This window comes from Rhinolophus sinicus, linkage group LG06 (genome assembly GCF_036562045.2).
Source record: "Rhinolophus sinicus isolate RSC01 linkage group LG06, ASM3656204v1, whole genome shotgun sequence".
NCBI lineage: Eukaryota > Metazoa > Chordata > Mammalia > Chiroptera > Rhinolophidae > Rhinolophus > Rhinolophus sinicus.
The window spans coordinates 25,307,459-25,439,598 of NC_133756.1; the positions used below are offsets into that span (position 1 = coordinate 25,307,459).

A 132,140-nucleotide genomic window follows, 5' to 3' on the forward strand; every position below is an offset into this window, starting at 1 on the left:
TTGTTTGTTTTTTTGGTTTTCAGTTGTATGAGTTTTGTTTATAAATTATGGATATTAATTTATAAATATCAGATGTATTATTGCAGAATATCTTCTCCATTCAGTCAGATGTCATTTCATTTTGTTGCTGGTTTCCATTGCTGTGCAAAAACTTTTCAGTTTCATGTATTCCTATTTGTTTATTTTTTCTGTTGTTTCCCTTGCCCAAGGAAGTATATCAGTAAAAACATTACTAACGGTAATGTCTGAGAATTTACTACCTAAGAGTTTTATGGTTTCTGGTGTTATATTTAAGTCTTTAATCCATTTTGAGTTTATTCTTGTATGTGGAGTAAGAAGGTGGTCCAGTTTCATTTTTTTTCATGTATTTGTCTAGTTTTCCCAGCAACATTTATTGAATAGACTGTCTCTACCCCAAAGTATATTCATGCTTCCTTTGTCATAGGTTAAATGACCATATAGGCATGGATTTATTTCTGGGCCCTCTATTCTGTTCCATTGACCTATGTATCTGTTTTTATGCCAATACCATGCTCTTTTGATTACTATGGCTTTATAGTGTAGTTTGATTATCAGGTAGTGTGATACTTCCAGCTCTATTCTTTTTTTCTCAAGATTGTTGTGGCTTTTCGGGGTCTTTTGAAGTTCCATATCAATTTTAGGATTATTTGTTCTAGTCCTGTGAAAAATGCCATTGGTATTTTGATAGGGATTGCACTGAATCTATAGATTGCTTTGGGTAGTGTGGACATTAACTCTAGTCCTCCTACACATAAGCATGCTATGCGCTTCCATTTATTTGTGTCTTCTTTAATTTTTCTCTTCACTATGTTATATTTTGAGTACAGGTCTTTTACTTCCTTGGTTATATTTATTCCTAGGATTATTTTGGATGCGATTGTAAATGGGATTGTTTTATTAATTTCTCTTTCTGATAGTTCATTATTGGTGTATAAAAATACAACTGATTTCTGAATATTAATTTTGTATCCTGTTACTTTACTAAATTCATTTATTGGTTCTAATAGTTTTTTGGTGGATTCTTTACGTTTTTCTATATATAGTATCATGTCTTCTGCAAATAATGACAGTTTTACTTCTTCCTTTCTCATTTGGATCCCTTTTATTTTTCTTGTCTGATTACTGTGACTAGAACTTCCAGTACTATGTTGAATAAAAGTGGTGAAAGCAGGCCCCTTGTTTCTGATTTTAAGGAGAATGTTTTAGCTTTTCCCCACTGAGTATGATGTTAGCTGTGGGTTTGTCATATATGGCCTTTATTATGTTGAAATATGTTCCCTCTATTCCCTATTTGATGAGAGTTTTTATCATAAATGGATGCTGGAGTTTGTCAAACACTTTGTTTGCATCTATTGATATGATCATACGATTTTTATTTTTCATTTTGTTTATGTGGTATGTCAAGTTAATTGATTTGTGGATATGAACCAGCCCTGCATCCCATGAATAAATCCCACTTGATCATGGTGTGTGACCTTTTTAATGCATTGCTGGATTCAATTTGCTAATATTTTGTTGAGGATTTTTGCATTTTGATTTTAACAATTCAGTAGGTTGATAATTAAAGGTCTTTATTTCCCCAATCAGTGGTGCTTTAGTGTCAGTTTTGGTTTTCTCTGTCCTGTGTATTACTTGTGTCTTCCTGATCTCTGGTGCCCCACCACTGTTGGCATCTTTGTAATGTGTGTGGGGGCTATTCCCATGGTATGAGAGTTGCTGCCTGGGTGACCAGGGTGGTGGGTGCTCTGTTGTGTCCAGGTTTCCTGGGTCTTGGGTCACCACTCCCGTGGCAGGGGGAGGTGGCAGATGTGGGCATTGCCAGGTTTGTGAGCCTACCATACTGCTCCCTGGTTCCCTATGTCTGCTTGCACTGTTGTGCTGTGGCTTGGATGCTGAAGACGTGTCTCCTCTGCTGCTCCCAGGCTCTCCGGTGGTATGAGCACCACCACAGTCCCTGGGAGGGAGCTGGATTCTTCGGTGTTGATGCTGCTGATGCCCCTCTTACCTTCTGCCAGGCTGTGGTGTGGGGGCCTCCTTACCCCAACTCCTCTACCACTACCATCTTTGCTGAAGATGTGGGCTCACTGTGACAGCTAGAGAGCCAGGGCAGGAAGTTCTCTATCCCTGTCCTTCCCCCCATTCTGCATCCCAGTACTCCCCCTTTCAGATGTACCAATGTGTGGCTTTTTCAGGGACTCCAGTGTGCTGAGCAGAGGAACCTTTGCTGGGTTATAAATATCCTACTAGTCGTAGATGGAAGGGGATATCCAAAAGGGTTGTCTCACTCTGCCATGATTCTGACTTCACTCCAACAGCACAGATCTATTACCTGACAGTTCTGTAATGCAGAAGTTCAGTGGGCTTAGCTGGCGTTTCTGTTTCAAGTCACAGAAGGCTGAAAATGGAAGTGTCGGTAAGGCTGGGCTCTAGGGGAGAATCTGTGTCAAGCCTCGTTCAAGTTGTTGGCAGTTAGTTCCATGCTGCTGTGGGACTGAGGTTCCGGTTACTTTCTGGCTCTGGGCTAGGGGTCATTTGCAGCTTTTTGAGGCCATTACCATTCTCTGGCCCACAGAGCCCTCCATCTTCAAAGCCAGGAGCAGGCGGCTCATGCTTCAAATGTCTCCTGTCTCTTCTTCCACTACATCTCTGACTGACTCTTCTGCCCTCCTCTTTTGAGTTTAAAGGCTTATGCAATAGGGCTCATCGGGGTAATCTCCCTATTTAAGGTCAACTGGTTAGCAACCTTAATTTTATCTGTAAAGTCACATATCATATTTCCAGGTACAACACCAGGGCATGATGGTCACAAAGGCCGAAATTCTGCTTACCACAGCCATAGAACAGGAAGGGAAAGACCTAGAAGACCTCAGGCTAATGATAGAATTTTACACTAATGGCTACTAAGAATAGAGAACAAGTGACACAGATGAGATCCTGTGTACAACTAACTGATAATGGTAAACTTCCATATTTATATTCCTAAAAGCAACTTTTTGAAAAACATTTTACTCTAGTCGTCATTAACAACACATCAAAGTTGAGATATAAGTAAAGATTTCAATTTGCTTTATCCAAACTTTGAAGAGAAGAAATTTGTTTTTATTAGAGAAAAAGTTTTCCCTTTATTTCCTAAATTGCATGATTAATGGAGGCTTATTGTAGGAAATTTGAAAAGTATAGGAAATTTGAAGAAGCTGAAAAAAAAAAATCATCCTAACTTTGTTACCCAGAAACAACCACTTCTTAAGAAATTTGTTATTATATAGTCTTTATTCTTTTTTTTTTTTTCTCTTCCTGTTCTTCCCCCCAGAATCTGTGTTTTAAAAATTCTGAAGATGTGCAGGAGAGGGCCTGGTCAAGAGAATATTATGGCATCTTGGGAGACCCAGTGTTTCACAGAGGTACTCAAAAGGAGGAAGGAGAGGTTTTGTTAGTGCACATTCACAGGTTGCTGGTGAGTTGACCTATAAATGAATTTGTGTGGGCCACTATTAGTGACAAGTACCTTTATGTGTTTTTATCTGACAGAATGTTATCTTTACTGATATCTTTCCATGAAAAATTAGAAGTAAAATGGAGACTCAGTCTTTACATTGAAACTTGATGCTAGACTACGGTTTCTAGGAGACAGATGACATCACTGAAGTCTTAGTTATAATGTTTACATTAAAGAATCTTGCAGGTGTACAGTGTGAGAATGTAGTTTCGATGCTGTGATGTAAAGAATGGAAGAAATGTGGCTGACAGTGAAATAGAAACAATCACGCTGACTATGGATAGAATTGATAGAAGCAATGTTTTTCCTAAAAATATATTCCATATCAATAAATAGTAATTAGGTACTACATTATATTAAATCAAATGGCTTGTACTTTAAAAACAGAAAAATATTCACTTTTAAAATTCTATTAAATATTTAATTATTACATCCCAGCCATTTTTTTGAAGTCTTAATATTTGAATTTCAAAACATTTCTTTCAACATCTTCCAACTTCAGAAAAGACCAGGTACTAAAATAACGACACATATACAGTATTGTGTATTAAGGATTTTAGGACACTTTTATTTATATGATTACATTATAGCCCAACAACAACCCCATGACGTAGACAAGATGACGCCCTATTTTACTGATGAGGAAATTGAGTCTCAGAGCTGAGTCATGGAATTAGAACAAGAGCCCATGTCATGAGATACAAAGTGTATGGGACAAGTCTATCTCTAAGTTCAAATTTAGTCCCACTGTCACTATAGGATTAAAAATACTTCAGGTTTTGGTGAGGTGGCAAGAGTAATATATGGTTTCTGATTCTCTTTTGTACTGGGTTATTGCATGGAAGGTCTTTGCTCAAAAATAGCCCTACACTCCCCCTCACTTACCTCCTTGCCCCTAGGCCATACTTAGCCTCATCTTCTACAGTAAGGCCCACTGTGACAGGTCTGTCCTTAGAGTGTAGGAGAGGACAGCAGTTACCTGACTGCCCTGCCTCTCACTGAGCAGATGCATTTAATTTAGGGGGATCCAAGCAGAAATGTATTCCCAATTTTGGTACCATCCTTAATCTCCCCAAAAAGAAATCTCAGAGTCATGCCCTAATTCTCTCTCACCTCTAATCAGTCACCAAGACATTGTTTCCTTATCTTTGTAGTATCTCCAGTGGGGCTCCTGTACTGTGTATTTTTATTGCTGCTGTCTTAAATTAAGATCTAATGTTCTTTTGCCTAGAATATTGCAAAAACAAGTGGTCTCTCTCTCTAATCTATCACCCATACTGCTGTGATTGTTTTTTCTCTCTAACCATCTGACATTGCCTTCCTAATGAAGACCTTTGAATGGTTCCTGCTTTCTAGAGGAAAATGGCCAAGTGAACTCTCACATTCTAGCCCCAAATTACCCCATTCCAGCTCTTGCCATTTCTCACCAGACACAGCAAGGATTCTACATCTCTATGTCTTGGCTAGCAAATAATATACGTCAGTGTTCCCTTATCTGTAAAACCTGAGTCTTCTAGGCATTTTATTCATATCTACGTATTTCCCTCTCTAAACTCTATGAATATTTTTGATTCTTCTAGAATAAGCTTCACCTTTATTGGAACATGAAAATGAAGATAAAAGAACATAGGAGGTTACAGTATAAGGGATGAGACCATGGAATAAATCCAACCATGCCCTTGAAGGCCAGACTCACCGTGCTTAACAGGCAGTGTACAGCGCTTGAAACAGAATGTTGTTAACAGTTCAGCTTTTTAAATTTTTCTTTACTTTCATAGAAGTAGAAATACATGTGAATTCTATTATCTGAATAGGTGTTCAGGCAGAGACAAAATAATAACTATTTTCCTCGTTTTGGACATTTTAAACTGATACAGTGTATACATTATTTAAATTTTGTTAAATGTACGAAGGCACTTCTTAAAATGATGTTGGGTGAATTTAGGAATAAATTACTTTTCAGCATACTATTCCCAAAAGAAACCAATTATAAGCAGCATTTTGAGTCTGATTTTGATTTTGTGATAAAGCAGAACACTTATACCTTGATTTTTTAAAAAACTGAGCTGTAATTATTTCATATTTTAAGATTATACTTTAAATTTGAGTATTTAAAAGACCTTGGTTACACTAATTATTTCTGAGAATTAAAATACACCCAATTCCAATGTACATCTTTTAGAAATTATAAACACTTATATACTAATATTAGAAGCAAACTAACCATCTGTACAACTAACTGAGTGCCATAAGGCATGATGTCTAACTTTGGATATGGCTCATTAAACAAGTGTTCAAATGCTAACACAGTTTCACATTCTTTTGAGCCAGCAGTGAAATAGATACTGAAATAGACATTGAAAGATAACTGTTTAAGAGTAAAACCATCTAAATGTGGAGGATTTGTTTTTGTTTTCTCTCCTAAGTTCCTAATGCAAGTTTCCACAGATTCCACTATCTCATTTTGACATGTAAACTGAAACTGACAGGAGGTAGGAGTGAGATCTTAGAACTAGTTTTCACTTGTGCATTCACACATTTGATGTTGATCTTCCTAAGGCGACCAACCTTGATGCCTGAGAAAAAAGAAAAATATACTTTGAGATATAGGCCAGTTGAATAGTGAGTAGGAGATTTCTGGGAAATTTCCTACCCAGTTTAATATTTTTATGCTTCTTTAAAGTGTTTATAAATACGCTCTGTAGAGAAGTTTGATAGCATACTCAGGAGACAATAATAAAGTCTCTTCCCAAGTAACCCTTATAGAATAAAGCAGTGCATATCTAATTTTCAAAAATTTTCCCGAATTTAAATAATTCAGTCGTCTTTCCTGGAGACTCATGTATATAGCAATATGTTAAATATTTATAATTCATGATTTGAGGTATAAAATCAAACCACTTACTTGAAATTTAGATGATCAATTAGCACATATCCATCTATAGAAACAAAAGTCACAGTTACTAATCTGAAAGTTATAGAGATAATGCTTTGAGATTTTTTAAAACAGTGAAATTTTATGGACGGTAAGTCAGTAACTTACATTCGCCTTTAGAATTGCGACATATCAACAGATTTTCTTCAGTGGTATCAATGACTTCCAGTTCTTCTCCAGGAGTTATTGGCAAATCGAATATTCCATTTCTTGAGTTACTGGAACATGCCACCGCTGTGTTGATGACAGTAATCTCTTTGTCATACTGAAATGAGAAATGACTACTAATCAGACTATGCATAGGTTTTATATTTTCATTATAACAACATTAATGGAGGGCATAATATAGTAACCTCAATATATACTCAAGGTGCTAGATATTAAATAACATCTAAGGGAACAGAAAATAATAGCAAGATATTCAGTGAAAGGAAAGTAATTTAAGGAAACAATAGTAAAATGCCACCATCTTCTATTTATTTGGTATGATCATATTTTCAAAGTGTTTTCACACCCATTACTGTACTAGAATGAATTCTGGTGACTGAAAAGGCTATAACATGGACATAAATTAAGTGCTGTGGACAGTGTGTTAACTGTTTCAGTAATAAAATTACCACCAAACCCAGGAAAAGAGAAGTTAAAAAAAGAGGGAAAGAGGAAAACCTCTTTGTGTAGTGCTTTAGAGTTTGCAATATTCTTACATACCTAGCATTTCTAGATGATACTCTCTACCCTTTCTCTCTGGGTGGGCTTATATATTCTTATATGTAGCTATAGCACACGTATTTTAAAGTATGGTTTGGGGGCAATTCCCACTCTCCTTTTGTGGTCAAAGACAGGCATTTGTGAAAAACTGATGATAAGTTCAATTTCTGACCTCACGGGAGTTTTTTCTTTGCGATAAACTAGCTGGCCTATATACATCTAGAGATACATCAACTTCTAATGAACTGAAATCTGTTGACTGGAAAAAAATAGTTCCAGAACATATAGCTCATATTTACGGATGTCTGCTTCATCAAATTAGGGTGGCCAAACATTTCCTTTTGCTCAGGACGGTCTCTTCGTTATAGCTAATGTCTCTATTTACAAACATTTATTATTATGATTAGGTATGCCTCCTTCCACTCTCAGAAGTGTCCTGAATTTGGATGATAAATTATAAGATCCCCTCATATCAAGTGGGATCTGATCCACAAGACAGATTTTTCCTTGGCCTCACCAAATAATAGCTTCCTAACTGATTTCTTACCCTTTCCAGGCCATTCATTGTTCACTGTGAATACACAGTAATTTCTTAGAATGCAAATCAGATTAGGTCACCTTCCTTTTTATAAAGTTCTAAAAAGTCTTCGTTGCTTTCAGGATAAGATCCACATTTCTTAGCTTGACATTCAAGGTCCTTTGCATACCGCCATTCCCCCCAACCCCATTTCTGTCCTTTTATTGAAGCCACATCAAGCCATATGATAATGTTGAATATACCATGTCCCTTTCATATTTCCATGCCATTGCTCATGCTGTTTTCTCAGCTTGAAATACACTTTTTTTCTCTTAACCACCTTGCACAAAGACTTTTACAACTGCCATGTATAATTTACTGTTTTAATTGTACTTCGTATATACTCCTATTATAACATTTAATAAACATTTTGTCTTATGAAATGAAAATGGAAGACAGTTTTATTCATCACCTCCGATGCCTGGCACAAATGTACCCAATATGCTGTGATTTGAGCTGGGTAAAAGTTATGGCATACTTCTTCTCATGGCATATCAAGGAAACCTACCACAGATAATAAGGAAAAATGGAATCATACACATATGAGGAATGGAATGTCTATCCCATATGAGACGAGACAGTCCAAATAAAGTGGGGGGAGAAAAAGCACTAGATGGAATGTAGGGGTCTTTTCAATAAGTAATTGTTACACTGTTGTTTCTCAACTAGTTAAATAACATCACAGTTGGCAGCCGATGATTTCATAGTACAATTTAGTAGTAACCCTAATCAGCTTTGGTCCAAACTGGAGTTATTAGTGATTATGAAGGATTTGTGTCTATTCCTATTTCAGTTTAGTCTAAAAACTAGTTTTGGATGTTTACAAAGTATTAGGTGGTCCTGTTCTGCTCTGCACATGGATATGAGGAGAGATGGGTAACCTTTGTCCTCTGTGAGCTCAGTTTCATTGATGACAGTGTAATTCCAACAATGTTAATGTTTTGTGATAAGCTAGAGGTTTGCTTGGGTGTACAGAAGAAGAGGAATTTCTTTAACTGGCAAGTTTGGGTAAATCTTGGAGAGATGATGCCTCGACTTGGTGTTGATAAATAAACGAGAGCTAGCCAGGTGGAGAAAAGCAGCAAGGCATAGGTGGCATTTGGAACAGACCAAGTAAATGCCTCGAGGAAGGAAATAGCAGGACATGGATAGAGGTGGAAGTTCATCCAAGGGACAAAACTAGGAGCAGTTTGTCGCCAAAGCACAAGGTGCAAGGTTTAGAATGGCAGAAATAAAATCAGAAAGACAAGCAAAGGTCATGACATGAAGAGCTGTATGCCATGTGAAGAAGCCTAAACTTTATCCATTTGGCAATGGGGACCTTTTGAAAGATTTTAGGCAGAGTAGTGACTTGGACAAATTTTAGGAGCAGGATGCACACGCTCTCTGTCACAATCCAGTGTCTGGCACGTGGGAGGTGTGCAATATGTTTCTTAAATTAATAAATTCTTATTCTGACAGTATATGAAGTCAAAAGGGAGGATCATTGGATTCCGACTAAATCATTCATTTTCACTGTAATTATGCAAAAAGTGCTCCATGGACTCTCAATGAGAGGATAAGAAGTCAAGGAGCTTCAGCTGCTGCTTCATTCATTCAATTATTGTTTAATTTGTTTCATGATTCATTTGTTCACTGAACATTATGTGACCAGTTTTATATTGGGAGCTGGGAAGCAAACTTGAGACAAAATCTCTCTTTCAAAAGGGACTCAAGTTTAGTTCCAAATGTGCAAGCTCTCACACATACTGTAATACAACTGAGCCGTGTTTTAACAGATATGTGTATAATAGATTTTTTAATGGGTGCTGAGAGAGTAACTGCCCGGAGGAGTTAGTGAAGAGTGGGTAACATTTGAATAGAGCAACTGAGGAGTTTTTCCAAGCAGAGGAAATAACATATACAAAAGGCATGATACTACAGAAATGTAACAGGAATAAAAATACCAGCTTTTTAGTCAAAGATGATGTCTTAATCCCAGAGAGACAGAGGTGAAACACACTTTGAGACTCTTTAAAAACAGGTTTTCAGTCTTTAACATTGTTGACCCTTACCTTCAGAGCAGAACATACCTCAAATCTTTCTCTAAAAAGTTTTTCTCTTTCCATTCTCTTCTTTTCCAAGTTTTGCTTCTTGTTTCTGAAGAAATTTCTTGGAGATAAACTGGCAAGAAAAATGCAGGTAGGGTTAAATGTACTATAATAAAACTTCAAGTTTCCAAATCTATAAAGTCATTCTATTTCAGGATAAATTCGGGTATAATTTTTTTTGTGTGTATGATTTTATATAAATTTTGTTATGCACACACACATTTCCAATAGAGCAGATTGTCCAAACAACCTTAACAGAGTAAGTAAAACCAACTGTTTTCCCCTACTATTAAAAAAAATTTTTTTTTGACAGCAAGATAATAACTTGGAATAACATCTAATTGCTTAAACAATTTAAGTTAAACAAACTTTGTGATCAAATTTAGAAGTATAATTAACTTAAAGACAAAATTTAAGGAAATACATAAATTGTCCCATTTGCTCTCAGATTATTTAATGGAACACCACAAGAGTAAGTAAATGGCTTATATTTTGTGGTTTTCCAAGTTTTCAAACCTAATTGGGGAATCAAAAATTCCTGTGCATCAATCAAAGAACTGCCTGGCATACTGAATGATCATGAAGGATAGAATTAAGACAGTAAAGCAAGATGCCACAAAATACATGCAAAAATTTCAGGACATACAATTGGACAACCCTATAGCAGAGGCTGATTATGCTTTTATTTCTCCCTTTTCCTCCCTCCTGTTCTTCTGTGAGGGTTGGTGCTGCAGTTTAGTAGTTTTATGCATCGATAGAGGGAAACAAGTCAAACAAGTCCTGTCATTTTCATTCAGGAGTGTCACTTGTATCTATTTCATTCTGTTCAAGATTACAGCTACCGCCATATTTCAGGCGATGACCATTTGCTTGAAGTACCATCTTCCTCTTGCCTTTCCTCCTGTGAATCCACCTGCCTACTACCTGCAGTCATCTTTCTAAAATTTAATTGGTCGTGTTACTCTCTTGCTTTGAAACCTTTTAATCTCTCTCTACTGGCTGTAAGGTAGTCATATTCCTTAGCATGGTACACAGGGCATTTTATAATCTGGCCACAATCTATCTTTCCAACTGCCCTTTCCCATCTACACACAAAGTTGGCACGGAACATCTTACAAGGTGGGCTGTCATATCCATGCCCGTATACCCATCATGCCCTTCCCCAATCTCTGAAAACTTACAATCTTTGATTAATAAAGGGATAATAAAAGGATTGAACTAATATAGAAAAAATCTTTTATTTATGAGAGAATTAGTTATGGTAGAAACCAAAAGGGAACTGAGAGCACATGGAAATTGATACATCAATCCACAGGAGTAACGACAGCCTCAATATACTGCATTTTCAAATTTACTCAGTTGAGAATTAAATTATTATATATCAGTTTAGTGTAAGAAATAAAAAAGCTCTTGAAAACTGTTTCCTAGAAAGACTTATGTGTAGTCATTAAAATACTAAAAATTTTTTTGTGTGTGTGGGGGATGAGCAGTAAGAAACCTTATTATTTCCTCTCTTGGAATGCTGGGATGCTATGCTATGCAAAAGCATGAAGTTTAAGGTGGGAAGTGCTTTTCTAGTCTGTGAATACATCTTTCCAACTTGGGAAAAATAAATCACATCAAGTCTATACCCAAAGAAAATAAACTGAAGGGAAGGGTCATCATCCTGTGTCATCCTCTGAGTTTAAATATGGTATATAGACTGATACCTTATTTTTTTGGGGGGTGTCCCTGTAGGACTTTTTTAGACAGGTTTCCCAGAGCAGACAGACCACACAGTGTTCCCAGCTCAATGACTAAACAAGGATTTCCCAAAGATCTCGGTTAAATGGTGTCCCTCAGATCCTGCCCCATCTCCTACCGTGTTTCCCTGACAATAAGACCTAACTGGAAAATAAACCCTAGCATGGTTTTTCAGGATGACATCCCCTGAACATAAGCCCTAATGCGTCTTTTGGAGCAAAAATTAGTATAAGACCTGGTCTTATTTTCGGGGAAACACGGTAGTAACTGAGGTGAAGACTGGCGCACTGACACCTAGTAACCATCAGAGACAATAAAAAGTCACCTCCCCCAACAGCCCACTGGGAACTTAAATCCCATGACCGATAAAACATTCTTGATAAAACATTCTTTTGTAATTCTAACACTAAGGTAGTCATAACTAGAATCATATTGTATTTTAGGGAAATCTGTCTTAATTACTATATGATCCCAGTCTCATCTCAAAGTTTCATTTAAGTTCAAATGGTATTAAGGTCTGTCTTATAGGGGAAAAGTCCTTACAGCCTGAAAAAAGACTGGAAGCTTTTCATTGTTTGGTAAGACCTGGCTTGAAATCTTTCCTTGCTCCCTAGCCACCAAAAGCAGGGATGATGAGGAGGAAAATAAATGTCTGTGGTTCCTTACATTTTCATATTCTTTGTCTCTTCTTATCCTCTCAACTGTATTTTAATTTAGGTGTTACCATTCTCATTTTGTAGATGAGGAACCTGAAAATCAAATTTACTGACTTGCCCAAGGTTACAGAGCTAGTAAGAGGCATAAATTGCAACAGATAAACTATAGTTACACCTATAGACTTACCTTTCTGATTCTTCACCTTTTTTCTCTTGTTTTCCCTTTGGTATTAAAAACTTGGGCTTCCAAGGTTTTACTTTATCTTCATCTCTGAGGAGAACAATATTTTTGAGCAAGTAAGTTAAGATTGAACTAAAACACTTATGGCACCATCAGTACTTTCTGGACAATTATGTTTTACAAAAAATTATTAAAAGTCATCTAGAAGTATAATATTTTGATAATGTAGGGCAAGGCCAGATAGCAAATATTTTAGGCTTTGCCATATCATCTCTATGGTAACCACTCAACTCTGTTATTGTAACCGGATTTACAAAAACAAGTGGCAGCTATATTTGGCCCACAGGCCAGTTTTCTGACCCCTGATCTGGAGTGATCCAAATTTGAAATCAGAAGCAAAAGACCAATCTGCTTATAACCACACTTCCTCTCTTTTCTGAGCCTCAGTTTCTTTTGCCTCTAAAATGTGAAAAATAATATTAACCTTCACCCTGAGAGAAAACTAATCCAACTAATGTTTGGTATTAGTAGAAAATGATTCAGGAAGGGAAGAGGGTATTATAGAAAGAAATAGTGCTTTTTTTTGAGCACCTATATGTCAAGTCTTATGCCGGGCATTTTAATATGCTAACTCATTTGCTTTTCACAGTAAGCATTACAGCCATCCTTTAAAGTAGTCATTCATAAAGCTTTACAAAGGAGGAAAGAGATGATCAGTGAACCATCATGGTCACAGAAATACTGGCTTTCACCCAGATGCATTTGACTCTAAAGTCTTTGGTCATACCTGCTGTTGCAAAACGTGCTTTTTACCTGGTATGACAGGGTTACCAATATGTCCATCATTGGTATGAGCAAAACAGGATCCTACTCTATCAGCCACCTGTCTGTCTCTGGGGTCTGCACGTGTGAACTTCAGTAACTCTTCAGCGAGTCAATTATAACCACAAGGATATTACGTCACAGGAATTTTTGAGATTTTCAGAGACATTATGTCATCATTCCTTCAGATTATATTCACAAGCATGCAGCTGCGCTGGACCAGCACTGAAGATGCAGCTTAAGGAAGGTTTTTAAGAAGCCTTCCAGGACTTTTAAGGGATCTCCAATTCCTCTCTTTTGTCAACATCTAGTGCCGTGGAGTAGCTGACATGCAGCTCAGCAAGGACTTCTTTTCTGACTGTCCAATGGTCACTCGTTTTCTCTCTCCACTTTAGGTTCCCAGAAGATGGGATCCAGACATATATTCCAATGTGGCCGATGAACTCAGCACAGTGCTGGGCACACAGCAAGTGTTCAGAGAGAATTTGTGCACAGACATACTATTTGGAGGGAGCTACAACTGTGAGGGCAGGAAATGGGCAAACTGAATGCCTACTTAGACATTTATTTTCTTTACTGATTCCAAAGCAATATATTCTGAGATTTTTAAAAAATTGGAAGAAGTGGAAAAGAGATGAAATAAACATAATCTGACCTTCCAAAGACATATGATTTTCCTTCTAAGCATTTTCCAAGCCCTTTTAAAAATTGAATTGAGATCATATCATCCATGCAATTTTGCATTCTGCTATTTTTCAGTGGTCAGATTGCAAGCACTTCTCCATGTCATTGGAAACTATTCAGTATATATTTAGCATATATTTAAATCGTTCTATTGAATACTATAATATTCTTAGCAAATTATTGGATATTTGGATGGTTTATAAAAAGGAGACTTTTTATAAATAACCCTAGACATTTCTGTGCATATATTTTTTCTTTCTGTTTCCCTTATTTTTTCCACTAGAGCTGGTTGCTTTGAAGTGAAATCACTGAGTTAAGAAAAGGGTCTGGGCATTTTAGATACATATTGACACATTATTCTCTCGGAAAGAGCATACCAATTTATACCCACACTAGCCAAGCGAACATTATGCTCAACTCTTTGTGTCTTTGTCAACTGATTTTAGCTTTTCTAGGGATCTAGTTACACATGGAACATTGACAAAAATTAACCATATTCTAGGCATAAATCATGTCTCAGAATATGTCAAGGTATTAACAACTACTTTCTCAATGTACTAATATCAACTACAATGACACTGGGATAGATTAGAGAGCATGGAAACAGATCTTCAGCTATACGGAAACTTGGTATGACAAAGACAGTGTTGTAAATCAATGGGGAAAATAAAGACTATTCAATTAACTGTGCTAGGACATTTGTTGCTCTGGAAGAAAATGTAGGTAGATCTTTGCTTCACTTATATACCAAAATCAGTTTCAGCAAGCTCTAAGGTTTAAGTGTAAAAGGCAAAACTAACTGTTTTAGAAGAAAATGGGAGAATATATGACCTTGGGATAAAGATTTCTTGAAAAGATAAAGCAATAGGGTAAACTGGTAAATTCAAATACAGTAAAATTAAGAATTTTTATTCATCTGAAGACTGGAAAGGTAGTTGAAAAGGCAAGCTACAAAATGGGAGGAGATATTTGCAATGCATATAACAAAAGAAAGGCATCTAGAATGCATAAAAATACTCCTATCTATAAATGAGTAAGAAAAAGACCAATAACCCAATAGGAAAACAGGCAAAAGATATCAACAGGACTTTTGCAGAAGGAGAGACATGAATGGTGAATAAGCATATTTAAAGGGACTCAACACTGTTAGTAATGAACGTAATACAAATTAATACCCCATGAGACAGTGTTTTATACCCACTAAATTGGCAAAAATTAAGAATTCTTTCTGTGCTAAGTGTTTGTGAGAATGTGGGTCAATATTCCCTTTACATTGCTGGCGAGAGTGTGAATTGGTACAACCACTCTGGAAAACAAGCTGGCATCTTCTTATGAATTTGAATTCCCTATATAATTTCCATTTCTTTCCCCTTCTCGGTATATATATCTCCTAGAAAAATTCTTGCACATGTTCAGAAGACAGGAAAGTTGTAGTGGTACTGTTTGTAAGTGCAAAAAAATTGGAACTATTGTAATAGCCACCGACCAAGAGAATGAAGAAATAAATTGTGGCATATACATACAATGAATATTATAGAACAGTAAAAATGAGTGAATTACAGTGGTGAAAAAAAAGGATGGATTTTATTTGAGTAAAGTTGCAGAATTCTGTATTCAGCATATTATTTTTATAATATTCAAATCCCAAATGACACTATATTTTATCATGTGTTTGATAACACTTTTTTTGTTTTAACAGGAAATGAAACACACCGTTTAGGAGACTGGTTCCCCTGGGGGGATGGCAATGAGAGAGGCTCGGGGATGAGCAGAAGGGAGGGAAGCCAAGGCATCGGTTATGTTCTAGTTCTGAAGTCACGTGATGGGTCTCGGCGAATTTCTTTTGTCATGCTTTACAACTTACATATGTTTCTTATTTTCTTTTGACTTTTACAAATATTATATAATTTACATTGAAGAAAAATAATTCATTCCTAACTCTAATTTGATATTCCAGGGTCCTCCTCCATTTCATGACAAATTACATCTCCTGCTTGTAACACCCTCTTTCCTGATCATATGCCTTATGGTCCAACAAACTTGCCCAAACATACATTTTCTATTTATAGAGTTGCCCTCTTCCCCTATATCCTCCCGTTCTCTCTCTTCTTGATCCCCAGTCTCCACCTGTCAAAATGTTACCTATCCTTCCTGCTTCAACTTGGCACAGAGACTTTTCTGGAACCCTAAATTATGGAAATGGCTACTTATGCTGAGCTTCCAGATTACTTTGTACTGTTTCTTTTTTTTTTAGCAGGTGCTTGTTAACTGACTTAACAAATTATGTTTTGGTATGAGGCCACATGCTATAGATTAGAAAGTCACAGTCCCTCCCTACCTCAGGGAGTTCCCACCTAGAGGAGGAGACAGGCAAGAAGCAAGACCAGTACAACTATGAGGAAAATGTTCTGATAAAAATGGGGTTCTTAACCCAGATAGATAAGGTCAGACAGGGCCTCCTGGGGAAAGTAAAATCTGAATTCAGTTTTCAATAATGAGGACTAAAATAGATAACCAGGCAAAAAGCATGACAAAGTGCTACACCTAGAACCATTTTTTCCGTAAATTCTCACCTTTTTATAGAGGTCTTCCCCAACCATCTACTCTAAAATGACTATCGGCCCCCTCCCAATACACACACCCTATGCCCACTGTCTTTCAAAATATCCAAACAACCAAATTCCAATGTGAAATTATAACTTATTTTTTCTTATCTGTCTCCAATCACGCAGGAATAGAAATTATATCTGTTTTCATTGTTGTATATCCAACAACACCTAACACAGTGCCTGGCACACAGTACATGCTCAGAAACATTTGTTGAATGGAGCAGGAAAGCTGGGACAAACGAGAAGCTTTTGAAATGCTGGCCAGCTTGTTGAGTTCAAAGAACTCCAAGTAATATATAGTACGGATGGAACACAGGAATGGTGGGGGAGTGGGGAGTACAGGCGAGGCTGAGAATTTGCTAGGGTTGCGTCATTAATCAATTTTATGTCTTCCTAAGCAGTTTGGATTCATTCTGAGAGTGAGGGACAACCACTAAATGTTTTTTATAAGTTGATGGATGGTCGAATTTGTGACATGATCACATTTGCACTTTAGAGAGTGTGGAGAATAATCTGAAGAGATGAGATGGTCGTTTGGGAAGTGTTAATAATCCACCTGAGAAACAATGAGGGCCTGCATTGTGGGTGTGCAGGAGGGATGGGGAAATGGGAATGTTTTGAGAGTTATTGGAACAGAAGAGGGTGCAGGGCAGGAGAGGAGGCAGAGTTAAGGACAATGCTCAGGGTTTTGGTTTGGGCAACTGTGTGTTTATTGAAACAATCGCCAATATAGAGATTAGAAGAAAGAGACCACATTTGAATGGGGAGGGTTGAGATTAGGAATTATTATGGAATTCTGAGTTTCAAATAGAATTATTCAGCAGGATTACTAAGGTGGAGGACAGCTGACCTCAAATGTAAATTTTGATATCATTACCACAATGATTATAATTAAAGCCCTAAATGTGGATGAGATCATTCAGGAACGTAATAAGGAAGAATAGAACTGAAATAGGAAATCTGAGAAACACATACTTTTTAAAGAGATGAATGGTAGCGTTAGAACTGAGACACACGCACACAAAACCAAAATCAAATAGGAGTAACAGCCAAAGGTGAGGAATAAAAAATAGTGATAACATGGAAGCCTGGGGAAAAGTTAATGTTTTGTTTTCCTTTGAAGGATAGCATGTTTTCCCCGAAAATAAGACTTAGCCGGACTATCAGCTCTAATGCGTCTTTTGGAGTAAAAATTTATTATATTATAAAAGACCGGTCTTATGTTATTATATTATATTATATTATATTATATTATATTATATTATATTATATTATATTATATTATATTATACCTGGTCTTATAGTATATTAAAATAGGAACCGGGTCTTATATTAATTTTGGCTCCAAAAGACGCATTAGAGCTGATGGTCCAGCTACGTCTTATTTTCGGGGAAACATGGTAGTCAACAGTTTAAGATATTATAGAGAAGCTAAGTAAGATAAGGTCTTAAAGGTATCCACTGGATTTAACCAAGAAGTTGTTAGTGACCTTACCAAAAATCAGTTCACTGGTATAAGGAACAGAAGCCCAAAGGCAGTGAACTTGGAATGAACAGAAGAGACCTTTATTTTTAGCCATTTTATTGAGAGGGAAAGGGCAGAGAGGTAGCTAGAGAAGGGAACCAAGTTTTGGGGATGCTTTCTCTTTTGATAGAGTACAGTTATTTAGTCTTTGAGAACAGAGGTTCTGTCAGTGCTTGCTATTTTCCATGGTGTCTTATACATAGGAGGTTATTAAATAAGGGTTTATTGTGTTGAAATAAGTTTCAAATCCTAGATTCAAAGATAAGAAACAGATTCTAAAGCTTCAGTGACTTTTGAATCACCTACCACTGTTAGATCATCTGTGTTATTTATTGTTTTCCCTTTTTAGCCAGGGGAATATCACAAGGTGACTTTTCATCCAGTATCTAAAAATCTGAAGATGGCCCTCTGACCATATTTAAAAACTAAAAAAAAAAAAACACACGAGGAAATGAGTTAAATAGCAGGGATGACCAATAAGGTAAATTGACTTACTGTGATTCTTTTTCATTTATGTTCACATCATCATGGATAATAACTTCCTGAGACCTAAATTCTAGGGGCAAGATAGGATAAAAATAGTCCAGTATTAGATATGATTTATACAATTGCTGGCTCCTCAAATTGTACACAATTATCCAGCTGTGTCCCCAAGCCTGTTTTATCAAAATCTGATCATAAAATACAGATAGGCTGAAAAGATCAAAGAACAAAAAGTCCTTCATTTGGAAAGAAATTCAACTGAGGGATTAAAAAAATTGATGTCCGAATATCTCAAACACACATACATGTATTTATTTCAATTTGATTTCATGCAGATTTCCAGAAATATGAGTTGCTGAAAGAATCATTTTTTAGACTAAGTTTCTATCATCCTAGAACTGCACAAAGATATCATCCTGCTAGAATACTGAGAGTGTTTTTCCTAATTCCTAGGGAAAATAAAGTTTAATAGAATATTAATGTTGATTTTTTCCATGATTGTTATTTTAAATGATTGGCGAACTACTTTTATTATAATCGTGCATAAAATTGACTCTGACTTAGTACATGGTCATAATTAGACATGTTCAGTTTAGGATATTCACAGTCCTTGGTGCTCTACATAGAATTCTCTAATGTTCAAGTGATTCACCACCCAAATGAGTCTGAGACCTGGCATAATTATTCACAACTCATGTTCTGTTATTCATAAATTTGGATGGGGGCACAATGCATACCTATTCTAAGTTGGCTTTTTTTAAAAAAACACAGACCAAAGATATTTTGGGAAACCTGTAGTTTTACCAGGTTTATATAATCTTTGTTGATTATTTAGTTCAGCATTATTTAGTTCATATTTGTGGAAAATACTATACATTTGAACTGCCAAGTCAGAGTGAAATCAAAGTAGCCACCATGGTTAGAGATCATAAACAAACACCAACAAACAACAAAACACATGGCCCTTTTTTTATAGACAGAGTCAACTTACTGAAGTGCTGAGAGCATACTATGTGTCATCCATTGTGCTAATTTGTGCACTATTGTTTTTATAGCACAACAAACAATACATTGTCCAATGACCCACCCTTGATTCAATTAGTATGTGTACTGCAACACGATCATGTTTAAATTATGTCTCAATGAGTGTGATGTGGCTGTCAAACCTTCAAGAGGCTGTGTGACCTAATGTCAAATGCACGAGCCTCATTAATCAGAGAGACTTGAGTATAAATCCCAGGTCACTAAAGTAGAGATGTGAGGCCTGGAGCCTCTCCCTAAAAAGGGATGATAACATCTATGCCTCTGGGATTTAAGAGGCCTGGTATATGGTAGGCCTTGAGAAAAGTTACTCATCTTCCCAAAACTCAGTATTACTATTGTGTAAAATTTCATCTTTGATTTTGATGTATACTTCTTCATTAAATGTGGAGTGCAGGAAGGACTACTACTGCTGTTTCCCTTCCCTTAATGTGCCAATGCTGAGTAGTTTTGTGCCAGTAATAACTAAATGTCACTTACCTAAATCGGGCAGCGAAATGGACAATGCACTGTTGATTGACAAAAGATGTAAAAGGTTAAAGGGAAAAAAGCCGTATTCAGAATAACGGATTGATGACTAGGTTTCTTGATACAGATGCTTCTAGGCAAAGATGTGAAGCAAACCTTTCCTTGCAGCTTTGTTCTGATCACCGCCTCCCTTGTAAAAATCAGCTTATTTACCCTTTGTGACCACCTATACCTGGTTTCCTAACCAGACCACCTCAGGCTCTCCTGCAGCCCTGCCCTTCTCCATCCACGAGATTCTGTTTCTCTCTTCTAACATTCCAAGATGTCAATCAGATACAAACAATGTGGAATAAGTATGATGAGAGAGAATAACTTTCTGGTGACACTGAATCCTGCTTATTTAATATGCATAAGCCAAAGGGATGACCTGAGGGGAGAATTCCAGGCCTGGTGGAAATGGAAGATGGTAAATTGCTAAATGGGAGAGGACATTTGGCCCAGGTAGATAGTTTGGTTCTCCTCAAATCTCACAGTTAAAGAGATCACCCGGAAGGAAGTATGGCGTGGTAGAAAAAAAAAAAAAATCCACCTGTTTTAAGCAATGATTTCAGTTCAGTTCTACAGGTCTTTTATAGACACTCACCATGGGCCAGGCTCATGTGCTGGGTATGCAAAATGATCAGAGTTCCTGTCCTGAAGTAGTTTGGGATTTAGTGAGGGAGACCAAAAGTCAATTAATACAACACCCTGTGATGAAAACCTAATAAAGGATGTCCAAAGGAGCAGCGCTTTCAGGAAACCCATCTAACCTTTATGTAAGCCTCAGTTTCTTCATTTCTAAAACACATCTCAGCACCTTTCTTACAGAGTTACTTTTGTATTGGGTGAACGTTCCTCAGTGAATGTGCCTGGGACAGAGCGAATGCTAAATGATCCCTGCTCTTAGTGTCTATAAGACCAGATTGGATGCGGCCAGGATCGTGATATGGAGGATGGAGTACAAGACATATATGGTCATGGAGGCAGAAGAAGTATTCTAACCTGGATCCAATTGTTTTTTTTTCCTTTAAAATTTTTTTTTTCCAATTCTAGTTGACGTTCAATGTTATTTTATAGTACTTTCAGGTGTACAGCATAGTGGTTAGACGTTTATATAATTTACAAAGTGATCCCCTGATTAGTACCCACTTGGCACTATACATAGTTATTACAATATTACTGACTATATTCCCTATGCTGTATTTTACATCCTCGTGGACCCACTTTTTAAGGGACTGTAAGTATCAAGCTAATAATTTTTGTCAGAAGCGTCTAACCTGCTAAGGCCAGGATCTGCCTTTACGTCTCACTGACCACCGGAGCTAAACTAAACTCCTTCTTTTTCCATGGTCAGGACTGCAATTCATAAACCCCATATTCTGTTGGATCTCTTGGTAGATCTATAATCAACAGACAATTAGACTTAAAATCACATAACTTTGAAGTTTTATGATTGAAAAGAACTTCAAGGTGGAATAATATATAGTAATTCCACGTTAGTATATGTAATGACCTTGGGCAAATTATCTTACCATCCCCTGTCATCATAAAATACAGATCAATATGTATGTCTTTATGACTCTAATGATAGATTAGGGAGAGAAGTACCTCCAGAGACTACTCAGAGACTTTCATTGTAGGCAAGAGGAAACCTGGGCTGATGGGTGCAAAAGGGAAGTGATTTGCCCACGTTTACACATTGAGTAAACAGAAGAGCTGAAACTAGAATCCAAAATCTAGGCCTCCCATCTCTTTGTTATACCAGTGAAAGTGTAACCTTCCCAAACATTGGTAATTAGCCAGCTTGATCATGGAGGGTCCTTCCAGGTCTAACTTTCAGATAACATGGACCATTCAGCTGAAAAGTTCATCTACCCTCTCCACACATTTCCTTTCTCAAGAGAGGCAAATTAGAATACGGAAGTGTAGATAAATAAAACCACTGGAACTTGTAGGATAAAAAGCATAAAAAGGACATAATAACGTAATGCTTAGTGATAACATCAGGAATATATGCCAAGGGTGATGAGAAAAGTTTCCATTCTGGACTTTGCTTGATTAAGACTTTCTCTCTACCCTTCTTTGCAATCTTTCCTCATCAGTTTTTTTCAAAAGGGACTTTGTCACTTTTTCATTAGTGTCTGGGGGTGTGGTTCACTCAAAAATTGGCAAGAAGGAGGTGGGTGATAACCAGGGCCTTTGGTTTAGTTTCTGATCTCCGCTCCACTGTTTCTGAAAATAGGATGGAGGATATAAAGCGGTGGAAAGGGACTTTTTACCTTAGATTTTCTTTCGACTTTGTTTTCTTCATCTGAAATCTGTCCTTTTCTTTCTTGAAGAATCTCTGCAGTCTTTTAAATGCTTCTTTTCTATCTAAACTAAGGAACCAGAGGATATAAACATGGCATTTGAGAGAGGACTAGAGATGGAAGGCTGTGGTAGTAAAAAGAACTAGCGGCTTCCATCTCATTTCCGAAACACACCCCACTCAAGCAAGAGCAGGGAAAAGCCTTGTCAACTTCTGTGCTCTACTTCTTTGTTTTGATGTCTATATGAAGTAGCACTTACCAGGCTGCCACAAAGGGAATTATGATATTTCAACAAAAACTTTCATCTACTCCAAATGGTCTCTATTCTGCAGCGTTTATGGAGCAAAGTCTTCCTTTTAGAGAAGATGACTCAGGGAAGCATAGTTTACAAAGTATACTAGAAATCGCAATTATTTCTAGTATAGTATATAGGAATTGCTGGCTCCTGAAATTCATGCCACTGAGTTTTAATTTACGGAATGATATAATGCAACAATGGTGGTACATCGACTGCCCAGTTGATGAATACAATTTTTCCAAATATGCTCTTGGGTTTTTTGGAGGAAGGGGTAGGGAGAGGGGATGATAGACCCATATCATCCCACCCAGCATGAGTCCCCTTTTTTTCCCTTCAACCTTCAAACTTTTGCTTTTCACCTCTGTTTTCCTTTTTAGAATGTACCTCTAGTAACTAAACTTGACAAAAATGCCTACTTGAACAAATATTATTCTTGATAACACTGAATTTTTAGATGTTAAATTAAGCCCAAATCCCAGTGACAGTTTTATTAACCTACAAAGACACAGGTAAGTCATAACCATTGATTTCTTCCTGGAAAAGTACTATAGAATTGAAGCAAGTTTTATTGACATTTACTTCTTCTCACTTATTTTCTAACACAGTACCAAAATCCTCTGCTCTGGGAGATAGACATTTTCTCAAAAGAGAAAGCAATGTGATTTGAAATTTAGCATATGATTGTACACAATTACAAGACCCCTATTGATCACAATGTAGTGTTACAAAAGCTTATTTCTATTCTCTATGCAAATTCTCCCTAAAGATGGTGGGGGCAAGAAGGAGAGTCACTTCTTAAATTGGTTTTCCTAGACTAACAGGAAATACCATTAGCTAGGAAGCCAAGAAAGAGAAACTCACTCTAATTTTGGGTAGTTGCTCTTCGTTCTGTAGACATCTTCATATATTTCTTCACTATTTTCTTCTGAAATAAAAAAAAAAAAAAAAGCTTTTTTCATCCATTATAAAGACAGTAGTTCAGATTCGTATTTAACAGAAAATTATTGGCTACCTACCAGGTGTGGATGTACTTTTATTTTTCCCTTGTTTAAGTAGATTACATTGAAACACATGCACATATTTTTATAAGTATATGGTACAAATAACTAAACATCTATAAAATTAGTATGTACAAACAAAAATTAATATTTGCTTCCACCCCTGATTCCAAGTCTGATCTGTTTTAGTTAATAAAAGTTGGTTTACCGACAGATCCTTCCTTCTACCCTCCCCCTTTGCATACTTAATATATAAAAATCAGAGTCTACTAAACATCAGACATTGTGTTGAATTCTGGAGAAATAATGAAGAATCAATATGTTTTGAATAATCTTTCCCTTCGTAGCATGGCTTTAGCCTAGCCTAACACGTAAGCTTAATACACACAGATATACTTTAAGTCTACCCGGACAATGGAGGATTTTTAAGATCAAAACTTGACTCTCACACAATGAGTGCAGGAGAGTCACTTAACTTCTCTGTTCCTCAGTTTCCATTTTAAAATGAGGCTTCTGTGTTTAATGATCTCTAAGAAGTTTCACCATCTGAAATTCTGACGTTCTGTGAAGGACGACAGCAATCAGAGCAGCATTTGCTTATTCCCTCTCCCTGATATTTTCATTCATTCATTCAACAACTATTTTAAAAATACATAACATCTACCTGGCATTATGTTAAGGGCTAAGGAAAATGGTAAGCATAACAAAGGTAACCATCTAGGAGGGAAGATAGTCATTAGTCAAAGAATCCCATAAATATAAAATTATAATTCTGACAAATGTAATGAAAAAGAGGGTTGAAACTCTGAGATTGAACACCAAGGAGAATATTCACGGGGTGCGGGGGGGAGTATGACTGAGCTGAGCACAGAAGAAAGGTTAAGAGTCACATAGGCAAAAGGACACAGGGGAGGAAAGAAAATTCCAGAAAGTGGGAGTAGCATAGGCAAACACCCTGTGGTGGGAACTTGACAAGTCAGAGGAGCTGAAAGGTCAGCATGACTGGGTCTCACACATGAAGACTGAGTATAGAATAAGAGAACAGGCCGCAGAGGCAAGCAAGGGCAAACCACTCAAGGCTGTTAGACCATGTGAAGGTCGACTGTGAAAGTACTGGGAAGCCATGAAAGTGTTTTAAGTGAAAACATTCCTATAATCAGACCTGCATTGTGACGAGATCAGGAAGGAAGCAATTTCACAGTGAAGTTGCTTTTTTGCCACAAGAGCCCCATTACCTTCATCTTGACCTTCACAATTCTAAATGCATTTATTAGCACATACCTCAGTCTGCTTCCCTTAGCTGGCTACTACCCTGTCCAACTGTTATTGTTAAAAGTATGTATAAATAAAAGACAATTTATCACTAATCAGCCGTAGAGCACTCAGCAATTCCTACTGGCCGTTTCACAGATGTCTCCCTGTACTTACCACTATCTGAGGCAAATGAGTTAGAGAAGTCCGACTTTGATCTGTGGGGAGAAAAGAAATAAAGACTCTTAACCTGTTGTCTTGTACCCCCTTAAAGTCTCACCACATTCATTTAAAGTCTCACTACACTGCTGACAGGCTGCCGTGTACTTACCCCTCTCTCCTGGGGTACTCAACATCATCATATGTCTCCTCTGAGCTATAACTTGGCTTAAAGGCCCCTTGGCCTGGTATTTCTTTAGTCATCGCCAAGGCCTCCACATACCCACCTGTAAGGAAAACAGAGAAACCCCCTGAAGAACAACTGCTCTCATAAATGGAATCACACATACCACTGGCAGTGGAGGCAAGAATAGGAAAAGATAGATCACATGTGCCAAAGCTGGATTATACTCTTGGTGTGTGTGATCATTTGGCAAACCATTTCCCCTTGCAGAGGCTCAGGTATGATTCTCTGAGGTTGGGATAATGATAAACAATGCCTACCCTTATGTGATCATGGCAAGGATTTACTACATTTTTTTTGAAGGTGCTAGTTTCCTAGTAAACTAGTAACTCCTCCCTCTTCTACAATTGCTCTTCCTCTAATGCCTGACCTCAAATGGTAAAGTCCTCCAGGGTACAGCCCTGGGGCTTCTCCATCTACCTAGATGACCTCATTCAGTTGTGTGCATTTTTCTCTTACTGGATAATTTCTTAAGACAAGTTGATTGCATACATGTCAACATACAATATTCATTAAAGTTGGAATTAGCCAGAAGATGGTTTGCCAGGTTGAAAATGTATTGGGATTATTTGCCCAAGTAGCTAGCTTGTTAAATGCAGGTGCTGGTTTATTTCACAGAGATGTAATTTTGTCATAACCATAAAACTGCCACCTTTCATCAGTTGGCATAGGTTAATATTTAGAGTGTGGGTGATTCAGAATCATTTCCAGACATGAACTAGTAATCAGAAATAAGTAGTAATATACCTGCGAAATAAGCAATAAGCAAATTGAGTTGTGTCTGTTCACTAAATTAACCAAGCAACAAGATTTTATCTTCTGACACGAAGTCAATTAGCATATAGGCCCGAACTGTCTCAATGACTGTTAGCTCCCAGAGGCAAAATAAGGTCCTGCATTTTCTTAAGGAGTTATCAGTAAATTTCTTCAAGACAAAATAAAGATGCTGAACCCACAGTCACTTAATTCTTAGTTCTGGACAATTTTTTTTTCTTTCCTAATCCTTCCTTTTGGCTGAGGCAAATGTAAAAGTTTGTGATTTCATTTTAAAAACACAGACAGCTCCTAAATTTACAGCTCTAACTTAGCTATCTCTAATGAATTCTAGATATTCCATCAGCCTTCATACCATTTCCATTTGGTTGTCTAAACATGCTATGTTCCCAACCAAATGCACCTTTTCTCTCTGCAAATTTGCTCTTCCTGAAGTCTGACCCAACTCAATAAAAAATGGCAACTCCATCCTTTCAATTGCTCAGGTCCAAAACCTAAAAGACATTCTTTCCTCCTTTCTCTTTCTTACCCCACCTCCAACCCACAGCTCTACTTTCACATTACATCCTGAATACAAACACATCTCAATGCTCCGCCAAGCTACCATCAGCTCTCACGCAAATGATTGCAACAAGCTCCTAACAGATGTGTAATTCATCCACTGCCTTTCTATATCAATTTTGTCAATTATTTTTTGTTTTTTTCAAATCTGTTTATTCGTTTTTATTGTAAAAACATTACATATAGTTATGTTTTGTGTCTTGTAATTCTAATATCTGTAATATTTTGCAGGTTGGTTTCTGTTGTCTGTCCTGGTTTTTACTCTCTGTGGCTTGTATCCTTCTATGTTTAGTTATTGTTTTGCCTGGGAACTGTTAATTTAAAAAAAAAAATTATTTTGTGGGAATTATTTGAAACCTGGGATAAAAATGGGTTCCATCAGAGAGGATTTATGTTTGCGTCTATCAGTTGTCAGTGGGGGCTACCAAGATGGTACCACTTTAGATGCAGTTGGGTTTCTTTTGGAATACACACATAGTGTGAATGCGAACCGCCGGTGCACATGGGCATAAGCTTGTGATAGATTTTTTTCCTTCACTCAGCACCAGGGTCAAAAAGGGCAAATTTCCTTCTGCTCCATGGGGTTTATATCTTGCTAATTCTTTTTTTTTTTTTCAAAGAAGTAATACGTTTATTTTTTTCAAAGGTGGCCTACTTGGATAGAAGTATAGAAAAATACTCACTTGAATTTTTTTCTTAAAACTTTCCTCTGTTTTCATACCCACTCCCCTCAACTAAGCATTTTGTGCTACTCATCGTAAGTATTGCAAAGACTTATTAATGGATTCAGCAATTCCCTTGGTGCTTTAGCAGTATGTACGAATTACTCAGAATAATCTTCTTCAGACTGTTTTCATCATGGTATAATCCCCAAATCTATAGTGACTCTTCATGGACATTATATTATTGCATGAAAACGGCATTCAGTCCCATATTCAGGGCTTTCCTGTAACTCTTCTTCACTTCAACTTGTTTTCCTCTCTTCCCTCCTCCCCCCCCCCCCCAATACTCCAAATAATTCTATTTCTCATCTTAAGGCATTGTTTTAAAATTAAAGCTATCTCTGTGCTTTCTCATTCACCTCATCAGAACTATTAACCCCCCCATTTTTTTAAATTAAAAATGTTTTTTTTTTTTGTGGTAATAACACAACATCTACCATCTTAACTAATTTATAAGACACAATACAGTATTGTTAACTATAGGCTCAGTCTTGTTTGTTCTTAAAGTGTGGACCTACTTTGGGGTTCCAACTTTATACAGGCGTCTCCGATTATAAACTCACTTTGGGCCGGTCCTGCGATATGGCCCCTGTACACTGTGTGGCATGGAGTCAAAACAGGAACTCAAGGGATTCAGAACTCAGTAAAAACCCTCAGGGTGAAAGTAGCTTTGGCATTCACTTCCCAGGATCCCTGGATACAGCAGGTGTATGGACACTTTTTTTTTTTTTTTAACTATTTCTGTGATACTTCCATAAATTAAAAAAAAAATTGATCTTCACTTGTTTCTGTCAGAATCATTCAGATTGTCTAATTCACTATATTCTCAGAAACTAAAGTTTGATTTATTCTTTCATTCCTTTACTGTTTTGTTGGTAGCTCGAGTGTGCCAGACACTGTGCCAGGTTACAGAAATACAGAGAAAAATACCCAGTGGTCTCTGATCTCAAGGTGCTCACAGTATACCATGAGAGGCAAACACGTACACGACGAATTATAATGTAAGGCATGTTATAATCTTTCAGAAATGAAAATGAATGAAGAGAGCTAGCAGTTATTTAGCATATGAACCAGACTTTATGTGCAGTGATGAACAGCACTGGGGAATAAGTATAGGAGCCTCATTTGCACATGAAAGGAAGTAAATTTTCCAAGGTTACAGGAGACTCTAAAGCCTAAGATGGAAACGTGGTCATTCCGTCACTGCTTTAGTGTCATGAAAACAGAGAGGCGAGAGGAATTGTGATCCCTGGAGAGTGCGAAAGAGGAAGGTGGACTGAGGTAAGGGAGGTCTCAGAAGAAGTCACTTTTGAGGTAGATCTTAAAGGATTTAATAGGACATCAGCAGGTAGAGAATGAACATAAAGAGAAAAGGGATCAAGCAAAATTAGAGGGGCACTTAAGCACATGCCATCGTCAGTAAACTGAGAATAGTGCAGAGAGTGTACGGGGAAGGAGGTCTGTGGCAGGGATGAGGCCAACTAGCCTAGAAGCAGATTTTAAAGGGCCTGGAGTCCATCTTATGATGGCTACGAATTTATTCTTCGTATAACTCTGATTGTAATACTTTATGAAATGTCAGTGGTTTGCTATGGCGTATTGGGCTGGAGTAGACATCTGTTTTCTTTGTCTATCCAGTGTCTACATTTTTTTCCTGATTAACCTCTCTCTTATTTGTTATGTAGTTTTGGTAGAACTGACTCTACCCCCAGCTCCAAGAGTGAGTTTGTCTCAGGCTGGATCAATCAGAGTATCACATCCCCCATTTATCACGACTGGTTCAGGAATGGCATGTGACCCAATCAGAGCCAGTAAGACTCAGATCTGGGCCTCATAACTGTTCAGATAACAATTTCTAGTTTATCTCGGGGGCTCCTAAGAGGACAGAGTCTAAGCCTGTCACTGCTAGATGTTATCTTGCCTCCGCAAGTGTAGAATTTGTCTGAAAATGGAGCCAAGCCGGAGGCTGAGCAAAGCCAGGAGTAGAAAAAGTAACATTGAGTCCTCGTGATGTGGTTTGTGTCCCTGGATCCAGCCATGGCCGGACTTCCTACTAGGTGAGCCTCCTTTTCTTTTTTTGCTTAAGACAATGTGATTTGACACTGTTACTTGCAATCAAGAGTCTTGACTAACGTGAAGGTAAAATGCAATCTGAATAAAGTCAACTAATGATATCATCTGTGTGTCAATTACTTGGGCCTACAAAAAAACCACAACAACAGGAACTGGTAGATATAAAAAGAAAGGAACAAAACTGTCAGACATTTTCTTCACAAAAACCCCTCTAAGGTCCCTATTGTGATCCCTTTTTATCAATGAAGAAATTGAGCTACAGGAATATGAAATTACTTACCACGGAACTTGTAAGTTTAGAATCTAGCTTGAACTCAGGTCTTCTCCTAGATCCAGTGCTCTTTCCACCACTGCACAGGTGCCACACTAGGGCAAGTTACTTGGTACATAACAGATGTTCAATAAATATTTATAAAATAAATTAAAATCTTGGCCGTGCACAGCTTTAAAATAATTTGGTAATGGTAAAGAGAACCAGGAAGAAATGCAACTTACATTGACCTTGGAAGTGCCTGGCCGGCTTCAGGTCCTTAGGGCAGGTCTTTGGCTGGCTGGTGTCAATCACAGTGCCCTGCTCCCTGGCCAGCATGCCCCCACTACCTCCGTGGGCTTTCATCATCTGGATTTTTCCAGGTGTCCTTTCATTGACACCTACCTAAACACATGCAACAGGGAGAGTACTGTAGGGCTTTGACATATCTGTTTAGTTCTTTGCTTATTCATGCTGTTCTTTATTCATTCATTCCTCACAGGTAGTAATTATTTATGATTTATTTAATGGTGTTTTACTAGACTCTAAGTTTCATGAGGAGGTGCACCACATCTTTTGTTTACATCTGAATGGCCAATGAATGCCCAGCACAGAGGCAGGCCCACAGGAAGCAGTCAGGACGTAATAGGGCAGGCTCTTTATGTATTCTCTCTCTTAAATTTTGCAATACTCGTTAGGAAAATATCATGAGTCTTCTTGATAAATAGTTTATAAGGGTCATATAGTAACTGACCCCTGGTCTCACAGTGAATAGTTTACCGAGGCAGGGGGTGACCTTAGAGCCCTGTGCTTCTGACCACTAGGGATGCTGTGTTCCTTTTGCCTGACATTGCACCTTTCCACCTTCCATTCTTCTGCTCCTCCTCACTTCTTTCCAGTGTTCGTTAAACACTTTCTAAAGGTGAGACAACATGCTAAGCTCTGCAATGAACGTGGTGGTTTACATGCTAGTCACGGAGACAATACCCGCCAACAATCAATTAACGTATAATGTGGCAAGTGCTTTTTCCAGCAGTATTGTTCACCGAGATGAAAACAGAGAGGAGGGGGAAGTCAATTCTCTTGGCTAAGAGACAGGGTTGGAGAAGACTTCAAAAGCAGGTTTTATTAAACCATTTTTCAGTGTAAGTAAGAGATTGATTGAGGGGCTAAAGGGACACCTAGCAGATAAATCAGCATGAGCAACGGCATGGGGTATGTGGAGAAATGTTAGCGTCCTCGTGAGGGGAGTAGGGAGGCTGATGAGGGAAGAGTTGAAGGAACGAGGGGTAAGGAGCAGGGGAAGAAAGACTGGAAATGAGTCCAAAAAGACAAGACAGAATGGGGCTGAGTTATGAAGGGTCTTTCATCCAAGGCAAAGAGTATGGGCTTTAGCTCAGTCACAGGGAGCCCGGCAAAGGAGAAACCTGACCAGATTCTCATGTCAGAAAAATCTGGAGAGACTGACTGGAAGAGATACTGGAGACAAAGAAGAAATAGAACATTTCTGGCCATCTGAGTGTTTTCTAATGATCAGATGACAATGGGAGAGGGGATGACTGTCCTTTGACTACAAGTGGACATGAGGGTTGACTCTAAGGATACACTGAAAGTACTTGGATAAAGCTGAAGTAATTAATAGCTATCCGAGTAAGGCATGGAATTTCCTGAGTGCTTGGTGGGATCTGGGCAAACTGAGAGGAGGACAGGAGCAGAGGCCTTTTTTTCAGTCACACACCCAAGAGTGAGTTTTTAAATGGGGAAAAATGACAAGAAAGTAATGAGGTCAATGTTTCCCGCTAGTATAGAGGCCGCCTTCCCTCAGTGGAAGCAGTGCATGCATTCTCTGTCCTTGGGAATGTTCCCTAGGTCTGTGGGAATCACAATGGACTTTGTATCTACTGACCAGTAGTTTATATGTGACCCCAAAGAGCGCTGCCCAGCTAGACCACCCATCACATTTACCTAACAAATTCCAAACAACCTCTAACAATACCCAAAACTCAAATCCAGTTCATGCAAGTAGGACCACGTCCCTTTGGTGGTAGCCTGACCCCATACCTGGCTCTTGTCACATGGCCAGCACTGGGGAAGAAGACATCCTGGTTTTGCTCTTTCACGATCAGTCTCCTAATCATGCTCCCCCACTTCTGATCTCTGACCTCATCACCCGTTTATGGCCTTGCCCCTGCTCCCTGGCCTTGACACCAGACACTGCTCCCCCCCACCCCCACTCTGGTCCCTGTCTTTTATAGTGAATGACAATTCTGTGACTTGTGTTCATTTGTGATGCTCTGTAAACAGCCATCCTCATCCAGCCTGGTCTCTGGGCCGACACACCAGATCCGCCCCACACCACCAACTAGATGTGTGATTTACCCAAGCCCTGCAGATTGGAACGGGAACAATTGGCTATTATAAGCTATCTACACAGGTAGATATTACACAGGTATCTAGAATGTTCGGAGCACTGGTAGTAGCCCTGTTGGAAACTATTGTCTACGCCTCCGACCACCCTCATTGTTTTATAGGGGACAGTGTCAATTGAATATTGATACACACACATATACACTATTTACTATTAATGAACAATGTTGATCAATTAATTACTTAATAGACAACAATAATCCATTTCATTTTTAGGGTAGCTTATGGCTTACAAAGCACTTTCATGTACATTTCATTTTATCATCATGCTTGAGGATAGGAATGGGGATGTAATTGGGTGGGGGTAATTTTTTCTCATTTTAAAGATGAGATGACCAAGCTCAGGGACTAAGTCACTCTTCTCAGCCAGACCTTCGAGCACAGAGCCTAAGGAGGCCCTCCCTCCGGGGTTGTGCAAGTGCATGGTCAGCACCTGAGTGTTTCCTTATATTTTGCCCCCTGGGTGCCTTGCTGCACTCACACGATTCCCTGCTACATGGGTAATAAGTGGCAAATCTGAGGCTAGAGCTCAGTGTTATTTTCATGCTCTTATCTTTGATGAAACCCACTATATCTTCTGAATCTGTCTCTCTGAGAGCTGCATGTCTCAGCTTCTAAAATGTCATCCCATGAACTGATGCTATTACCTTGCTGACCTGTACTGTTTGGTCTGGAACCCTAAATCACAGATACCTTGGAAAGATGGTTTGACTGTAGATCCTTTTCTGTTTTTTGAGGTTTCCGTTCACATGGCTCTTGTTCCTTCGTTGTTTTACCTTCATATTTAGGGCTGAAATGTGAAGAGATACAAGGAAAAAAGTGAAGTTTACAGTGTGTATATGCTAGTATACCACTCAGTCCTAAATGAAATGGGAAAAATGAATTTAAACAGATCTGAGCCCTTCTTCTTCACCTTTTTAAAATTTATTTTTAATCTTTTAAAGATGAGGGTGCTAGGATCAGGTCAGCCATAGTTCCCCTGAGTTTCTGCGTGCTCTCAATGCTAGTGAACTCCTCCTTAAAATCTCCAAATAACTCCCCACTGTCTGTAGATAAAATCTAAGTCCCATCTTGATCTGGCTCCTACATTACTTTCCAACCCCATCTCCCTGTGCTCCATTCTGCACTTTTGCTCTAGTCCAGACTCTCCTAATTCGCCAAACTGACCATGCTATTTTGAGCAACTCATGCCCTTTATTTCTGTTTCCTTTGCCAGACAAACCTTCCACATCTTACATTGCTGGGAAACACAATGCCCTTTTCAACTTGTCTAAATCATCTTACCTCTGAGGATCTTCCCCTGATTCTCCCAAGCGGTCATACCTTCTTATCTGCACCCCCAACTCTCTGTCCTTCTGTCTTGTATTGTAACGGTACTGTCTGTGGATTTATCTTCAGTTCCTCCATTTGGCCTTGTCAACTCACTAAACATCAAGTTCTAAAAAGGCAGGACACTCTTATTCATGTGCATATCCCCAGTACTACTGCTGTGTAATCCATGGTAGGACCAGCACAGCACCTGGCACAATGCTCCCTAATGAAAAGAATGACTGCACGTGCCAGGAGGTAGGCAGCAGCTGCCGTGGAGAGAGTCAAGGCGGAGAGTGTAATGAAAAGACTCAGGACCCAGGACAGAATGCTGGGGAACACCAACACCCACGTGAGAACTTCTGTGTCTGGCATTATAGTGAGCTGGAAAAGTTCTACAACCACATTTTTATGAAAGGCAGAGAAAGAAGAGCCCTCAAAGAGAATCAGAGGTGCTCATGAAGGAAGGAGAAACACCAGGAGGGTGCTGTTCTGAAAGACAATGGAAAAAGTTTTAAGGCGTTTCATTCCTTCATCTAATTACTGAGCACTCTTGTTCATCATTAAGGCCATTGATTAATTCTCCGTGATGTACAGGGGCTGAGAAGTGAGGGCTGGGTCTAATCCTTTCTCTAAAAGTCTAAGATTAACCTTTCTACAAATCACATTTTCTCATTTATAAATGAAAGGTCACCATGCCAATCTCCACGGTTGCCATGAGAATGAAATGTGATAAAAATGTCGAAAGCCTAGCATTGTTTATGGCATGTAATGGACCCTTAATAATGATTGGTGTCTTTTTCTTCATCAAAACATTTGCTGAGTTAGAATTATGCAATTATTTTGTTCCCATTGCACATTGCTGATATGTCTTCTAAAGCATTTACCCGCCTGGTTGATGTACATGTCCTGTGTAATCCATCTTCTTACCCCCCCAGGCTTTGTGCAGTAATTTCTACAGTTGAATCTCCATAAATAATTCTCACATTAAACATTGTGACTTCTAGGACTAATACTATGGGGAGAGGAATACATCATCTCTGCTTTGAAACTCTTTTGTGGCTCCCCCTGACCTATAGAAAAAGTCAGGATATGTGCCATCCAATACAGTGGGCACTTTCCACATGTGGCTACTGAATGGTTGAAATGTGTCTGGTCCAAATTGAGCCATAAGTGTAAAATACATCTGGATTTTGAAGACTTGGTATGAAGAAAAGAATATAAATACCTCAGTAATAGTTGTTATAAAGATTACATCTTGAAATACAATATTTTGGATATATTGGATAAATAAAACACATTGTTAAAATTAATTTCACCTGTTTCTTTTTACCTTTTAAAATATGGCTGGTAGAAAAAAATTTAAATGACATGTGGTTTATGCATATTGTTATTGGACAGGGCTGGTCTAAATGATAAATCGGGGCGCTCAGGCCCTCCCGGAACCAGCTCTGCATACTTCTCCAGTTTTGTTCCTGCTACACTTTATTATGCTCAAGCATTATCACACTGTGGATTCCTATGCCGGCCTCATTATCTTTGCTTACACTTTTCCTTGCGCCTGGGACCTACATTCCACCATTTTCACCTGGCCAATTCCTCCATGTCATTCAAGATTCAGCTCAGTCATCACTCTTCAAGGAAGCATGCCTGGAGCCTCACCTCTGTGTTTTTACAACTTCCATAGCAGTCATTATATTATGTTGTTATTTCCTGTTTACGTGCTCATTTCTCCCTCCTTCAACCACTCCAGCCTTCATGTCCATCTTGAACCAAAAGTAGGACATGTATTGTATTCATTTTCATATCTCAGAATCTAGCAATGTCTGAACACAGTAACAGCTCAATAAATGTTGAACTCAATAATCACTTGACATGTGCCTGCCATGTGCCCAGCCCTGTGGTAGGTGCTAACGTGTAACTACGGGGCTCATGAATTGAATTGGGCAGAGACATGAAAGGAGCCCACCCAGCTGAGGAGCGGTTCTCCCATGACCCAGTTTTTGGCCTCATCCAGGAAATTTGGATACTTGTTCTCCAGAGCTCAGCAACCATGTTTATTCTAACGCATTAAAAATAACTCAGGGGGAGAGTGATAGCCAGCAACTCAAGAGGCAGGTGAGAGCACCACTATGTGTTAAGGCCCTGCTCTGGATCAGGGAGTACAAGATGTGGCAGCAGTGCCAGGCACAGGAAAACACAGGCCCTACCTAAAAGGAGCTCACAGACAAGAGGGTGGGGAGGACAGTATAGGTGAACGTGCATGTGAGCAAACACGACAGACAGTGACATTAGTGCCCACATAGGTGTACCTTACCGTGGTCCCCCAGGGAAGGGACTTGTTGGCTACTTCTCATTGAAGGAAGAGAATCAAGGAAGGTTTCTTATCAGAGGGCATGTTAGATGGTCAGTACAAGTTCTCCAGATTATTAAATTGGGGTGAGTTAATGAGTTAAATAAGCAAAGGCAAAGAGACTTGAAACAGCATGGTATGACTTGGAAATTGTAAGTCCTTGGGTAGTCATGTGATTGTTATATACCTGCTGGATTGTGTGACTCTCCCTGTAATCCGAGAGCCTCTGAAGGTTGTGGCTGGACCTCCATCATTGCAACAGCCCCAGTGGCTAGCAAATGACTGGCACATGCTGGGGACTCAGTGTGTGCTGGGTGGGAGCAGTGTGGGCTGGAACAAGGTGAGAGGGTTAGCATCCCTGAGCACCTTCTGCACCAGGAAGCTTGCAAGGCACTGGTCTGGGGGTGGGGTGAGGGATGAACCAGGTCAGGCACTGGAATCATAGCTGGCCCATTGAGGAAAAGTAGCTCAGTTGTCAGAGGGGCAGTAGCTGGGTTAATGCTTTTCCTTTGGAACATAAAACTCACCTAAGTTCTTGATGGAGAAAACTCTTCAAAGGCTAAAAGTAAAGAAGAAAATGGTCATTTTCCAAAATATACCCTAATTAACTGGGTCTCTGTTTGGTTACAGATCATTAGACACTAGACCAAAAGGTGAGGTGGGTGAGGTCTCAGTACATAGCAAAGGTAGACTCTGACCACAGAAAATTCTATGAACTGTTGCCAGTGGGGCTGAAGGTTGTCAATCCAAAAAGAAAACTAGCTTTTCTGAAGTTACGGTGCCTGCCAGGGGGGATGTATGATTTAACTTAGAAAATTCAGTTGTTCTCTGCATAACTTTCCTGGAATGCATCTGTAGGGTAAAGGACTTTTAAATCATAGGAGGAAACATGAATTTGTGGTATTCGAGTAAAGTTTCAGTGGGCAAATTCGTGTGCAAGTCATGCTGGGAACTCTCCCTTTCTGACTGTGTATCCTCTGATCAAAAATCCGCTCTCGCATGGCCTCGATTTGACGCCATTAAAATTATGTCCCAGTGACAACAACATAGCCTCTCATTTGTGTAGTGCTCACGTATTTGATGCCATCCATTATGCGGAGTCTATCCGAGAACCTGAGACAACAGAGACTATCTCAGCATCCAAAATGCTGCCACATTTGTCCAGGTCTACCAGCTCATATACTCTCCTTTGAGGAGAGCTCTGCAGGCCTTCATTCAAGGACTACTGGTTTTTATTTCCTATATAATTCTAGTAAATAGGATGACAAGTCAGACAGACCTTGTTTTATCTCTCTGTTAATTTACAGGAAACTTAATCTCTCTGAGCCCTGAGTTCTTGCCTATAAAATGGAAGCAGTGGCACCAGTTCCCCAGGTTACACTGTGGAGTAAGTGCTACCAGGCACGCACAGGTGCCTGGCACACAGCAGGGACACGCCTGACCACATGAGACACTCACTGCTAGACACAAAGATATTGACAGGAGAAAGAAATGATAATTGTCAGGAAACAGAAAACAATGACAGCAAACAGATTTGTGGGGGTTTGGTGCGAAGGCAGCTACTCTGAACACCTACAAGGGCCCAAGAGCATCTCATAAAAAAAGTTTGGATGGTCCCCAAGCATCCCTTATGTTTCAGGGTACTCCACGTCATCAAGAAAGGGTGACGTCAGAGGCCACCCACCAAGACTAAAACTACTGAGATGAACATAAACTACGCCTGTATATTAAAAGATTGAAAAATTAAAAATACTTTCATGATTTTTTTTATTTTGAATGGGAAAAAGTTCAGTCATTTGGAAAGTTCACTGGTGCAGAAAAGTTTATTTGCTGATGTTGCCAGGTAAGTGAGGCATTTTAATAAAATGTTTGTACTCTCATTAATAGGTGTAATAATCATTTATAGTTTTCTAGCCATAAAAATGTATTCACAAATGAACAATCCTTTCCGATAAACATGAGAAAACGAAAGCAGATATAGCAGTAAAAATATTACTAAGGGTAACGTCTGAGAGTTTACTGCCTATGTTTTCTTCTAGGAGTGTCATGGTTTGGGGTCTTAACGTTTAAGTCTTTAACCCATTTTGAGTTTATTCTTGTATATGCAGTAAGAAAGTGGTCCAGTTTCAATTTTTTGCAATTATCTGTCTAGTTTTCCCAGCACCATTTATTGAATAGACTGTCTTTACCCTAATGTATATTCTTTCCTTGTTTGTCATATATTAAATGACCATATAGGCATAGATTTATTTCTGGGTTCTCTATTCTGATGAGAAAGGTGAAGGGATTGAGAAGTACAAATTGATAGTTGCAAATAGTCATGGGGATGTAAAGTACAGTATGAAGAATATAGTCAATAATATTGTAAAATCTATGTATAGTGTCAGATGGGTACTAGACTTATCGGGGGATCACTTTATAAAATATATAAATGTCTAACCACTATGCTGTACACCTGAAACTAATATAAAATATTGAATGTCAACTATGATTAAAAAATAGTCACAGGGAAATAAAGTACAGCATAGGGAATATAATCAATAATATTATAATAGCTATGTACAGTGTCAGATGGGTACTAGTATTATTGGGGTGATCACTTTGTGAGGTATACAAATGTCTAATCGCTATGTTGTTCTGTACGCCCAAAACTAATTAAAAAGAAAAAGGAAACTGAAGCAGAAAGATGAAGGATGAGACGAAATGTGCCCAGTGAGAAAAGAGTAGAATCTTAACTGACTCAGCTACGTCAGGTAAGTGCCTACTGTGTGCCAGGTGCTGTAGTAGGTGCTTACCTCCCTTGTCTGACTTAGTTTTCTCAACAATTCAGTGAAACAAGTATTGATCCCCTTTTGTACTGAGCATCTACTACTGCAGATACAGTAACCACAAGGCATATGCTTCTTGCCCTCATGGGGAATACACCATTTTACAGAAGACGCAACTGAAGCTCAGAGAGGTAAAATGCATGGAACACATGCCAGGCACTTCCTATTAAGCTATTTACCTGAATTTACCTTATATTCATTCTCACAATGACTCCAGATGTCAGTACTTCTGTTATCTCTATTTTGCAGGTGAGGAAATGGAGGTTCAAGGTCACAGAGCCAGGAGCTGGGATGGAGACCAAAGATTCCTGCTAGGGACCTTAATCAAGTTACTCCATTGCCTCCAAGGTGGTACCTAGCACCATGTCAGCCAGGAGCCCAGAAAATGTGCCTTCGAGGGCCTGGTCACTCTCGTGAAAGCATGGGATATACAAATTTGTCTTGTGCCAAAGAACTCTTCTGTCTGAAGGGACAGTTATTGAAGTCCAGTTGGTGCTGGCCACCGTAGATAAGGGGTTGGAAATGGATTAGGACCATCTGCTCCCATCCCGTCACACATTTTCTGTCTCTGACATTGCAGGGCTCAGGCTTCAGAATTTCAGCAGCTGGAGTCTGGACTAGCCTCAGAAATCAGGGGTAAACCAAAAACAAAGACCTTTCTTCCCTTGTAAAAGAAACTACTTTTGAATCAACTCTGTACATGTTTCATTTATAATTTCTTACAAAGAGAGGAAACAATACCTTTTGGAGTTCTTCAATTCCAACTTCATAAGTTGCTAAAAAAAAAAAAAAGAAAAAAAAAAAAAGAAAAAGTTATTTAAGGCAGTTTCTTCTAGGACCCATTTCTTATAGTCCCCAGGATTAAAGCAATTACGAACGTTTGCAGAGTTCAGTTTTCTCAGCTTTCATAACATTGATGTATGTGAGGCTTTGTCTAGGTGGCTTGGGAAATTCTCGGGTCACTGATTATGGTTTTAATTTCTGTGGGGATTTCCAGGTGGAATGTACAGTCAATGAAAACATTTGAAACAAATTTCAGTTTCCTGTTTTGGTAAATGTATTCATACTCCGGGATTAAGAGAAAGCACTGAAATTTAGTGGTAGTGAAACCGGAGGCCAAACAAGTCCGGGGCTCAGCTCATAGAATAAGAATTTATTATCAGAGCACCAGTGGTCTGAGAAGGCAGCAGGTTAACGCCTCCAAAACTGCCTTCACATTCCCAGTCTGGCTTGGGGTGTTTAAGGCAAAAATCTGGGCGTTCCTCCAGCGGCTGTGTGATGGTTGGGGTGGGGGAGGGGTATCTGCAGGGAACCTTCCCTTGGGCCATGTGATTTTCTGGTAGAGTCCGTGACCCAGGAACATGATGGCAGTAGCCTGGTAGACTATTGAGATTGTGATCGATAAGCCTAAGGGTATTAATCACAAGTTTCAGGGTAATTTTGTAAAACTGGGAACTGGGTGGGACGGGACTTTTGAGCTCAAGCCACAGGAGGAGGATCTATTATTGTTTAAGGGAAGGTGAGGCCAGGGACGCAGTGAGGCCTCTACTATGGGGGTGCCAACCGGGCCCCGTTTCAGTAGTAATCAGAAAGCAAATTTGAAAGGGAAGGGGAAGGACAAAAGGCCAAAGAAATCTATTAATAAATCACACTTCAACAAGATGGACTCCATTGCATGCCTAAAAGTGTTTTGCTCCACGTGTGCTTGGTTTACTCAGTACAGCTGGAAAAGTCACCAACCACCAACTAAGGTTTGAATCCCTTTTGATATTTCCAGTAGTTTTGTGGATTTCATTTAATGACATGATGACAATCTTAATTATTAACATGAGTAGTAGCAAGAACTTGGGTTCAAAGTCCAATCCTGCCACTTCCTACCTGTGGGACTACGGACATATTACTTTTTTTCCTTTGAACTTCAGCTGCTCATCTGTAAAATGGGGTCAATTGGTACCTGCCTTAGAGTTAAATGGGGAGATGAAAGGAGATGATATAAGAAATATAATATACCTAGCAAGTTACCATCGTATAGAAAGTGATACGTTTTTCAATGAAATTGCTAATTTGATTTTTCTTTGCTTACAAGTTATCTATAAAGGTTTTCCCCCTGCTGTTTAGTGAATATGTGTGCATAGCAAGTAGGACTACCCCCTCTGTTTCTTTTCTCTTCTTTGCTGCTAGAGTCCTGAAGCTTTGGTTCAGAAAACTGACCAAAGAACATGTTGCATTTCCAAGCCATTATTATTCTAAACTTACAATCCATTAATGAAGTGAATTAAATCCTAGGTTTTCTTTAGGGACTTTCTGCATGTGATTGCTGACACACAGACCTAAAATTCTGTGTGGATGATTAACAATATGTGCTTTAACTTGGGTAATTATACACTTTTAATTTCACCATTTTTAAAATAAAAACATTTTATTCTGCTGTTATTTGCTTCAAAAACTTTGTGTAGCTATTAATGCATTTTAAAATACTGCTTATGATGCAGACTGCCTCATCCATTCCAGGCATGGATTCTTTTTTCAATTAAAAAAAACTTAATCTCCTCCTCCCTCCTCCAATTTATTTACCATATATATATTTTAAAGAATTAACAAATCATGGTTTCTTTGCTTCTCCTTGCCACCTGGGTGGGGGGTATTTTTATTCTGTCTCAGAAATAGGGAAACCAAGGCTCAGAGAAACCTTACTTGCCAAGGCTAGTTGGAAGTGTTCCCAAGGTTGGATCAGATTGGTCTCTCTAACTCTCCTTCCAGGGAAGCAAACATCCTTTAATGAGAAGCAGCATAAAATTATGGAAAGAGCACAGATCTTAGAGGCAGTCTGAGCCCGGTTCACGTTATAGCTCTACTAAATATTACTTGCGTGACCTTACACAACTCAATCTGATCTTGAGTTTCACATCTCTAAAAGTGGTTAATGAAACCACTATGTTAACAGGGATGTATACAGAGAACCTAACAGAACTGCCGCCCATGGTAGAGGCTCAGTAAATCCTCGTGTTTATTCTGGCACCAATATTTGTGCCTTTTGTAGAGAAGAATTGGCTGATCCTATAGGCAGAACAGACATAGAAACTTGTAGAAATGCTATGAGTCCCTACTTCTGCTTCTTCCCTGACAGGGTCTCAGTTTTCACAGAAAGGTCTGAGTTTTTTCAGTGATACCAGAGGCAGGAAGATTTGCTCTGAACCAGTGGTCAGATCCATTAAATGAATTCTCTGCTCCCATTCAGGCTAAACACAGGGGCCTAATTCTCATGGCCTGTTATCTCCCTCTCCACACACAGAGTCACCAGGGGACTTCAAGAAAGATACTACAAGAAGGGAGATGAAGTTTCTATAGGAGGACAAGGAAGAAAAAGAAATCACCCTATCTTGATTTTTCCCTCCCACATATTGACAAAAGGCTAAGCATCTCAGTAGATTGGTGAAAGAGAGAATAGAAGAGGGTAAAGAGAAGGCAAGCACTAGGAGTCGTGAGATAGCATTGATGCCCAACTGGATTTATTTATATTTTTAAGAGACTAGACGGGGGGGAGGGGGGAAAGAAATGAGATGGTAAAGCAGCATGGCTGTGAATGTTTAAACTTACAGTGAGCTTGGGAAAATACCATTTTTGACACATTTTCATTCCACACAGGGTTACAATATTAATTGGCTTAGCAGACTTACAATCAGCAATTTCTTTTGAGGTGCACAGGTTAATGGAGTTCCGACAGTGTCTCAGATATGAGATTGTTGTCTCATAATTATGTAGTTCTTCCAAGTCAGCACTGAGAAACATGGAGAACAAAAAGATTACTTAAAATAAAACATTTCTTTAAACATTTAAAAACTTTTTGTAGTTTTTCTCCTCACCAGAGAGGTAATATAAGTGTGTCTGACCAATATAGTAACCTTAGCAGATATGGAAGGCATATCACCCCTACACTAAATACACAGGAATTCTGGATGAAATATAACAGTGCAAAGAATTACACAATGAACATGTAACTCACCTAAAAATCAATAAGAATTCTTTAAAAAATCCCCAGGTGCCAGATAATAGAGAGGAAACTCGCAGTTAAAGATGTAAGTGATAATTTCAGCCAAGGGACTCAAAGGAAAATTGGGACCAGATAAAGAAAGATCTTAGTAATTGGGGGGCTAGGGATTTAATGCCTGCATCAGAAGTTAAGTCTGAGCCACAGGCCTCATCTGAATGGGAAGCTGGAACTGAGCTATCCACATAAAGTCCAGACAAAATGCCATCCCATCCATAAAACAAATTCTAAAAAATTATCTGTGCGCAATCCCAGGCATTGAGCTGGGAAGACTGCTATCTGACTATAGCCATTGGAGCTATAAAGGGTCACCCATGAGAAATCAAACTTGAAAACCCAACACCAAGTACAGGTATAGGTTCTATCTATTACTAATTAATTAGTAATAAAACTAACTCAAGAACAACTGAAATTTTTCTAGGACTTCAAGGATAACTCAGTATCAGAAAATCTGTCATTGCAATTAATCACACTGAAACACAAAGCCAAAAGGGTACTTGAAATCCAAGCTCCCTTTGGAAAGCTAATCTGAAATCACTCAGTGACCATGCTTCCATGAACCATGGCACCTCTGCTTTCTAAAGGAAATAATTCCCACTCAAAGAAGCTTTTAGTCAAAAACTGCATGCCACCCATGATGAGCCAGCATAGGTGGTCAGAAGAGATAACTCATGGGAGAATTAATAATAGAATGACTTTAAAATAAGTATGTTTTAAGTGTTCAAAGAAATAAAGTGAGGGATAAAAGCCACAAGAGAGAATGAAAAAGGAACATGTAGATTTGGAGACAGGAGAAAGCAGTTATAGAAATTACAGACATAGTTCTTGAAATAAAACATTTAATGTAGAGGTTACAAAGCAGACTAGACACAGCAGAGGAAAGACTTGGTGAATTACTTAGGTGTGAGGAGGTAACACAGAGAGATAGAGAGATGGAAAATAGCAAAACTTATCCATAGGAAGGATAGAACGAGAAGGTCCAATGTATGTACTAGGGACTCTAGAAGGAAAAAAGAAAGGAGATGATGAAAAGGAGTCAATATTGACATGATAATAGCTAAGAGTTTTCTAAAATTGAAAAAGGATATAAACCAATCTACTGAAGCAAATTTAACAGTAAGAAATAATGATAAACTCATGCTTACACAGTTTGTAATAAATTAACATAAGACAAAGAAAAAAAAGAAAAAATGTAAAAGCTGTGTGAGAGAAAAGACAGGAGCAGCAGACCGGCAATGGATTTCTCATTATCAACAATAGATGGTGGGGATTGTGGGTAATAGTTTAAAGCTCTGCCAATATACAGATATCTGCCAATATAAAATTCTCTTCCAGCTGAATTATCCTTCAAGGGTGAGGGAGAAACAAAGATGTTTCTAGAATACAAGTACCTGTACACGCATTTACTGCTCACAGATCCCTGAAATTGCACTAGTAATGAAGTAGGATATAAAAAACAGTGGTGATCAAAGAAATTAATAAAGCTATTGGTCAATCTAAATAAATGTTGACTATGAAATATGACTAATTTGTGGAAGTTTAAAAATAAAATGGAATTAAAATGTTGAATAATATGGAAGATGGTAAAGAAGGCTATGGGAATTATTCTCAGGTTTGTGCTATTTAGGAGCAGGATACAGATTTTGACTACCATTAGATTTAGTTAATCATGGATGTCAAAATTTAGCTGTAACCATGAAAAATGATTAATATAGAATATTTAACTTCTCACCGTAGGAAAATATGCAGTAAGAAAGCTTAAACATTTAAGTAGAAGGCAGAAGAGGAAGAAAAAAAATACAAGTAAAGAAATTTCACCTGGAATTAATAATTATTTCAAAACAAAGAGTTTGAAAAAAAAAATGAAATTTCACAGTAAATTTAAAACATAAAGTGTAATGGGAAAAAGTCCAAATAGATCAAGAGTCACAAAAATGCAGAGATTAACTTACTCCAATAAAATAGAGAATATCTAATTGGATGTTTTAAAAATCCTACTGGTGCTGCTAAAAAGCAGCACATAAACCAAAGCTCCCACATAAATGAATAGAAAAAGAGAGGGAAACTAAATACTAACTCAAAGAAAGCTTAGGTAGGTATATTAATATTAGATCATACTTCAACGCGACTGTTCAAGAAAATGAGATAAGGTACACACACACACAGACGCACATACAAATTAGAGCTAAGGAGGGGGACAAAATGAGAGATAGTTTTCAGTTTTGAGAAAGTTATAAAAATGTTATGATCAGTTCTATGCCAATACATTTGAAAATCTAGAGAAAATCAGCAATTCTAGAGAATTATATAAAATTATCACAGGGATTGAAGGGAAATAGAAAGACTGATAGGCCAGTAAACCATCAAAGGGCTTGAATCAACAGTACACACACCCACAGCCCACCCCCCCATTCAACCAACCTATCTCCTTTGCCACCACCAAATAGTTTTATAGACAAGTTTTACAGAAAAAGAAGCTACACTACTCATTTAAGAGGATAGTATAATTGAATATGAAAACCACAAAATGATCAAACCACAAAATAAAAATATAGCCCAATCTCACTTAAAACATTTTAGCTCAAATAAATAAAATAGTGGAAATGAATTAATTAGTAATAAAACTAACTCAAGAACAACTGAAATTTTTCTAGGACTTCAAGGATAACTCAATATCAGAAAATCTGTCATTGCAATTAATCACACTGAAATAATAAAAGAGAAAAATAACCCACCCAGATTATTTTAATAGTTGCAGTAAAGCATTCTAGGTAGATCAATTTTCTTAATTAGATTAACCTCCAACAAATATCACACTTAATAGGCAAGTGGAACAAAGAGTCAATATGTAAACTCTACTGGGAACTCCTACAATAGAAAAAAATCAAACCCATAGAAAATTGGACAAAAGAATATGGCAGACATCACAGGACAGAACCACTGACTAGCTTATATAAGTAAATTTACAACCTTATAGTGAACAGGGAAATGGAGGTCAAGACAACGAGAATTTGATTCACACCCTTCAGGTTAGCAAAAATCTTAAAGTTTGATAAAAATATCTCATTTAGCCAGAATATGGAGAAACAGGATCTCTTTACACTGGTTTGAGAGTGTGAATTGGCTATTTTGAAGAATAACTTTTCAATATCTAGCCAACCTGAAGTTGTTTATTTACTATTGTTTCGCACTTTTAACTCTAAGTAAAAAACCTAGAGAAACTTGCTTTTATATTTACCTAGAAATATGAGGATGATTACTGCAGCCTCATCTGAAAGGGTGAATGAAAATTTAAAACAACCTAAATGTCCCTCAGTAAGGGAATACATGAACAAATTGTGGTATGTTTATATGATGAAATACACACAATATGCAATTATAATGAATAAATTAGACTTGCATGCATGAACATAGAATACAAAAACACAGCTTTGAAAAAAAATTAAGTTGCCGAGGGAATAAATAAGGTGCCATGCATACAAAAATGTAAAATACTGTGTTTTAATAGATAGATGAGTTTGTAGCTAAAGTATAAGAAATACACTAAATGGATTCACTCCTACAATGCGAGTTGGTGTTGCCAATGGGAAAGGAGAAAGAGAAATGGGACTGGGGAGTGAAATGAAAGAGACTTCAACTGTATCCATATCAAATGGAAAGTAATTACTTCACACCGGATGTGGAGAGAGGAGAAAATATTATTCCATAATCCTCCCACCTTAACACAAGTGAGGTCTCAGTAGTTTGGTAATCTTCCTGATTTTTTCCATTTATATGTGTATCTGTATAGTTGTTGACAATGAAAAGTTGTTACTTTCTCTCTTTTCTTTTTTTCCTCCCCATTTATTATTATATCATAAGCACATTCTACCCAATTGTTTTCCCTCCTTTCTTTGGTCATTTTGGATATTTCCAGGTTTGTTTGTTTTTTTCATAGTCTCTATAATATTTTTAAAGATGAATGAATAGTTCATTTTGTAGAAAACAAAAAAATTATAAACTCTAATATATCAGTAATTTCTCCTCTCATTATTTTGTTCTCCTCCCCCTGCATGAAGTAAAAAAGAGGAACTTTCTTAAATTATAGACTATACCATGTATCTCATGCTCCAGTGGCCTAAATCTTATTGGGATATGGTAAATTAACTTTATTAATAAGAAACAATTTGTGGAAAAATTGAAAGAAGATGTCTAATCAATTTCTTACACTACTTCTGTCAGAAATGAATAAACACCTAACTTCAGATGATCAGAAAGAATTTCAACCAAATTAAAAAATAAAGAGCATCTTCAGATCAATTGTCATTACAGAGAGGCAGTCTCAGGGTTAATATTAAAAGGAGAAAAATATATTGTAGATCTATTTAAACCCCTCTTTTTGCTACCTGAGAATGTCTTTTATCTTTTTTCTGGTCCATTAAAACCAGGTCTGAGATCTGTCTCGATTTAATACGGTGTGGGTCAATATAAAGAACTTGGATTGCAGAGAATAAATAACTCTATGAATTAAATATATCCGTGCTTCAATTTCTTTGTTTCAACATGTATTAAAATATCTGTCTACAGTCTGTCTCCAGGACTGTAGACATTGTTGGGAGGCAGCACAGAATTACAGACAGATTGGGGTCAGACAGATTTGAATTTGAATCCTAGCTCTTCTACTTTCTAATTATAAAGTATTGGATAAATCCCTTAATCCTTAGTTTCCTACTCTACAAAAAATCCTTCGTTTCCTACTCTTTAAAGGTATATTATGGATATTGGATGAAATATTTGCACTCTTCACATAGGCATTCCACAAAAGTGTGCTAGTAATCTTATATTAGACGACAGAAATTATAGGTTTTTTAAAAAAAAAAGTTTTGGAGTTTGCATTTTGGAAAGTTCTTTTTACTTCTGGCATAGCATCAGATTTTTATCTTTTCCGATTTTCTTATAGAAAACCCTTAGTAATTTAAATATTACATAATAAAATATTAATGTCTGTTGATGATATCTTCAACATTATCTATGTTCAAGAAGAAACAATATCTCCTTAAATATGATGCAAATGCTGAAGATGATTTACAAAAGCGGGTATTTCTCTTTGTGTTTGGTCCCTAAGAGACCCATTTTCAAAATACATTTTGAACAAGTGAGCTCTCTTTGGCTGAAGCATGGAATTGTGACTTCTCGTGCTTGTTTACACTTGCCGTGTCTACTTTAGGCCACAGCCCTCCTTTGGAGAATAATCTGTCAACCTCTGTATTAGGCTCTACACTTTGGAGAAGTGGTACACACGGCTCATTCAAACATCTGTTCATTTGGTCAAACAGTGAAATTATCCATCACAGTATTAGTAGCTGTTATTTTGGTTGGTGCAAAAGTAATTGCGGTTTTTGAAATTTTTTTTTTTTAACCTTTTATTTATTTTAAGCATGTTTTTTCAGGACCCCTCAGCTCCAAGTCAAGTAGTTGCTTCAATCTAGTTGTGGAGGGCACAGTTCACAGTGGCCCATGTAGGGATTGAACCAGCAACCCTGGTGTTATGAGCATTGTGCTCTAACCAACTGAGCTAACCAGCCACCCTGTTTTTTGCAATTTTTAACCTTTTAAACTGCAATTACTTTTGCACCAACCTAATGCTATTTGTTGAGGGTTTATCACACGTTAGGTACTGTACTTAGGTTTATCATATCTATCTCCCTCTGGCTGTGTGGTCGTAAGCAATCATTTAGGGTCTCAGAGCCTTTATTTCTTCATAGGGTCTCTGAGGCAATTACTGAGTGAACACATGGGAAATGCCTGACAGGCACACTTCCTCTCTCATCTTCTCCTGCCCCGCATTGCAGGAGTCTGTGTCAAAAAGTTTCACTGCAGGACAGTTCTGGAAAATCTAAGGTAGAGTTTGCATTAACTAGAAAGACTGAGACTTCAACAGCAAAACCTGTTATAGCCTTACTTTAAAAAATATAGCTAATATATACTATTATGTCAGTTTCAGGTGTACACCATAACTGTTCAACATTTATATACCCAAAGAAGTGATCACGGTAAGTCCAGCAACCATTGGACACCATACTACATTATCACAATATTATTGACTATATTCCCCATGCTGTACATTACGTCCCCATAACTTATTTGTCTTTATACCTGGAAATTTAGACCTCTTATTCCCTTTCATCTCCCCCCCGCCACCTTTAAAAAATTTTTCAATTACAGTTAACATTCAATATTATTTTATATTAATGTCAGGTGTACAGCATAGTGGTTAGACATTTGTATAATTTAAGAAATGATCCTCTTGACTTGTCCAGTACCCACCTGGCACTATGCATAGTTATTACCATACTATTGACTATGTTCCTTATGCTTTGCATCCCCATGACTATTTTGTCACTACCAGTTTGTACTTCTTAATCCCTTCCCCTTTTTTCAACCTGCCCCTCAAACCCCCGTCTCATCTAGTAACTATCAGTTGTTCTCCACAAAAACCTATGATGACTGTGAAGGTTAATTTTATGTGTCAAGTTGACTGGCCACAGGGGTCCAGATTAAATATTATTTCTGGACTTGTCTGTGAGGGTGTTTTTGGGGTGAGATTAGCATTTGAATCAGCGGACCCAGTACAGTACATACCCTGCCCCAGTGTGGGTGGGCATCATGCCATCCCTTGCGGGCCTGAATAGAACCAAAGGCGAGGAAGGAGGATTTTGTTCCCTTTTTCCTGCCTCACTGTTGAGCTGGGACATCTCATCTCATCTTCTCCGGCCCTTGGACTGGGATTTATGTCATCAGCTCCCCTGGTTCTCAGGCCTTTGACCTAGACTCAGTTACCCCACTGACTTCCCTGAGTCTCCAGCTTGCAGAGGACACATCATGGGACTTGACCTCCATAATCATGTCAGCCAGTTCCTCATAATTAATAAATAATAACTATTATACACATAATATATATTATGCATAATCACATCTATACATGTATGTCCTTCTGTTTCTCTGGAGAACCCTAATACCATGACCAGGTAAATGTCATTAGAGTGGTACCTAACCTTACACAACCTGCCATCCCCCCTGGCCTCAGTTTCCAGAGTAACATGGTTAACTCTGAAGCCGCATTGTCAAACCCCTGATCTCATTTATAAGGAGCACATGTAACAATAACAATAGCTAATAATTATTGAGCACTTCCTGTGTGCCAGATACTGTTCCAATTACATGTGTGAATTCATTTGATCCTTATTCGACCCTATGAAGTAGATACTCTCATTTTTTTCATGTTCAGATGAGAAAACTGAAACATAATTTAAGGTCACAGAGAAGTAAGTGTTAGAGCAGAGGTCAGAAGCCAGGTATTTGACTCCAGGATCTGGGGTCTTAACCACCATTTTCCCCGAAAATAAGACCTAGCCAGACAATCACTTCTAATGCATCTTTTGGAGCAAAAATTAATATAAGATCTGGTCTTATTTTACTACAGTGTAAGACCAGGTATAATATAATATAATATAATATAATATAATATAATATAATATAATATAATATAATATAATATAATACCAGGTATAATATAATAATATAATATAATATAATATAATATAATATAATATAATACCGGGTCTTATATAAAATAATATAAGACCGGGTCTTTTATACTATAATATAATGTAAGACCCAGTCTTATATTAATTTTTGCTCCAAAAGACGCATTAGAACTGATTGTCTGGCTGGGTCTTATTTTCGGGGAAACACAGTAGCACCTCACAAAAGGGAGGCACCCGTTAAAGTGTAACATAGCATGAACAACTGCCACTGCGATGGAAGTCATCACAGAAGGAAGTCATAGGCCTGTACAGCAGAGACGACCCAGAGGACTGAACAAACTATAATCAAGACTATGATGAGAAAGATCACATCTGCTAAAGATGCAAAAGTGGAGAAGCTCTGAGATTTCTCAGTCATTGACTCACATACTCCCATTCACTCTTTGATCAAACTATATTCACGTTCATGTTGTCTACATTATCTCATTTCACCCTCTCAGTAGGACTCTGAAGCATTTTACAGATGAGGAAACCGAGGCTTGGAGACTTTGAGCAACTCTCCCAAGATAGCACTCTGGTTAAGTAGCAGAGTGGGTCTGGAAACCAAGCCCTGTGATTCCTAGTTTATTGCTCTTCTCTGAACTACAGGTCACTCTAGAACCCAGGAGAAACTGTGAAATGAAAATAAAGAAGCACAGGATGATGATGAAGGTCAAGGAGCTTATGAGTGGCTTTGAGATACTATTTTTCAAAACTCTGTTAGGCTGATTCAACAGTCTCACAAATCAATTCTTCTCTATATTAGCCATTCATATGGGGAAAGTGTGATGGGAAGTCACTATTCTTCTCTGTGCCTGACATCACTTATAAAATAAGGACAGTATTATTTAACCCGTATTTTGAGGTTAAGGTGAAATCAATGAAGCCACTGGCGAAATTAGGAATGCCTCTAAGAGCATTTGGCTCCTAATGCAACTGCTAAGCAGATTCTTAGTAATCCAGCGGCAACTGCTGCAGCATAAAACAAAACGACCTCAAGCCCTCGTTTACATTATTAAGGTCAACCTTTAAAATATCTGCATCTCAAATTTCAGGGAGTCTGCTTTGAGGTGGGCCATAAGACCTAACCCTATTGGCTTAGGGTTAGGTCTCCCCAAAAGAGGGAGACGAGGTCACCCTCTGAGCTGGAGGCCAGCTTTACTAGGAGCCCTGTCTCCTGACTCCCAGCCTCTGCCTATAGCACTAGATCTCTTTACAGACAAATCCTGCTCCTACCAACACCTGGCAAATCACTGCCATTCATCAAGTGTTTACGACACTGCCGGGCACTTTGTGGAATTACAGATATTTATCTCAATTCTTACAGCAATCCTAGGAGGTAGCACTTATTGATTTGGCCATTTCCCATGTGAGGAAATGGGAGGCCCAGAGATATTAAATAACTTTTCTAAGATCACACAGCTAGTATGAGGAGCTCCAAATATGAATCCAAGGCGATCTGACACAAAAGTCTGTTCTCTTAACCTCTTATAACACATTCCCAGGATCTTCCGATTTTTAAGTACTGCTATGTTATTCAATTTAAACAAATTTCAATTATGGTAAGAAAGAAGTATTAGATTCCCTGCTTTCAAAAAAAAAAATAATTTAGATAGGGAGGGAAAATACACCCAAGAAACTGGAAAATAACAAAAACAGACTGTATATCATTGAGTCTCAGCTAAATACCATCTAAGTCCATTTTATTATCCAGCCAACATTTGCTGAACTATTATTACATGTTACACCGCCTACCACTATACTTTCTAATCATGTCAAATTACCTATGGATGTCTCCTGCCTCTGTGCTTTTGTATGTATGGTCCCTTTGCTTATAATATCCTTACCACCAATGTCCTCTTTACAAACTTCTACTTATGCTTTAAAATACTAAATAAGTGTCATTCTCTCTGGTCCTTCTACAATCTGTTCACATAGCAGCCAAGACAATCTTCTAAAAAGATAATTTCGATCTTGTCACAATCCTGCTTAAGACTCTCCAGAGGTTTCCTATGGTTTATATTAGAAAACAAATAACAACGTAACTATCAAACACCTCAGCGTTATGCTCTCACTCCTAGCATCCTCTCCATCCTCCTGTCCTGCCATCTCTCCCTCCCTCATTACACTCTAACCCCACTGCCCCCCTTTCTGTTTTGCAAGGATGCCATGCTCTCTCCTCCCTCGAGGACTTGGCAAGTGCTGCTCCTGCCGGCTGGAACGGCCAGCTCCTTCTCGACTATCAGGTCTCACCTTAGATGTTGCCTTCAAGAAAGTCCCTCTCCTGCTACCTTTTCCAAACAGCCCTCCTCTCCAGCTGTTTCTATTGACCATACCCTCTGCGTTATACCATTCTCAAGAGTTGCCATGATTTTCAAATCATTTCATTCCTTTTTTGTTAGTTTCATGTTGTCTCTCTTGCTCTGGGGTCTTACATATCACTTACTGCTGAGTCTCCAGTGACTAATACAGTGGCTGGCACATCATTGACTCCCAGCTGTCTGCATTCTCCTGTGATGCTCACAGAAATACTAGTAACTCCTAGATGGATAGGTAGATGATATCACTTTTTTTCCCCCATGGAGCTCCTCCTCTGCACCAAGCATTATTCTAGAATATAAAAGCAAATAATTGACAAGGTCCTTGAACTCAAGACTTTCATAGTCTTGAATAAAACAGAAAATAAACAGGGAGAATAAATATTATCATTTAAAGCATTAATAAATATTAATTGGAGAATAAAACAGGCTTATATACTGAATAGACAGTGGCTTGGGAGAGGAAACAGGAGCTACAGTCAGGGAGGTTGACATTTAAGCATTTACCTTACATTATATCAGTATTTGCTTATTTGTTTTTCTTCCCAACTGAAATGTGCGCTCTATGAGGATAAATACTTTGTTTTATTTTCTGTTGGGTTATTGGCATCTAGAACAATGTTTGGCACATACTTGGGGCTCAGTAAATATTTCCTGTATGAATGAATGAATGAATGAATGAATGAATGAATGAATACTGAGTGATGAGAAGGAGCTGTCAGGTGAAGATCTGGGAGAAGACCACTCTATACACAGAAAAATGATCACCTCCCAGATATCATTTCTACTTGGTAAGAATGTGCTTGCTGTGGTTGAAGAGGAGCCAGAAGGCCACTCAGTGGGCTGAAGACAGTGATCAAGGGAGAGAGGAGGTTAGGGGAGGTGTGAAGAGTGGAGAGTAAAGGGGAGAACATATAGGACCTTCTTGGCCCTGGTAAAGAGTTTGTGATCTTTGAATTTTATTCTAAATGTAAAAGGGAGGTGAAGTGCTCAACTATTAGTTAGATTAAATAAATATTGAATTCAAAGTGTATTGAGTCCACAGAAGAGGGGGAAGAGAGGAGAGTGCCTCCCATGAGGGCTAAAATAATGGCAAGCTTCTTGGCAGAGTGTCACTTGCTCGACAGTAGACTAAGAAAGAACAGAGGAAAGAAAGGATTTCATGGGAGTCCACATCTTCACGTGGTAGTAGTCCTTAGATGGTATGCAAGGGCAAATGAAGAGCTCAGATTGCCCAAATCATTTAGCTTTAATATTACGAGGATATGGTATAGCATATGCAAATTAATGCAAAAATAAAGATAACACAGTCTTGGAATGTTTACTTATACAAAAGCTCATAGAAGAGAATATCATTCTATCTGCCCATTTATGCCCCCATCAATCAGTGTATCTGTCACTCCTTTGGTCTATCACTTATTCTTTAAAGAATTACTTGCATGTCAACTTCCTGGGAAAACTAAGGTGAGAAAGTCAGACAAAAAAAAACCAAAAAAAAAAAAACCAACTCATGGAGTTTACAGTCTAATAGCTATCTCCCCAAATCCTTTATGTTGAAAATTCTGAGAAAAAAACAGTGTAGCTGAAAATCTTTATAAACATATAGTCCTGAATTCACATTCTGGATAAGCTCTGTATTATCTCGGACTTAAGGGAAAGTCATGAAATGCCTCTGAGCCCTTGGTTTTTCACCTACACACTAGGAATATTAATTTTACCCTCCTGAGATGGTCATGGTGCTAAAAGGATTCTGATAGATGTAGAGGGCTGGGTAATGGACTGATATTCCATTCAATCTTTCTTTGTACCTTTCTTTCTATGTACAAAACTAGGCTCCCAGTCTGCAACTTGTGGTTGTTTCATTTCTTCATAAATCATGACTTTTTCGAACTCATCATTTGAATGCCATGAAGAGAGAAGACAACACTTGGTTCCAGGTGCCTTCACACTTTTGCTCCTCCCTGGCCAGCTTCCCTCACACAGCTCTTTCTGCTGTGATAGAAAATGAAATTCTAGGGCAGGCATTGAAGAACCCGGGCCTGGAAAATGTCCAGGCTCAACTTGTGGAGCAGGCCACGAGTCTATTCAACCTTGCCTTCTCTCATCATAAGTAAAGATCTCACGTGACTCTGTAATAAGGCAGCCGGAAGTGGTGGTTGAGAGGCCGTGGTCTGGAGCCAGGCTGGCCTGCTAAGCCCTGGTAGTACAGATCCAGCCGCAGCTATCCAGTACGGGGCAGTTGTAGTTGGGAGTTTTAAGACGGGAGAGTTGACATAAATATAGGGCATAAGGTGTGGTCGATGGGAAGTGCTCAATATGTAGAATCTTTAGGTGATTTTTTTTTTTTTTTTAAAGGAGGAATACTCAAAAACATGAAAGAAGAGAAAAACCCTAAGTAAATTCACTGCTCCTGCCTTGTGAAAGACAGGTCAGATAGTGGCCTTGTTGTGTCCCTGAAACCCAGTTGAAAAGGGATAATAAGCTATTGAAGGGCTGACGTTGAAGACACCTGAATGTTCTAGGTACAGGCTTGAAAAACGGCCTTGTCTTCATTCTTGCCCCATAGCAATTCCGTTTAGCACACGGGGTCTTGGAGCCCACTTTCACCAGATGTCATGTGAGGAGGCTGCTTGGCTGCTGGGCAGTCAGAGAAGATCTGTGCCAGTCACAAGGACCTAAGCACAGCCATGCAGCAAAGAGCACTGGAGCAGCCAGCAGCTTCAAAACCAGCCTTTGGAGATTCTGATCTTACATGCACCAAGGCACACGGATGGACTGACTGCTTTTGTTTTGTCAAGTAGAAAGAAATCCCAAATAGCATTCAGGAAGGAGCAGTCTTGTATTGAGCACTGGTGATGGGCCAAGCACTGTGCACGTGTTCATATCAGCAGGGATAGAAACCAAATCACGCAGAAGCGGTCCTAGAATCCGATCTTTCTCTCACGTCTCCCTCCCCATGACTGATCCAGAAATGGCTGGCTTTTCTCCCCAATATAACTTGAATTTATTAATTTCTTTACCTCCATTTCTAGCACCTTGTGCGTGTTGTTATTTCACCTCTCTGTGACTTGGTTTCCTCATCTATAAAATGGGATGGTTTCATCCACTTCTTAAAGATGTCATAAATCATATATGTACTTAGAACAGACACTATATACATGTGGATTACTTTTTTTCTCTCTCTTTAGTAGGGGATATTGGGGGACAGTGTGTTTCTCCAGGGCCCATCAGCTCCAAGTCATTGTTTTTCAATCTAACTGTGGAGGGCGCAGCTCAGCTCCAAGTCCAGTCGCCGTTTTAAATCTTTACTTGCAGGAGACGCAGCCCACCGTCCCATGTGGGAATTGAACCGGCAACCTTGTTGTTGAGAGCTTGCACTCTAACGAACTGAGCCATCCAGATGCCTTTCCAACAGTTCAATGGCAGCTCGTTGTCTTCAATCTAGTTGTGGAGGGTGGAGCTCACTGGACCATGGGGGAATCAAACCAGCAATCCTGCTGCTAAGAGCTCGTGCTGTAACCAACTGAGCCATTTGGCCACCCCTGGATTGCTCTTTTTAATGTTATTATCATTGTTATGTTGTTGCAGTGGCTGCATTGGCTGTCTTTCCCTTTTCCAGTTTCCCCACTAAAGGTATTATTTATACAGCATCCAGAATGGACTTTACAAAACAAATGTTAGCTCACATCACTGCCTGGCTTAAAATTCTCCTCTGGCTTCCTAATGTATTTAGAGCAAAATCCAAATTCATTCCATGGCACACAGGAGTCACCACCACCATCCATTCCCCTAGGGCACTGTGTTTTAGCTATGCTCCCCTCCTTTCTGGCTCCTTAAATGTGGGAAGGGAGAACACCCTTGCTTATATCAGCTGTTCCCTCTCCTGGAATGTTCTTCTCCTAGACCTTCCATGACTGGGTCCTCCATCATTCAGGTCTCAATCTAAATGTCACCACCTTAGAGAGACCTTTCCTGAACATCCTACACTTCCTTTATTGCACTCTCAATCCCTAGTTACTATCCTAATACTTAAAAAAAATTTTCTTTATGGTATTTACCATGATTGAAATAAAGACAACAAATGTGTTTCATTTGACCACAGTGTCGTTGTGGTCAAATGCTATTACCATGCTCTACTTGAATGTCTTAGATAAGGCATTTAGTGCCCACTTCCACAGCATCTACTCTCCCCGTGGTCTGACACAAGTCCTACGCACAGTCACATAATCTCCCCAGCACTAGGAGGCATTTATATTGCCCAGTCTGTGTGGGGTAGAAATATCAAAAACACAAACACAAAAGCATGTTCCAAAGTATTAGGTTGAAAGAGGTCACACCGAAGATTCAAAATAGGCTCATATGATCTTTCAAAGACTATCATCAAAACAAAAACACAAAATTAAAGAGTTCGGGAGAGAAAACGGTAGACTCCTGCGATCCACCCCTAGACCCTATAGAGACACTATACTGTCTAAATCTTTTCTACTAGTGACATAAAGAACCTCTTCCTTCCTTAGCATCTTGTCTGAGATTCCCTGAGTCAGGAGTACCCTCTAACACTTCCTAATGGGAGAAAAGCCATATTTATAGCTAAATGGATAAAATATTAGCCAGCTCTGCTAAGGACGGAGAGAGCCCCAGTGCCGATGGCTGCTCTGGGATTAACCTACTTTGCTCACACAAATAAGGGCTGCTGTTCAAAAGGGATGCCGGCCATCCTGGTTCACATGAAAGAGTGAAGGCAAAGAATAATCTCCAAAGAGTCATTTCACTACTGGGAACAAATGAGATATTAATATTCCAGAGATAACAAGAGACGGAGAGGCCAAGGGTGGAAGAAACTAAGACTCATCAAGCATCTTCTGAGTACTCCACGCTTTATACAATTTATTCCATTTAGTCTTCAAGGCAATCAGTGAAGTACATACTATTGTGTTCACTTTACAGATGTGTATTTCACAGCTCTGATCTGTTAAGAAAAGACTTGTCTGAAGTACAGAGGAAGGGTTTGAACCTATGTGAATCTGATTCCAGACCTGTACTTGTTTCATTACACAACGTGACTTCTCATATATTTAGTGTACAATAAGAAGACACTCAGGAATGAAAGTGGCTATTGTACATGCACCGATTTCCTAACAAGGTGATTAAAATATGTATAGCATCCATAGAAACAGCTAAAACATAAAGATTCCTATTTTGTGAATAATGGTTGTAAACAGTGAGAATTTTAGTTTGGAGAAGAATGTAGTCCTTAGATGTTTTAAGAACTGTCATGTAAAGAAGAGGTAAAGACACTGTACACTGTACCAACTAATACATCTTGGACAGATGGCTGGGAGTCGGGGATGGGAGGTCATATGTTTTTCTAGCTCAACTTCAAGGACTTTCGAATAAACAAACAAGCAAACAAACCAACATATGTGTGCATGTACATGTAAGTTATTTTTGTTTCCTGTATATACTGCTGTACTTTCAATGTCTGTAAGAGTAGAGGCTCAATAAATATGTGTTAAATGAATAACATCTGCCCCCAAAAAAAGAAAAACACTGGATTCTCCCAATAATGAGAAAAGAATTTTTGAAGAGGCTAAAGTCTGAGCATGGATTCCTGCATTTGGTGGGAGGTTATATAACCGCTATGCAAGCTTTTTGAACACTCTGTAGACACTAGGCACCGCGCTAAACACTTAATCATTGTTTCATTTAACTCTCACCACAGTTGTATGAGTTAGGTCCTACCAATATCCCATTTTACACTCGTAAGTAGAAACTGAGGTTTGCAGAGATTAAGGCATTTGTCCAAGGTTACACCCAAGGTTACATAGGTATTTAAGCGATAAGGCATGGATTGAAACCCCAGGCTAGTGTTAACGTTATGCTATGTTACTTGGCTACATCAGATAATTGCCAGGGCCCCTTTTCAGCATTAAGGTCCTACATACTCTATTTCTAGTACCTATGTTGAAGATTAATACCGTGAACTTGGAAATGTTCTTCTCAAACAAGTGCCAGTGTCCATGGAAGTTGTATGTAAGGCTGCTTAGCATCGTGGCATTTACTTGTTCAGACTAATTTCTGATCCCTGACAGATGAAGTCCCAACTCCTTAGCATGGCGCTGACTACACTTCAGGATCCAAATTTCTCTCTTATTTTCTCATATCAGAATACTTTTTATCTGCTTATATCCTCCTCTTTAGTACTACTGCCTCGCTTTCAATCGTGTTGTAGCTCTATATAAACATGCATTGGTTCGTCCGTTTGTCCACCCACCCATCCATTCATCCACCCATCCATCTACCCACTAACCAACTATAAGTAAGTTTATTTGCAAGAATAATACCCTGTCCTCACCCACCTTACAGTCTCACAAAAGGGGACAAATAAGTAAACCTATCTAATTTTAACCCATTGCGCAAGATACATCACAAGTTCTTTCTTCTGCCATGAAGCCACCCCTAAGAATCCTGGTCCCTCTTCATCTCTTTTGTCTTTCACTCCTACAGCACTATGGCCCAGATCATTATTGAGGTACGGTCAAATTCACATCAGATGAGGGTTAGCTTCTAAAGTCCGTATGAAAGAACAGTATAGTCAAATTGCCCTTGTATACCCCTTTGGAAGAAGGTATCAGAGACTGACTACTGTTTCCCAAGACTTGTCCATCACAGTAAATTTGTCCCCCATGTGGAAATGAGTTGCTGTTTCTTTGATGAAAGTGCAAGAGAAAAAGTCAGCTTAGCGTAGAGCCAAGCTGCAGGAAAAACGCATATGTAGCTAAACACTACAATCTCAGCACACTCAATCAGACTGAGATGCTCACAGCATTCAAGGCATGAGGGAACCAAGACTAATTCAGAGTACACCAGAATGCCACTGTCCCCTCAGATTGTCACACTGGGGCCAATCTCATTGAGTAAACCATCACCTGAGCTGTGCAAATTGTTTTCTCTTTCAAATCAATGCACATAGAATGCAGCGCCACTGACATACTGTCATTTATGCTGTCATTTAACTCTGTCAAATAGACACTCAACTAGAAATTCCTGCAGCACACGAATCGTGTTGAGAACCACACTGTCCATTCCTTGTTGAACACGAGTGTCTTATCTATTCCTTGGTGTAAAAGGTCCTCCATGATTTGGTTCCTGTCTACTCCACAATCCCATTTCTTTCCATCCCTTACTCTATTTTCTATACTCTAACTCTACCTAACTACGAAGTTTCCAAAATAAGACGTGTTACTTCAACTTCCTGCCACTGCCTGTAGTACCCCCTTCCCAAGTTATCCAGCAAATGTTGACCCTCACTACTCATTTTAAATGTTTCCTCTTCAGTGCTAGTTTGATTGGATTAATGCGTGGATTCTTCAACTCTTCCTGGAACACTGGGCTTCCCCATGTAGTTTCAGTGCCCTCCCACTCTTGATGCTGGGCTTGGTCGTGTGACTTGCTTTGACCAATAAGATGTCAGCACATGTGATACAGCAGAGGCTTGAAAAGTATTTGTGCATTGGACTTGTCTGCTAGGAGGAAATTCCTCAGTTAGCTTGTTGGAGGATGAGACAGATGGTACTAAGTCAGGTTGCCCTAGTCATCCCAGCCAAGGCAATCCTAGATCAGCCAGATGCAAGCTGACCCGCAGACACAGGAGGAATCTCAGTCAATATCAGCAAAACTGCCTAGATAGTCGATAACACATGAGCAACACCAGCTGATCCCTCAAACCCACACGCGCTTCGTATACTGTGGATGTTTCTTGTTGATAGTTATGGAATATTACTGTAGCAATCGATAACTCATGAGGACTTCCTTGACTCCTCCAAGGAAAAGCAATCACTCCCATATTTTTGCAAACTCTGAATCTTGTATCTTTCTCTATTACAAAATTTAACATTTTCTACTACTCTAAACATGTGATAAACGAATAATATGATTATTTATTTTTAGGTTCAATTGTTCTTGAGAACAGCAACATCTTTGTGAGGGAGGTGAGGTGAGATAGTCAGAATAGTTTGGGCATAGCTGGTAGTACAACCACTATGGAAAACAGTATGGCAGGTCCTCAAAATGTTACAAATTAAATTACCATATGACCCAGCAATCCCACTCTGGGTATAAACCCAAAGGAAATGAAAACAGGATCTTGAAGAGATATCTGCACTCCCATGTTCATTGTAGCATTATTCACAATAGCCAAGACATGAAAACAATCTAGGTGTCCATCAATAGATGAATGAATAAAGTAGATGTGGTAATATACAATGAACTATTAAGTAGCCACAAGAAAGGAAATTCTGCTATTTATGACAACATGGATAGATCTTCAGGGCATTATGCTGAGTGAGGTAAGTCAGACACAGAAAGACAAATACTGTATAATATCACTTACATGTGGAATCTAAAACAAAAACAAAAACTGAACTTGTAAAAATAGAGAATAGATCACTGGTTACCAGGGACTGGGGGACTTGGAGCTGTGGTTGAACGGTACAAACTTGCAACTAGTATATAAATAAGTTCTGGAGATCTACAGCATGACATAGTGATGATAGTAAAAAAAAATAATAATAATAATACTGTATTATAAACTTCAAAGTTTATATTATTTGTATATATTAGTATACAAATATACAAAGTATATATTATTAAGTGTGTCAGGCTTAATGCATGACACACTTCAAGGGGCTCAATAGATAGTATTTGATTGAGGGAATTAAGGAACTGACATTTCCATGGCAAAATTCTTAGAATGAGTGCACCAAAAATAGAAGGTCCTTTGTCCCACTACCAATTCCTAACACTGCACCAGCTGCCCTCAGCATTCTATGGTCTCTAATTTGATTTATTACTATGGAAGCTAATGTTTCAATTTACTGACCCCAACTGTACAATAAATAAAAGTACCTCAGAGGACCATCTTTGCAACTTAATGTCAGCAGGGCTGTTAAATGCAGTTTATTTAATCTCTCATCTAAATCAAAAATTGCAGTTTGTTACTTATAAATCTGCTCTTCCCGCAACCCTTCTGAGAAATGCCAACACCTGGCCTGTGCTTCTGGCTTGCTCTGGGCAGGCTCAGCAGCCTCGTTGGTGGTCTACACTCCTGCACAATTAAGAAACAGCTACTCACCTCTCTGGAGGCAGGTAACCTTCTTCCACAGCTGCTGCAAGGAAAAAAAAAAGGCAGAGTGAGAAAGAGGCATTAGCAACAGCCTGATTAAAACGAATTGTGTTTATGCAATGACCTGACTCCAGAGACAAAATACGGAGTGGTAACTAATCTGTGCTGCAAGCCTCCCCTTCCCCTGGCATCCAGGGAACCCTCCATCCTGCATTGCAGCCCTCACCCATACTTTATGGTGCTTAATCATGAGTATAATCTCTTGTTTTAGACTTTGACCTCCTGGAGCACTGGTATTTCTGTTGCGTTTCTCTCTTAGTCTCTTGTACCTATCACAGGGCTTGGGCAAAGAGCATGTAGCTGCCCCATTCATGCTCGAAATAAAGACAAATTGCATGTATTGAGCACTTACTGGTGCGCCAATTAGTTTAAGTCTTTCCATGTCTCGTACCTTTCTTTTATCCTCACAATGATCCTGTGTGTGGTGTGTTGTTATCATTCCCATTTCCAGGGAAGGACGAGGAGGCTCAGTGAGGGACAGGCCCAAATCTAAATAGCTAGTGAGTGGAGGAGCTGGGATTTACAAAGCCTGTTTTATGACAAAAGACTTAGTGCTTTCTTCTATCTTCTCTGACAACCTTCTTCCCTTTCAGAGGAATGGCCGGAATTATTTAATGTTTATAAAATCATACTTAGCCTTCTCTGATACGGAGGTGGCCATATTATTAAAGTATACTTATAAAAGCTCTATTTCTCTAGATAGAATTTTCTTTGAGGATAAGACTTAAGATGACGTAGAGCAACGGTTCCTAAAGTGTGGCCCCAGCAGCATCAGCATCCCCTGGGAACTTGTTAAAAAGGCCGATTCTCAGCCACACAACCCAGACCAACTGAACCAGAAACTCAGGGAGTGGGCCCAGCAGTCTATGTTTTAACAAGTCTTCTTGGTGATTCTCATGCATGCTAAAGTTTGAGAATCACTGAGTGAAAGAAACTTAACTATGCGATTGCCCAAAGCAGTCGAATGAACAATGAACAAGATTCAGCCCTCTTAGTGTACCATCTGCGGGCACTCATGGCCAGAGCAAAACAAATATTAGTGCAGTGCTACACATCACCCCAAAGTGCATGTTCACCTTGCGCTGCATTAGAGCAAACAGAAGCAAAGGTATTTAAAATGCCATCAGGATCAGACTGTGGTGGAGGGAGAGAGGGGTTGAGAAGGTCCTCCTGTACTTCACAGAGGAAGACACGGAATAGCACAGAGAATGGCTTCCAAGGATGCTTCCATCCCTGAAAGGACCAGCGGGGGCTGGGTGGGAGCCCCTCAATTAATCACTGAAGGCAGACCACAGAGGCCTGAGGGACCCCCATAATGATCGCAGGTCGAGTTCACACCGACTTCCTCCCTTTTCACTCCCTCCCCCTCTCCTACTGCACTGGGTGTGTTGACAACACAGGCTTTGTAGGAAACACAAAGGCTCTCTGCCTCCCTGCCCTGCTCCTTTTCACTTTCTTCCTCTTGGACAGATTCCCAGTGATCAAATGCAATGCTCTCAGGGGAAGCAGGCTGGCCCAGGAGCGATAAGGGGCCAAGTCCTGCAGATTTGTCATTTCCCAGGCAAGCTGCCAGGGTCTCTATGAGAGAATAAGCAGTGATGGATGTCCAGTCCCACAGAATAGCAGTTCGGCATTGTCACCTGGGAACTGATGCGGAGCGGGAGGCGACTGGGGGATACAGGCCCTGGATCCGTGACTCCTGCCGGCTGGTGGGCTGGCCACGTGTGGGGCCCTGTGCATTTCCTCACCTTCCCTGTAGGTCTTCGAAACAGCTGTCTGCCCCTGGAAGACTTGGAGGTTCACCGCTGGGGGTCTTGGCGGCTTGGTGGGAGGAGGACCCAGGAACTCCATGGAAGGCAGTGGCTTCATTTTGGGAAGTTGGTGATGCTTGACATCTGGCTGATTTTCTGAGCACAAACAGTCCAAAATGTACATTATTATTATTTCTACTTCATGTCTTATAGGGTACAAATGACCAGTTTCCTTACCTCAGTCTCACTCTCCTCTAATCTATTCTCTACCCAGTAGCCAGAGTGTCCAAATCAAAGTGCAAACCCAATCTTGTCACCATCCTGCTACCCAGAGGACGAAGCCTGATTTCCTCAGCATGACATCTGTTCACTCTCTCCTCTGGCACTTAAACTGCACACGGCCTCAATGGACATTTCCAGATTCTTTTCTTACCACATGTAACATCCTTTCCCCGACCTGAAGCCCAAACATCTTTCACTTACACCACTGACTTCTCAATTCTCCAGATTTGATTTTAAAAGCCTGGAAAAGCTCTCATATGTCCAAGATTTTGTTCATGCCATTCCTGGTTCCAGAATGCTGTTCCCTCACTTCTCTGTTGCCAAACTTTGACTCTTTAAGGCCCTGTTCCAATGACACTTCCTCTAGAAAACTTTTCTTGATTTCTAACAGAAATCAAGGATGAATTCAACCACTCTCTCTTTTCTATCCCTATAGTACATTGTTAACAGCTCTCCAGAAGTCATGGGATGTAATAGAGGGGCTGGCGTATCTGCCCACTGACTGAAGGTAGGCTCCTTGTGGGCAAGGACTAGGATATATTGATCTCCTTCCAGCATTAAGTACAGGGCCTGCTTCAGAGGAAATTGACAATGACTCTTCCTTGAAAGGATTCTTCAGGCACTTATGACAGGCAAATACCATATAACATGGGTACTATACATGGAGTAAGAATTGATCTCTGATGTCCACGCTCAGCCTAGGATAGCCTTGAAGGCTGACCTTGGCACATGGGCACCTGTGGGGTTTGTGTCCTCTAGGACAGTCCCAATTTCATATATATTGTACCCTTCTGCACTAATAGCCAAATTCCAACAGAAACTCCAGTATTAGATATGAAAATCATGTCTGTCTCTTACAGTAAAAACAGCACAAAATCTTATGTTATCCAAGTCCCCTGATTTATGGTTTACATAATACAGTGGTTGACCACATGGTAAAACTAAAGTTGACAAGTGTTTCACAAATAACCCCATGCAGCTTTCTCAAAGCCCTGCTATCCTCTGCAAGAGGAGAGGCAGGGATTCTTTCTTGCCCTCCCAGCAGGGCCAAAGTTCTCCTCTTCTTAGGCTTTAATTGAAAGTCCCAATGCCAGTAATTTCAGTCTCTATGAAATTAAGGAGAAGACAGAGTGAAAATGAATGATCACTTAGTAATTGGCCTCTAATTTTTAGCAGGCACTGTGCTCAGAGGTTTACACGGGTTATCGCCCTTAATTATCTCAACATCTCCACCAGGTAGGTCATCCATCTTTCTTCCTTCCTCCTGCTTATCCTGCCTCCCATTCATCCTCCCTCCCTTCCCATCTCTTCATTAATAACTATTTTTCTATTATATTCTAGGCATGGTTCTGGGGGCTGGGGATAGATTTAAGAATAAGAACAGATACATTCCAGGGCAGCAGGATGGTTGTTTTGGTTAGAGTGTGAGCTCTGAACAACAAGGTTTCCGGTTCAATTGAAAACAGCGATTGGACTTGGAGCTGAGCTGCGCCCTCCACAACTAGATTGAAGGACAACGACTTGGAGCTGATGGGCCCCGGAGAGACACACTGTTCCCCAATATTCCCCAATAAAAATTTTAAAATAAGAAAAAAAAGAGAACAGATACAATCTAAGCCTCAGGAATTTTCATTCTAATAGGAGGAGACTGATGATAAACATGTAAACAAATAAACAAGATAATTATAGAATTCTATTAGTTCTATAAAGAAAATAAAACAGGATAATATAAAAATGTGCGAACTCTTGGTGGTGAGGCAGTGGTGTTTAGATAGAGAGACTAGAGACAACTATCTGGGAAAGTGTCATTTGAATTTAGGACTCAATGAACCTATACAAAAGTCAAAGAAAAGAGTTTTTAAGGAAGAAGGAACAGCAATGTTAAAAGTCCTGAGTTATAACAAAGTCTTTTCAAGGAACTGGAAGAAATACAGTGTGTTGACTATGGGCTTAGTGAGCCAGGGAAAGAGAGGTAGGAGGTAAGTCAGAAACATAAGCAGGGATCCAAAGAAGCAGAGTCATGCAATAAGTAGTAAGTAATTAAGATGCTATTCTAAGTGCAAAGAGAAGCCTCATAAGATTGTAAGCAGGAGATCCATCCATCTCCCCCATCTATCCATTCATTCAATCATTCAACACATGTTTTGAGGACCCACTGAACTTGGCCTTGTTCTTCTAGGTGCTGGGAATATGGTGGTAAAGAAGACAGTTTTTATGCTCATGTAACTTATATTTTACTGAGGCAAACAAACAAATACATAATATACCAGGTAAGGATAAGTGATATGAAGAAAAGCAAACTACTGTAAGAAAATGGAGAGTGATGGGGGTAGGGTGGCTATTTTAGATGGAACAATCCAGAAGGTCAACTCACAGCAGGTGACACTGAGCAGAGACCCTGATGGAGAGAGGGAGTGAGACATCAAAGACCTGGGGGAAGTGTGTTCCAGGCAGAGAGATCAGCAAGTGCAAAGGCCCTGGGGTGGAACCAGCTTGGTGTATCTAAGTGATAACAAGAATGTCAATGTGGGGAGAGAGGCGAGTGTAAGAAAGGGAGGCAAGGACCAAATCACAAGAGCCACTGTAGGACGGCTGGAGTTGAATTTGAGCAGCAGACTGATATGATAATGACTTATACTGTAGAGAATCACTGTATCTGCCAGGAGAAGAATAGAATAGAAAAGGGCAAGGGTGTAGAAGCCGGGAGACCAGTTGGGCCATTGCAGTGGTTTAGATGAGAGAGAATGGTGGTAGGGACGTGAGTAAAGGACAGAAGTGGACAGAAGTGGAGGGATTCAGAACACATTTTGGTGGTAGAACCAAAAGGTTGCTGATGGATTTAGATGCAAAGAATGAAGGGGAGAAGGGAATTGAGCACGCCTCTTAGATTTTGGGCTCGAGCACGTGGAGGATGGTTGTGCTGTTTACTAAGACAGAGAAGATGGACAATGAATCTGACCTATAGGAGAGCAGACCAGGCTCTATGAAGTTAAACATACAGCACACGTTCACGCATCTTATAAGATGTAGAGCTAGGATTCATATCGAAGTTTGCCCAAATGGTCTCACAATATAATTCTGGGAGATGAATCGCTTTACCTGAAATTACAATTCAGCAGATGGGCCTAGAATACTTGTGGTGCAGTTGGAGCAAACATTGACAAGGTTGCATATGTGACCGTCCCAAGTCAGCAAGTTTTAACTTAGAAACACACAGTGAGCATTCCCCCAGAACTGTGGGGATTCGATTTCTCACCTGGGGTGTGGCTGATGAGCTCACTCTCGTAGATAGGCTGGCAGGTCCTTGCCGCTGGGCTCCTTTCGGGACTAGTGTGTTCTAGGCTCTTCCCTCCATGTTCAGAAAGTAAAAAAGTGGGATCTCCGGAGGCAGCATGTGATTTTCTTTGAACCATCAAGTGCCCCTGGGAAGGAAGAGTCTGGGCTCCTTTTATTTCCAGCTTTTGCCTGGGCTCCTTTAGGGTAAGCCCCAGGCTTTTCTGCTCTTCCAGATGGAAGGCCCTCCTTCCACAATTGGCAAGGAGAAAGGCTGGTGACATTTCACTGGTCTGCGATGAAGCCTTCTCCCAGTTCCTGAGCTTGTCTCTGAAGCTACTGGTCCTCACTACGTTCTTCTTATCGGTCATCTCAGCATTTGACTGATTCACGTCTAAAAGCAAAGAAGCCTTTTGTGTATTTACTGCAGAACCAGTAGACCTTCCCGGAGGTCGTGGGGAATTAGGACATTCCTGAGTCTCACTCCTCTGGGTCAACTTCATTTTCTGTTTAAGAGGCTGGAGCTCACCACTGGGACAGGATGGTGAGGGCTGATTGTGGTTGGATGAGAGAGGTTTCCCATTGGCCAAAATCCTTGCTGATTGTGTGCTTCCAATGTCACCCTTTTGGGAAACACCTGCTGGGAATTTAGTAGGTTCTGGAAGAGATGGCTCATCAAGCTTTTGAAATTTAGCTTGGAGTTCCTTGAAGTTTCTTAATCTTTCCTAAAGCACAAAAGAAAATAGACGTGTCTCATTAGTGTAGGAAAAAAACAAACAAAAAACAAACAGCATGATTAGCTGACTTCACTATGCATGCCAGTGGGCTCTAAGTGCTGATGTAATGCCATCTATTACCCATTGAGCAGTACCAGCCAGTAATACTATTATCTATGTGAGGTGGAATGAAAACAATCCTTTCCTCTTTGAAATATTTCAGATATGTTTAATTTCTTCACAGCATATAAACAACACTTATAAAGGAGAAAGTATTCACAATTGGTAATAAATCTCCCGATGCACACTTATTTGTACAGGCACGTTCCCTCCTGCCTATACAAATAAATTATAAACCCCTCAGTATGGCATTCAAGGTTCTTCACAATGTGGTGGAATTATGATCTCAAAGATGGTGGAATTAGGATCGCCAGCCATAGCTCAACAACTACCCTGAAATCAAACCGGATTATTTATAGTTTTTTGAGAAACTTTGTATTCTCCCCCACCCTGACTGTACTTATATGTTCTTGCTTCACAAAGAGCACCCCCATCTACTTCAACTACTTTCTTGCAACCTCAATGCCCACCTTCTCCATTTCCCTGGGGATGACAGGGAGAGCTGACTTCTTCCCTGTCTCCTTGGTGCTTCCATAGCTCTTTATAACTTTGCTGTGGAATTGAACACCATTGGATAGAGAAAAGAGCAAACTTTGGAAGTAGACAAGTTTCTGTTCAAATTCTGACTCTGCTCTTTATCATCTAGGCAAATATTTTGGGAAACTTGGTATTAGCAGTACTGTCTCATCATAAAACTAAATTGCCCAGTGGTGGACGGATAAGGTCTACCCTATGTAAAGTGTTTGTAACAGTGCCTGGCACACAGCAAGCGATGAGAAATGAAAGCTATTTGTAAGAAGCTAGATGATCTTCTTGTATTTTTGACTCCCCTTGAGAGATTGTATTCTTTCTTCTAAATTCAGCTCAAGTATATGACAATAGTGGTAGCAATAGCAGCCCAACCCTTGGGGCAGAGGAAGGGATATGTGCAAAATTGTACAGTAACTTGGGGGTCTAGGTAGGTAGGATTAGGCATGACTCCTGCTCGATGCTCTTCCCACTGCTCCCCCCTTTCTCTCACTAGCTCTAATTTATTTTTGAGTACACTTTGTTATCTTTTGTCTTCAAAAGCTAGGAGGGGGTAGAAGTAGAGTGCGGGAGAACATCTAATGGAGACTTTTTAAAAAGTAAGAGACACCATCTTCTCCTGATCATTAAAGGTCTTAATTTTATGTATACAAACATTCTCCATGCTAGTGACTTCTGATTTTGTCAGCCCAGGGAATGTTGGGTGACCTTTTCTCACTGTGTTTACAGTTGACTCACACCTGCTCTCTGAAGATTCAGGAAGGGAGGAAAATTGAACAAGAAACATAAAGCAGGTGTCTGGGAGCTTATTTGAATGTTCTTTCCTCTGACTTTCTCTCTCTCTCTCTCTCTCTCTCTCTCTCTCTCTCTCACACACACACACACACACACACACACAGACACACACTCTTATATGGTCAATTAATCTATGACAAAGGAGGCAAGAACATACAATGGCAATGGGGTAAAGACAGTCTATTCAATAAATGGTGTTGGGAAAACTGGACAGATACATGCAAAAAAATTAAACTGGACCATCTTTTCACTCCATATAAAAGAAGAAACTCAAAATGGATTAAAGACTTAAATGTGAAGACCCAAAACCATAAAAATCCTGGAAGAAAACATAGGCAGTAAATGCTGTGACATTGCTCTTAGTAATACTTTTTTCTGATGTATCTCTTTGGGCAAAGGAAACAAAAGAAAAAATAAACAAATGGAACTCATCAAACTAAAAAGGTTTTGTACAGCAAAAGAAACCAGCAACAAAATGAAAAGACAACCTACTGAATGGGAGAAGATAGTTTCCAATGATACATCTGATATGGGATTAATATCCAAAATTTATAAAAACTCATACAACTCAACACTAAAAATACAAACAATCCAATTAACAAATGGATAGAGGACTTGAACAGAGGACATATAGATGACCAACAGACATATGATAAGATGCTCAACATCACTAATCATTAGAGAAATACAAATTAAAATCACAATGAGATATCACCTCACACCTGTCAGAATGGCTATCATCAATAAATCAACAAAAAATAGTTGTTAGCGAGGATGTGGAAAAAAGGGAACCCTCATGAACTTGTTGGTGGGATTGCAAATTGGTGCAGCCACTATGGAAAACTGTATGGAGTTTCCTCAAAAAATTAAAAATAGAACTATCTGATAAACCAGCAATTCCATTTCTGGGTACTTATCCGAAGAAATCCAAAACACTAATTTGAAAAAATATATGCACCCCTGTGTTCACTGCAGTGCTGTTTACAATAGCCAAGACATAGAAACAACTTAAGTGACCATCAAGGGATGACTGGATAAAGAAGAGGTGGTGCATATATACAAAGGAATACTACTCAGCCATAAAAAACAAAGCAAAAAAAGAAATCTTGCGATTTGCAAAAGCGTTGATGGACCTAGAGGGTATTATGCTGAGTGAAATAAGTCAGACAGAGAAATACAAATACCATATGATTTCACTTATATTTGGAATCTAACGAACAAAATAAGTGAAGAAAGAAAACAGACTCATATATACAGAGAACAAAATGATGGTTGCCAGATGTGAGGGGGGTTGGGTAAAAAAAGGTGAAGGGATTAAGAAGTACAAATTGGTTGTCACCCCCAACAAACTTTAATTTAAAGAAAAACAAAGTCATGGGGATGTAAAGTACAGCATAGGGAATATAGTCAATAATATTGTAAAAACTATGTATGATGCCAGGTGGGTATAAGACTTATCAGGGGGACAACTTCATAAATTATATAAATGTCTAACAACTATGCTGTACAACTGAAACTAATATAAAATAATATTGAATGTCAACTGTAACTGAAAAATAAAATAAAATAGTACAAATTGGCAGTTATAAAAATAGTCATGGTGATGTAAAGTACAGCAGAGGGAATATAGTCAATGACATTGTAATATTGTATGGTGTCAGATGGGTACTAGACTTATTGGGGTGATCACTGTAAGTTATATAAATGTCTAATTACTATGTTGTACACCTGAAACTAATGCACTATTGTATGTCAACTGTAAGTGAAAAAAAATTGAAAGGCATTTAAGGCGATTTTCAGAGCTTGCTGGATATTGTTGTAATTAGATTCCAAATTTCTCCTTAATAGCACAACCTCAATTATATCCACTCTTAAAAGCTGAAAGTCCTGAACTTTTACATTGGACAAGAGACTGAAGCCTTTAGTGAATTAAAAGACAGTCTCATGTCTCCTTCTGCCTTAGGAAGTCTCAATTATGTTTCTGTTTTTGTCCTTTTTATACTTAAAAGGTAAAGAAACAGCTTAGAGATGCTTGCTCAAATACATGGTGATCAATTTAGACCTTTAGGGTTTTATAGCCAACAGCTTGACTCTGACAAAGGGACTCCCCCATCCATGAGAGACATTGCTAAAGGCTGCAGACGTGCTAAAGGCTGATAGTCAAGAATTAGGTTTTCCTTTGACGGTAAAGGCTCAACATTTGTCTATAAGTAGACTAACCTTTTCTGAAATCTTAATATTGCCTTCACCTGGCATTACTATTTCTAAATGTGACATTTTGAATCTGGCAACCTTGCTTCCCTTGCTGGCTGATAATTCTGATCATAATTGTATTTTACTTACTGTCATGCAGGGTCTCTGGTCCTGCTCTCCGCGGGTGGACACAGAATATGGTGAGGCCAAAAGGAACACCAATGGAGCCATAGATAGGGGAGTCATACCACTATATTCTCGCTGGCGGCTGGTCAAGACACAAAGCAAACATCTGCCAGGACACCAACGAGGGGTGTTCCTGCACCCCAGTCTTGCTGGCCGCCAGGCGAGACATAGGAAGTAGGATCCACACGATCTGCAATCCACAATACGTTTGTTAACCACACTTGCTAGCCTCAATCTGCACTTGCTAGCTCAGTCCCGGCAGTTATATCAGCGGCCAATGGCTAACTGGTTACAGTGGATGGCCATCTGATCACAGCTGATGGCCATCTATTACCTGAGGCAGCACCTTTCCACATGAGGTCGAGAGCATGGAAACTGCTCTCTGGAACTCTGTCACAGACCAACTATTAATGCTAAGAGTCAATGTAAAGAAAAATCCTTTGGAAAACACTGAAGTCATCTGATTTGCAGATGGTTCATATTTTAAATCTTTAGAAGGTCATTATCAAGCTGATAGGCAATCACCCCAGAGGTTGAGGTCAATGAAGCCAAGCCACTCCTCCAGGCTAAAACTGCTCAATAAGCTGAATTATTCACTCTTACCAGAGCCTGTATTAGGTTGGTACAAAAGTAATTGCGGTTTTTGCAATTATTTTTAACCTTTTAAGCTGCAATTATTTTTGCACCAACCTAATATATTAGCAAAGGACAAAACAGCCAATATTTATCCTGACAGCAGATATGCCTTTGGAATTGCTCCTGATTTTGGAAGGCTATGGAAACAGAGGCTTTTTAACCTCATCTGGAAAACCAATAAAAAATAGCATTTATGCAAAAGGTCTGTTTGATGTTATTTGATTAACAAAACCTTTAGTTATTACAAAGATTCCTGAATACAGGAAAGATGATTCAAAGTTAGCAAAAGGAAATGCAATGGCAGATGAAGCTGCAACATAGCTGCTATGCAAATGTCGAAGTCAAATTAATAGCGTTAGCGTCTTTAAAACTGAATTTAGACCAATTACTATGAGAAAGACAGCAATGAGCTTCCCTAACGGAAAAGAAAACATGGCTGGAAGCTGGCTATAAATACCATAAAGAAGTGGGTCTCTGGTGTGGACCAGATAAGAAACTGGTTTTACCAGAAGCAATTCAAAAAACAGTTTAGACTTATGTTCATGAGTTAACTCACTGGGGCACTGATAAATTACTCAAAGGGGGCTATCAATATTTCTGGAAACCCCTCTTCAAAAATTGCCTCAAACATATATAAGAAATGTTTTATTTGTCACAAACGTAATTCCAGAAAACCTTTACATACGTAACTCAATGGGACATTTTACCTTACCTTGCAGGCCTTTTTAAGTTTGGCAATTTGACTTTATTCAGTTACCTCAAGTTTCTGTATACAGAAATGTGTTCGTAATGATTTGTATGTTTTCTCATTGGGTTGAAACTTGCCCATAAAGAAAGGGAACAGTTCAAGCAGTAGCAAACATACTTTTAGAAAAAATCATTCCTGCATGGGGTTTTCCCCTAGAACTCCATAGTGATGGGGAACTCATTTTACAGAACAAATACTAAAACATATTTGTGAAATTTGGCCAATAATACAGCATTTTCATCATGCCTATTACCCTCAGTATTCTGGGCTGGTAAAAAGTACAAATGGAATAATAAAAACTCAATTGGCAAAATTTATTGAGAGTCTTAATATATCCTGGCTAAAGGTTCTACCTGTAAATTCACTGTACTAATGAATTTACAGTCTAGTCTACTCCTTTTGGACAACATAACTTGTCTCCATTTGAGATAATTACCGGGAGACCTATGAAATTGATTTCCTGTCAGAAGGATTCAATATTAGTACAATGAGATATAATGCAATATTGTAAAATTCTTATAAAAGATTCGAAACAGAACACCAAGCTTGTAGAGACATTCTTCAACAATAATAAAAATAGACAGACTGATGACTTAAAAACATGATCTCCAACCTGGAGAATATGTATACTGGAAAAGACATCTAATCAAAGATTCTCTGTAGCCCTGATGGAAAGGGCCATATCAGGTTTTGTTGACAAACCCTTACGCTGCTAATTTAAAAGGTGCTGACTCATGGATTCGTGTTTCCCAATTTAAAAGGACTTTCACCTCCAGCAAAGATCTCAAGACCACACTGTGCAGAACCAACATTAGAATGTTAACTAACAACTGTTTGTGTTGTCTCTTATTCCTTTCTGTTATTCTTTTAATGGAAATGTTTTTATTCAATAAGCTTTTACTTTTGCTCCACATAAAAACCAAAGTAATTGCTGGGTTTGTGGTCAAACACCCACATCCAGTACTTCGTGTTACCTTGGTGGGTTTCTCCCCTCCGAGGAGCTGATTGGAAAGCCTTACAAAAAGTGGTTAGACAACAACAAAAGCAAAGTTCAACTTTGAGTTCAGCTGATACTACATTACAAGCAACTGACAAATGGCCTACTAACATACCATGGAAACAATTGGTCATGGTTTCTCCTTTTCCTATAATGCTGCTGTTCAAACAGCCTTGAGAATAGCAAATAGTGAAAATCCTCACAAAACCACCAGAGCAATTGAACAACATGTAGAAATTTGGGGTGGGTTCCTATGGTTAATTCCAGGATATGGATATTTAAGCTCTTCAGCTTTTTTACATTGGGTACAGCGAAATCACTCTAGACTAGAGTTTCTTTTCTTTTCTTTGTTTCTTTCTTTTTTTGAAGATTTTATTGGGGGAAGGGGAACAGTGTGTATTTCCAGGACTTTATTGGGGAACATTGTGTTTTTCCCAGGACCCATCAGCTCCAAGTCAAGTTGTTGTCCTTCATTCTTAGTTGTGGAGGGCACAGCTCAGTTCTAAATCCAGTCACCATTTTTTTCAATCTAGTTGTAGGGGGTGCAGCCCACCATTCCATGCAGGAGTTGGACTGGCAACCTTGTTAAGAGCTCGGGCTCTAACCAACTGAGCCACCGGCTGCCCTAAAGTTTCTTAATAGTACTAGAATGTTAGGGGAGATAACTAACCATCGATATAATTCTGTATAATCTTAAAAATTTCTGATTTGGGACAGACTGGGAAAGAAGACGTGGAATTAATTGGGTGGGCCCTGATGGAACACAATGGTTATGTGGTGCACACCTCTGGCCTTAGCTACCCCCAGGTTGGATAGGGAGATATATTATCAGATATCCATGGGCTGAAGGCCACATTTGCTCTTCATTCTCCTCTATCGCCAATCTTCCTCTTAGGAAAGTACAATGGACTAGATCTGATAATTTCCATTGGGACGATCACAGAAAAGCTATTTTTGCACCTTCCTCAGGAATAGAAGATGTTATTCCTCACACTGAAGCTTTAACTAAGGTCACTCAAGCTCATGATGACAGTCATCAGAGCTTAACTTTAATAACTGAAATGTCTTCAATGAGAAAAGTTGTCTTACAAATTGGATGGTATTCGATAGCTATTACCACTGCATCTCAAGCTGGCACCCACAATCATAAAAGCAGGAGGTTGTAGGTATATAGCAGATAAAGTTGGAAATACAACCTCTCTTTAGGGACATATACAGAAACAAATAAAATCCCTGGGTAACCATGCTCCAAGCTTAGGAAAATTATTGTCTCATTTGGTTCTTGGATCAAAAATATCTTTCAAATGGATGTGATTATTATTAACTTGGGAATAGTTCTTAACATCATTTATAAGACTTCTGTGTGCTGTGCTAACACTACAAGAAAACCAAGGTCTGTGCCAGCTTCTGCTATGATAGCAAACACATTAGCCTCATTGGGCATACTAGTCCTTTGACTAAAACTGACATACAAAAGCAATTATTCCTTTCTTCATGCTTCAACCTAAAATTGGCATACATATTGGCTGGTTATAAGACCTCTGAGGGACATGATGGACGCAAGGAAGGCGTTGCCACCCTGGCAATGAGGGATTTCACAATATTTGGTTAGATCTATGTTTTTGAGAGAAAAATCTTGATCCAAAGTGGGAAACGAAGAAAGAGGGAAGATAGGGAATATATAAAATTGAGTCATTTTAACCAAGCTGCTAAAATTATTAACATGAAGGTTGAGGCATGGGAAAGACTCCATTCTTATTCTAACTAGCCTAGAAACAAACTTTTTAGTCCTGCATCATTGCCTGGATATACATCTGGACTTCCAGGTAACCCTTTAATTACACTCTGGAGGACTCACACATATATCCACCTGATATCCATTATCCAAACCACTAGGACATGACCACACCTTCTTCTGGACAACCTGGATCTATCATCCTGACTGCCTGACTGATACCCATCCTGGATCAATCCTAGGGCTAAGAATACAGGATTGATAATTCTCAAAAATGTACTTCTTGCTGTGACTTTAACTTTTCTTTCTTCTTTGGAATATTTCTGGGTTTTTGCCTCGCTGTGTTTCCAGTTTGCAAATTCTAAGACCCTTGAATAAATCATTTATTTCCAGCAAACCTTCCAGACTCTTTTTGAGTTTGTTTGACAAGTTCTTACAAGGATTAAATTAATAAGTACACACAGAGCACTTAGAAGACATAATAAACACTCATTAAATTTTAGCTCTTGTTATTATTATAGGTGGTTGCTGAGGCCATAGGACCAGATCAAATTACTTAGGAGAATGTGTGGTGAGATCAGAGCTGTGAGACAATAGCAGAAGCCAAGAAAAACATCTGAGAAGAAACAAGGAGGTATGAGGTTGATCAGGGGAGAAAAAGATGAGGTGGGCAGGATTAATGAGGAATAAATGCCCAACAGTGGCAAGTATAGCAAAGAAGTTCTGCACGATAGATGGAAAAGGAATCTGTCAAGATGGAAATGACTTCATGGACACTGCAAAAAAATGTCATGGCTAAAGCAAAACTGCAGTAGATGCCAGAGTGAATGAAAGGTGAGGTTGTAAAAAAAAAAAAAAATGACTGTAAGTTTTCTTTTAGGAAGCTGCCAGGATAAAGAAAGGAAACATAAATAATTAGAAGGAAATTCAGGGTGAACTGAAAGTTTTAATTTTTTTTTTTTTCAGATGGGAGAGATTTGGGCATGGTGATAAGTTGATGAGAAAGAATCCATGGAGAGACTGAAAGAGAGAAAATGATTAAGGGAGCAAAGTCCCATGGGGAATGTGAAAGGGAGGATCATGAGTAAAAGTGGAGGAGCTGGCCTTGAACAAGGGGATGGGTGTGTTTTCCAGGAAATCTGTGATAACCACCCCCACCCACCACGACTGATTACATAGTCTTCTGTGTGTTCCCATATTGACTTCTGCTTATTTCTGTCATCCCTTTCATCACTTTCTATCGGTTTATTTTGTGATAAAGTCTGTTCTGTCTTAGACAGTCTTCCCACAAACTTCCATGAGGCTGTTCTCTTACCTAATTCAGGTTTATGTTTGGATCTTCTTATCAGAGATTCTAGTTGCCTATCCAAATTCCATTTCCCTCTCTTCTTTAGTAAAAACTCTTAACATGTTTGGGGCAGCAATGTTCCTGGATAAAAACTGAATTTCCCAGCCTCACTTCCAGAGAGCAGTGATCATTAATACGTAAGCTGAAGTCATTGGGTTCATTTTCTAGAAAAGCTCAGCTGAATATACTCCTGAATATAAATGAAATACCTGGAGTCTATATTAGATTCCTATTGCTTCTGCAATAAGTCACTACCATTCAGAAAAGCCTACAAGCTAAAATAACACATTTATTATTTTACATTTCTGGAGGTCAGAAGTCCAAAATGGGTCTCACTGGGGTAAAATCAAGGTGACAGTAGGGCTTTGGTCCTTCTGGAAGTTCTAGAAGAGAATCCCATTTTCCTTCCCTTTTCCAGCTTCTAGAGGCTACTTTCATTCTTTGCTCTGTGGTCTCACAGCCCTTCAACCTCTGCTTCCATTGCTCTCCCCCTAACTCCACCTCCCTCTTTTCCCTATAAGGACCCTTGTGATCATATTGAATCTACCCAGATTATTTGGGCTCATCTCCCCATCTCAAGATCCTTAATCCCTCCTGCAAAGTCCTATCTGCCTTGCCAGATAACATATCCACAGGTTCCAGGGATCAGAACATGGGCTTCTTTGGGGGCCATTATTCTGCTTACCAAAAAGTCCAAGAGCCATTTAATAAGCATGCAGATAAAGGCACACACAGGGGACAGTAGAGAGGTGAGTAGAAGAAATCTAAGTTCCTGATGAAATACTGGAGCTGATTTACTCACTCTGAGTACATCAGCCTACTTCGAGAGTTCCTATAGGGAAAAACAATAGATTTCTTTTACTTATGCTATTATTTTGAGAGAGGAGGTTATTTATTTCTAGAAGCTCCACGCAATTTCTGATGGATGCATCTTTCATGACCACTCTCTATAAAACAGCAAGTCCCCTTCACCCTATCTACCTTACCCGGGGAGCAGACTGGCTCCCTTCACACTTTCTAGTGAACCTTCCTCTAACACAGAGCCTGGAAGGCTCAGAACGACATTTCCCAAGCACTCTTTCAGCTACAGTTCTGCCAAGCAGAGGTAGGTATCCATGGGAGGTGCTGGAAATGAACACATGAGGGTATAGCCACTCAGGGGGAGAGCAGATCGTCTGGAGATCAGCTGTTGCAGATGTTCCTGTGCTGGGTTCTGGGCATTAGCATCAGTGGGCTCCCACTCGAGCAATACGTGGGTGTTGCGCTCTCCCCTTAGCTCTAGCATAAAAGCTCATCCCCAGCCCTCCTGGAAATTCCTAAAATAACCTATTACAAATCCCTTTTCTCAAGCTGGCAGCAACAGATCTGGGTGTCTACACTGAACAATACATACGGATTTGCTTGTCCTCATAGCACCTATTAGCACCGAACATAATGTCTATCTCCCTCCAACAGAATGTAAACTCCTTAAGGACTGGTACTTGGGTCAGGATTTGTTCACTGATGTAGCATAACCACCGGAAGCATATCTGGCCTATCGTGGGTACTCGATAAAAATGTGGTGAATGAATGAATCCTTGATTTACAAGTCTTTCAGCATCCTTTCAAGACAGGGTCTGTGTCTTACTTATCTTGGTACCCCCAGTACTAGCTTGGGGGCTTACAAAATGATTGGTGAATGAATGAATCAATGAGTGAACATTTAGAAAAAATTAGAAGGTTCAGATTATTCATAAGCTGTAACGATAGAATTTAATTTTCTTTTTCCTCAGGGCATCTTAGAATGCCCATGGAAACAAATGATCTAATCGCTATAATGACAGAAGACAACTTCCAAAGTAGCTCTGGAAGATAGCCTTGGCACTTCTGATCCGGACTGGGCAAGCTTCAAATACCTCATCTGGGAAGGAAAGGCCAAAACAATTCCAAAGATATTGTGGGAACAACCTAAGATAAAAGGCAGTGGTGTCCTCTAAACAGAGGGGTTTATCTCTTTGATATGGAAATGAACCAAGGAGCTAGCAATCAGCCATGAGAAACAAAGACATTGTTATTTCAGAATAGGGAGACCAGTGTGAAACAATTACAGGTCTGAATTCCACTTCTTTCAATGTAATATTATATTTACATGAGTGTATTTAGCCAAACTAAGGGGGAAAGATTCCACCAGAGGCCTCTCATTTAATTATTTATTTTACAGGACTCTAAGTAATAATAATAACAATAACAACAACAACAACAGTAGGCTTTATATGTCTATTTGACATACGCACGTGTATGCCTTATCTGACGTGACCACGTGCCAGGCACTGCTGCACACACTTACGTTATTTAAGCCTATGTCTAACGCAGCCTTGCAGCACAACACTGCAAGCATATGTACTGAGGCATCTAAAACTGGAGTAAACTTGTCCAAGGTCACAGCAAGGAAGGTCAAAGCTGGGACTCAAACTCACACAGTCAGAGTGCAGAGCCCATGCCTGTCCTGGACCCCTTAAACCCAAGGATTTGTTGGTGGGCCGAGACATTTCGGGGGCTAATATTTTTAGAAATAAGCTCGTACTTGATCAAATGAACATAAACGCTGTAATATTAGATTCTTGGGAAGTATTTTTCCCCTTTGCTAGTTTCAGAGAATTGATTACTTTGGTTCTCATATCCTCTTTGTCCTTATTGGCAACCATTATGTGTATCTCAGTGTCCGCAATAACCCCACAAAGCAAGTACTGTTACTGCCCCAGGGGTCGAGTAACTTTCCCAGTTTACAGTTAGAAAGTCGTACAGGAATCTGAATCCAAGTCTGACTTTAGGACGGATCCTCACTATTCTGCTGATAATCTCACTTATAAATTTAACTCCAATTTACAAGCCTTTTGTTACCTCATAGACATTTCATAATCAATTTGGTATATGACACACTTACTTCAGAAATTATGTAAAAAACGTACCTCTAATTACAGCTTTTAAACAAACAAATAAATACCCCAGGTAACCCATTTACATTTGCTTTTAAAATACTCTCTCAGTCTTTTGGTTATTTAGTCTGAGACGAGCGAAACGTTGCATCTAATGTAAGTGGGGTATTTTTCGATTTTTAATCAATGAAATTGCTATTGTGACCAGGCCTCTTGGATTTTCAAGGTAGTTCTGATTTAATGTAATTCCAAAGGTGAAAAGAAAATGCAGAGCTAGATGACAAAATACAATTTAGTGTTATACGCTTTCAAAACAGATCTGCAAATGAGAACAAATTCTGTGTCAAACCACATGTCCTGCTTTCTTGTTTATAAAATACGGTGCAGGCAGCTGCTCTACCTTCTCCAGCGTTCACTCTGACATACCCTCTCCCGGATCGCTGGGCTTACATCTACAATGGCATCCATCACACAACACTGCAAGCAGCAATGAGCAAGGACTTGCAGGGGCTCAGTAAATTAGCAGTGATCCAGGAGGTGAAAGTCGTCATAAAAACATGCATAAAGTAAATTCCAAAAGGAGGAGACTATTTTGATGCATATCTCTTGATTTAAAAAGAAAAGTCAACTCATTTCTGATTTTCTGCAAATTGCTGAGTATTACCTTCCATGCGGGAGAAGCAGTGGCAACATACGTAACTGCCAACAGTTTACCACAGGCTGAACATTTTTCTCCTGGTCCATGAATGCAAGAGCTTTAAGAAAAATGGAAGCTCAAAATCCAAAGCACAGAGAAGGCAGCAGACGCCAAGAAATTACGAACCCAGAAAGAGAGGCAGTAATAGCTGTCAAATCCTACCTAAGATGGAAAGAAAGAAAGGGCGATTAAAAATAGCGTCTGAGTCGTCCTTCACGAATAAAGGGGCTTCGATCCAATCTCCACTACCCAAGGAGCGAAGGCAATGGCAAAACAGTTGTGCTCCTGGTACCCGTGATTAATTCTCCCACGAAGGGGTAGGAACAACAGAGCATGGAAGTGCTGTTTGAAATCCCCCCATCTGCCCTCTGAACAGATACAGGATAGAAAGGTTAAAAGCTTACGCGTACGTCATAAAGGTATAAGAATCAATAACTTCACATCCCATTCCTATCAGGTCACATCAGTACATTTTTCATCCTTAATGTTTGACATGGGCAAGAATCCCAGCTCTGGTAAGTACGTGACCTTGAGCAAGCTATTACATTTTTCTGCATCTGTACAAAAGGGCAAGAATGCCCACCACACTGGGCTATAGTAAGGTTTTAGTTAAGTGTGTACAAAACCTGGTAAATGTCTGGCCCCGGTCAGTGCTCCTGGTAAAACTGTCCCTCCTGTAACTTGTAACCCCATATACTGAATACTAAAAAAGTGTCTAGAACTCCCCAGACTACCAGTAAAAATCTCTCCTGCCCACTGCTGACGTAAAAGGCAGCCCACAGAGTCCTATGTGGTCCTAATAAGACCACCATGCCCCCCTCACCACGACACCCCCTGCATTGCATTAAAGCTGCCTGATCTCCCATCTTTCATAGCGGGCAACGACTATGAAAATGACTCATCTTCCCCGGAAACAACAGGCCATCACGCCTTACATCCCTGTTTCCCTTGGTCATCATCAGAAAGCCAAGCCAGCCCACTAACACAGGGCCCTACCTCCCACAGACCTCTCTAACATCCCCAGTTGAATCCCACTTCTCTTCTCACCCTTCGCTCACCTCCCAACGCTTCTACTGAGCTCTCTGGACTTCACACCCAGTGATTAGCAAAGCTGCCCTTGTCCTCAATCTCTTCTATGAACATGCCCGCCGCCTCTTTGCTCTAATTCAAACTGGTGTCTCCCCTAAAGATAGAGTCCCCTGATGGTTTCCCAAGTGTGGCTTTTTCCTTCCACACTCCTCACCCCTGGTCCAGGAGACGTAAAATGTTCTCTTAGCTCCTCATTACCACTTCCACATCATCTCTTCTTCCTCAGAAATACCCACTCCTATTAGCAGTATACCAAACTAACGCCACTGTGCCCTACACAAGTCATCCACAATCGTCCGGGCATTCCTTCTTACTTACTGAGGATTTTAGTACCTGCCTCACTCCTCTCTCCACTTCTCCTCCCATGACAATAAGCAAATGCAGAATCCATTTGGATAATCCTTCCTTATCTGTGCCTGGAAGGCACCCACGATAGCTCTTACTTTGCAGTGTATAGGAGCTTGAATTATCTATCAGAGCAGGAGCACACAGACTCAGAGTCCACGCTTAGGAATTAGAATGCCACCCAATAGGCACTGTGAAGCCTGCGAAGATTGTGAGCAGGAGAGCGACACACTGTTAACCCCACTCATTCAAGGCACTGTGTTCCCAAACCTCCTGGCCTCTCCCAGTTCTGGGTCAAGTGCCTCACTCTGCTTACTTCTTTCTCAGTGCATATCACACTCTAATTTATAACTGTTGACTGGATTGTCTCTCCCACTAAACTATCATTTTCTGGTACAAAGACTTATGAGTATGTCTTTCCATCACTGTACCTTCGGCTGATAGCTGGGCCAGCTAAACAGAACAATTCAAAATATTTGACCCCTGTTTACTTATGGAAACAATCACCCAACAAAGTCCATCTATGGGATCAATGAAAATACAGTGAAAAATTAGTTTGGCTTGGCCCCTTCAGGCAATCCTTCCTAAAGGAGATAAGATTGAAGAATAAGTTGGTTTCCATTGGAGCGAGGCAGGGGCTATATAGTCATTTTAGGTTAAAGAAATGGTATAGGCAAAGGCATCCAGGTCCACTGTATTTTCAGGTGAGCAGATCAGAACATAGAGCATAGAGGTGGGAGGAGGGAAGCCATTATTCTTCCCATAGCCATTTTCATTTAGGGCCTTCAAAGATTTCACTCAAAGGAGGAATCAGGAGTTTCAGTTGCATTTGAAGGGCAATAAGAGAAGATACTCTGGTGAGAGAGCGTTTTGGTGGATTTAATATCCTATCACTCTGCCACTTTCTTATCTACATCTGCCTACACCCTTCTCTTCATGAGGGCCTTTCTGCCCATCCATCAGAACGTTCATCCAAGAATCCCAAAGCACCTTGGCACCAATACAAATAGTCATCTACCCAGCGTCGAACATGAAAACGTGTATGTTAGCCATCCTGTTACAAAATCCTGTCCCTCCACACCTTCCCCTTCACAGGAGCCCAGGCTCCATTTCTTCCTCTTTCTTTGGAAAATCGCTTGGGTTAGTTTTAGCATTTACAAAACAACACTAATTAGGTCTACAATCCCTATTCAAAACCCTTGGTCTGGGTGTACTTTTGAATTCAGAAATTTGCCAGTTTTAGAAAGGTAGTATGTTACAAATTCTACCTATGTGGTCTGAGGCAGCATGCTGTGATCAAACGTGCGCTATTTCTGTAGCAAAACATATTAACATTCGCCTAATGTAGGAAAAGGAAAGACCATAAAATATCTCATGTTGGTTCAGGTAGGCTTTTGATACCAAAACAGTTATGAAAAATGAGTGGTTTTCAGAGCTTACTGGATTTTGGAATTGTGGGTGAGGGATTACGGACTTGTTCCTATCCATTTCCTAGAGTTCTTTCAAGGCTTACAGAAGAAGGAAAATGCAAAACAATTATCCTAATTCCAAGCATAACACATGGTAGGCACCACTGTAGTTATTGCTTGACCAGCGGGTCATAATCTTTGCATCAATGACATCTAAAATGCAGTTCTGATCATGCCACTCCCATTAAACCCTTCAATGGTTCCTCATTACTCTGATGATAAATTATACATTCTTTAGCCATACACATAAGGGTTGCTTTTTTTTATGTTTTGAAAAATAAAACTTTATTAAATCAAATCAAATAAGTGGTATATATCTGTTTCTTAAGAAAGGCAGTTTCTTAAGATCTTTCCCTGCCTCTATCTCTCGTTTCATTTCCTGCCACTTCCTGCCTCTAACTTACCCCTTCAATGAAACTGAACTTGCCTCTGTGTATTTGTTCATGCTGTTCTCTCTGCCTGGAATGCCTTTTCCGTACTTATTTACCTGCCTAAACTTATTCAATCTTTTGAGATTTAGCTGAGTTATCACCCCTGCCCCCCCTCCCACCCCGAAGCCTCTTCCAGCACTTAGGTTGAGCTAAGAGTACCTGTTCCATGCTTTATCGCACCTTTTGCTTACCTCTGTCTCTCTATTTATTTAATTTATTGGAATCATCTATCTATGTGTCTGCTTTACCTGTATCCCATTCACACTGTGAGGTCCTCAGGTATATAGACCAGACTGTATTGTTTTTACTCATGCTTCTGTAATTATGCCTAGGCATATACAACATAGACAAAACTTGTTCCTTGAAATTAAAATGAGCTGATTAGAAGGAATTTCTAATGCTTTTGGAATGGAGGGGAGCATATGGATGGAGGGAACTATGGAAAAATTAGGATTAATTGCAGACCAAAAAAATATAAAAGGTGCACTGAATTCTTACTATGTTACATCTCACTATGTTTTTACGTTTCCAGGCACAGTGCACAGCAACATGTGTATTTTGTTTCAATTACTGTAACCCTTACAATGGGCTTCTGAGTTGTGCCCCCAAAGATGAGGACAAAACCAAAGACCAGAGTTTTTTGAAGCTTGCTCAGGTCACATAGCTGACAAGTATGATCCGAGGTTGGAACCCAGCCCTGACACCAAAACCTGTGATGTTTTCAAATGAACTCTAAGTTATAGCATGCCTTTTCTCTAATGACAGATTTTCATTTGTCTTTTCCTAAATTCATCCAACAATTATTTGTTGCATACATCCTATGGGTAACATGAATGAGTTAGACGGATGTGGGCCTTGCCTTCATGGGCCCACAATTTTATGGAAAAGATGGACAAATAAACAGACAATGACAGCACCCCATCACCACTACTGTGATGAGGCAGGCAGCGGAAAAGCCTAACTGGGTTTGGGGAGGGCACAGACCTTCCTAGAGAAAGCCAGATGTGAAGAACAAAAGGGATCTTGACTGCCAACAGGGTGGGAGACATTATAGGGAAAGGAGACATTTGTAAGAACCGAGGTCTGAGAGCCTGGCAAGTGTGGGTTTCCAAAGTGGGGGGTTGTGGCCGAAAGGGGAGACGGGGAGGAGTGAGAAGTGGGGCTGAGGCTGCATCCATCCTGAAAGGCCTTGCAAGCTACTGAAAACAAACTCATCTACGTATGTTTGCATTTTCATGGTTCAAACTACATGCTTAGACTGCATAGGGAGATGGTGAATTAGAAATGGATATTTTTGCAAGCACCAAATCCTCTTGCTCCAGACATGGGCCTGTACAGAAACCCTTAAGCCTAGTGGAAAAAAAAAGGTGGATAGCTATTCATTTCAAATAAATGAGGTTTGTGATGCCTTTTAGGAAATCAGAAAGCCCAAAACCCAAAAAACCACAATGGGTTCAAGATACTGAAATGTTGCTGGTTAACTGCATCTTGTGGTGGTGGTCGGGGAGAGGTCTCAGATGAAAAATTGGACTGTACCTTCTCAGATGCCAAGTTGAAAAGGCAGCTCCCAGCAAAGGGGTTCCAGATTGACCAAGTTAACAGTCTGGGGATGAGGGACTGAAGCCAGAATGTATGATTTCTGCACACAAGCCAGTCCTTAACCTACCCCATGACGGGCCTCCCTGACTAGATTCCCCATGCTCGTTTGGCACTGAAACTTGGGGCAAGAACAGGGAAAGTTCACTAGAAACTGGCTGCCAGCAAGTTGGAAAATTCAACCACAGAGCGTCCTTATTTGAAAGGGCCTCCTGCTCTCCCTGCTGCCCTCTCACACCCCAGACAGAACAGTCGCTCAGTGTCCTTTGGGTTTATGACAGTTTTATTTAAAGTGCAATTTACTGAACACTGAAAATAGAAGGGTTGAATAACTTCTTTGAGCCACTTTATTGCCTTCACTCTATACCGTATGATGTAAACTCTTTAGCCAATGTGGCCATTTTAATTTCTTAGATTTGTTTTTTATATTAGAGTCCCAGCTGCATGAAGAAACACAGAAATCAAAGACACCATTCTAAACTCAATTGAGACAAATTTGACAGGTGTTAGATGATTTTGTTTTGTTTTGTTTTTTTTTAAAGAGAAAGCACCTCCTTGTCTGGTTTTCTGTCTATTCAGTACCTTCTTTCTCCAACAATAGCAATGGAAGCCATCTTTAAGATCTGGAGTTCCAATTATCACCATCATTATCATCTCCACCACCATTACCACCATGGTCCCATCATACAATGCTATACCCTGTTTCCCCGAAAATAAGACCTAGCCGGACAATCAGCTCTAATGCGTCTTTTGGAGCAAAAATTAATATAAGACCTGGTCTTATATCATTATATTATATAATATTAATATTATATTTATATATTATATTATATTATATTATATTATATTATATTATATTATATTATATTATATTATATGACCCGGTCTTATATTATAGTAAAATAAGACCGGGTCTTATATTAATTTTTGCTCCAAAAGACACATTAGAGCTGATTGTCCAGCTAGGTCTTATTTTCGGGGAAACATGGTAATATTTATGGAGCTTGTATCACTGCAATAGATGCCTTTAAGACACAACCTCAGATTCTCCTAACAACCTGGCAGGGCAGGTGTTAGTAACCCCATTGTATAGACAAGAAAACTAAGGTTTGGAGAGAGAGAGCAGTTTCGCTTAGAGATTAAAAACCATGTAGTAGACTTTGGAGTCAGATAACCTGTTTGAATCCTGGCCGTTTCACTTTCAGCTCAACTTTGAACTTTACCATCTCATTTCAGTTCTCGTCAATAAAGTAGCAACAATAATAGGATTTACTCTATGGCTGCCTATTAATTTAGACAATCCATGTTAAGTGCTCAGCACAGTGCCTTGTACCTATTTTCGACGAATGCGAGCTAACTATTATTATTATTGTCACCATTGTTATTAGTGCTGTCAGAGTTTGCATCACTATTCCGAGGTAAATTTGGATTTAAAAATCAAGTCTCATTCCAAAACTCAAGCTCTTTTCACTCTACCACATTGGGTTGGGTCCTTTCCTTTATTATTTTGTGTACTCTTCCACAACGCTACAGTGGAGAGGTGATTAATTCCCTTTTACAGATGAAGAAACTAAAGCTGGAGGGGCTACGCTACTTGCCTAAGATGGAAGAGCGAACAAATGGGCAATGTAGACCTGACCTCAGTCCCCTAGCTCTTTGTAACACACTACCACAGCCTCAATTTTCGTTTGCCTCCAAACAGTCAGGAAGAGTGTTTGCAAGACCCTTTATCTGGGACAACATTCCTTCAGCCAAAACTGGTGCTCAACAGTCTTTGTGCTTTCTGAATATGTATTCTGCCAGTCCACTCAGTATGCCTCACGATCTTTTTCACTCAAAGAACTAGCGAAGCCAGAGCCTCTTGTGAAAGAGGTTTACAGCAGCAATTAGTTACACACCAGTCCCTGACGAGGGCTCCCGGCACCCGCTCCCAATTTCCTTCACCTTGGGAGGGTGCCAGCTGTGTGAGGCCAACAACACATTCTTCAGCCCAGCTGTTTCCTAGGAAAGACGCATCCTTGGCCCTTGGAGGATTTACAGAGACACTGAATGCTGTTGTAGAAGAGCTTTGACTAGGAGAGGCTTGGGTTCCACATTTGGCTCTTCTACTCACTAAGTGTGTTCTGTGGCAGTCATTTTATTTCACTTGTGAAATAGATATGCTGATTTACAGCAGAGTGTTAACTAACGCTCCTTGGGTGAGTAAGAGGCTGAATGACAGTAATCTCTGTCTAGAGTTGCTTCCTGCCTTGTTCATTCATTAGCTTATTTACTAGTGCCCTTGATAGTTGAGGTCCATGTATATCAGACATGGACCTCAACTATCAAGGGCACTAGTCACATTGAGGTGGCACAGACTACTCACATACACTACTATAAAAACTGTCCCCTGGGTTATACAAGTCAGTGGTCCCACTGCAGATATAAGTGGTGATAGTGGTGAATTAACATTCTCTGTCCTCATAGAAATTATAAGCAAATGTATTGTTTTAAAGGACAACAGAGATCAGTCATTCATTCATTCATTCAATAACTAGTTGAATGCCTAGGCTTGTGAAAACGCATTGTAAAACATAATACAGGTATATTATTAATAGCTTATTTTCCTCTCAGATCTCCCTCTAAATATTTACTGTTCTTGAAACTTCTAGTTTTATCTCCTATAGTTCCTTTACTGCACTGGATGCATTGTTCTCTTTTTGATTCACACTTGGGTTTCCTAACTTAGTGCCTGGAGCAGAGAAGACAGTAAATATTGTTAAAGAAATGAGTGCCTCCAAGCTCTTGCACACATTTCATCCTCTGTCTGAAATACTCATCTCCCTTCTTATTGTCTGAAAATTATTTGTCTTGCTTGACTCAGCTCAGCTGAAACTCCCCAAGGAAGCCTTCCATCAGGTATGCAGTGAGAGGTGGTGATTCCTACCTGCCCCCAGAAACCCTGTATGTCTCCCAACTGCAGTGTTTATTACACTGTTATTGTCTGTTACATTTCCCCCTTCCTCCCTAGACTAAGAGCTACTTTAAGTGCAGCAGTTCGGTTAAGAACATGGGCTTTGGAGTTGAAAAGTCTTAGGATGGAATCCTATCTCTATATATTCTGGCTCTGTCACCATGACAAAGCTCGTATTTCAGTTCTCGGTTCCCTATTTCCTGTTGAGAGCAATGGGGATACAACCTTTCACACCATAGGATTTCCACAGACATCAACACTGGCTGAGTGCCTGGAGCAAAGGAGGCCCACCATAATGACATTTTGATGAGGATAGTTGTGACGTGGATAAAGAGACTGAGGAGAAGGGCAATGATATTTGTGATGATCATTAGTATCGTGGTGGTTTTGACAATGATGACATGATTATCTGTGGCAAAGAGTACATGTTCAAGAAACATGTGCAGAATTAACTGGCTGATGGTTTCAAATGGGAAAATTGTATCTATTCTGATAGGGTGGCATTTTAGTTCCTAATAACCGAAATGCTTCCGTTTTGGCCTCCCTCTCCTTCTGCATTCACTGACACGAAGTATCCATGGATTTTCTTGGAGCTTTCACTCCAGTCTACCCCACTGGTTCTACTCACATTGTGAAATCATCGCGTGAAAGTGCCTTCTTTCTCCAACTCAGCTCTCCATTTCCTACCTGTACCCAGTCTAGCCAACAATGCTAGTTCAGAACAATGGACAGCAACACAGGACCCATTCATCAAACGTTCAGTGTTCAGTTCTGCTTTACTTCTTAAACTCAATCCACATAAGCCATTTTGCACTCTGCCCAGGTAGCTTCTCTTAATTTACTATCATCTTAATCTGCAAAATACTAATGGGGACCCTAGGAAGGAAAATAAAGTGATAAAGGCAATTGGCTGGAGATGACCTTGAATTGGTCAGCTCAGAAACACTAGCTGGAGGTAAACAGCCAGAATAATTGAAGGGCAGAATGAGGCAGCGTCTATTAACTAGAATGCATGGCTTCACGGAACATTAGCTGAGATTTTTCTTTGTATTAACTGACAAGAGGAAACAATAAGGCTTTAATTTCAGATGATGCTGGCAAAAAGAAAAAAAAATCATATGCAATTGCTTAGCTTTGAGAGAAGAAAGATGAAAACTAGGAGTGAGGTGATCTAGTTTTCTGATCTTTAAGGTGTATAGCCTTGGGTCTTCAAGAAGAATATATACGCTTGTGACTCATTGTGGCCCAAAAGAAAATATAAATATTGGAATTAACCCAGAATTTGAATATCCGCTATGTCACTGTGATCTTTGAAAAGTTTCTCAAGCCTCATTATGTTCTTTGTAGAATAGGATATCTTCTGGTCTTGAAAGTTATGGTAAGGATTAAAACTCTCTGAGTCTAACTTGATACTGGTTACAGAGCAGTTAATAAATTCATGTTGACCTAATGAACACATAGGCATGGAATTTGTTAACCATAATCTTATATAACCATATAGAAATTAATCATTTCTTAAAGAATTACCATGGCTGAGAAAGTTAGCTGAAATGCTTGTTGACCAACTGAAGATATAAAATCTAATTCTTTTGTTTGTTTGTTTGTTAATACCTCAAATGCAAATAAGTGTATTTGTCCTGTCTACCTTACAAGGTTCTTATAACTAGCAAATAAAATGAAATATGCGGAGGGGATGGCCCGGTGGCTCAGGCGGTTAGAGCTCCATGCTCCTAACTCCAAAGGCTACCAGTTCGATTCCCACATGGGCCAGTGGGCTCTCAACCACAAGGTTGCCAGTTCAATTGCTCGAGTCCTGCAAGGGATGGTGGGCAGTGCCCAATGCAACTAAGATTGAACAGGGCACCTTGAGCTGAGCTGCCACTGAGCTCCCGAATGGCTCAGTTGGCTGGAGTGCGTCCTTTCAACCACAAGGTTGCCAGTTTGATTCCTCGACTCTGCAAGGGATGGTGGGCTGCGCCCCCTGCAACTAGCAATGGCAACTGGACCTGGAGCTGAGCTGCGCCCTCCACAACTAAGGTTGAAAGGACAACAACCTGACTTGGAAAAAAGTCCTGGAAGTACACACTATTCCCCAACAAAATCCTGTAAAAAAAAAAAAAAAGAAAGAAAGAAATATGTGGACACTTTGAATAGAATAAAAAATTAAAAATAACTACAAGGCAATACAGATTCAACACATTATTTTTAACTGTGTATAAATGCTGTAGACCTGACACAAATAGATTTCCCAGATAGAAAGAGCAGTTAACCCTTGGAATAGGCTTACCAAAGAGAAGGAACAATTACCTTGGGGATTTCAGGGCCTATCACAGCACTTACCATATGGTGGGGACTCAAAAATACACACTAAATTAATGAACGGATGAATAAACCTCATGGGGGCTGGGGAAGAAGAAGGGGAATGGTTTAAAGCAGGACTCATTACAATGATTCTACGAGGCTCTAACTCAAACTTTAAAACTAAGCAATTCTCTAACCACGTACCCTCTGGCTCATAAGCAATTTAAGGGGGAGAAGAACTTAGTTAATTCAGTGTCCGCTGTATCTTTCCCATCAGCCCCCATACTCCCTTCACCCTAATACTTGTCCAGTGCTGTGTGGGGCTGCAGTCCTCAGCAGAGGCACACATGTCCCTATGTTTCTCTTTTGCCTTTGTCCCCAAACACACCATGATATTTCCTGCCTCAGTTCCTTTGTATATACTGTTTCCTATGCCTGGGATGCCTTTCCCCCTCTCAGCTCCGATTGTCTGGTGAATGCTTTTTATCATTTAAAACCAAAACCAGAAATGACCTCCCTTCAGAAAGTCTGATTCACTCAGGTCGAGTGAAAACATTCTTCTCTGCTCTCAGTTATTTGAACATAATGTCATTGTTCACATTACGTTATAATCGTCACATTGTATTATAATCATATCATTTTTGTATACCTTTCCTATGACATGCTGAACAATTTAAGGAAGGTCTAAATCATGTTTTATTTCATGGGCCCTTGGTACCTTGCCTGTTAAATGAAAAATCTCTGGGGTCAGACAGGTTTGGGTTCAATTCTTCGATCCATCACTTAGTAGTCAAGTGGCCTTGGAGGCTAGTTACACAAATCCACTGAGGTTCAGTTTCTCCACTTGACAAGGCGAATGGTAATGCTACTTATCTTTGGCAGGCTATTGTGCAGATTAAACGATATTATTCACAGGAAAGGCTAAGCACAGTGCCTAGCCCCCCAAATATTATCTATTGTTGTGGCTGTCATCATTGTTGTTATTTAACAACATAAGCCTTCTGGAGAGAGAACAGTGAATAAGAAATAGGCACTTCCTCTTCCTAATGAATTTTACAATCTAGAGTGGGAGAAATTAAATAGATATTTATACATTTTTTCTTTTTACAACTATGAAACATGCTCTGAAACAACAACATGGGGTTGAGTAATAGTCAGGGTAGGCTAGGGGTGTGATAGGCTGAATAATAACCCTTCCTAAAGATGTCCGTGCCCTAATCCTCAGAACCTGTGCATATGTCACCTGACATGCTAAAATGGGATCTGGAAATGTGATTGAGTTAAAGATCTTGAGATGGGGAGATTATCCTGGATTATTTGGGTGGGTGCAAAGTCATTATAAGGGTTCTAATAAGAGGGAGGGAGAAAAGTCAGAGTCTTAGAAGATGTAAGGATGGAAGCAGAGGTCAGAGAGAAGAGAAAATGATGCACTGCTGGCTTTGAAGTCTGAGGAAGGGGCCATGGATGAATGAATGCAGGTGGCTTCTAAGCTGGAAAAGGTAAGGAAACCGACTCTTCCCCAGAGTCTCCAGAAAGAAGACAGCTCTGCAGACCCATTTTAGACTTCTGACCTCCAGGGCTGACAGAGAATGAATTTGTGGTGCATTAAGCCACCAAGTTTGTGATAATTTGCTACAGCTGCAATAGGAAACTAACATACACGCTCTGAAAAGACAACTTTTGGGTATATAGTGGTCAGGACAGGCTGGGTTTTATTGTAACCAAGCAACTCCTAAATCTCAGTGGCTTAACCTAAAGGTCTCTGTCTCTGTCTGTCTGTCTGTCTGTCTGTCTGTCTGTCTGTCTCTCTCTCACACACACACACACACACCATGTCTGACATGAGTTGGAGGGGGTTCTGCTCCTCATACTCACTCAGGGACCCACCATCTAGTGATGCCACCATCTCAACACATGGCTTGAAAGTCAGGGGGCCAGAATTTGGATCAAATGTTTGACTTGAAACTATTAGATGCTCAGCATTAACTATCACACTGCATTCTGAGTTCATGAGCCAGAGAAGTATAAAGAAACATGGAGGCAATTAAGCTAGGAGCTGTTGTTTCAAATTCTACTTGGAATAAAACAGTGGGTTTACCAATAAATAAAACAACCACCACTAATCTTAACCTCCGCATGAACCAGAACTTCTCCTTGGCTGTCGGGTATAAAAAAAACCTTTGAATGTCAGAAGTCACATTGGTAATTGAAGCCTCTCTGATTCAACCTATCATTTTACAGATGAAGATTCTGAAGACTTGCCCAAAGTCACACAGACAATCTGCCAGGGCCAAGATTGGTTCTCAAAACAACACTTTCCCTACCTGTCTGAGTGGGAGAACAACCAGAGAAAAATAATTCATGGAAGTCTTTGAACCATTTTAATAAGATATACCCAGCTATTATTATTCCAACTTTACAGATAGGAAAACTGAGGGTCAGGGAGTTCAAGTCCCAACAGTGGAGTCTAAACTTGAACCTCTTGGAACCCTTGCGCATGCTCCTAGCCTGTATTGCACAGTGCTTCTGGGGGTATAGGGTCCTCTCTCACCCAGTGCTGGTAGGAAGGAAAGGCAATAATTTAGATTTCTTCTCTTCCCTGATAGACCCCAGCTCCACCGCACTCCTGGGTTAGGGGAGAACATAGCAAACATTCCCAACAATACGTCCACACGTGGAATATTCTCTCCTGTTCGTCTTGTAAAGCTAAAAGTCAGTATCTCTTCAGCACTGGTAATTACCCCACAAGGTAAGGAAGAATACCTTCACCTGTTGATTTTGAAAGAAGTTAACTGGAAAGTACTCAAACAGTTGCAGATACATTTTGAAACAACTTTTAGATGAAGGGCATTGCCAGGTTCATTTTCTGCTGGGAGATATATTACTGTTTTTCATTGTGAACGAAGCGATGTCTTTTCTGAAAGAGAGACTTGAAAAACAGTAAGAATGTTTGGCTATGCCATTTTTTCCCCTGGGGGTTGTAGAGTTGTATATGGTTAAAAACTACTTCTGTTTTTTCCAGGCAGAGACTCTGAGGGAAGTTGTGTCGTTGGGTTTCATGACATTGGTGGGGTGGGATGCCTCTCCGTTTACAGCTAGCTCTGTACTTTCCACGGGCTGATACTACTATTTCAGTGTTTCTGGGAGACAGGAACTCTTACAGAATGTGTCTTTTAAACCTTCAGCTTCTGGGTTTGAATCCCAGTGATGGTACCTACTGGCTGTGTGACCTTCAGCAAGTTATTCAACCTCTCTGGGTCTCTCAGTGGGAGTGCTGACCTGCCTAATGACAGTGCCTACCCCACGTAGAGCTGCTGAGTTTATACATATAAAGCACTTGGACTCATGCTTGATCTACATGCACAGACAAAATATCAAATAGGTAGTATTAAACACACTAAGAGTTAAGAAAATTGAATCTCAGAAAAGATAAGTGACTTGTTCAAGCCACATAACAAGTGGATGACAGACCTAGACTCAAATCCAGGTCTTTTAATTAAAAAAAAATTAAAAACATCTCCAATATGTTACTCATTATAATCATGATAAAAAGGAACCAAAACAAGGATTAAGAATGAGGACTCCGGAGTCAGCTATGTCTGTATGTAAATCTTGACTCTGCCTCACCTTCCTTTAAAATGGAGATGAAAACAGTTATAGTGGAGAGTGAGAAGTAAAACTTTAACTTTTTCCAGTATTATGATCCCAAATTGCTTAATTGTTACTTAGGAAGCATATTATTTATAACTCCTCTGTATTTAGTATGTCCTAACAAAATATTAGGATTCATCTTTAAAATAGCTCCAAGAGTTGGCTATTTCAGATTTTTACAGATGAGAAAAAGCAAATATAAGAGTCAGTGATCAGGGAAGACTATTGACCGTGGTCCTAAGGTTATTTCCATACATGTTGCGTTTCCCACGCCAAGTGGTAACAATAAACACGTCTCAGATTTCTTCTCTAAAGAGCAAAACACACCTGTTGTTCTTGGGGTTGTCAAAAGAACAATGTGGTATAAACACCTCCCAGGTTGATGGGGGAAGGGCACTGCACCAAGTATTCACATTCATTCTCTTAATTAACTTGCTGATAAGGTCCTGTATGGGTTCACTAGGTCTGCCTGAACAAAGTACCCCAGACGTGTGTGGCTTCAACAACAGAGATTTACTGCCTCGTGGTTCTGGAGGCCGGACGTCCAAGATCAACATGTCGGCAGGACTGGTTCCCCCTGTGGGTTGTGAGGGAGACTCTGTCCTTGGCCTTTCTCCTTGAGCTGTAGATGGCGATCTTCATGTGCACAAGGTGTTCTCCTGGTTCTTCACGTTGTCTCCTTTCTGCGTGTATTTCTGTGTTCCTAGTCCTTCTTTTTAAAGGGCTATCAGTCATATTGGGTTAAGCTGGCCCTAATGACCTCACTTACACCTGATTTCCTCTGTAAAGATCTTATTGCCAAATAAGGTCACCTTCTGAGGTACTGAGGGTTAGGACTCCAGCATATGGGTTTGGGGGGAAAAGATGCAGTTCAACCCTTAACAGTCCATTTGTTATTACTATAACTTGTTATTTTAGTTTATAGGATTACCTGCCCTTTGAACTCATTGAGCTGTTCTAAGCTCTTTATATAAAACTCGGTTGAGTGCTAAGAGGTAAATATTAACTCTCGTTACAAATGAGGTAACTGGGGGACAAAGAGATTAAGTAACTTGCTCAAAGCTGAACAGCTAGTAAATGGTAAAGCCAGAAACTGAAATCAGTCGGGCTGCCTCAGAGTCTGTGCCTCTGTGAGTAAAACCCTGTCCTTTTTCTCTGGGATCTCATCATCCAGACCTGGGTCTATTCAAAAGGGCTGGGATCTTGCAAGATCAAGAAAGACCAAAAGTGACCAAGGGGCTAGGGAAGGCTTCTCAGGGAGGTGATACCTGAGCTGAGCCTTAAATGAAGTGAAAAGAAGTACTCTGGAGAAAAGAATACTCAGAAAGGACAGTCTGGAGTACAAGGGCATGGGGCCAGGAGGCTGGTGTGGGAGCACGGAGGGCAGATACCAGAGTACTTTGGCCTCGTCAGCCAAGCTAAGGGCTTGGGCTCTACCCCATGGGCAACGGGGAACCATCGAAGGGGATTCGGCAGGGGAGTGACATGGTCAGATTCACCACTTAGAACCATCTCTCCAGTGGAGAAATGTGGGTGCATAGTTTGGAGAAGGGAAAGCTTGACTGAACAGGAAGGTGACAGGGCTAAGTGCTGGGGTCAGTGTGGCTGAGAAAGACGGGCTGGCACAGCCATCAGCCCTGCAGTGGTGCAAGTAAGCCACTTAACGTTTCTCCACGATGACTCTGTAGCACAGTTTCTCTGCAAAGATGGAAGTGATGTGGCCAGCCTTTGGGGGTTGTGAATAATTGGGTGATCTTCCCTTTTCCCCTTCTCAGAAATTCTCTTGGAAATCACAAAGAAGCCTCGCTCCCAGTGCACTCCACTCTCCCAAGGACAAGCTCATTGAGGACAGACCATCCTTTACCATACGATCCTTTACAGTTGGCTGCTCTAGTGTTAAAAAACATTTTACCCTGTCTTTTGACTTATTCATTTAAAATCAGATTATTCAGGAAAAAAACCATTTTCAAATTGCTCTTGAAGACTTGCTAAGTGGTTTTACAGGCATTCAGGGCTGGAGTTCTAGACTCAGTTCTGGCAAAAACAAATCCCATATGACTTTGGGAAAGTCCTGCATTCCCAGAATGTCAGGGCATGACAAGACCTCAGGGGACAGTTAATTCACCTCCCCACGTCAGAGGTCAAGTCCCTCAGCAGCTCCCTTGGCCTGTAGGATAAAGTACAAAAAGCATTCAGGGTCTTTCAATATCTGACCCCTATTTTCTTTTGGGGATTTGATTCTGGCTGTTCTCTCTCTCTCTCTTTTTTTTTTTTATTAATTAAATTTAAAAATTTTTCTGTTTCATCAACTTCTTACTACAGTGGTATTCTCTGAATTCTCACCCTAACACTTGCTCACCTCTGCTCCTTTGTCCATGCTGTCCCCTCAGCCTTCTTCTGCCCTTCTCCCCTCTTTCCCAGATGAAATGCTTCTTCCTCCTCCGCTGACGTTCAGCTCAGATGCCGGTTCCCCCAATGCACCCAGGATGAACCTCACCCTGGGCTCAGCTCCTATTCTTAGGGCTCTCATCAAAGCTTCATCATTCGAGTTTTCACTTAGTTGTACAATCGCCTTGTGTTCTTTACACTCTCCCTTGGGAAACTACGTAACTAGATGGCATTCACAATAGGCTCCTTCTCAGAAATTCTACGATAGGGCCTGACTCACAGAAGGTGTTTGGATTTTCTATCAAATAATGACAGAGTGGGGCCTAGTGATCTGCTGCCTCAGAGTTCATTCTCAAAATTAATAAGCACATTTATGGAACATCCACTGTATATGAGGCACAGTAAATAAGTGTGTTGTCACTTTCCCCCTGTGGGTGTCAAGTTTACCCATCTCTTAAATGGGACTTGTTGGTCTTTGAGAAATCTCCCAACTCTTACATTTTATTGTTCAATGACTTATTCAAATCACTTGACTAATAAGAGGCAGAATTAAATATAAATATAGGTCTTTCAACTACAATTCCAATTTTAATTCTTCAAAATTCAAGTACCTTTGGTAAGTGTCTCAGCTGAAAAACATTCCCAGCTCAAAAATGCTATGATTTTCTCTTGCCAAGACTGTGTGACTAAGTGAAACCTTACCTGGCTGAGGGAATGCACTAGGGTAGAAATTCACTCTCAGATTTAGAAAAGGAAAAACTCTCATCAACCTCACTCTGTTTGCGTGTCTAAACTATACAATAAAAAATGTTTTGTAGAATTCCTTTGAGCCTTAGTCTATGTGAGAAAATGATACATTTTTTTTTGTAACTAAAAAGAATGAAGGATATCTAATTGTTCAGATATCTATTGATGTAAAACTAACCAATCCCAAACTAATCAATATATACCCAGAATATGGCCTTTTCAATAACCCAGAATATGGCCTAAAACAATAACCATTTTTCAATATCACATGATTTTGTGGGATAAGAATTTGGGCAAGACTCAGCTGGGTGAGTCTTCTGTTCCCCAGGGTGGTGATGAAATTCACTCAGTGGTATCTCTCTGGTGGGTGGGCTGGTCTGGAGGGTCCTGCTTCTAGCCTTGCAGGACTTAGCTAGAACTGTCAACCAGAGTATCTACATGAGATGTGTCCAGCATGAAAGCCTAAGTGTAGACCTCTTATATGGGGGCTGAGGGCTCCAAGAGTGAGTGTTCTCTTGAATGAGGTGGAAGATGCTTGGCTTTTGTGACAGATTCTGGTCATATAATGTCGCATGTGTCACACTGTATTGGCTAAAGCAGTCACAATTCTGCCCAGATTCAAGGGACGGGAACACAGACTCTACCTCTTGATGGGAGGAATGTCAGAATGCGTAGCCAAGTTTCAAAACCGTCAATTAACATACACTAAACACTGTGATGCACTCGACATTATGCTGCATAATGAAGATTTATCTCAATCACACCTCTTGCCTGGGCCTCTCCCTTGCACTCTACACCCAAATATTCAACTGCCTACTTGGCCCCTCACCACACCTTACAACTTACTGTGACTAAAATTCACTTCTGATCTCCTTGCAAACCTATTCCATCTTAAATTGTCTCATTAAAGGTCAACTCCATTCTTGTACATTCCCAGGCTTCACACCTGGGAGTCATTTTCTTTCATACTTTTTGACCAATCTATCAGTAAATCCTATAGACTCTACCTTCAATATATACCCAGAATATGGCCTTTTCCAGCCACTTTTAATGCCAGTATTCTGGTCTGAGCCACCACGCCCTCTTGCTTGGGTTACGAAAATACCCTCCAAACTGGGCAGCCAGCTTCTGACCTTGCTCTCCCTAACATGTTTTCAAAACAATAGCCAGATGATCCTTTTACAACGTAAGTTGGATCATTCCACGGTGCTACTCACCACACTCAGGCGTGCTCAGTCTCGGGGGAAACTCTGAAATTCCTACAATGGCCTCCAAGGCCCTACATGACCTGGCCACTACCTCTGACCATTCTCTTCCTTTGCTTCCTCTGCCCAAGCCATTCTGGCCATTTTATTTGTCCTTGGACACACCAGACAAGCTTCTGCCTCCAGGCCTTTACATCTGCTGTAATCTCTCTGCAGAATGTTCTTCATTAAGATACCCAAGTGATCCACTCCTGCACCTCCTTCAAGGTTCTGCTCTAATGTCACCTTGCATTGATGCCTTCCTTGAAACAATCCTATTTAAGAGGGCAGCCTCTCCTGCTGCCTCACCATCCTTAAACCCTTCACTGCTTTATGCTTTTATATTGCATTTACTGACATTTGACCATATACCTGGGGTGCCAAAAAAAAAAAAAAAAAAAATATATATATATATATATATATATATATATATATATATATGTAGACAGTAGACAGTTTGGTCAACAGTGCTCAAGCAGTAGTTTGCCATAATCAGAAGTGTCTGGACGCTGATGGTAACCACTCTGAGCACCTTTGTAATTGCAGAAGTCAAATGTGACTTGTATTCATCTTTTGTTATTGGTATATACTGAGTATTACAATTTTAATAGTTTTTTTCCTTTCTTAAAATGTGTATACATTTTTTGGTAACTTCTGTATATATATATTATATATATACATATATATTATATATATATACATGTATTACATATATAGCTGTGTATATATATACATATTATATATATATATATATATATATAGTCTTCACTAGAATATACTTTTTATAAAGGCAGGTGTTTTTGACTGGTTTGCTGCTGCATCTGTGGCACCTAAATAGGACCTGACAAAACAATGCAGGTAATATATATATATATATATATATATATATATATATATATATATATATGATGAGTATTTTGTTGACTTTTAAAAAATAAAACAAAATCCTCCTTTTAAAATGAGAAACAACCCATATTTCTCTTCTGATTTTTCCCTTTCCCTAGCAGAAAATGGTGTATAAGCCATTGGCTTACCTCATAACACTGTTATTGGCTAATATGCCCTTCTGTGCACTTTTTTCTACGCTGCCTGACTTTTCCTGCTGTAGTCCTTGCTGGCGACGCTTGGCTTACAGTTCGCATCCGTATTTGTCACCGGCAAATCTAAGCCCATGCTCCAGCCTTGCTCCTGAGCAGCTGAGTGACACTGAGCATGTGATAACATTCTGACTGTCCGTTTCCTCCCCTATAAAAATGGGGCAAATAGCATGGATCTCACTGTGTTACCATGTAGATACCCTGAAATAGTGGACGCCAGCGCACATTCTGGAACATCAGAGAAGGCAAAATATAAATCCGTTTCTTTTCCCTACAAGCACACAAAACCTACTCAGCCTCACAGGTTCCTATCAAGGAGAAGCTTCTCGAACGTTCCTAAACTACAAGGTCGGGGTGAGAGAATTCAGAGGAGGGAAGATGGAAGCAATACCCGCGTGCCCTTGCTCACTCTTTCCCAAAATACAGCTGGTGGGACTGGCGTGATCTGCCACAGAGACACAGATGTCCCCCATCACCTGGGACACAGGGTGGGGAAGAGGGGCGACACTGCAATACGTCCTCTGTCTCAAGTTAAAGCCAAGGCGTTGGGAGGGAAAAAGCGTGATTCACATCAGAAAACGGGTTAATTCCAAGTGCATAACAGAGAAGATGTGGAAGCAAAACACACCTCTGCTCCTCTTGGAAAGAAACGGATTTATTGCAGAGGGGAATAGAGGAGATGGAGAGTCGGAAAATGAAAAAGCAAGATGCCCTCAGTCAGGTGATGGAGTTCTCCAGCTGTGCAAACAGCATGCTGCCATCCAAGGAGAAGGGAATTCCACCTGGCGTTATGCTGGGCACGCCCCCCAGGCCATCTCCATCTCCGCAAGTACCTCCGGTAATCTCACAAACTTGTTATTCTAGTAGTACACTAAGTCTTCACCTAATGGCATTGATAGTTTCTGTGACTTTAAACAAAATAACGACGTGCTATGTAACAAAACCAATTTACCAGGCTGATCTATATAAACAAGCGTTCGTTCCTACAGCATCCCACCAATGTTATAAAGAAAAGACCTTTAAGGAAACTTGCTAGTAATCCTATTTTAGGAGCAAGGAAGCCTGGGGCTCAGGAGGATGAACTCACTTGCCTCGGGCCACACAGCTAATAAGGAGCAGAGCCCACTGAAAAGCCACAGCTCTGGGCTCTGCCCTCCGCCCCGGACGCCCACTACTGACCAGGAGGACCGCACAGCACACAAGGGCAAACAGAGAGAGGCCAACAGGCACTTAGAACAGGCTGCGGGACTAGGGTAGAAACCCAGCCTGTGAGATGCGAGCTAGGATCCCTAGGTCCACCGTTCCTGAGGGCCTCTTGTCCCCGCACCCCCCGAGGGTCACAGAATACAGTACATCCCTGCTTAGTCCCCCCTTCCCTGGGAGCAAGGCCAGTGTGAGCTGTGCTGCACTGACACAGAACGTGTTTATTCCTCTCCAGGAAGCAGGATGCCCAGCCTTTCCCCACAGCTCTCTATGGGGAGGAACTAATCGCAGCAAGACAGGACACAGAAAGCGACAACCAAACGCCTTACCCTGTCCATGGCTTTCCTCTGAGGCAGAGTCTGGGAGGCAAAGCCAGCTTCCCAGAGCTGGATCCTGGGGCTAAGTAAGGGTCCGCTTTGTGGTGCCTGCGCCGGCCAGGAAGCAATCACTTGCCGCGGCCCGGACACACCCGAACCGGGCTCCGCACCTGCCCCACCTGGGCGGCGGCTCCGCCCTCTCCCTGGGCTAGAGCATTCCCGCCACAGGTGGTACGCACGGAGGCCTCCATCCCCCAAGCTTCGCGGGACCCGGCAGCTGCAGGGAGTAAAGGGGGGGGGGGGGGCTCTGGCCAAAGTCCCGCTGACCCCGGCTCTTGTCAGCAAGCGGTTCTCACCATTTTTTCTCCAGCAGGCTGGTCCCACAGTCACTCTCCAGGGGAGTTCACTTTGTGCCCGAGGCTCCAGGCTCAGAGGAGTTAATGAGGAATGGGGGTGGCAGGGCTCTTGTTAGTACATAACACTCAACTGGACAATGTAATCTCCATTAGTAACAGCCTCAGCGGCCATCCCTGCCCATAAGGATGGCTATAAAGAGGACAGAGCGTGCCTACACTTGCGGGGAGACTACATGGAGGCCAGAAAGAGAGCTGCTGTAATGGAGCATCTGTTTTTGGCCAGGCATTATCCAAGCACTGGGATACTTTATTATACTGAAATCCTACCATAACCCATTATTCCCATTTAAAAGATGAGGAAACAGGCTCAGAGAGAGCCTATAACCTGCCCATGGTCACATAGCTAGGAAGTAGAAGCATCGGGGTTTGAACCCAGGTCTAGCTGACTCTAAAGTGATTTTGTTATCATGGGATGTTTTTTCGTTGTTGTTGTTTTTTCTGCTTTTTTGCTTTTGCTTTCCTGAGACAGAGCTGGTGCTGGAAACCCAAATCTTAGTTCCCACTTCTCTAAGATGTCACACCTGTCCTGAGGGCTGGGGGCTGGCACAACACATAGCCTGCACTGCACCAAGCGTGGTCTGTGTGACTTTTCTTGCTTTGTTAGGGCCAAGCTCACGAGGTGAAAAGCCTCTCTTGCCTTGTGCAGGGAAGAGGAGGTGGAGGGCAGGTGAGGAAAGCCCACCTGGGTCCCCATATCTGGCTCATCATCACAGCTGTCCGGGAATCTATTAAAAATGTAGGTTTCAACACGAATCAGTTCCTCTGGTCTAGAGACTGGGAACCTGGATTTTAAATAAGCTTTTTAGGTGAGTGTGTTTTAATAATTAACGACTCACAATAAGATATAGCTTTTCTATCAGGCTGCAGCACAAGGCACACACACATACATTAAAATAAAAATTTCTCAAAACAATAATTACTCTTATTGTGTGTGTGATCACGCTGTTGTTTTCTATTCTCTTGAGCCATGACATGCCATTCAATAAAAAAATCAATGGCCAGCACACTCCACTACGTTGATTTCATGACTTACAGTTTGACCCAGGCTGCCCTGTGGGCTCTGCTCACAAATAGATTGGGGCCCCTCTTCTGCAAGTTAAGCGGGCGGACAGGCCAAAGTTTCTCTGTAACTTTCCCTGACACACCTGTCCTCACTATGGCCAAAGGCGAGGGTTGTTGCTTTGTTTACATGTATAAATAATATAATGAGGAATCCTCTGCAGAAGCTCTCAGGAGCACGTGGAGCCCTCCCAGCTCCAGCTGATAATTGGGCTGTCAAATTCTCTTTGCTCTTAATGCAAGAGCGCCCCCTGGTGGCTTCAAGCCGACCTACAAAGGCGGAGGGGGATGGAGTAGGTGGGAAGGGCTCGCACCTCCCTAGACCTGGCAGGACTGTGAGCTCTGTGCTTTTTGGTTCGGTTCAGGACAAATTACAAGAGTACGTCATGGGATGCAGTGAGCACTAGTTACTGGTAGCGATTAGGGGTGTCTTGCAAGTAGGCTTAAGAACCATGACTCCTGGAACCCCACAGGATCCCCTGTTATTACCTTAGGATCCTTTAGGTACTTAACTCCGTTTCCCCATTAGCTGTTGGCCTTGGGAATGACAACAAACCCCTCTGAGAGGTACGTTCCTCATTTGTAAAACTAGGCAAGAGGGCTGGTAGTGTTGGCTTAAGGATTAATGTGCCACGTGAAAGTCTCTATAGTGTTTAGTACTAAATAGGCCCCAAAAGTCAGTTCCTGTCTTCCTTTTCCCTCTCCTCCTTAATTAATGGTGGCTGTGTCAGTATCAAAAGGCACATGATACACTTGAATGTACAAATGAAGCAGCAGTGTTTTACTTCCCTGTAATGACCCCAATTTGCTTGTAAGCCCTTATCTCATGAGTATCAGGTCCTTGCATCCAGCTTGATATAGGAGAACCCATACATGCTTCCAGGAAAGGGTGGGGGCAGAAGAGTCAGGCACGAAGTGCAGACATTAAGGGAGCATTTGGATGTGAAATTAATGTTTCACCTAAGTTTAGCCAGATCTTGTTACGCCATAGGAACAAGTAATTCAACTGGATAAACAAGTGTAGGAGCCCATATATCTACAGGGTGCTTTGGCAGCCTGTTGCTAGCTTCCGGTCAGAATGATTTCCCCTGGGATCGCCACTTAGTCATGGACATGAAAATGCTGGGCCGAGCATCCACTGCCTACCGGAAACAGTGCCCCAGACCTTGCAAACATCACCTTATTTAGTCCTTATCTTGATTCTCATTTTCCAGTTGAGGAAACTGAGGCACATATGAGTTAAGTCATGTGTTAATGACTTAACTCAGGTTAATACAATTAGCAAGGAGAAAAGCAGACATTCTAAGACAAGCAGTCTGGCCCACACTCACAACTACTCTGGTTGCTTCCATTGAAACCTTAGAGAAACACAGAATGAACTCACAGAATCTGAGAGCTTGAAGTGTTCTTTGAAGCAGTTTTTTTTCAAACTCAAATTCGGAAGAAATCATTGAGAAAGCTTAGCAGACACCTTGGCTGAAGTTAGGCTCAAAATCTTCTGGCCCCCAGCTTCAATTTCCTTCTGGTAAATGAGGATGATGTGGCATACTTTCCAGTAAGAGCCATCTATTTGGCATAGTGAGCAGTAGAAACCCATATTTCCAGCATATTCTTGATGCTTCCAAACCTTACTTTCAGTCTCAGATACTGCGTATAGCTTTTCAGTGTTTCCATTTATGTCTCAGTCTTTCATTTCTTGGCAAACATATTGCTTACACTGCATCATAACTAATGGTGTGTAGCAGGATACTCTGATGGAAAAAAGGATTTTAAAAGTATCTGAAAAATGGGAAATCATATGCAGTCACCTCTTTCTAGGGTAAACTTTAAGCACTATATGTTATGTGATGACAAAGCTGGAGCAGGTAGATTGATTGTCGGAATTAGGATGGTGCTGCTAGAGTAACCTATTATTAATATTAAAATTCTTATTGGTTACATTAATCATTTCTGAGGATTTCCAGTGTAATGTGTAATTTATTTATGTATAATTTATATCCTGACTACTTTCAAAAGGGAGAGAAGAAAAGAGGAAAGGAACTTAAATTTATTGAGTCTACTGTGTAATGAGCTACACCGTTTGCATAGATTTTCTTTTATTCCCCATGACAAAATGGTGAGATAAGAGATGTTATCCCTCGTTGACAAGTGAAGAAAATGATACGCAGGAAAGTCAAAGCAAATGCCCTGGCCATGCAGAGGACAGGTCTGATTCTCCATTTGGACTCTGCCCTATCCCACCCCATCTATTGTTCCTTCCTCCATTCCATGCTGCCCCCAGAAGGACTTGAGGGAGTGGACAATACAAAGACAAGTAAAACAGGGCAGTTAAAAGTGAAGATAAGACCTATGCACAGGACAGAATGATGGGAAGGTAGGAAAGGATGGATAAACAGTGTAGAAATATGGGATGGTTACTACAAGGTATACAATTATTTAAAGATAAATTATTTAAGGATACAATTATCTTAGGATGTATGTGCATTCAACAAAGAGTCTGCTTCCTTTTTTCCCAGTTTGTGAAAACTATAATCCAGTTGGTTTCTCTTTTGCCTTGAAGGAAGCTCCCATCTCAATTTTGTGCTTATCGAAGTTATCATCTTAATGGTATATCATAATTTAGTAAGAGCTTCCTTGAAGGATGCTAAGCACATATATGACCCAGGCAAGTTGCTTTGCTTTTAACAACCTGTTAACCAGAATCTGAAGACCTACTTTGTGCCAGGTGCTGTACTTGGAGCTGGGTTTGTAGCAACCCCTTAGGTTCTTGTAAAGACACAGTTTTCCTCCACTAATGCCAGTTACATTAGAGATGCGTCACTCAGATGGATTATTATGATATTTTCAGATCTGCTTATCTTGTTGAGATCGAAAGAAGACCACTAGGGACTCATTCCCAACATCAGCTACTCTTATGTCCTATCATCCAGAAAAATGGGTCCTCAGATGGAAAATTCAAACAGGGAGCCCTCTTTCTCCCTTTGGCTATTGTTTTTTTGGGGTCTGGACATCAAGGCATGGTAATACCACATGGCTGCAATGCTGGGAGGCTCACAGTACTAGGATATAGGAGTGGTCTGTCTCTCTACAAAATCTGTAGATCAACTGGTATGTGATTATGAATCATAATTTGGGTAGCTGATTTCATGTGTATTTGAAAACTCAAAGTATAAGAGTTAGAATCGCTTTTCTTGTGAGGAGTTAGGGAGGCATATCTTCTGTCCTCCACCCTTGTACATATCCTCTTCTCTTTCTAACTGCTCCCCCTCAAATGCCATGCTTGTGTTTTGTGGACTTAAGACATGTGTGTGGGCACTCCTGGGGAGTGGGAGTCAGATGACCTCTGACCCATGGCTGTAGGACAGGAGTGTGGCAGGCAGGTGGTCTTAGGGAAGACTCAGCTGAAGATACAGAAATTCCATTTTGCAAAAAGTAAAAATTAGCAACTGTAGCTTACTCTCTGTTTATTCCTCATATATCATCCCCCAACCTTTGGTAAAATCTGGTATAGTTAGATATTTAACCTCAGCTCTGGTGTAGTCAAAAAGTCAATCTAAAATCTTTATCCATATTTGGGATGGAATGTTAACTAAACGGGGAGGGAGAGCAGTGTCCTCTGAGGACGCGGCTGCGGGGAGAGCATAGCTGCGGTATTGATGGAGGGACTCCACAGGGCTGGTGAGCCTGGAGAAAAGGGGACAGAAAACTGAAGTTCCTGAGATACAGCTGCCACTCTTCACATGTTGGGGGCTTTGGAGGTTTTTTTATTAAAGGAGGTAAGATGGGCAGAGATTGGGGTGAAGTCCAGTGCTGTTCACCACAATGCTACAGGTGGTCACCAAGCTGAAGCTCACAGGGGTGGCATCGTTGCGACTTTAAGGGGGGGATGGTAGTAGCTAATTAGAGAAGAATTATTGGCAGCATCTGGGGGATGGATTTCAACACCTAGGGAAAGAGCAGGCAGTGCCTAGAGAAGGGATCAGGGCATGTGGCAAACAGACTAAGACCCTACGGAGAAAGAAGAGTGAAAATCAAGAATAGAAGCAGATGACAAGTCAGGGAAGCTAGGGCTGGGGGTGGGGGGCGGGCAGGTGAGGCACCACGGCACACTGCGGACAGAAATCCATCTCAGAGAAGGATGCCCCTGACCATTCTTCCCACTTGGTTCGGAGGCACTTAGGACTTGAGCAGGCTTGGACCTTGTGGTCAAAGGCGTCCAGACCTGCTCAGGGCACAGCTGGGAGAGGCAGGCAGGTGATTTCAGGGGATCCGTGCCCTGGATACACTCACCCGTGGACAGATAAATCTAAAACCACACAATTACTACTCTTAGAAATATGGAGAAAGTGCTGCGGAGACTGGGTATTTGATTTTGGACCAATGCCAGTTCAACCACCTACTGGCTGTTCTTTTGCCCCAGTGACTTGTGTTTTTGACTCTCAGCTTTCTGGTCTGCAAAATGGGGCTAACAAACTCAACCCCACAGATGGTGCTGTGTATGAAATGACAGAAGGTGTATAAAGGATCAGGCATAGTAATTGACACCTAATAGGCACTTGGTAAAGGCTAGATCTCTCCCCTCTTTCCTCTCCATAGAGGAGGAGGTGTCTCTCTCTGCCCAGAGGCTTCACAATTGAGAACAAGGCATGATCTTAGATTCAAAGTCATTGAGGATGGGGCAGTTTGAGGGGAGAGCACAGCTTACAAGACCTGCCTTCAACATGAAAGTCTCCCATGCAGGCCCTTTAGGGGGATAAAAATTTTAGAAAGCATGGTCTCTACTTTCAGGACTTTCTGTTTCTGACCCTTGGTCATTCTAAAAGCAACCCTACAGATTATACATCCTTTTCTGCTTTCATGTTTCTTCCCTGCTCACTAGCTATGTTATCAGAGTGGCCAGCAGCTCAGACTCCACGCTGCCAAGAGCTGGTGCAGCAGCTTGCAGGGAGGTGGGACGTGGCCAGGCTCCCCCACCGCTGCCCCATGTGGCAGATCACAGAAAACGCTGAATGAGGGTGTTGGATGGGACAAACCATTAGGCCCTCATTCAAGTTGCAAAATAAGTCTTTTGTCATTGAAATGAAGGGCTTCCTGGGAAGGGAGGTGGCATGTGTCAAAGAGATCTTGCTTCCCAGAGTCTCCCTGAGCAGATGGGAGGATGCCTTCTGTCTTCCCAGAGGATGCTGCTTCAAGCCAGGTGGAACTGTGTGGAGGTCAGCTATTTATTCAAAGGCATTGGTCACTGTGGCGTTTAATCACCTATGTAAACATTTGTTGAATTAAATTACCTCATTTGATGCTCAGAGTCACCTAGCAAAGGGGGCAGGGTACTGAATAAATCCCCCTTTTACAGATAAGAGAACAGCAGCTCCTAGAGAGACTTGAAAGGATTTGATCAGAACTAGATTTGTGGGCTGTGGGATGTAGGGAAGGAGGAAGGAACTAGGAAACTTGGAGGAGAGTGTTACAAACAAGAAATTTTGAACCTGGAACCTCCATGCTTGAACTGTCATTCAGCTCACGAAGACTTTCTCTAGCCCTTCATTCATTCAACAAATATTTACCTAAGCTCTACTAGGGGTTAGGTTAGGTTAGGCTGGGTCAAGACCTACAGAGAACAAAACGCACTGTCCTCAGCACCATAGAACCCATAGTCTAGTTAAGGAGTCGGGCAGGAAACAGGTGAATCATTACACGATTACTCATACCCATAAGTGCTATGAAGAAAAATAACAGGACTCACGCAACAAGGGGCCCTGCTTTGTGGAAGGTGGTCAAGGAGTCTAGGTCATTCCTGAATACCAGACCTAGCCACTCATTTACTCACCCAACAAATGGTCATTGAGCACCTACGCAATGCGTCAAGCCAGGCCCTGTTCTATCTGTTGATTCATATATTCAACTACCCGCAGCACTGCTCACCTGGGCGTTCCATTGACACCTCACACTCAACGAGGCCATAACTGAACCAACGACCTGATCCCCTCAACCTGCTCAAGTGTCATCACATTCGTCCACTCTCCTATGTGGAAACCTTGGACATTCCTGGCTCCTGCCCATACTTCACGTCTCAGATGCAGTTGATGAAGCCTCATTCAATAACGTTCAGCAAATATTTACTCTGTGCGCATTCCTGGGCTAGGCACTTGCTATTGTCTGGCAGGAAAGCGGAACAGTCCTTACCATCTAATTTCCCCTCAGGAGACGACTAGACTGCTCAGAAACAGCTGTTCAATCAATGTGCTACTCTCTATCTCCTCTGGGGGTGGGCGGGGGGGGGACAGGGGTGTCATTTTAGGCTGGGATGCCCCTTGCCTCCAGTCTCCCACCTCACACCAAAATAGCCTTCTTACCCAAACGATCGTCCCCCAGACAAGTCTGATCACACCCCCCACCATGAAAAACCTCCACTGTCTCTCCAATGCCACAAGGAAAAGTCCAGAGCCTTTCCCAGGACACAAAAGGATATTCAGAATTGGCCCTGTGGAGCTTCTGCAGCCTTGGGTCCTGTCACTTGGCCCCTACACAGAGGCTGTACAGAGTTTCTTCATACCTGGGCTCACCGTGCTCTTTCTTTCCTCGAGATGTTTGCTTATATCATTTCTTCTACCTGGAATGCTGTCCCTGGCTTGCCTGCCATCCACCCATGCATTTCCCCTTAACCTTCCAGAACTGGTATAGGTGATGCCAGCACTGAGCCTTTCCTGATGACCACAGGCAGGGGATTTACTCGACCCTCTGTTCCCACAGTTTCCTCATCATTTATCTCATAACCCAGTGTAACTAAACAACTGGCCCTGTTTGTATCCATGTGATAACATCTCTGAGTCCTCTATACACTCTTCACCCTTCCTGGGATTTCTGAGGATCTCCAAAAAGGGCTTCCCGGGTCCCCACCAAGTTGGCGGACAGCGAGAATCGCCACGTGGCATTTACACAGTCTTCCTTTCCAGCCCTGGTTCCTCCTTGCAACGTGGAGGCCCACACAGGTATTGGAGGAGCCTGACCACTGCCACCCATCATGACAACACTGGTGTCCTCGGGTTTACCTTGCATCAGACAAGGTACAAAGGATTTTTTGTGCACATACTCATTTTAGACTCACAACTAGAAGGTACGCACTCACTCCCCTTTTACAGATAAGAAAGGTGAGAGTCAGAGAAATCACACAGGTCAAGGTCACCAGGCTAGGAGGTGTTTAAGCTGGGACTAGCCCCTGGCCAACCTCACCCAGAGTATGTGTGCTCAGGTGCTGTGCATGGGCCACACAGAGCCTCTGGGCTCTGGTTCAGCCAACAACATGCCTTTGTCCCTCTGTCCCTGTGTCTGTCTCCTACAAGTATTCAGTTGGACCCTCAAGGACAGAAGTCGGTTCCTACTCATCCTTATCCTCTATATTTAACTCAGTGCTACGTCTGCAATACCGGTAAATGTTTCCTTGATAAATATGCCACCTTTCAGATAAGATTTCATTAAGTTGTATTATTTTCCTTTTCGCACGTTAGTCCTAAGCTCCCTCTCATTTACAGCCAAGCCCATGAGGGGTCAAGGTGATTTGAGAGCTGTGATAGGCTGGAAGGGACGGAAAGTTGAGCCACACCATCCTGTTAGCGTAGTGGAAGCTTTAACCTCCAGCCATTCCCAGATCCCTTCCAAATGCCTGGTTTGTATTCATTCATAGTCAGGCCTCCAGACTATGGAAATAAAACAACATTCTGGGCAGCACTGAGGAGACCATCCAGCCATGTGCTGGCCTCATGCACAGGGGAGCGTTTTAGCAGCCAGACTTATACTCAAATCTTCCACTTTGGCCACAAACATGCGTCTTCCTTTTATCTGCAAATTGCACTGGGCTCTGGGAACAACTGTAAATTGGCCTGGCTCTGGCTTAAGTCACATATCAGACCCGAAGAGTGGAGAGATAATGAACCCTTCACCATTGTCCTATGGGTCCCAGCCAACAGCCTTGTTGTTTTGGATTCTGCAACTGTTCTAATCTTGACGCTCTCACTCTATACCCAATGTCTTCACCATCTGTCAGTGACAAATACCATGCCGGACTCAAGTGTGGGTAAACTTGAACAAGGCATCAGGGGTTGGAAAATCCAGCTAAAAGAAGTGAATAGAGCTTGAAAAAAAGATATTTTTGGCTCTAGCAGGAAAAGGAGACTTATAGGAAGTGCCATGAAAAGTGTCTTAGTTGTCGTACATAAAACTTATGTACGACAGTAAACCTGGCTGTCTATTTATCCATTCACTGATGTCGTTCATTAAACCAACCATTCTCAACCGCTTGATGGGGAGATGAGCTGATGTTATTGGTCAGGGTCCAATTAGGAAAGCAGAAATCACTCTCAATGTTTGAAACAGAGGGAATTTAATTGGTTCTACCTGGGATGGAAGAGCTAAGGGACCACAGTGGAGATTGTGAGGAAACTCAGAGATTAGCAACAGTTAGAACGCACTAGGCTAGAGGTACAAAGAGGAAGTGATGATGTTAGGGTCCAGGAGCTGGAATCACTCAGAGGAAACGAGAATCCCTGAGAGAGAGAAATCGCCACTGGAACACATACCTCCTGAGGCTTCTAGAGAAGGGACAAAATACCCTGGCTTCTCCCTTCCTCCAATCCTTTAGTCTCCTGTCACTGGCTCCCATTGGCCCAACCCAGGCAGTACCAGCTGACACAGGCGCCTGAGCTGTGTACCCTGAGTCACAGGCCCTACCACACAGAAGAGAACAGGGCTGGAGTGAAGAATGGATCTGTGGGCAAGCTCTCCTAGGCCACATTCAAATGATAAATAGAAGTATTACAAGAGAAAAAGGAAGCACTACAATAGACTTTTTCTTAAGCAACAAGATAAAAAAAGAAAGAGTAACAAAGTCCTTTTTCTTGTGGAGAAGAATTAGGAAAACTTGGAGGAGATGACAGGTGAACTGGGTCTTGAGTGAGGCATGAGAGTGTGAAGTGAAAGCAGGGAGAAGGGCATTTCAGGAGAGGCAATACGTGAACAGAACCACAGCTTCTGGAGGGGGGCCTGGCCTCCTCAGGGAGTGGAGAGAGCTTTCACCTGGCAGGAGTGCGGGATGTGTGGGCAGGAAAGCAGCCAAAAGGAGGCACCGGCAGGATGCAGGGACAGCTCGCTGCCTGAAGGACACATTGAGGAGTTCACATTTAGCCTGTAGTCTGGGGGAATTCAGCGGTAGGGTGATTGAACGAGGGTGGTAATAAGATCATCTTCATTGTAGGAAGAGTACAATCGCCGGTGACCCTCTCTTCTATTACACAAACGTAAAACTCATGTGCTCTCCAGAGTATTTACACTTTGACATTCATTCAAAATATTTTTGGAATTCTCCAATGACAACTGCCCTTAGACGCCAAGATATGAAAAGACAAATTTTTGCTTTTGAGGATAGATTCATTTAAAAAAAATAAATAAATAAAAGCTTATAGGGGATTGGGGATCAAATGAGATGCATAATGCAAATCAGATGCAAGCCGCTCACCTTTTGGTTAAAACTGTTAATTAAAAATTAATACAATTTGAGCTATGGCTCCATCGTTGGAATATGAAGATTCTCTCTCTAGGTGACTGCTCATTCAGCTATCTAAGTAGTCCATTTAAAAGCAGTCTTATTATTTTATGATTAAGCATTATATGATTTACGTTAGGCATGAAAAGTTGTTGAAAAGAACAATCCATCCCATTTGTATAGCATCTTATGCTTTCTGAAACACTTGCGCAAAGTCAAAGGAGAGTACAAAGAAATAAAGAGGGGAAAAGAAAGCAGAAGAGCAAAAACTCAATTATTCTTGAGATTTTTTTTTTTTTTAAACACTGCACTGTCGAGAGAGACAGGAAGTCAATATCTGAGTATGTTTCAAAAAGTCAATATCTGAGGATATTTTAGGGAACTCATTGTCAGGGGTTAGGAAGTTGAAACCATAATGTCCAGTTAACTTACAGATTTCTGAAAGGTTGGGTGATCACTTTGATCACAAAATAACATTTACCATCTATTCTTATAAGTTGCTTTTTCTTGCTTCCAGGAAAATAAACATACCAATTAGAGCACACACTTTTAATAGCCTATCTAGCATCCATTTTCTCCTGCTGTAAAAAATCCCTTAAAAAAATGTGCGTTTTCATTCTTTCCCCACAAACCTATGTGATTTTAGGAAAGCCCACCCCTAGCTCTAGGTAGGGGTCCTGATTGGCTAGTCATCAGCACATGTTCTCCACCTCAACAAAGTGATTGGTTTGGGGTAAGCATGTGATCTAAGCCAATCCAATTAGAGGAATCAGAGGATTCTCTCTTAGAATGCTGGAATGAGGTTTCCTCTTGCTCTCAAAGCAGACTAGGAACATGTAATAGTAGGAGCTGTCAGCCATTTTTGACTATTAGGGGAGTCTGGTTTAGAATGAAGCCTACCAGGTGGAAGAACAGTGGAGACGTAGAAATAACCAGGGTTCTTCAGCTTCCAGATGGATTAAACCAGCCCTAAAGCTTAATCTACACTTGGAGTTTCCAGTTCTGGGAGCCCATAAAATACCTATTTGGCTTGCCAGTTGGAGTTGCGGCTTCTTTTTCTTGAAATAGTAACCTGTGCGATAATAACAAAAATACTCTTTCAGAATGAAAATATAGCTTATGTGAGACACAATTCCTTTGTTTTTTTAATTTTTATTTAAAAACTTAAAAAATTTTCAATTATAGTTAACATTCAATATTATATTAGCTTCAAGTGTACAGCATAGTGTTATATATATATATATATATAATATATGATGTACAGAGTGATCCCCCAATAAGTCTAGTATCCCCCTGACACCATACAGATTTACTACAATATTATTGACTGTATTTCCTATGCTGCACTTGACATCCCCATGACTATTTTGTAACTGCCAATTTGTACTTCTTAATTCCTTCACCTTTTTCACCCAGCCCCCAACCCCCCTCCCACATGGCAACCACAAGTTTGTTTTCTGTATCTGTGAGGTTGTTTGTGTTTTATTTCTTCAATTTTTAGATTTTACATAAAGTGAAATAATATGGTATTTGCCTTTCTCTGTCTGATTTATTTAGTTCAGCATAATACCCTCTAGGCCCATCCATGTTTTCACAAATGGCAAGATTTCATTCTTTTTTATGGCTGAGTAATATTCCATGGTATATACTATGTACCACATCTTCTTTATCCATTCGTCTATTGGGGGACACTTAGATTGCTTCCATATGTTGGCTATTGTAAATAATGCTGCAGTGAACATAGGATACATGTATCTTTTCAAATTAGTGTTTTGAAATTCTTTGGATAAATATCCAAAAGTAGAATTGCTGAGGCATATGTAGTCCTATTTTTAAGTTTTTGAGGAACCTCCATACTCGTTTCTATAGGAGACACATTGCTTTTTAACCAGCATTTATTGAGCCCTGAGTCTGTGCCAACTGTTTTCACATACTTTATTTACTTAAATGTTCATATATTATCCCTATTTTTAGTTGAGGAAACGGTGGCTCAAAGAAGTAAACTAGTCAGGGTAATTAATGCTGGCTGGTAAAACAGTCTGCAAATCTCAGTGGCTTAGCATATATGCTCATTTCTTGCTCACATCACAATTTCATTAGACTCAGATGGCTCTCCTTTAAGTGATGACTCCTGGATGTGGCTCACTTCCCTTGTGTAACCCTGACATCTTGGATGATTTCATTTCCATTGGTGCGCATACAGAGGCAGAGAGCATGTGAAAACTCACTAGGTATGCTTTAGGGGTAAGTCCTACAAGTGCTGCATCACTTCTGTCCACATCCCATTATCCAGAACTCAGTCACATAGCTCCCAATTGCAAGGCAGGCAGGGACATATCGTCTTCCTATTTTCCTATCTGTCACTCTTGTGGAGGGCCATCTTAGGATGCCGCCCACCGCAGCTTATCAGTGGAGAAAGGATTCTAAGCCAAGCATTGCATTTCCGTGGTCTTCTATTTATCCTGTTTCCCCCTCCCCCAACTTTTCCCACCCTGTACACATTTACGTCTGGTTAATCCCTGCAGTAAGCAGTTACCCTGCTTATGTAAAGGTCAACTTGTATTTTTTCCTCAGTATCTTCTTAAGGAAAAAAGGAACTCCCAGCTTCCCTGACATTTGGTAGAACCGCAGAAAGCTGTTACTACCTCTGAGAAGTGTTTGCTGCACCATAATGCATATGAGGGACTGATCATTTACTTCTCCTCAAAGCTGATGGACTGGATAGGGGGAAGTGCCCTGTAATGTAAACATGACTGTGAAGAATAAATCAAATTTCTCTCTGTGCTTATGGGAGAAAGAATTATTCAAATGCTGTGTCTGCAGCTTTGAGCCCATTTACTGAGCCCGCAATCCTGCACAATGGCCACCAGGGGGAGTGCGAGGCCCATCCCTGCACAGTCAGCTATTTTTAGAGGCTGCTTCTAGCCTCAAGGAAGAAGCCAAAGAAATAAAAGACTATGATATATATATTTTTTCAAACCGGACTAACTTATAAATTATTTGTGAGTCCAATAAAAGGCAATTATCAACATTTCCTACTATTTCAAGAGTAATATATTCTATGTTAGAAAAAGATTCAATTCTTTCCATGGCTATGATTCAGACAATGGAAATCGGAAGCAACCACAACCAAAGAAAAAAAGATTATAATCCGGTGTAAATCTCTGTCTTTAAAACTCAAATCAGAGGATGTGAATTCTCACCCTGGTGGGCATGAGATATTTGCCCTGAGGCAGTGGAATTTGATGGGCTTGGGGAAGGTGACTGGAGAGGTGTGTGTGTGTGTGTGTGTGTGTGTGTGTGTGCGCACAACCACAATGAATATGCTCCTTATTCTTTCCCCAGCACAAGGGAGGTAAGACAGAATATTCTTGTTCAAACAATTGAATAATAAGATTATAGAATTATTTTTGGCAGTGTAGTTTTATCATTTCCAGTTCCAGACATACAATACAAGTGAGCTCAGAAGACCCTGGTATTTATAACCAGGTTGTTGGGGTTCCAAAAGCCCTTCTGCCCTCTCTAGCCAGTCCAGTGAGCAGCCCTCTTTCGCTAAGCAGGAGCTTGGTGTAATGGGAACAGCGTGGTCTTGGGCTCCAGAGAGACAGAGCCTGACCCTTGCCTCTGGGAGGCTGTAGAAGTGAGACGTTGGGTAAATTACTTAACCTGTCTCATCTTCAGTTTCTACAAGACCCATCCCACAGAAAGAATGTAAAGATGAAATGAAATGATATATATGAGTACCTAGACTATCGTGGGTGGTCAATAAATATTAGCTTTCTTCTTTCATAAGTTCTCTTGTTTTCTTAAAGATGGCAACAAATACATTTGAACAGAGCCTGGTTCTGCATTTTCACAAATTCTGAGTCCGTGGGCCTGGATTCCTGAGGACTCACTTTGAAGCCATGGCAGGGATGAGGAGTGGGTGATGGCGGGCTGGGTGTGAGAGTTCTTTTATGAATCCCTTAGCAGGTTGGCTGTGTAGGGCGCATGTGTAGAGGCATGTTCTCCAGGGATCCTAACACATGGCTGAGCTGAGAAATGCTTTCTCAAGGACAAAGAACAAAGCAGTGGAGAGGAGGAATGAAAACACATAAACCCCAAGCTCTCCATCAGCTGCAACGACTACTGAGAACCCTTCCCCTGGTTGTGTGAAAAGCAGAACTACAGGAGCTGATAAGATGGACAGCCTCCGTTCGTATCTGGGGAACTTGGAACTGCAAGTTGCAGGGCGTGGAAGGCGGCTGGGTTGCAAGCATCTTGAGGATTGCCAGGAGTCTGGGAGCCAGGTCAGTGCTCCAGAACTGAAAGCCCACTGATGATCCCAGAAGGAAAGCCCTACCTGCCACAAGGAGTGCCGTCGAGTCACGCGGTGAGCCCAACATCAGCTCTCCATTTACAGAATTGGTTCTGAATACTCACCTCTGTTCACTTCTACTCCTCCTAGTCTGTCTGACCCTGTTTGTAACCAGGCTCAAGGCCAAGACGCTGTGCTCAGCAAGGCTATTTATTCTCAGTTGCCCGCCACTCCAATCCTGCCACCCTCCATCTCTCTCTGTCTTTCTCTGTGACCCGGGAGGCTGACCAGTACAGACTGCACCACCTGGACTTCCTTGCGGCCTCGTTTGGGTTGCAGAGCACCAGCAGGAAGTCCCAAAGTGAGATGAGAAGGAGGTTAGAGTATTCCTCTCCAGGCCCTCTACCTGCGTCTCTGCCAGTACCTGTGTCCTTCCATCACTATGGTTCCTCATGGCCCCATACCCACTGGGCTCTAGTCATAACCTTTCTTCCCTTTGTTCCCCCAACCATCTCAGTGATAATGCCTTCCTACTCTTCCTAATTCCTGGGCATCTCACCACCCCTTGTCAGTTCCCTCAACCTCGTCCATACCTCCGAGAGAGGTCCCATCATTAAAGTCTCTCCTCTTGAACTACCTGAGGCGATTTCTGTTTTCCACTATGGCCGTGGCTTATATAAGATGCCTGTGTAAACACTTATTTACATATTATCTTGTTTTAGAAAGGAGCATATAAGGGTATATTAATGCACCAAAATTGAATATGGAAAAACACCTGGGAACAAAGGTGTACATTGGAGCCAAAGATAAAACTAAGAAAACTTGGATGGATGGGTGGTTCAGTTGATTAGAGCATGAGCTCTGGGCAACAGGGCTGCCGGTTCAATTCCCACATGGGCCAACGAGCTGCACCCTCTGCAATTAAAATGAAGTCAACGAGCTACCGCTCAGCTACCGGGTGGCCAGATGGCTTAGTTGGTTGGAGCGGGGGCTCTCAACCACAAGGTTGCCCGTTCGACTCCCACAAGGGATGGTGGGCTGTGCCCCCTGCAACTAACAACGGCGACTAGACCTGGAGCTAAGCTGCGCCTTCCACAACTAAGACTAAAAGGACAACAACTTGACTTGGATGGAGCTGATGAGTCCTGGGAAAAACACACTACTGCTCCCCCCCAAAAGTCCTGGAAATACACACTGTTCCCCAATAAAGTCCTGTTCCCCTTCCCCAATAAAATCTTAAAAAAAAAAAGTCTTTAAAAACTAAGAAAACTTAATAGCATCATAATCTCTCCACATGGTTATTGGCAGGCCATACATGTAGCCCTTGCATTCTAGATGTCCACAGATTACGTATAGCATCTATTAAGTTCAGAGTCTATAAAATACAAATAAGCCAATTACCCTGCACAAACACGAGTGTGTGGAGATGAGAGTTTTAGCAGCATACTCTTACTCGTAATGAAGAGACTTATGCAGACAGCATGAGAAAAGGAAGGAGGCGGGGAGAGTGTCACCATAAGGATGTCCTTGGCAATGACAGAGAAGGGGATTTCCCAGGAATCTAACAGCAGGAACCAGAGTATGGCCAGGCCTCCCAGTTAAGGCACCTGGATCCAGGGCTATTCCAGAAACCACAGCGGAAAAGCTTGCTGGATCTCCATCCCACTGTTGCCATTAGCACAGCTGATCTATATCCAAGTATTAATTTCTCTCTGATTCTCTTTCCACCAACAATTGGCTTCTTCAAATGTCTTTGGTCTTCCTAGGAGCTTCTGGTTACACAGGTTTCCACATTGTCGTAATTTCTGTTTGCACATCACATCAATTTATTCAGCGTCTCTGTTCTACCTCAGAGACTTTTTCTGGGCATCTAACCAGCCTCAGATTCTGCTACTAACAACTGGATTTTCCTTCCATCTTTCAGTTCAGGTTCCCCAGAATGAAAATCTGATTGGCCAGCTCACCCCTCTCTTGGCAGAGCTTCCCATGCCTGACCACACCATAGCTGGCCTTTGGTTAGGTGTCCACACCTAGTGCAGTTGGGGGTTACCAAGGAGTCACATGCTTAGCGTGGCAGCTCAGGGGCTGTGGCGTGTGTGGCAGGACAGTTTCCTTTAGAAGAAGACAGTGGACAAGCCAAACACCATAAATCATCCTTGTTCTTCATAAGGGATTGTGGATGTTTTGTGAACGTCTGTTATTTCTGGCTCATTGAGGCCCCTGAAAGTCTCTATTATGGTTCTTTCCTCTATAAGGAAATCTTGTGCTGATGTACTCTAGCCTGGAGGGGAGGGCCCAGAGAGCAGAGGGAATATAGCATGGGCCACAACAGTAGGCATTTGGTGAGGTCATAGGTCCCCAAGCACAGCAGAGAATGAACTAGAGGCTGCAAGACAAATGCTGGACACCATCTGTTGGTAAGGACAGAGTAGGACTCAGGCCTGCTCTGAACTGACTCAGGACATGGAGAAGGTGAGTTATGGATGGAGAGCCTGGAGCACTCCTGCTGAACATGGTGGGACAGGCAAGCTCTGTCACTTAGCTGGTCTTGACAGTGTGTTCCTGTGGAGTTGGACAGCCATCAGACTTTCCCCAGAGAGTTTAGCGATGGTCAGTGATGGCAAAATGGAAATTCTAATTCTGCCACATATTAGCTGTGTGACCTTGGACAAATTACTTGATTACTGAACCTGTTTCTGCATATATGAAATACAGACAATAAGATCTACGTTTTAGACTGAAGCAAGAAATACTTGATATAATGGTCATAAAGTCCTTGAAGACTAAACTCTCAAAAACAGATAGTAATTTTTATGATTATTATTATTGGGGGAGTTGCTGACCTGTTTTCTAATATTTGTAATGGGACCTGGGCTCTCAGTGACTTGGGAAGAAAGTAATCTTTCAATCCAATGTGGGGAACTATGCCGTCTATGCCAAGGCAGATACAACATTTTGGGACAGACAGGGCTGGCTGTGTACTTCACTCAACTCAGTTGGTCTGGGTTGAATAATCTATTATGAGGCCCAGATTTGAAAACAATTTTTGTTAAAAAGCAGTGGTACAAAAAAAGATAACAATTCTCCCCAAAGGCACAGCAGTCTAGAAAGTGTTTTCTTCTGTAGAGATGCAACGATGGCTCCGTCCATCATAGCATTCATTACCTGCCTCTGAAATCCAGGAGGTTGTGAGGAAAAGTGCAGGCAACCTTGACCTCATAGTCCAGATGTTATCTCTCAAGACAGACCTCCCCACCAGTGAGTGACTGAGATCCTTTGTTCAAGTGAGAATGCGAGCGAGAGTCCCTGAATTGTACCTGTGCGTCTAAGGAGGGCTGTAGGGGCCAAGTGGCTTGAGACCTCTCTCCTTCTGCATCCAGAGGGAAGAGACTGTTCCCTGTCAGCCCAGGGGGCCATTTTTCCAGTCAGAAGGTAGGGATCCCCTTCACGGTCTTGCTCTAGGCGCAGGCTAGATTATCTCAGCAGAGCAACTGGAGCCTACCTTGGCTAAAGTCAGTGAGGCTGTAAAATCACTTTCCTGAGGCACTCCAGGCACCCAATTTGGAGATGAGTGGGGATTTACATGATTCAAGGGAATGCTTTTTCCAGCCTTGGGGCTCAGTCAGTCATGAAGGAGGAATCTGTGAGCAAAGATTACTGGCTGTGGCTTCAACTTCATTCTTGTCTGGAGGGGCTGAAGAAGTGGAGAAAAAAAGGGCTATCTTTGAGGAGGTCAAAATAAATGATGCTCAGGGGTGGGGTGCATCTAGATCATGGTGACCCTAGGGCGCTCCTCTTTGGGATCAGGAGGGATGAGTGAAGAAAACTCAATGTAAGGGACATTCAATGTGGCCCAGGTACTGTGTGAAGTCATTGACGTAATGTGGCCTCATTAGATCCTTACAACTCTATGAGTTTGGTGTTTCTGTCCTTAACTTATGGATGAGAAAACTGAGGCTCAGGGAAGTGAAGTGATGAGTCCAAGGTCATACAGCCAGAAAGTTACTCAGCTGATCCCCTACCCTCGGGGGCACTCCCTGAAGTTATGCCTGGAATTCAAACCTGGATGCATTTATTATTTCCAAATAAGCATTATGCAACCTAAGAAGAGAGTTAGCTGGCACATTTGTTTTGCACTTATAGTCCATGAAGGATCTTGCTAGGAAAAGATTAACAGGTAGGTAGTCAGGGAGCTGGAGAGCAGCTGTCCCTGTCTCTCTGCCCTGTGGTTTATGGGAGTGAAGGAGATTGGAGACTTTACCCACATTGAATCCAAATCCATCCTGATTCACTTACTAGGTATAGCATCTCAAACAAGTCATTTGTCGCTTCTGAACTTCAGTTTCTCCATCTATTTAGGTGGATTGCTACAAGAATTCAAAATGATTGTCAATGTAATGGCCTTGCCATAGACACTCCACAGACGTTGGGTTCACCTCTCTTGTAATGACCTGTTGCTGTATAACTAACCACCCCCAAACATGGTGGTGTAACACTGTAACCATCTTTTATTTGGCTTATGAATCTGCAATTTGGTCAGGGCTCAGAAGGGATATCTCATCCTTACTCCATGCAGCGTTGGCTGGTGGCTCATCTGGGGACGCTCTTCCAAGATGGCTCACTCACGTGGCCAGCAAAGCTGCTGTCAGCTCCCCTCCACGTGGGTCTCTCACAGTGTGGCTTAGGTTTCCTCATGGCATGGTGGCTAGGTGTGAAGAGCAGGTGTCCCAAGACACAGTGAATTCATTAAGTCCTGGATCTGAAACTAGCACAGTACCACTTCTGTCATATTCTATTGGCCAAACAGAAGCAGTCCCAGAGTCCAGATTCAAGGGGCAGGGACATAGACTTCCCTGTTAATGGGAAGAAAATCAACACATTGGGGGATCATGTTTTAAAATGGGCATGCCACAGTCTGCCCTCTGGCCACAAATTATTTACATTTGTTTCACATACTAACAATATTTAGCACCTCCCATATCCCCCCAAATTCTCATCCCATTATGGTGTTCGCTTCAGGCTTGAGGTTCAGGATCATGTCATCTAATCAGGTCCAGGTGTCCATGAGGCTCCTTGAATACAGATTTTCAGATACAGCTCCTTCTTGGTCAGAAATCCTATCAGCTAAAGAGAAGTCATCTATTTCCATGTACAACGATGAGATAGACAACCTCAAACCATCTGAGCGGCAACATTCAGCAGAGTCCAGGCTGCTGTGTCCGACTGGCTGGAGATGTCTTGTAGCAGCTAGTGCTACGGGCAGAGCACAGGCTCGATGACAGATGATCTGGGTTCAAATCTAGACTCTATCACTGGTTGTACGGACAGTAATGAATACATCACTCCATTGCTCAGAAACTCAATTCTCTTTTCTTCATAACAGGAATAACAATCTCTACTTCATAGGGATGATGTGAGATCGAAATGAGGTATTACAGTACTGGAAACTGACACACCCTAGGTTTTCAATAAAGGAAGAGTTGAATTTGAAATCTGAGATCAGCAAATAAGCTGAGAAAACCGATATTCATTTCAAAGAATGGATGCAAGACTCAAAATATAGGAAAGGGATTTGTAACCTGAAGGTTTATGAAAGAATAATGTGTGCGTTTCTTTTCTTAACGCCCACTGGCTGCTCCCCAGTCAAGGCCCCACCATCAGCAGGGTGGGGTCCCATCTGCCCTGGGGCTGGTGACACTTTGGTGTCTGAGGCAGAGCTAGGAAAGAGAACTGCTGGTTGGACATTAGCTAAAAATCATCAGATTTTCCTTTCCTTTGGTGTTTGCTTTTGCCCTGAAGTCACAGATTTCATCTACATGGGACTGCATGAAAATCTGGTAATCTAGCGTTTTGCTGCTAAGGAAGGTTCTACCAATGTGGATTGAGCCCAAAGGTCAGAATAGCAGGAATGGCAACATGGTTTCTCTTTCTGGGAGACAATGATGAAGCAGAATGAGTATGGATTTAGAATCAGGCAACCTGGGGTTCAAATCCTGGCACTGTCTTTTGACTGTGCTATCTGGGAAATGCCTTCACCCACTGGATCCGCAATTTTCTCATCTGACAAATGAGGAAACAATCATTCCATCTGACAGAAGGTACTGAGGCAATGCATGTAAAGAGCTCACTTCAACGCCTGATGCAGAGGCAGTGCCAAACAGATGTTGCTTTATTATTATTGGGAGAAGATGGCATAATAATGTTCACCTAGTCAACTGGTATGAAGATTGGATAAAACACATGCAGAACACAGAGCGAGGCATGTAGAAAGTGCTCAGGAAATAGTACTCACTGTTGCTGCTGCCATTAATTTTAATTTTAGCAGTAACAGTGTTGATCACTTGACTAAATTCCTAATATTCCTTGAAAATTTCTATAAGCTTGAAGACAAGGTTTAAAGTATGATTACATTCAAATACCACTTGAAAACCTTCTTCTGCAAAAGCCAGGTATATAAGAAACAGATTGGCACAAAGCAAGGAAAAAAATAATATACAGGAAAAGAGAAAGGGAGCCATATTGAGAACAGTGAAATGGCCCAGGTGAAAGAGTACACATGAAATTTCCATTTTGAAAATGACAGCAAATTTTTTAGACAGAGAGACATACTAAGTGCAGCAGAATTATTGAACACTTGAAACTAGGGGTATAAGCCATATATGGTTTCACTTATTTTTCAGTCACTGTCTTCAGCTAAGCTCTGTTCAAATCTACTATCTCACATCTTATTGGTAAACCCATAGCTTTTTGGTTATTTTCAGCAATTAGGATAGGCCAATCCAATATTTTAACTTTCTCATCCCGACCAAATGACTCCTTGGTCCCTACTTAACCTTGCTTGTGTAGGCTACTACAGCAAGTCTTCTGTCTTCAGAAACCAGGAGAGGAGCAGGCACCAGTCTCTGTTTTCATAAGTTCCCAAAACACCAAGGGCACCTTTCTCCAGAAATTTCTTACTACGTTCCCTTCCATATCAGGATGATCCTAGGCTGAGACCTCAGATTCTCAGCAACTCAGTAGCAGACGGGGGAATAAAATATTATTTGTTAAGCGCTTGTTACATAATGCTGCATAATACCTATCCCCAAACTCAGTGGTCAAACCACACTTTTTTCCCCTCAGATCTGTGGACAGCTAAGCAGCTCTGCTTCAGCCTGTGGCAGTTAGATTGAGCCTGGATCTGGCTGAGCATCAACCTGAAGGTGTGCAGCCTTGTTGAGTTGTTCTGTTCCACGTGTGTCTTTTCCTCTGGGACGAGAGGGCCACTCACAGCATTTTCTTTCTTTCTTTTTTTTTTCGCTCCTCAGAATTTTTATATTTTTTTCCACTAATCAAGCATTTTCTTCTCATGGCAACAACAAAGGCTTGATAAGTAGGTCTAAGCATTATGTCCTCAGACAACTATGTCTAAAAGCAGGAAAGGAAACAAGGGTTCTCCTTGCATACCTTTTTCATTTCATCCAGGTAGGTAGGCTTCCTAAGATGTTACCCAACAGATCTCTGCATCTCATCTGCCTAAGCTGGGCCCCTTGTCCATCTCCAAGTGAATCCTTGGAAAAGAGGAAGAAATGACCATAATGGACTTAGAAAGAATGCCTGCTGAGTGAATGGATTTTTATGGAAATGAGTAATCCTCCTTTAGGCTAAAACATCACTTTTAGGAATAAGCAAAAAACATACCCAGGTTTAGGGAAATGACAAAAACAAAACAACAACAACAACAAAAGAAATGAGTAGGGGAAGAGGAGAAAGAAGGATTCAATTTCATATTTTGTTACTGACTCAGCAACTCAAAATACAATTGTATGTTTTCGGTAATAGAACATGTTCAGAGTTTGAAGGATATTCGAGAGCTTCCCTGGCATGGGGGTTCCTATTTAGTACTCAATATAACAAAGGCAGTTGCAGTGAGGAGCTTAAACTCATTATAGTAATATGCTATAATTAGCTGTTAATAATAATTAGCTATTACTAATACTTAAGCAGGACAAACTAAGTGCCCGGCACATTTCTAACGGCTTTACATATATAAACTCATTACTATGTGCTGCTCACAAAGATTGATGTGGCCAACTGGCCTCAATGAAGCATATGTCCTGATATCGACACCCTTGTGTGGTCCCTTCCCACGCTGATCCTGGGCTTGGCCGTGAAACTTGCTTTGTCAATGGGACATTGAGAAGTGTGGTATAAGCAGAAGCTGCCTGGCTATGAAGTAGCCTTGGTTAAATTACTGCATGATGAGAGGCCATGCAGAGAGAAATGCTGAAGAATGCACTCTCACCCCAGTTGAGCTCTCAGCTGAATGTAGCCCATGACTGACCTTCCACGGAATCTTGAGAAATAATTAATCAATGTTGTTTCCCGCCACTGAGCTTTGGGGTGGTTTGTTATACAGCAGTAGAAATGGAAACAATTGGTACAATAAATATGTGCAAATTCCTCGGACACATTATGTGAAGGACTTTGTTTTCCTTTATTACTATTTGTGATCAGCCAGAAAAGCTAGGGGATGGTTATGAGCTTCACAGGGTTCATTCGTTCATTCAACAAATATTTACAGGGTGCTTGCTCTGTCTCAGGCAGTGTTCTGGGTCCTGGGGATATTGCAGTGAGTACAGCTCTGCCATCATGATGCTTACAGTTGCTGATATGGATTCATCCTCTCTGACGCCCTATGAAAGGATCAGCAGAGTTCCCCCAAATGTATCATTTGTTTTCTTCATAACCTCCTATACATCAGTCCCCCACCTAAATAGAATTTTCATGTGTTTGTAATTCCACAGACAGGGAGCATAGGCAGATTTTAGTCAGACTAACTTAGTCTGAAATCCTCTTTCCCTCTTACCTCCTTCTTCTGGTCTCAGTTTTCTCATCTTTGGACTGGGTATCAGAATTCTCATCTATTATTAAAAATAAATTAAAAAAATAAAAGGTTAAAAAAAAAAAAAGAACTCTCATCTCCAGCTGTCGCAAAGATTGCCAGCAGAGCACACGAGCTCACAAACGTTACTGCTCTTCCTTCTGCTCCATCAGTGGAAACCTACATCCAACTTCAGGGCAGTGTCAATCAGAGGGCAGTTTGTGGGGCATCAGGTCGGTCCCTCTTCTGTTCTCTAGGATGCAGATGCCGACGAGAATTTTGCACTTAGCTCTCCCGTGTGCTCTCTACCTGCCCTGACTCCCTGACCCTTTGCACAGGGAAGCTGGGCCTGTGATCCTTGACGCTGGCCCCTCGCCCACAGAGCTTTACGAAGGCTCTCGTGTACATTACCTCAATTACTCTTTCCAGCAGGCCTGCGAGGCAGGTGTTCTCAGCCTCATTTTACAGTTGAGGTACCTGAGGCTCAGAAAGCTGAAGTGACTTTTGCAAGGTTACAAAGAAAATTAGTGCCTGAACTTGCCTTGAAACCCAGGTGCCCTCTGTCCTGCCTTAGGCTCTTTCTAGTTTCTTTGCACTGCCTCCCTGAGGCAGCAGCTCCCCCCCGCCCCCCCCCCACATGCCCCATGCTTTGTCACAGAGATGCTAGAGAAGTGAAACCCACAGCAATCTCAACAAAGGGGAGCCTACATGATTATTTTGTTACAACTGTGTACATAGGAGGCATTAAGATTCACCCAGGAGCTGCTGAAATGCACTCAACTGGAACGAGACTGCCTAGAAGGAGACTGACCAAATTTGTTTACAGTAGGCTAATCCTGCTCTGTCTCTCACTCCACACAGCCTGGCTTTATGAGTGGGGAGACAGTCTCATTACAGACTGACATCTCAAGTGTCTCATGGGAATACAAGTCCTGAATAAAAGTATTAAGAGGGATTTTAACGGTTTGGAAATATACATATACACATATTTTATGTATGTATTCCCTAGTCCTGTAGCTCTAGGCTGGGTACCGTAGATCGGGATTATAGAAGTATAAGATTTCAGACTGGAGGAGGCAGTAGAGAATGAGCCATCTGTCAGGTGTAGACACTGAGGTCTAGAGATGCCAAGTGATTGTCTCCAGGTCACGCAATGCAATCCAGCACAGTTGGCATATGGATCCAGAGGCCTTACTCTGGAGCTTCTGGGTTCCCACCACTCCCTCGTGTCCCCAGGCCTTTCCCTAGGTGCGTCAGGTGCGTGGAGCTCCAGTCTCTGGGAGTCAGTCTCTAAGCCAATTTCTCTGACTCCTGTCTCAGCCTTCTCCAATCCATCCCCCATGTGCCCCCTGGGTGCAAAGTACAAGTCTGGTCATGGGGCTCTGCTGTTTCAATGTGTTCAGTACCTCTCCACGTCCTCAGGGATGAATCTAAATCTTAGTCTTGGCCAAAAAAGAAAAAACAAAAACGTGCCCTTTGCTGTGGCCTTTGCTTATCGTACCCACAGACAGCTGATTGAGCCCCAAACTAGCCATTGTCCCTTTGTGGCTTCCTGGTTTTTTTCATGCTGCTTCCTCTATCTGGAATGCCCTTTCTTCCTCTCTGTGCCTACAGAAACTTCTACCTGCCCACATGCCTCCTCCAGAGCCCAAATCACAGATAAGCCGCCTTTCGTGGCTTCTCCCAGCTTGCCCCACGCAGCTCTCCACGGCGCTCACCCTGAGGCGTGGCAGTGCGATGGCAGGGGCGTGTTCTCTTCATCTGTGTGTGTTTCATGCCCACCCCGTACCTAACCCCATCCCAGGATGGAACGAATGTAACAACTGATTGGTTACGACACGCAGCTACTTTGTGGTATAACAGTGAACGAAATGGGCGTGGTCAGCCTCCAGCGCTTACCTTTGACTGATCAATCCATTGGGTCACTGCTGGTTTGAGGCTTAAAGGCCACAATATCTGTCAGAAGCCTCATTGAAGCAGTAAATACCTGTGGCCTGATAACATAAAGATGCCTAAAACACACAGAAAAAGGGCACACACAAAGGTCAACTGTATCATTTTCTCAGTGACCCTCGCTCCATTTATTGACTCCTCAGATGGTGCCCTAAGCACCGGCTGAGAACAAGCCCCCACCTGCATGGTCCCAGAAGGGTGTTTCTGGTGTTTCGGGAAGAGAGGGGCCATGACGGAGAAGGCAGGGAGTGAGAAGATTACAAAGAGAAACAGCATCCATCATGATTTTTGCCTGGAAATGCCTTTTGATTCAGGTAAATTCAACAAACATTTATCAATCATTAGGTATGTATTTCATATATATATGAAACTACCATCAAACCCATTATATAGGTATATAGGAGGGGTAATTAAGGCAGAGTGGTGAAATAACTTGTCTGAAATTGCACAGTTGGTTAATGGTGGTGCTGGGATTTCAACCCAGGTTAGACTTAAAAGGTATTATCTTCCTACTCTGCTACATAAAGCACAAATAAGGAGCACCTACTATGTTCCAGTACTGGGGACACAAAGGTGATTTAAAATATGGCCCCTGCCCTCAAGAAGCTCCCAGTGGAGGAGGGAATAGAGAGTGGCCAGAGCTTTCAGTGTGATGCTGGCAGGGAATGGGGAGAGAACGCTGTGGGAGGAGATTCCCACACTGTTTAGAGTTGCCTACACATGGTGATCATATAAAGCCAATTGACTGCTAGTGATTTTAGTATTGTTTTTAGTATCTTCTGCACATGCTGCTGTCCCTTATGGCCTGCTTGTGGGGCACACGTGGTCGGCTGGGCTGTGAGCTAGTTCCCCGGGCTGACTCTCACACATCTGGTGCACAGAGACCCAGGGCCAGCCCAGCGCTGTCTCCCTAGAGTTCACAGAAATCACAAATGGGATAAATCACAAACCATCAAGTTGGTGGTCTTTTAGAGAGGGAGATGCGAGCAGGGTGCTATGGAAACAGAAGAAGGGGTACCCTGCACCATGCTGTGAGTACAGGCATCACAGAAGACGACTGATCAACTGATGAAGCCCAGAGAACTTGCTCAGGTGTAAAACGGACTCTGGTTATTACTGCAGCCAAATTCCACCAGGAATTTCCCAAAGGACCACCCCGATTGGGCCCGAGCTGCTGACAATGCTCAATGCCTTCTTTGAGGAAAGGTCTTTAATTTCTACGCTAATGAGCCAGACACTGACTCCCTCTCATCCCACCACTTCAATGCAAATACAGAGCTTGAACATGAAGCGGGGAGCAGCAGGCAAGCATTCGCCATCCTTGTAAAGCCTCTGATTGAGACCAATTACTTAAACCAGCCCCACTTCATTTCCAGCCGAAAACCTACCACGAATGTCTGTTGGGCACAGTCTGGGACTGATGAAAGTAATCAGGGGAAAAAACAGATGTCATAGACATGCAATTGTAGAAAGGATTGAGAAAGCAGGGTGGGGAAGGCAAGGCAGTGGGCGGGGCATGCTCATCCATTGTCGGCAGACAGGGTGTGGGTGTTGTGTTGAATATTTTACTGGTTTTTGCGGTGAGAGAGCAACCCTAACACATCAACACACACACACACACACACACACACACACACACACACACACACACACACCCTGGAAAAACACTTCAACAAACGCACAAAACTCTTTGCTTTGCCATCCGTGTGAACTGCCAACCAGTAAGCTGCTTGAGGAAGCCCCATTTGCTTCTGGCCATCGTGACACTGGCCATGTCCAAGCTGAAATTGCTACATTGAGTTGCTCCCAAACTTTTCAACCCCTTGAGGTGCTGGAATGGTACTGGAACCTGAGCAGCGAAGGGGAAGTGGGCCCTTCTACGCATTTATCATTGGAGCCCTCCAGCTGACGTCATTTTCTCAGCTTCTGTAGGAGCAGCCTTGCTCCAGAAGGCCTCAGAATCAGCTCAGGAGGGCCCCTGGAAGTGCACTCCCACATTCCATCCTCCTCCATTACTCTCTTTCCCAGGCTCCGCCTTTCTTCCGGTTTCCCCTTCCCATGCTTAGGACAGACGATGAACAGATAATGGAAAAGAGGAGCAGAGAGAAGGGTAAGCCCTGTTGAAATAAACAAGCAACAACTTTAAAATTCCCAGTTGAGGATAGATTTCCTTATTTCGTCTTCAGCTCTCCGATCCTATCCTGATAGGTATTCTTTTATCCATTTTACAGATAAAGAAACTGAAGCTAGGAGACAATAACTAGCTAGTAGAGCTTTTGGACCTACAGCTGTGTTCTTTCCATTCTAGCAAATTGTCTCCATTTGCATTAGATTTGCAGAATTGTGATCTCCTGTCTGCACTGGGCAAGCTGCAGGCCCAGCATGGGGAATGTGGTATAGAGTTTCCAAAACTTTTCAGGGAGCACAGACCTGGATGTCACCCTGTGGTGGCAGTCTGGGATAACACAGGATGTCCCGCTTTGAGGCCATAACTCACAGGCTGACTTAGATAGTGGAAAGTGTTTTCATGAGACAAGCAATGTGTTTTCAAAATGAATTGCCATCTCGCTGTCTATTCTGCATGGTGGTTTATAACTATCTATCTTTGATAACAGAATGCTACAATTAAGGTGAAATCCACAAACACAAACTTAAAAATGCTTTGGCATTTCCCATTCATCTTAGAACATTCTGGCTCAAGGTAGGTGCCCACCCCCATCCCAACACACACACCCCACACACACACACACACACACACACGACACATACACACACCACACTTAGTCATAGAGGCACGAAATGATCCCATTTGACTTAGCTTGCTCTCTTTTGATCCTACCTGTGATTAGCTCTCCGCTCACTTTATTTTGCTTTCTTTGTCCCCTGGAAATGGCATTTATTCTCTGAGCTAAAGCATACTGAATGGGCAGAGACCTGGACTTGGAGATAGAAGACTCCGGTCTGCGTCTTGATATACTGCTTCGCAGTTGTGTGACCAGACTGAAAAAGATCTCAGGTTTTGAAGTTGGACAGATTATAAATCCACGACCCTGAGATTCACCAGCTATGTGATTGCAGGCAAATTACTTAACCGCTCTGAAACTCAATATCCTCATCTTCAAAACAGCACGATTATTACTGGCCTTGCAAGGTCCCTGTGAAGATTAGATTAGACTTTTTTTTTTTAAATCATGTCATGTGGCAGGCCCAGGGCCTGCTACTCTGTATATCGTGCTGCCATTTTCCACATTAGTCACTGTCTCTCAGAATTCTCCTCATGATAAAAATAGTTATCTCACAAGATTATTTTGAGGATTACATGAGAAAATATACCTGAAGGTATTATGAGATAGTAAACTATTTTTAATTGATTCATTTCCTAATTCACGCAATCAACAAATATTTCTTACTAAAGATTTAGTAGTAAGTGATATAGGTGTTTATAAAGAAGAATCAGACACAGATTATACCGTAAAGAAACTTTCATGCTCAAGACATACCCCATTTCCCTGCAAAAACATATGAGGCAAAAATGAAAATCGCTGGTAATGTCTTTATAAGGTTCAAAGATAACAAGGAGATTTCGTGCAGATGGGGCCATACACCAAGGATACAGGATGGACCTGCTATTTGAGAAGACATTGGGCAGAGGGTAGAAGATAATGGATAAAGGAAGTTCAGGTAGAGGGTCCAGCATGAGTAAAGTCGCAGCAGTGAGAAAGGTAAGGGAAAACTGGACTACAATGCGGGGGAAAATTAGAGGGTTGTAGAGGATAAGGTTGCATGGATAGGTTGGGCCCATTTATGGAAGAACTTGGACTTCTAATCTTACGGTCATGGGAGAGCCACTGAAGGTTTCTTTGCACGAGAGCGATGTTGGAGGCAGTTTCCTTGAAGATGAATTCAGCAACAATGTACAGGGAGGTTTGGAGTGAGGAGAAACAGTGGCCCAGTAGGAGTCTGCTATGATAGTTTCAGAGAGAGCCGATGCTCTGAAATGGACCAGAGACAGTGAGAATGAAGGAAAGAAGCTTAGAGGAAAAATATTGCAGAAGATATGTGATAGACGGAAGTGACCATGTTGAGCGGTGGAGGTTGATACCCGGCTGGCAGAGGTTAAGGACGAGTCCTGAATGCTGCTGGGGTCTGGGGTGAGGAGAAAGCCATCAGGGATGATATTGCCTATGTGTAAAAATTAGGAAAGTAATTCACCCCAATTACAAGGGTCAATGGAAAGGGAGACCGGACTTTTTGTGGGGCATTGTTTCCCAACCTGGGCACTATTGACATTTTGGGTCAGATAATTCCTTGTTGTGGGAGGCTGTCCTGTGCATAGTAGGATGTTTAGCAGCAGCCCTGGCCTCTACCCACTAGATGCCAGTAGCACAACTTCCAAAGTTGTGACAACCATAAATCTCTCTGGTCATTGCCAAATGTCCCCGGAGCGGCAAAATCACACCTAGTTGAGACCACTGTTTTAGGGAGAGATCTGCTCCCCACAAGAACAGCTGTAGAACT

General features: G+C 41.0%; 1 protein-coding gene across 2 annotated transcripts; it reads right to left on the reverse strand.

Moving 5' to 3' along the window:
* Nucleotides 1–4,114: 4,114 nt before the first annotated feature.
* On the reverse strand, nucleotides 4,115–102,003 carry FYB2 (FYN binding protein 2). 2 transcript variants are annotated; one of them, XM_019742549.2, is made up of 20 exons: nucleotides 101,512–102,003; nucleotides 67,038–67,779; nucleotides 63,497–63,655; nucleotides 61,698–61,728; nucleotides 42,311–42,411; nucleotides 39,375–39,409; nucleotides 36,333–36,364; nucleotides 32,838–32,934; nucleotides 29,963–30,122; nucleotides 25,266–25,380; nucleotides 25,112–25,152; nucleotides 23,547–23,610; nucleotides 22,358–22,456; nucleotides 20,052–20,080; nucleotides 18,543–18,603; nucleotides 12,414–12,497; nucleotides 9,810–9,900; nucleotides 6,561–6,717; nucleotides 6,423–6,456; nucleotides 4,115–6,093 (listed from the first exon to the last, which is right to left on the reverse strand). In XM_019742549.2, the coding sequence occupies exons 1-20, from the start codon at nucleotides 101,518–101,520 to the stop codon at nucleotides 6,072–6,074; spliced, it is 2,163 nt and encodes a 720-aa protein (XP_019598108.2). In that variant the 5' UTR covers nucleotides 101,521–102,003; the 3' UTR covers nucleotides 4,115–6,071. The 2 variants fall into 2 exon arrangements, with proteins under 2 accessions (XP_019598108.2, XP_019598107.2); XM_019742548.2 differs by having other exon boundaries at nucleotides 61,698–61,731; nucleotides 101,512–102,002.
* Between the last annotated feature and the right edge of the window lie 30,137 nt (nucleotides 102,004–132,140).

Coding starts and splice junctions, on each gene's coding strand:
- FYB2 (XM_019742548.2), bottom strand. Junction 25,381..29,962: donor CAGGCACTTCCAAGGTCAAT/GTAAGTTGCATT, acceptor TTTTCCTTACAG/GTGGGTATGTGGAGGCCTTG. Junction 6,718..9,809: donor TTTTTAGAGAAAGATTTGAG/GTATGTTCTGCT, acceptor TTCTCATTTCAG/TATGACAAAGAGATTACTGT.